This window comes from Cryptomeria japonica, chromosome 10, assembly GCF_030272615.1.
Source record: "Cryptomeria japonica chromosome 10, Sugi_1.0, whole genome shotgun sequence".
Classification (NCBI taxonomy): Eukaryota; Viridiplantae; Streptophyta; class Pinopsida; order Cupressales; family Cupressaceae; genus Cryptomeria; species Cryptomeria japonica.
This window is the reverse complement of record NC_081414.1, coordinates 463,649,625-463,793,803: the sequence shown is the minus strand read 5'-3', so window position 1 is coordinate 463,793,803 and position 144,179 is coordinate 463,649,625. Positions and strand designations below refer to the sequence as shown.

General features: G+C 35.8%; 1 protein-coding gene across 2 annotated transcripts; it reads left to right on the top strand.

Moving 5' to 3' along the window:
- The first annotated feature begins 52,225 nt into the window (after positions 1–52,225).
- Positions 52,226–110,177, top strand: LOC131859414 (serine/threonine-protein phosphatase PP-X isozyme 2). Of its 2 annotated transcripts, XM_059213126.1 has the most exons (8): positions 52,229–52,476; positions 75,162–75,314; positions 84,358–84,420; positions 84,579–84,664; positions 85,008–85,083; positions 85,253–85,521; positions 85,630–85,708; positions 109,601–110,177. In XM_059213126.1, exons 1-8 carry the CDS (start codon positions 52,336–52,338, stop codon positions 109,649–109,651), a joined length of 918 nt encoding a protein of 305 aa, XP_059069109.1. In that variant the 5' UTR covers positions 52,229–52,335; the 3' UTR covers positions 109,652–110,177. The 2 variants fall into 2 exon arrangements, with proteins under 2 accessions (XP_059069110.1, XP_059069109.1); XM_059213127.1 differs by lacking the exon at positions 75,162–75,314 and having other exon boundaries at positions 52,226–52,476.
- Positions 110,178–144,179: the final 34,002 nt, after the last annotated feature.

Below are 144,179 nucleotides of genomic sequence, written 5' to 3'. Positions count from 1 at the left end.
CCATTTTGTGTTGAGCTCTTTGTGCACATACAAAATCTGAGAGAAAACATATCAAACAAGATCAATGGAGATAGGAAACAATGGAGATCAAAACCTACTTGGCATGTGAATAGTATCATTGTTTCATTTATTTATTTCCATGTTCTTAGTTTTCATCATTGGTGTATGGTGAATAATTTGTTATAGAACTAGGGTTTTGTTGTGGTTGGATCTTTTATAGTTTTGTAATAGTTTATCATCATCATTTTTCACCGTATACATTTTGGCATGCCCAGTGGGACTCTTATCCCTTAGTTTATAACATGTTTTTGTTGTTTTAGTCTTTTTTATCAAGTTGCAGGTCGGATCAATGATGATTACAGGCGACACCATGTTTATGAATCATCTTTCCATGTTTGTGTTTTTGTTATATTTTTTGTTTTGTAGGTTTTAGGTCTTTCTGCGCCTACATCAGTTATTTCCACGTCTGTGAATTATGTCATGTCTATACAGCTCTATTTCGCATCTACATTCGCATTCGACATCTGTGTTTTTTGTTTCTAGTTTTGCAGGATCTCTGATATCTTTACATTTGTGACATCTGTTTCAGCGTCTGTGTTCCAGAATTGTTTTATTGTAGGTTTCAGATATCTTCGTGTCTATGTTCAATATTGTCGCATCTGTGTAAGGTATAAGGGCGTTTTTGTTTTTACATTTTCAATTTTGGGTTTTGATCCTTCCTTTTTTAGGGTTTTCAGATTTGGTTTCTTTGTCCTAACCCCTTGCTTGGACTAACAAAGTGGTGCAGTTGTTTAAAGAGCAAAATGTATTGTCGAAGGCTCCCTTTTCATATTTTCATTTGGATTTTCTAAAATTTACCTAACAAGTGTTCTTATAGGTGGGGGTGATTATCAAAACTACTAATCATTTTGTTGCAAGGATAGTTTAGTGTGTGTGCCCTTGCATTCCAATTCCTAGTTTAATTAGGCTCACACATTTTCATTGATCTTTTTCTTTGGTTGTTGCGGGTTAATTAACTTTGTTTGAAGTGTCTCGTGCCTCTTGGCGCACTTGTGTTTATATTAGAACCCTAAAGGTGATAGCAAAAGTATCCTCTCCCCTCACCTTCCATTTGACCTTGGGTGTAAGTGAAATTGTTATTGTCTTTTAGAGGGCTTGCCTCCCATCTTGTGAAAGGGAATGACCCAAGCGGTAATGGGCTAAAACTAAGTCACCTCTCAACCACTATAAAAAATATGTGGGACGAAAGTCTTCACAACTGGTGCTAATTGCCTATCTATGTCAACTTCCCTAGTACCTATGTTCTACAGGAAGGAAGCCTCCCGAGGGAGAGAGCATATATGGACACTTGAAAGAGAGTCCCATACTAAAAATCCTTTTGTTTTAGAGGCCAAAATCCCTACATTTGATGGTTCAGGGTGTGTGGATCATATTTTGTAGATATCCCTCTTGTACCCTTTCATGCTGAGATAGGAATTCCTTGATTATCTTTAGATCTTCAAGGTAAGAGATCTAGTATGCCTAAGAAGTGAGTGTTGTGGTGGGGGAGAAAATGCTACCAAAATCTCTAGTTGTCCGCTTGTTTGAGGTATTTCTATGTCATGAGGGGGCCATTGAATGGTTTCTTTTTCCAACCTAGGTTGTGTATGTTTTCAAGTGTCTTAGCCATAATTCTTATTTCCTAGTTTAACACGACGAGAGCTCAAAGCCCTATTTTTTAATCCAAAATATCAAGGAACCTTTATTTATAGATAATGGTAATGTTGCATCAAAACACAACAAAAACAATCACCATAGATAGCAAATGGAAACTCATGAATCTTTGTATTAGGAACATCAAATCTTAGCTAGCTCTGCAATGCCTCTTCCTGTACTTGCTTTTGGGATTGGGAATCATTCCTAATTACCTCATCCAAATTCTGCTAGATCCAAAGGTCGGAACTTATTATGGTTTCTTCTTTCCGGTAAGCCCCAGAATTAGCCAAAATATCAACCACACAATTAGCCTCTCGATAAATATGAGATATCGTATAATTCCCAAGATAAGGGAGAATATCCACTAGTAATTTTATCCAACTATTTAACTTCCAATTAGGGGCCATACCATTGATAATAGCCTGGACACACACTTGTGAGTCACCTTCAATGTCCACCACTTGAATGTTCTTTTCTTTGCATATTTTGAGCACAAGGACTAGGGCTTCAAACTCAACTCCATTATTACTTGCAGTGCCCAATTGTTTAGATGCAGCCCAAATGCATTCTCCATTCCAATTTCATATATTACACCCTACACCTGCAATGCCTGGATTGCCTTTAGTAGCCCTGTCAAAGTTCAATTTCCATCTTCCATTTTGTGGGTATTTCCATCTAACTTCCTTCATGTCTACTTTTATCTTAACTGAACACATGCGTGGTCGCTGGAGCTCAGTCCATTCCTTTTGCATCCATTTGTCCCATCTTGAAAAGTTCGATATCTTACATTTTGTAGTTGTATTCACAACTTCTATGATCATGTGCTTGATTTTAAACACTAGGGACTCAACCTCCAATGTTGTATCCTTGAATATTCTCCTGTTACGTTCCTTCCAAATGTTCAAGATCACTAGTGAAGGAGCAATTACCCATAAATCTTCCGATAATGATTTACTACCCAGCATTGGCCAACAAGAAATGAACTCTTTTAAATTATTTTGTCTAGGCCATGTCCAAGATAAAGAACAACTTAACCAACCCCAATAGTGAGACACATATTTGCAATTTACGAAGATGCGATCTATTGATTCTTCCATTTTGAACCACAAGACACATCGAAAAGGACCGTGAATGCCAATTTTGTGTACTCTATCAATGGTTAAGTATCATTTATGTAAATCCACCCAAAGTAAGGCCCCAGATGTAGGCAGTACAACCTTGTCCCAACATAATTTTATAGGCCACCCTTGGGAACTTTGTGCACTCTCTTGAATCAATTTGCCAATTCTGACTGAGTATTCCCCTAACTTTGCACCGCACCAGATAATCTCATCATGATCTAAATTATGTATGATTTTCCTTATACCAAGTTCCTTATTAATAGCTTCCTGAAGTGCAATTGGAATCCCAAATTCGGATGTATCAATCCAATTATAGGAATATTCAACTAAACCAGGATGCCAACATATATAATACAAAACCTTTGAACCATATCTTAAAATCAAATCCTCAACATGGTCTCCAATGTCTAGGATGTCTATGAGTCTCTCATATCCATTGCAAGACTCCATCCAAAATTTGACCATCAAACCATTATTAATCTTCCATGCTAAATGGTTTGTAATTAGATTCATGTTGTCCCATAGGAGACGCCAAATGGTAGACCCACCACAAGAATCTTCTATAGTCAGAATCTAATAGGGATCATCATTGTCTAAGTATTTTTTTTGAAAAAGTTTGCACCAAATCTTTTTTGGTGATCATTATATTTTCCATGTGAGTTTTGCACCGAGAGCCATGTTTTGGACCTTCATCTTTTTCAAACCAATACCACCAATCACTTTTGGTTTACACACATCCTCTCATCCAATCAATTGGATTTTATTTTCATCTTTAAATCCCTCCCAAAATATTTTTTTCTAAATTCCTTCCAAATCCAACTCCACCTTATGAGAAATTGGAAAATAAGACATGATGTAGTTGGGCATGGCTGATAGCACAAATTTGATCATAACTAGACGTATAGCCAGGGACAACCATTTGTTCTTCCAAGTCGAAGCCTTTCCCCTACACTTGTTGACTACATCTTCCCAATGTCTTTATCTACAAACTCCACCAAGTATTGGGGCCCCCAAATATTTTGTGGGCAATGAAGAAATAACAAAGCCAAGCTCTCTAGCAAACATCTTCTATGTGATCTTTTTAGTATTAAAGAAGAAAATTGTAGACTTATCCTTATTCATTACCTATCTAGAACAAGAAGCGTACAAATCCAAAGTTTCTTTTATGGCTCTGGCCTCTCTTAAGTTGGCCTCTCCAAACATAACCATATCGTCTGCAAACTGAGTATGTGTAGCCAGAGAAATCCCTTGGACACACTTAATGCCTTTCCAAATGCCACAATCTCGTAGATGCTTAGTCAATCTACCCATCACCTCAACCATGATAACAAAGAGAGAGAAGGAGAAATAGGATCTCCTTGCCTAAGCCCATTTGTTGCTTTAAAGAAACCAAACAGAGAGTTATTTACTAAAATGAAAATCTTACCGAGGATAAGATGAATTTAATCATATCTATCCAGTGACTACAAAAACCAAACTTCTCCAAATCTGCACACAAAACCATTTAACTTTATCATAAGTTTTGGACACGTCAAGTTTGATCATCATGCCTTCTCTTGTTTTCACTCTTCATTGTGTGCATAATTTCGTTAGTGTAGATGATGTTATTTGTAATCTCTCTACCTAGGGTAAAACCATTTTTCTCCTCTAAAATGATTTTATTCAAAAAAATTTGAATCCTATTGGCCAACACCTCCAAAATTATTTTATATATGGTATTATAGAGCGAAATTGGTCTTTAATTATTAAAGGATCTACAAGTCACATTTTTGGGGATGATTAGAATTATTGTGTTGTTGATATCCTTAACAAAAAAATTATTGATTCTAAAGTCTTCCACAACACGCCATATAGCTTTACCCATGAAATGCCAACAATTCTGAAAGAATGTAGCTGTGAACCCATCTAGGCCAGTAGATTTTGTTAGGATGCAACTAGAACAATGCTTTTTTCACTTCCTCTATTGTAATCACTTCACAAAACATTTTGTTGTCATCCTTCCCAATCAAATTTGGAATACAATTTAGTATGGATAAATCATTGTCATAATTATAGTTGTCGCCCAGTATGAATTTGAAGAAGTTAACTGCCTCTTGGCCAACCTCACAGAGCCCATATGCCATACTACCATCAACATTTGATATAGTCTCAATTTTATTAGTCACTCTTCTTGCCTAGATAGAGGAGTGGAAGAAATTTGTATTTGAGTCGCCCTCCTTAAGCCAAATTTTTGGAGTTGTGTCCTTCTAAAATAATTCTTCCCTTGAAAGAACTTCCTTAAGTTCATCCTTGAGGGTCTTTTCTTTTACAAAATCCTCATTAAACATGTCATATTTGATTACTTTGTCATTCAAATGCTCTAGATCCTGCTTGATTCGAGCCTTTTCCTCAAATATATTTTTAATAGATCTTTTGTTCCAATCCTTAAGCATAACCTTAACATGTTGGAGTCTTTTCACAAATTTAAAACTTACAGTGCTAGAGACCACGTAATCCTTCCACCATTCTTCTATAAGGTTTATTAGGTTGCTTACACACCACAACATATTTTTAAGTTTAAATTTTTTTACCTATTCCAGGTTTCCTTTGCAAGATCAATTATACTGGAAAATTATCCGAAGCAAAATTAGGTATGATCCTTGATTCCATGGACATATCATTGCAGAGCGATTCTGGAGAAACAAGGAAGTGATCAAGCCTTTCAGCGATGTTTGTAAAGTCCTTTCTTCTATTATTCCATGTAAAGACTCCATTTGATGCAGGACAATCTATCAATCTTGAGTCATTTACAAAATCTCTAAAGTCCAAAATGCTTTATTGATTATTTTGATGTCACCACTCTTTTCAGACTCCAAAATGGCATTAAAATCCCTACCAATTATGAATTTGAATTCCTTCTTGCCCTCAATGAAATTTTAGATCTCCTTCCATACTGCAGCCTTTTCCTTTGTTTTTATCAATCCATATACACAGATAACTATGAATTGTTCATTTAAAGATAAAGAAAATGCATAGGCAGCCATTCAATGCTAGGAAGATGTAATTATGCTAATTCTTATTTCATTTTCTTTCCACATGATTGCCAAACCACCAGTAGAGCCAACTGCCTCCTAGAATACACCCTTCCAAAGTCTACAGTAGTTAATAAATTTATTCCCCTCATCTATTGAAAATTTGGTTTCTTGAAGTAAAATCATAGAGCCTATGAAAAGTATAATTTGATGCTTGACCAATGCCACTTGTCAAGGGCATTTAGGCCCCTAACATTCCATGTGGCGATCTTTATAATTTCCCAAGGGATGACTCTCCTCCCTAGGTACTTGACAAGAATTTTTAATACAATATTTTTTATCATTGGCTTCTTCTTCTCTTAATTGCTTCAATGACTTCCTTCCCCTTCCTTTGTGATTGCCCTTGTTGGTCCATACCCAATTTGATTGTAGTAGATTGGGATATACATCTTTCCTCTACAATATCTATTTTATTAGTCGTCGATTCCTCTTCTAAATCCTCTAATTCATCACCCGACTCTCGTTCAGAAATAATTGGATTGTGAGCTCTGGGAGCCTAAGGGGACTCTACCTCCACAGGTGAGTTAGGTATTGATCTTGCATTCAATTCGTCTTCATTAAAAGTATGGTTTGATTCTGAATCCACGATGGGAACTTCTATGGCCAAAGTAGTCTTCATAGACTTTGTATTAGATTGATTCAGATTATGCTTCATTTTCCAAACAAGTTTAAATTTCCTTCCTTTATTGTAATCTAGAAAAGAATGAGATCTTGAGCCACACTCCATACAATTTATTTTGTCTTCCTCAACCTCGACAGATTGTTGTCATTTCTTTTCTTTCACCATTAAGGAAATGGAACTTAGAATCTTCTTGATTGTTGTGATCTGTATATGAATATATTTTCAAAGATCTTCATCCAATTGTTCCATATTAATGTCTAGTATTGTACCTAGAGTCCTCCTGATTTCTCCAAGCATTCATTGGCCCAATATTCCAAGGACAAATTGTATAATCGGATCCAAATAGGTGCATCATATGGATCAGTCAAGAGCGGATTAAAATTTTCCTGCCATGGCTGCATATATAGAGGAACACTTCCCATCTGCCATAAACCCCCATACTCAATTTTCTCTTTCTCCTCCGCATTTGCAAAGATCACCAAAAAGAATTTTTTAGGAAGGAATTTTATGATTACTTCAATCATCCATTTTGCTTCAATCCACTTCCTTATTGATGCCCTAGCCATGTTAGGACTAATGAATTTACAAATAATGGCTAACTCAGAGATAATTTCAATATTACTTTCAACTTCTTCAGAGACATAGATTAGAATCTCTTCGCTCTTACTATTTTCTTCTTGGATTTTAGGGGTTTTGTGAAGATTCCTTAAATTCGCATGACTTTGTCTATAATTTGTTGCCTTCTGATTTTTCCTATGATCCACAATGTTTGCATGCAGAGCCATTTTAAAATTAAGTATTAATAATTATTAAATTATATAATGAAAATAATAAAGTAAAAATAGGTATTTTTTAATGACTAAATGAAAAATGTTTGAATTTATGATTAAATGTTATATAATTATATTGTATATATTAAAATAATTAAAAAGAAAATTATGATTTTCAAAATGTATTAATAAAAGTAGAATGATTTCCAAAAAAATTATACAAAACTATAATTATAAAAAATACATACTTGGGTTTTTTTTTTAATAGAAATATTTGTTTTATAATGCTTGTAATGAAATAGTTTAAATATTTATTTAAATTTTTATTTTATTTTATTTAAATGGTGTGAATAAATCCCTATACAATAGGTAGTTAATTTTATTAATTATATTTTTCAAAATTTAAAAAAAATTATGATTTATATATACTTATAAAGAAAAATCACTTTATTTACAAGATTATCAATAATAATAAAAAATAAAAAAAGTTAGTTAAAATAGACATTTATTTTTGAAACATAAAGAAATCTAAAAAAACCTATAAAATCAAACATCCCTATAAATTCTCCTATAACACCATATTTTTTTCATCCAATCATATTGTAGATAAATAATTTCTAGTTTAAAAATATAAATCTCAACTTTATAAAAAATCACGTTTATTTTGAAAACAAAAAATATAATTGATGCTCTGCGAAATGGGGGAAGGTTAGACTAGAACCTGTGGTGGAATAACACACAAAACCAAGAAATTGTTAGTGTTAATCAACCAAAAACTAATCTAAGCAGGCATATCAAAAGAGGCACACAAGTGGAGGTTCAAGATTGAAATGTTTACTCTACAATGCTATGCAAATGTGAATGAAAGCTAATATTAGATGCTATGATGCTAAAATGATTTATTTTAGGCCAAAATAACAAGATATTAGTGATTTATGCTAAAATTCTCTCTAGAATTTACTATAACTTAGATGCACACAAGTTTTTTTTTCAGGATCTAGATTATGAAGAAATGGGCTCTATTTATAGGAAAAATGGAGCAATGGATCATTGAGATTGAGTAATCTCAACAAGGGTCAAGATTGAATGATATTCAATCCATATGAGGCCTTTCAACCCAATCCCAAGATGACAAGTGTCAAGTGAGATAGGTTGAGAGGAGAGGGAATAAACATTAAATGTTTGACATGACCTGAGAGTTAACTTAGGACCTAACGTCAAGGTTAGGTTGAATGAATAAATTTTTTATTCAAAGAATAAAGCTTTTATCCAATGGATAAACTCTTGTGCAAAGGCAAAAGGGATAACCATGGTCAAAGCATTAAATGCTTGAGGAGACACATGAGTGCAAGTTGACTTAACCATAAATGGTTATGTAAGAGCCATTAATGGACATGTAAGAGCCATTAGTGGTTTTGGAAGACTTTAGAGGTTAGATTGTTGAACACACAAAGCATTAAATGTTTTTCAAAGACTTTGAAGTCTTTGAGAAGTGACTCCAAGTTGCTTAGGAATGTGACAATAATTAGGGGATGGATTAGGTTAATTGATTAGGATTAGATAGGTTCTAGAAGAATTTAGATGGGGGTTTAGGAGTGCAAGTGGATTTGGTGGGTGAGGGAAAATAGGATTTTAATTAAAATAAAATTAATTTATTTCAATTAATAGGTGCAAGTTGCATTTGTAGGAAAATGCAAGTGGGGGTATAAATGATTTAAATAAATATTTTATTTAATTTATTTAAAAGAGGAAAATGGGGATTTAATTAAATAAATAGAATTTATTCATTTAATTGATTGTGAATTTGGTATAATGAATTAATTAAAATAAATTGAATAATTTATTTAATTAATAGGAGAATGTTTGAAGATGAATTAATTAAATATTAATTTAATTAACTAATGGCTAGTGGATTTTTAATCAAATAAATAGCAAATATTCATTTAATTAAACTGGACAGATTTATGTGACTACAATAATCACTTTTGATTGGTGCAAAAAATTGATTAATTAGGCTTAAGTGAATGCAATAGTACTTAAGGCAAGTAATAACATATTTAAATATTTATAATATCTATGTATATCTTGTAAAAGATGCTTTTATCTTAAATTTGCTTCATCTTTTATTGTTCATTACTTTTGATAATATTAGTATACAACTAAAAATGGTCTGGAGATAATTGATTAAATACTCATTTATTTAATTAATAACTCTTCCCAATTAATTAAATTCGCAATGATTTAATTAATTCCCCTTAATTCATCTACTTGTAAATAAATCTAAATGATTTATTTATTAAGTTCATTTTGTATCCCTCTTTTGATTAATTAATCAAAATTAATTAATTAATTCCCCCCCATTTAATTCATTCTTCTAATCCCATAATTAAAATTAACAAATTCCAGATTTGTTGAGTTTAATTATCTTTTTCTAATTATTTAAATTTATAAATTAAAATTGGACATATGTGTCCTAACTTTAGCCCCTAGCCTAACCAACCCCTAACCTAGCCCATCTAATCCAACCTATGGTCTAACTAACCCTATCCCTTCTTGCACATCCTAACCTCCTTATCCTAACCTCATGTGGGTTGGATATTCCCTCTTGAGGATACATGGAACTTTGGCCAATTGTCCTCTCCCCTTGGACACTTTCCCTCTCATGCACGAGATTCCTTGACACTTGTCACCATAGGGATAACATGTGTCCCTCCCTCCAACTTCTTCTCCATCTTCTCCAATCTCGATCGTTGATATCTTTAGATCGAATCCTAACCGTCGATTCCTTCCACCTCGGCTTGGGCCTAGGAATTCCTATAAATACCCCTCATTTTGGAGCAATAAGGACCCCTTGCATCCGAGTTTTCACATAGTTATTATAGTTGATTGCATCCTTTTGAGCATTTGAGCATAGTTGAATAATTAGAGTAATTCTAGCATGTTTAGCATAGTTTTTATCATGATAATCTAGTTTCTATTTCAAGCATGTAGCATAAATCATCTTAGTCTTAATCATGCATCCAATCATCTTCTCTTAATCATGCACCAAATCATCCTAGTCTTGTGCATTTGCATAATCATGATCACATAGTTACTCAACTTTTGAGTTGCCACTTTGGAGGTCATTGTTTGCTGAGAGCCACCCACTTACCAACTTCAAGGTCCTCAAAAATAGAGGAGGATGGGATATCTTCAAGGAAGTCATTGGTTTGCTTTTATTTAGTTTTCCATTTGGTTCTTAATTCCATATGTTGTCACATCTATTGTGTTTATTATTACTAATTAACCATATTTTAAACAACACATTTATTGGCACCCATCGTGGGGCCCCTTTGATCTAACAAGTTTGCTTGCAAGAAAATTTTATTGACAGGTTCTCAGATCAACAGAATAGCATTTTAGAGGCATAGATTAGCTCTCTCAAGTTCCAGATTCGCATTTTTGGTCTCCGTATTAGTGTCCCGTCATCTCCAGTGGCGCTCACATGATCTTTGGCAACTAAACAACAAAGGATTTGGCTTTGTTTTTGCCTTTTTCCTTGTTTTAGCATTTTTGGTCTCTATTTTAGCATTTATGGCTTCTATTTTATCTCTTTCAGTATTTTTGTCAACGTTTTTGGTATGTTTGTCAGCATTTTTGGGTTGTTAATCGGCGTTTCTGGTTTGTTAAGCAATGTTTGTCATCTGTAAATTAACATTTCTAGTTTCCATATCAGCGTTTCTAGTTTCTAGATCAATGTTTCTCATACACAAATCAATGTTTTTGGTATAAGTATCAATGATTTAGGTTATTCTTTCAGCATTCTAGGTTTTTCATTCAACAATCTCATGTTCTATTATGTGTTTCTCATATTTGCTTATGGGCTGTCATTTTCCCAATATCTGATTTGCAGTTTGTTGATTTGTAGGTACCTATTTTGTTGTCAAAGACTAGAGTTATAAACCCTTTCACAGTCAAAGAATGCATGATAAACTACTAACTTTGTGTGCAACCGCGGGATTTTGCATTTACTTTTGAAAAATTAGGCACATAGACTCATTACAAAGGAAAGAAAAAACATGTCTTATGTGTATTTGATGATAGGCAAGTATGCTCTCATCTTTCTTAGGTGATCAAAAAGCTAGACTCGTCTGTTATTTTCAATAGTGCATTTCCTTAGAGGGCCTAACTCTTGAGTAGCCTATAAGGTCGAGTGAGAGGGAACGACCCAAGTGGCTAACGGATAACGCCAAGTAATTCGAGTCATTATAATCAAAATCATTTGTGACGAAAGTCATAAACGGCGAGTGTTACATGTTGTCATAACGACGTCATGTTTCCCTTAGTACCTTTATGGTGCGTAAAAACCTGTAGAGTGTAACCTCTATAGGTTGGGAAGCCTTCTTTAATGGAGTGGAAAATATTGTTGATTATGTCCACTCGAACGAATGCCTTGACTACAACCCTTTGTTCTTAGAGACTAAAAACCTTCTATTTGTTGGCGCAGGAGGTCAGATCTCTGAATCCATCCCACACTTTCGTGACTTATTGTAGAGATAGTAGTTCCTTGGGAAGTGATGACCTAAGGAATCCAAAACTTGGTATGCTCGAATAAGTGAGTGTCATGGAGGGGAGCCAGTGCTACCAAGTTCCTAGGCTATCCGCTATGAGTAGGCATGACTGAGAGTAATCTCAAGTGGGAATCTAGCAAATATTGTCCTTGCCAGCCTTAGGATTTTGTCATTGAATGTACATGAGTGTCTTTTGTCAAAGTCAAACACACATTTTGTCTTCCATGCTTGTTAAAAAAAAGTGAATTATAAATAAAAGGACATAATCAACCTTGCAAACATTGGCAGAAATAATTTTTCAAAAGCAATCATAATCAACAAACATTAGAGTTCCTAGTCTAAACATCAAAGTTCTTGGTCTGAACATTAGAGTTCTTGGTCCAAACTTTAGAGTTCTTGGTCCAAACAACATCAACTCTTTCAGTTCAAACATCAACTCTTTTAGTCCAAACATCATCTCTTTCAGTCCAAACATCTGAGTTGTTGGTCCAAACCGTCAGAGTTTCTGGTCCAAACTTTAGAGTTCTTGGTCCAAATAGAAAAGTAGCTCTTTCGATCCTAACATTAGCTCTTTTAGTTCAAACATCGGCTCTTTCGGTCCAAACATTAGCTCTTTCAGTTCAAACATCAGCTCTTTCGGTCCAAACGTCAACTCTTTCGGTTCAAACATCTGCTCCTTTGATTCAAACATCAGCTCTTACAGTCTAAACTTTAGCTCTTTCAATCCAAACATTAGCTCTTTCGGTTCCAATATCAGCTCTTTCAGTTCAAACATCAGCTCTTTCGGTCCAAACATCAGCTCTCTCGGTTCAAACTTTAGCTCTTTCGGTCCAAACATCAGCTCTTTCGGTCCAAACTTCAGCTCTCAGTCCAAACATCAACTCTCTCAATTTCAACATTAACTCTCTAAGTTTTGACTTTCTGAGTCTGAACATCAGTTGTTTGAGTCTGTGCATCAACTCTTTGAGTCAGAACAACAGTTTTATGAGCCCTAACATCAGTGTTTTAAACATTAGCACTCTGGTCTAAACATCAACATTCTCAGCACTAACTTTAGAGTTCTTGGTCTAAACATCAGAGTTCTTAGTCTAAACATAAGAGTTTATGGTCTAAACATCAGCATTTTTAGTTTAAACATTATCATTTCTGGTCAGTTTCACAGTGCTTTTAGTCATTTTGTCAGCATTTTTAGTAAATTTGCACCAAAATCAAAAACCAAAAACAACCCTTTTTCAAACTAAAACATAGTGTTAAGTCATCTTCTCAAAGCACTCAGTCGAGTTATCATTTGTCAAAGAAAATTCAAAACTAGACACACTAAGGTTTTAAAGTATTCATCTCCAACAAGTTTAAGATTCAACATCTCAAGTGCATAATCTCATTTCTTTTGATAAACGGATCTCTCAAACATAATTTATCATCAAGATCTATCATCCTTTATCACGAAACTACAATGCTTGATCAGGCTAACCTTGTTCTCTACATAGGATATATCGTTCTTATTAGACTTGGTCATATCAAAATCATAAAAATTTACACTCCAAACAAGGATCGAAAACTTGCAAACTCTCAAATACTTACATGACCATTTCGTGTCGTCTGAAAAAGAGGAAACTTATTCAGAAAGCGATCTTGAGAAAGAGAATATTTCTCTACATAAATCACAAACTCTGATTGAAACATCGCTTATTCTTACACTGCTATTGTGATTATCTACACGATCATGAAAATGATTTTGACAACGAACCTTTGAGAACACAAGTCTTGCAACAAAGATTGGGATTATCTCAATCTATCAATAGAGGTGGTCGCATCAATTTGTCATAATTACTTCAACAATTGATCACTTATTGAGATGCATTTTCGAAAACCAAAACCTTGCAAAGCATTCTGATCACTTGTTTGCCCGTTTTAACCAGGTCTCAAAGATGAAAAATCAAAGAAAAGGAAATAGAGACATCTGAAATGGCAAAAGATAACGAGAGAATGGTACAAGAAAATGAAATAGAAGAAGAGATAACTGAAGAAAACATTAGAGAAGTCCAAGAACATCCTAAATTTGATAAATATATGGAGAAAATATTGGAGATTGAAAAGGAGAAATACTTCCTAATATTAGCAAAATCTGGTGCTAAACTTCCCCAAGATTTTGACACAAACAACTTAAAACAAAAGGAAGGATCAAATGATACTTGCAATAACAATGATCAAAATTATGAAACTCTCGATCACATGAATGATGACACAAGAAGGAATCATGATAACACAAGAACTCATGATGATACAAGAAGAAATCAAGTTAATGATCCTCTTTTAAATCTCACCCAACAAATACAAACTCTACAACAATAGATTCAGGATATGCAATACGGAACAAGTGCTAAAATATATTCATTAGAAGACATTTGTCCATATCCTTTTGACAGGAGTTTGAACATGGTGTTGTTTCCACAATATTGTGAGATCCCAAAATATGATAAATATGATGGAAAAATTGATCCATGAGATCACACCAAAGAGTTTTGCACAATGAGCATGGAATTTTCTCCTAATGAAATACATCTCATGCGATTATTCCCTAGAAGTTTGAGTGGACAATCAATGGAGTGGCTCTCTAAATTACCACCTGGGATTAGATCATTTGAAGAGCTTGTGAACAAATTCATTTCACAATACTCTTATAACATATACCATGAGATAACTATGTTGGATTTGTGTAACATTAAACAAAAGAATGGGGAGTCTTTCATGATCTTCTTATAGAGATGGAGACGTTTATTCAACATATATCCTAGAGTAGTTCCAAATCATGAAAAGATAGACATATTCATTGATAATCTCACAAGTGAAATGAGTTATAGGCTCAAATTACAATGTCCTCCTAGTTTTGCAAACATAATTGAAAATGGTCCCAAAATAGAGGATGCTATGGTCAAGAAAGGAGAATTGAAACTCTACAAAGAAGGAAATAATTCCTCCAACTTCTCCAACAATAACAACAACAACAATAATGATAAACCAAAATTTTGGACAAGAAATAGAAATGTTGTGAATGATGGAGTAGTTGATACCAACAATGTTAAAACCACAACAACCTATTTTCAATCTATCAAGTAGGGCATCAGTGAGTAATCAAGACAATAATACTAAATCAAAACCATTATTTCCCATTGCTCGTAGAAATTTAACAACATTGGTGAACCATTTCAATCAACTTTAAAAATTCTTCTTGTGATAAATTAATCACACTGCCAAAAACAAGATATTTTGAGCCCAAAGTTAAACCAAGTTGGTGGAATGATAATCATTTCTGTGATTTTCATCAAACATCAGACCAATGATTGTCAAAGACTTAAACATATTATTCAGAATTTAATTGACAATGAGGTCATCACAATGGATGGGCACAAAACAAATAAATCGCATATGGCCTTCAAAACTCCACTGCCCAACTATGAAAAAGGTAAACAATCAAATATTCAAGATGGCAATGGGAAAGCAAAGGTTAACTATGCCCATGCCTACGACAACGTGGTAAATGTCATTATCGTCAAAGAGAAAACACAAGTAGAACCAACACATGCCATTACTCGAAGTATGGCTAAGGTCACATTCCCAGGTGTAACAAATAATGCAATATTTATCTCAAGGCAATATAACATAGTGGATTAGTTATAGAAAGCCCCCACGCAGATATCGATCCTAGAGCTCCTAAAACTCTCACCAACGCATAAGGAAATACTAGAAAAGGCTCTAGTTGAAACCACAGTCTCTAAAGAATTGGATGTTGATCAGTTCCAAACCATGGTGAGACACCTTATAGGTCCTCATTGCCTATCATTCACAGAACATGATGACATGTCATTGCAACATCCCCACAATGCTCCATTGCATATTGAAGTGCTTATTCACAAAACCCACGTCAAACGTGTTCTCATGGATGGAGGAGCGAGCTTAACTATTTGTGCATTGAGTTTAGTGTGTGCCTTAGGTTTTTCAGAAGAAGCAGTGGATCCCAGAAATAAAATAACAATCAAAGCATATGATGAAGAAGAGCAGTCCTCTAAAGGAACAATGGTATTACCACTCAGAATACAACCAGTTCAAATAGATACAGTTTGTCAAGTCCTAAACTTGAATATATCCTATAACATTCATCTAGGCAGGCCATGGATCCATGAAATGTAGGAAGTCCATTCAACATATCACCAATGTGTTAAATTCCCCCGTAATGGACAAGAGGTAACAATTTAAGTAGATTCAACTTAGTATTGCAGCAATTTGAGGTCAGCTCAGGATACCACAGTTCCTCACAACAAATAAGCATTATCTCCTATCACATCATTCTAGGAGAAATTATTGACATCAACCATAGAAAGTTTTGATAAGAAGCTAAAACTGAATGATAAGGGAATGGGAGAGTATTCTTTATAGGCTCTATCACTTTCCCCAAGATCTTATGGAAAGCCAACAAGTTCACAACCGCAACTCCCACAAAAAACTCTTCAAATATATGATGGAGCATTTGTTAGAGCCGAGACATTATTTGAAGAAATTGAGGACCAAGATGTGCTACAATGGCTATATAAGGATGAAGAAGTTCAACAAAAAATCAATAATGTCAGTCTACCCATAAAAAAATATGGAAAAGGATTCAGCATCCTACAGAAAATGAGATACACTGGAACAGATCCTGTGGAAAAAAGAAAAGAAGGTCTTCTAGAACCCATAAAACCTAAATCTCAATTGACTAAAGATGAATCAGGCTTAGTGTATGTACAAGTTACTCCAAAAGAAGAAACACATTCTAGACAACAAAAAGAGGAACATGACAAAAGACAAGAGGAACTTGCAATCCAAAGAGAGGAAGCATCTGCTAGAAAACAAGAAGAGGAGAACAAGAGAAAACATGAAGAGTTGGCAATCCAAAGGGTGAAAGCAACTGCTAATCAACAACAAGAACAAGAAGACATAAGACCAAGGGAAGAGGGAATCTCTAGTCGGAAAGAGGAACAAAATGATAGAAAATCTCAAGAAGAGTCAACTTACAATCAACAAAGGCAAGAAATTGGTGTAAGGCAAGAAGACTTCATCGCAAGACTAGAAGAAGTAACCATCAATCTATAAGAAGCATAATATGAGAGAAGAAAAGCAATTGCAAAGAAAACAAAAGAAGCAACCCACAATTTATATGAACAAATCTATAGATTACAAGCTAGTAGTGAAACTAACTCACATGAGTGGGAATTTGATACATGTTCGAAGACATCTTCTGAAGAATCTTGTGATGTAAAATATATATATGTTGATATAGTCCATTCATATGGGGGCCAAATGTCAGAATATAGGCCACTTGAATGGGAATCCCAGACTATCAATTATAACTTCACTAAGACCAATTGGAGAGCGATCAGGAGAGTCTATCCTAAGGAGAGTGATATCCTTAACTTGACCAAAATAACTAAAAACTTTGACAACTTTGCCATGACTGTTGAATTTTTTGAAACAAATCAATCAAACACGACTGTTGAATTTTTTGAAACAAATCAATCAGACGATCCTTTACCCTTAATGTACCCAAAACTTATTAACTGGGAGAACATTGAAATCATGGAGATAGATACCTTCCCAAATGACCATGCTATAATCGTATATCTTAATGTCATTGAACTTGTAACACCCGAAAGAGCTTCCACCAGTGAATCTAATAATGCGTCTTCTAGTCAGGGGGTGCCAAATCTTCTAGTTGCAAAAGTGAAATTAAAGAATAAAAAAGAAGGTCTAATGTTGAAAACCATTCTATGGAAACATTAGATCAATCAAAAGATAAAATAAATGGTGTATCTGAGGGTGAAAACCTCCTTGAGGCACCCAAATATGGAAGATTTGACACTCTCCTAGAACACTTTCAAGAGACATCGACTATCCTCATTGAACCTACAAAAGCAGTCAACATCGGTACTCCAAAGAATCCTAAGATTCTCCACCGTGCGACATCTTTATCAGAACAAGATAGAAAAGACTACAGTGACTTCTTCAAGAGAAGGCAAATCAACTTTGTCTGGTCATATGCAGATATGCTAGGAATAGATCCAGATCTCATCATGCATCACCTCAATGTCACTCCAAGAGCTAAGCTAGTCAAACAAAAACTCGGGAAGATGCACCCTCACATTTCTCTTCTTGTCAAAGCAAAGTTGAAGAAACTATTGGATGTAGGATTCATATGACTAGTCACATATCCAGACTGGGTGTCAAATATTGTACCTATGTGAATATTGGATAAAAGTATCAGAGTGTGCACAGACTTTAAGGACCTAAACAAGGCATGCCCAAAGGATGATTTTCCACTGCCAAGCATTGATATCATTGTAGATCTCACAACAAGACATGAAATGTTCTCTTTAATGGATGGCTTCTCAAGGTACAACCAAATCAAGATAGCCCCTTAATATCAAGAGAAAAAAACATTCACGTGCCCTTGGGGTACTTTTTGTTAGAAAGTCATGCCTTTTGGGCTCAAGAATGCTGGAGCTACTTATCAAATAGCTATGACCACCATTTTCCATGATATGATGCATACCTACATGGAAGATTATGTGGATGATATAGTAGAAAAATCGCACACCAAAGAAGGACACTTGGAAATTCTAGACAAAATATTTGAGAGGTTAGAGAAATACAAGTTGAGATTGAACCCAAAGAAGTGTGCTTTTGGGGTCACATCAGGCAAACTTTTGGGATATATCATATCTGCTCAGGGAATAGAAGTTGATCCAACAAAGGGAAAATCTATAATGGAAATGAAATCATCAAAGAGCATCAGTCAGTTGCATTCTCTACAAGGGAGATTGCAGTCAATAAGAAGGTTCATAGCACAATTTGTTGATCATTGTCATCCATTCACTCACTTATTGCACAAGAATGTTCCATTCAGATGGGACAACAAAGTGTGAGGAAGCCTTCACTCAAATCAAGGAATATCTGGTAACTCCACCAGTACTAGCATCACTGATTGAAGGAAAATCATTGTTGCTTTACATCTCAGCTACAGAAGTATCACTAGGAGCCCTCCTAGCACAACACGATAATGAAAGAAAATAGCGAGCAATCTACTATATCAATATAACTCTTGTTGGATGTGAGTTGATCTACACAAAAGTGGAGAAAACATGCCTAGCAATAGTGTTCGCAACCCAAAATTTGTGACATTATATGCTCACACACTCAATTAAGTTGATTGCAAAGATTGATCCTTTAAAGTATCTCCTAAGCAAGACAACACTAACAGGCCGACTAGCTAAATGGTTCATGGTGCTGAGTGAATTTGACATTGAGTATGTTGATCGAAAAGCCATAAAAGGATAAGTGTTCGCAAATCAACTAACCGAAGCGCCCCTACACGATGATACTCCATTACACATTGAATCTCCTAATGTAGATGTTCTCACCGTCAGCAAGAAGACTTGGGAGTTGTATTTTGATGGATCTTACACACAACATGGATCAGGTGTAGGAATCCTATTCATAACACCTCGGGGTCACACTATCCCTAAAACATACAAATTGAGCTTCCCATGTATAAACAATACTACAAAGTATGAAGCACTAGTCATCAGCCTCAAGATGGTCATTGAATGAAATTTCACAGAGTTGCATATCTATGGTGATTCCTAGCTAGTTATCAACCAAATAAATGATGAGTACCAAACCAACGATGATAAACTGATGCCATACAAAAACTAGTTGATGATTTTAAGAAGTACTTTGCAAAGATCACTTTTGTTCAGATCCCAAGGAATGAAAATAAAGCAGCAGATGCCATGCCAATGATAGCATCTCTTCTACAAACTCAAGAGAATCAAGAGCGTTATGAATTCCTAGTGGAAGAACTCTTTTATCCAACCCATGATTCCCCTGACACCCAAATCATCTACAATATAGTCAGAACTAATTCCTCACGTTATGGCCCAATGTATCTTTACTTTAAAGATAATATCCTTCCCCCAAACCTCTCAAGAAACCAGAAATGGAACTTTATTCGTCAATCCTCCCGCTATACCATTATCCTCGATACCCTTTATAGACGAGGCCTGGATAGCACTCTCCTTAGGTGCCTCAAATGTGAAGAATCCGAGAAAGCTCTAAACAAAGTTCATGAAGGTATTTGTGGCACGCATTCAAGTGATCTTATGCTATCCTAGAAACTCATACACTTTGATTATTATTGGACCACCATGGAAAGAGATTCCTTCACATATGCCAAGAAATGTAAACAATGTCAAATTCATGGCAATCTAATACATGCACCAACACAAGAGATGCATCCTTTGGCAGGATCATGGTCATTTTCTCAGTGGGGTTTAGACTTGGTAGGAAAGATTCACCCTTCATCTTCAAATGGACACAAGTTCATTTTGACTGCTACAAAGTACTTTACTAAATGGGTTGAGGTAGTGCCTCCAACAATAGTGACAGGAAAGCAAATATCTTCTTTTATCCTCAACTATATCATATGTCGCTACGACATTTCTCGTCTCCATTATCAATGATAATGGAAGACCTTTTAAGAATCAAGATGTGCAAGAACTATGTTAGCAATTCCAAATACAACATAGACTCCCAACACCCTACTTGTTGGCAATTGGACTATGATTATGTGTTGCATTGATGTTTTGTCATTGATGGCAACACCGGTTGTTTTGGTTGTTTACCGGTTTCCAGTAGATTCTGGTAGAGCAGTTGGACTATGATATTAATCCTGTATGCTCCGGTATGCTTCAGTTTGTGGAATTGGTTTGGATCTGTCATTCATGCTATTTAGATGTGTATCACGATCATTTGGTTTGGGATTTGATGACTCAAGAGCTATCATTTGTTATAGTAAGCCTTTTGGTCACTAGTAAATATTTTATCGGCAGAGCTTTGTTGAAGATATATTGATGCACTTGATAAGTGGTGTTGGTACAGCTTCTAGATGGCTTTCGGGATGTTGTTGGTTATCTTGTTTGTGTTCCTGTTGATCGGTGGTGTTGCATTTAGGATCGGACCTAATGCTATCTTATTCTGCTAGGTTATGGACCAGTTTATGTAACGTGTTGGTAAATGTTTTGTGGTTTATTTTTGTGCTTAATTGTTATATCTGATATTTCGGTATTTGGTTTATGTATTTTGGTAATAAGGTTTTAATGCTTAAAGTTCTATAATCTGTTGATAGCTAATTCATCCCCCCCTCTTAGTTGTCCACCGGTTATCTAAGTTGTCTAACAATTGGTATCAAAGCTTAGTCCTCTCTACAGAAGCTTAACCATTTGAGGAAGATCCTATAGCATCTAATAGTTCAAGTTCATCAAGTTCATCTACAATTGTTTTCCGGAGAGAAATTCCTAGGCTTGATGGAACAAATTACAGAGTATGGAAGATTTGGATGGAGACTCATCTGAGATGTCTTGGTAAGGAGATTTGGGAGATCACTGAGAAAGGATATACAACTCATAATCTGACATCTGGCAATCCTCCTCCGATAGGCTTGGATAAAGACATTGAAAATGATTGTAGAGCTAGATAACCCCTTTTGTATGCACTTTCTAATTAGCAAGTTATGGGACTAATCAACAAATCAACTGCAAAGGCTATATGGGATCAATTGGAGACTCTGAATGAAGGTGACCCTACCATTAAAATTGCTAAACTTGATGGTTACCGGGTGAGATATCAAAACCTAAAAAATGGAAGAAGATGAAAGGATTACTGATTTTATGGAGAGAGTTAATGAAATTATTTTGGGAATTCAGTGTTGTGGTGGATCTCTGAGCGAATATGAAATAGTTTCTAAAGTATTGAGAGCTTTGCCACCAGATTATAAGATGAAGGCTACTACAATTAATGAGTTGAGAACAATGGAAAACATCTCTATCAATAGGGATACCTTGGTTGGGAAGTTATCTGCTTTTGAGCCTAAGGAATTTGGTCCTTCTAGAGTTGCAAAATTTGAACCTGCTTTTCATGCATCTACATAATCTACTGAAAAGAGTGATTAGAAAGCCTTATATGCTAAGGAACTAGAGGAAATGAAGAAAGAAGATGAAGAATTTGAGCAACTTGAAGCCTTATTTTCTAGAAGAGTACCTAAAGGTCCGACAGGAAGTAAGTATGAAGGAAAACCACCTTTTAAATGTTTTGCATATAATAAGATAGGTCATTTTGCATCTAGATGTCCTAAAAGGAATTCAAGATTTGAGGAAAGAGCTAGAAGATCTTTTAGGCCTAACCATGATTATTAGAACAAGCATAAGTACAGGAGGAACAAAGACAAATCATGCTACTATGCAGATGAGGAAGGTGTGACTGATTCTGATGATGAACCGGCACAAGACTCAGCTAGTGGATCTAGCAATGGAAAGGAATGGGTATTCTTGGCTATCAAGGAAGATGATCTGGTACCTAAAGAAAATGCCCTTGCTACTAAAGTTGAAGAGAAGGATGAATGGGTGAGAGATAGTGGATGTTCACATCATATGGCTGGAGATAAAAGAAAGTTTCTATCTTTGCAAGAATTTGATGGCGGTCTGGTTAGATTTGGAGATGACAAAGCATGCATGATTGAGGGAAGAGGAACTATATCATTCAATGGTAAGCATGATATTGATAATGTTTATTATGTTGAAGGTTTAAGGAATAATATTTTGAGTGTAGGACAATTGGTGGATAAGGGACTTCAGTTATAGTTCAAGGATGGAAAATGCAAGATTATCAACAGATCTGGATTAGAGATTGCAACCGGTACTCAGACTAAAGGTAACATCTTTCATTTGAATTCCAATGAGAGGACATGTTTGATTGCACAAATTGATGAGAGTTGGCTATGGCATAAGAGGTTGTGTTATGTGAATTTTGATTGCATTGTAAAGATCAGTTCTACTAAGGCATTTAGAGATATACCTAAGATTGTGAAGCCCTATAATTTGGTATGTAAGGAATGTCAAATGGGAAAACAAGTCAGAACTTCTTTAAGAGTATTCAAGACAAATCTAATGATGTTCTTGATCTTATTCATATTGATTTGTGTGGTCCTTCTAGAATCAAAAGTTTTTAGGGTGATAGATATTTTATGCTAATCATTGATGACTATTCTAGAATGATGTGGGTTACTTTTCTAAGGGAGAAATCTGAAGCATTCGAAATGTTTAAAATCTTTAAAGCTAAAGTTGAGACAGAGACATGATTGAAGATTAAATGCTTAAGGTCAGATCAGGGTGGAGAATACACATCTAGTGAATTTAACATTTATTGTGGAAAGAATGGGATAAGAAGACAGTTATCTGCACCCCAGACACCTCGGCAAAATGGAGTTGTGGAAAGGAAGAAAAAAACTATCTTGGATGCGGCTAGATCTACGATGATGAAATCTAATCTGCCTCATATCTATTAGAGAGAAGTTGTGAGTACGATGGTATACACATTCAATAGAGTTCGTATTAAAGGAGACACCAGTAAGACACCTTATGAGTTATGGTTTGGTCATACCCCTATAGTTAACTATTTCAGAATCTTTGGTAGTAAATGCTATATCAAAAGAGATGATTCCATTCAAAATTTTGATCCTAGATGTGGCGAAGGTATATTTATTGGTTATTCTAATGAAATAAAAGCATATAGATGTTATAATAAAATATTGTAGAGAATTGTGGAGAGCACTAATGTCAAGGTGGATGAGCTGAACAAAAGTCAAATCAGAACTTATGAGAGAGAACCGCCAGTGGAAATGATCATAACTGAACCGATAGCACCTACACCAGAACAAAATGTTGAACCAGTTACTCCGGCAATATCAAAAAATTCAACAGTAACTAAAGATCATAGCAGAGGAATAGAAAATCAGAAGACTCCTAAGTATGTTAGGTTAAATCATTAAGAAGATCAAATTATTGGAGACAAGAATAAATGAGTGATGACAAGAAGAAGGTTGGCAGCTGATGAGGTATGTTTAATTTCTCAAATTGTTCAGGCATCAGTAATTGAAGCATGTAAAGATGAATATTGGATGAAAGCTACAGAAGAGGAATTAGATCAGATAGAAAAGAATAATACATGGACTTTAGTTCCCCAGCCTAAAAATAAGAATGTTATTGGGACTAAATGGGTTCTTAGGAATAAATTGAATGAAGATGGACAAGTTGTGAGGAATAAGGCTAGATTGGTTTGTAAATGATATTCTCAGAAGGAAGGAATTGATTATGATGAGACTTTTGCTCCAGTAGCTAGGATTGAAGCTGTGAGATTATTTCCTTCTTATGTTGTCCATAAGAAATACAAGGTTTATCAGATGGATGTTAAGTGTGCATTTCTTAATGGAGATCTTAAAGAGGAAGTTTACATTGAGCAGCCTGATGTATTTTCACTTTCAGATGACAAAAACATGGTTTGTAGGTAAAGGAAAGCTTTATATGGGTTGAAACAAGCCTTTAGAGCTTGGTATGGAAGATTGGATAAATATCTTTTGAAGTTTGGTTTCACTAAAGGTAATGCTGACAATAATTTATATTATAAGATCACTGATGATGACATATTGATTGTTAAAGTCTTTGTTGATGATATCATTTTTGGAGGTGAAGATAAGTTATGTATGGAATTCACTGATAATATGAAGAATGAATTGATATGTCTATGATTAGGGAGATGAATTTTTTCTTAGGTTTGTAGATTACTCGGACTGATAAAGGTATTTTCATCTGTCAAACTAAGTATGCTAGGGAGTTGATGAAGAAATTTGGTATGGAAAATTCTAAACCAGTTGGTACTCCTATGATTACAAGTGAGAAATTGACTAAGATAGATCCATCAACATTGGTAATTCCTACAAGGTACAAGTCTATGATTGGAGGTTTGTTATATCTGACTCAAACTAGACCGGATATAATGAATGCAGTTTGTATTGTATCAAGATATCAGAGTGATCCTAGAGAGAATCATGAGAGTACGGTGAAAAGGATTTTTAGGTATATGCAAGGAACAACTGAATATGGTTTGTGGTATCCTAAAGATGATGGTTTTACACTATGTGCATATACAGATGCAAATTGAGCTGGAGATATTGATGACCGGAAGAGCACATCTGGTGGAGCTTTCTTTCTTGGAAAGAAACTTGTTTCATGGATCAGCAGGATGCAGTCATGTACCTCTTTATCTACTGTTGAAGCTAAGTATGTTGTTGTTGCTACTAATTGTACACAAGTTCTATGGATGAAGCAAATGTTGAAGGATATAACGGTGGATTGTAAGAAACCAATAGTAGTGATAACTCTGCTACTATTGACATATCAAAGAATCTGGTGTTTCATTCTAAGATAAAGCACATATCTATCAAGTACAACTTTTTGAAGGAGAAGGTGGAAGCAAATGAAGTCAGACTAGTTTATGTGAACACTAAAGAGTAGATTGCAGATATATTCACTAAACCTTTGCCTAAGGAATCATTTGAGTACTTTAGAGACATATTGGGGGTTTCTGCCCCTTCGGTAGAGACTTGAGTGATGCTACTTGGTATCAATCCGGTATGCATTTACAAAGCTACTATTCATTCTGGATTGATGTGTTGGTGCTACTACCCAGGGGGAGTAGTCAGTTGTGTGGTTCAGAGGATTTGTGATTTTTCTTTGATGTTTATGTTAGATTTTTGGCATTCATGTCAAAGGGGGAGAGATATATGTGAAAAATAGAGCTTAACAGAATATCAGTCAAGGGGAGAGATCAGAGCTTAATAGGGATATTATTCACAAGGGGAGTTTGTTAACTTCATTATAATATCACTTTATGGGAGATTGTTGGTTGTCTTCCTTTGGGGGAGACTTGTTTGGCATTTCTTGGCACTTGGATGTTTTTCATATCTAGTGTTGCCATCAATTCCAAAGGGGGAGATTATTGGCAATTGGACTATTATTATGTGTTGCATTGATGTTTTGTCACTGATGGCAACACCGGCTATTTTGATTATTTACTGGTTTCCAGTAGAGCGGTTGGACTATGATATTGATCCGGTATGCTCTGGTATGCTTCGGTTTGTGGAATTGGTTTGAATCTGTCATTCATGCTATTCTAATGTGTATCATGATCAGTTGGTTCAGGATTTGATGACTCGGGAGCTATCATTTGTTTTAGTAAGCCTTTTGGTCACTAGTAAGGGTTTTACCGGTAGAGCTTTGTTGAAGATATTTTGATGCACTTGATAAGTGGTGTTGGTGCAGCTTCTAGATGGCTTTTGAGATGTTGTTGGTTATCTTGTTTGTGTTCCTATTGATCGGTGGTGTTGAATTTAGGACCGGACCTAATGCTATCTTATTCTACTAGATTATGGACCGGTTTATGTAACGTGTTGGTGGATGATCCCAATGCATTTCCATTGGATCTATTGATTGGATTATGTTATTTCGTTCTTAGGCTGACTTGGTTGATCATTGGATTGCGGGTTTATGTAATGAATTTATTGTATTATCTTTTAGGTGGCCAACCTAATTGTTTAGGTCCCGGGTTGGTATAAATATGATGTAAGATCTCTTTGTAGATCGTGGGTTTTTGGGATATAGGATTATTTGTGTGCGAATAAGGTTGTAATCATATGCAGAGGTTTTGGTTGATCATAGGTGATCAAATTGGGTTGGTGGAAGAGGTTTAAGACCTATGGTACTGAGCTTAACCGGAATTATATTCAGACATAGGAGATGTTATTCTTGCAGTTCACTCTTCTTTCTGGATTGTAGTCTGTATTTATTTTATAGTCAGTGAGGCTCCTTTTGTGATGACCAGTGCACTCTAGGTTGTTGGCCTTCTTGCATGCGCAGGCCCCTCTTTTGTAATCACATACTTACTGCAGAAGTATTATCTGACTGTGGGTATGCTTCCCATCGTGGTTTTTCCCTTTACCGGGTTTTCCACATACAAATATTGGTGTTATCTTTTGTGGATGGTTGGTAAATGTTCTGTGGTTTATATTTGTGCTTAACTGTTATATCTACTATTCTAGTATTTGGTTTATGTAATCCAGTAATAAGGTTTTAATGCTTAAAGTTCTATAATTTGTTGGCAATTGATTCACCCCCCCTCTGAGTTGTACATCAGTTATCTGAGTTGTCTAACACTACTATCCTCAAGGGAGTGGTCAAGCTAAGACATCCAACAAAATGATCCTAATTTTTTTGAAGAAGATAGTCAATGAAGCTGGTAGGGACTGGCATGTTCAGTAGAATCCCGCTCTATGGGCTTATTGCACTAGCATCCGTACACCCACTGGGGCAACTTCGTATTGCCTTGTGTATGGGTCAGAATCAATCCTGCTAATTGAAGTAAAGATACCTTCTCTACAGATGTCATTAAAGGGAGTCATTCCAGATGAGGAGTAGAGAGTATCCAGGTTACAAGAACTAGAGTTGCTACAAGAGTGTTGCTAAAATGCTTTTGATCACTTAAAAGCATATCAACAAAGAATGGTGAGAAGCTACAATCACCGGGTCAATCTAAGGGTATTTCAGTTAGGAGATTTGGTCTTAAAAGAAAATCCACACAACCAGCAAGATAGAGTAAAAAAGGGGAAGTTTGAACCAAACTAGTTAGGTCCTTTTGTCATGGTTGCTGCATATGGATCTAGAGCCTACAAATTGTCAACGCTAGAAGGTGAGTGGTTAGATGAACCTATCAACACAATGCACCCGAAGAAATTCTATGTCTAAAAAAGGAGAGAAAATCCAAAAAAAAGAGTGAAAAAGCAGAAAATCCAAAAAAGAAGAAGTGAAAAAGCAGAAAATACAAAAACAATGAAAACGGTGAAAAATAAAAAATAAAAATAAAATATGAGGAAAAATGCAATAAAAAATGATGGCGAAAACCTGGCAATAGGCGCTATCTGTCAGCTGGCTCTTCCATCTATGAGTTCATGCTTTCTTTCTACATCCATCCATCACATTTGTCCATCATAAAGCCTTTTTATACCTAATCAGGCACTGTCATCTTACCATGGCTTGGATCATCATATATATCCATAATAACTTTATTTTTGGACTGAGGGGAAAAATCTTGAACCTAACAAGGGGCAAAATGCACATTTTGATCTTAATCAAATAGGTAGAACAACAGTTAGGCAACACTTGTCAAGCAAAAACTGAGACACGTCTAACTTTGAGCACAAGATCGAAACTTTTAAACACATCAACCATTCAACTCTCAAACGTGACATTGCAAAAACATATCAATGGATGATATCTTTTGACTAATGGTTTTAACACTTTGACAATAATGGTTCAACTGTTATATCTTGATTTTCGCTATCATGATTCCTGAGTGACTCAAGGATGTCTTAGACTAGAGGAATGAGGAAGGAACATGATATTTTATTTGTCTACTATATGTAAATTAATCGTTAATATGTGCAAGTTTTTCTTAGGACATGATCATCAAAGTATCATCAAGGACATTTCGGATTTGCACATATGAATGGTTAATACTGCCTGTTTTACGCAAGCAACACTCAGGTCATCTTGGCTCAATTATACCTCGATGCTGGTGCTAACTTGCAATATAAAAATACAAGAAAGTAGTGCTCAGGTCATCATGGTTAAATTATACCATCGATGTTTTCACTCACTTCCCATATTTTAAAGGCTCGATGATGACAAAAAGCAATGACCAAAGTAGTAAGTCCGATTACAGCATTGCATTTCATTAGCATTTGCATGTTTAAAGTAGATTGCATTTCATTTTGCATGGGATCATTAAAGCTCATCTTTTACAAGGCCAAAATCTTCAAACGGGTGTTATCTCTCTTATTAAGTGATTTAGTACATTAGACATTAACAAAAATAATCAATCCATCCATCGTGCATGATAAGTTAGTTTATTTCATGTCATTCAATTTAAGCATTTCACAATAATAAAACATTCATATATTATCAAATCATCTAACATAGTGCATCGACATTGCATTGCATCCATCTCATATCAATATGTATAGATAAAATTATAAAAAAATATCATTAAAATAGAAGGAATTTCATCACACGGTATATAAAACATTTGCATTCATCATAAGCATATATGCATCATCATACATGATCTCATATCCATACATCAAAATCAATAGGCATCGTCATAAATAAACTCATACACTACATCATCATAGAGAAAATAAAGCATACATCATGTAAATAGCTGCATAGCATAATCATATAGCAAGTAAAATGCATCCATGATCTCATAAGTCATATAGAGCAAATAGAATCGACTGCATCTCGTATCATAAAAAAGAATCAAGGTCCAATGTACAATGATATCATAAAAATATCGGAGATACATCGCAAAAATATATCGCAGGAATCATCAATGTCTCATCACAAGTGTATATAAAATCGGGTCAATGATCAATCTCTCATATCAATGTCAACTGGGATGATGAGCAAAACTCTCTCCATATTTTGTCGTCCCAATCAAATCTCATGCTACTCCCCTAAATTCACCAACATCAATACATCTAAATCTTCCTGCAACATGATATCAACAAGATGTCACTTCTTTATCCAATCAATCACTTTGATCAATTGATCTGCTATCCTATCCGCTCACTGGAGATTTCCATCAATCTCTTTGAACACCCATCAGTGACGCCCATTCATCATGAGGTCACGCATATAGTTTATCCAATCTTGAGTTTACATCATTGATGCTCATCAATCATGAAGTCAATCAAACTCATTCTATCAGATCATCAAATCTTCGAGTTTTTATCATTGAACCTCATCAATCATGAGGTCAATCAAACTCTATCCATCATCAAATCAAGCAAAACATCAAAGAAATGATAGAACTGTCACTTTCATCAACCAAAGTTGCATAAATTAAATATCTTTATCGGGAAATCAATTTTGCACCGAATCCAAACAATCAAACAAAATCGTCAATTCTCTCAATTGATCTCCCGAGGGGGCAACCTCGCATCATCATTTATCAAATCAACGTTTGGAGCATCATATCGAAATTGAATCTGCATCATATCAAAATCGTATCCCCATCAAATCAAATTTTCTTTGAACCAATGTGTTGTCACACATCGCTTCAAAGAGGGGCAAAATATATACACCTAAAAATGGTTTGGAGATAATTGATTAAATACTCAATTATTTAATTAATAACCCTTCCCAATTAATTAAATTCACAACGATTTAATTAATTCCCCTTAATTCATCTACTTGTTGATAAATCTAAATGATTTATTTATTAAGTTCATTTCATATCCCCCTTTTGATTAATTAATCCAAATTAATTAATGAATTCCCCCCATTTAATTCATTCTTCTAATCCCATAATTAAAATTAACAAATTCCAAATTTGTTGAGTTTAATTATCATTTTCTAATTATTTGAATTTATAAATTCAAATTGGATACGTGTCCTAACTTTAACCCCTAGCCTAACCAACCCCTGACCTAACCCATCCAATGTGTAACTAACCCTATTCCTTCTTGCACACCCTAAACTCCTTATCCTAACCTCATGTGGGTTGGATATTCCCTCTTGAGGACACGTGACACTTTGGCCACATGTCCTCTCCCCTTGGGCACTTGCCCTCTCATGAGCAGGATTCCTTGACACTTGTCACTGTAGGGATGACATGTGTCCCCCCCTCCAACTTCTTCTCCAACTTCTCCAATCTCAGTCATTGATATCTCCAGATCGAATCCTAACCATCGATTCCTGCCACCTCAACTTGGGCCTAGGAATTCCTATAAATACCACTCATTTTGGAGCAATAAGGACCCCTTGCATCCTAGTTTTTGCATAGTTATTATAGTCAATTGCATCTTTTCAAGCATTTGAGCATAGTTGAATAATTAGAGCAATTCTAGCATGTTTAGCATAGTTTTTATCATGATAATCTAGCTTCTATTTCAAGAATGTAGCATAAATCATCTTAGTCTTAATCATGCATCCAATCATCTTATCTTAATCATGCACCAAATCATCCTAGTCTTGTGCATTTGCATAATCATGATCACATAGCTACTCAACTTTTGAGTTGTCATTTTGGAGGTCATTGCTTGTTGAGAGCCACTCACATACCAGCTCAAGGTCCTAGAAAATAGAGGAGGATGGGACATCTTCAAGGAAGCCATTGGTTTTCTTTTATTTAATTTTTCCATTTGCTTCTTAATTTCATATGTTGTTGCATCTATTGTGTTTGTTATTACTAATTGACCATATTTTTAACAACACAATATTATTTTTTAAATCAAACCAAAGCATAAAACAAGATCTTTAAAGAATATTATTGGACCTCATTTCTCTTCACATTACAATGATTTTCCACTCTTAATAAATATGTTAACATGAAGGAGTGGGATAGGTTTAAGATCTTAGTTTAGATTGGTTAGATTTCGTTCTCTACTATCTATAAATCATTCCGAGGAAAGGAATACCTAAGGATGAGGTATATTTTTATAGGTTGATATGCTATATTTAGGCTTTGCTTTGATCAGTTCGATGAGACTCTAGATCTGTCTAGGCGACATTAGTGATCAATTCAGTATGACTATGAAGCAGTCTGGGAGACATCAGACAAAGAAGGGCTTTCTGTTAAGTCACATTTATTTCTCACCAAACTCACATGTCACAACAATAGAGCTTTTGAATTCACTGAGACATTAATGTGGTCTTGGCAAAAAGACCTTTTCAATGTGACTTTGCAGTTCACCAAGACTCTTCAAGCAGGTAGGTGAAGTCACATTGTCATGACAATGAGGTAGACTTTAGTAGGACGTTGACGTGGTCTTGGTGAAAAAGTTTAGTTTGATGTGTTGATTGGTTGGTCTTGCCGATAGAAGTTGCTTGTCACTATGACATTAGAGTTCGACGAGACAAATTGAGCAGATATCGAAAGCGATGGATCTCTTTGATATCGATAAGATATATGTGAAGTATTGGCAATATGATAGGATTTCAATGAGACAGTTGACGATTCCTAGCAACATGATGGGTTTTTGATGAGACATCATTGTTCGACAAGAATTGCCAAAGAGTTTACCGAAATCATGTTGTTATACCGATAAGCCAATTTCGATGAGACATTTGGTTGGTCTTGGTGATAAGCAAAGTTTTAGTGTGACATCTTAGTTCGGTAAGAAAGATCAAGGGGCTAGCTGAAGTGTTTTCCTTTGCTAATGAAGATCATATTGATGTGAATGCGCGTGTGTCTTGGCGACAAGTGATGGTTTCGACAAGACATCAAAGTTCGATGAGACTTGTCAAGGAGCTAGTCAAACTGATGTTTCCTAGCGACATGATGTGTTTTCAATGAGACATCATTGTTCGACAAGACTTGCCAGGGAGTTTACCGAAATCATGTTGTTATACCGATAAGTCAATTTCGATGAGACATTTGGTTGGTCTTGGTGATAAACAAAGTTTTAGTGTGACATCTTAGTTTAGTAAGAAAGATCAAGGGGCTAGCTGAAGTGTTTTCCTTTGCCGATGAAGATCATATTGATGTGAATGTGCGTGTGTCTTGGCGACAAGCAATGGTTTCGGCAAGACATCAAAGTTCGATGAGACTTGTCAAGGAGCTAGTCGAAGTGATGTTTTACGCCAATGAAGACCATATCGAGAAGACTGTTGTATGGTCTTGGCGAAAAGTTAATTTCGATGAGACTTTGCAATTCGACGAGACATGTTATGAAGATTGCAGAAGTCTCGACTCTTGCCGATAGGCCATGAGATGAAGAGGTGGGGACCATGTTTGACCCAAGCTAACCTTGCTGAGATGTTTGATGATGATTCATCAAACTGTATGATTGGTCTAAGATGGAGCTTTATTGTGAAATTATATCATGTTTTATTTTAGGTGTATACATTATCCACTTGAGTTGTAACTTAATCATCGATATCTGTATGTATTCACTTTAAGTGAGTTGGCATTAGGATGTGCTAAGTAGATTTTTAATCACTCTTATCCACGTCAGCTACAATCTAGTTGGTAGGCGGGCCCTAGAAGAATCAAGCACATTTTAAGTAGTCTTAATACGTGTCGAGATATGTGTAATATCCACTCATGGATTTCCTGCAAAACTAATAATTTCATTCAAGTGGGTATTTTTTAGGTTATATGAGCCATTTTTAGGAAGATTTGAAAGGTTCATAGTAGTTGCAAAATTATGAGAATGGAGTCGAATCTAAGATTGGTGTCTACGGATGATAGTAGACTAATGCCATTTAGGGGAGAAGTAAAATTCAAGAGATGGGGGAGAGTCTTGAGTGAGTTGGATGATTTGGCGAGCCGGGCGGTTAAGGAAATTATGGGTGAGGAACATATAAATAAGGAATATCGTTGACTGAGTTAACTATGATATTCTTGCTACCTTTGTCGCCATTCTGCTAATGGTAGGAATTCAAAAGGGTGAGGCCATTCAATTATGTAGAAGTGACTTTAAGGAGGAATTTATGGGTAACCTAGATATAGTTATGGAGAGTGTTGATGAAAACATGATAATTTAATTCCTAGAAGACTACAACGTTGTAGCAGGTGCAAGGGAGGCTTGTAACCCTTGATAGGCCAACACTGGGGCAAAGAGTAAGAAATATTTAATGCTTTATGGTGAATTTTAGTTTGGTCTATACATGTCAATCTGGAGGTGTAAACTTGCAAAAGATGTCGTGGCTATTTGAACAAGGGTTGTATGCAGTCAAATGAATGGGGATGTAGTGCAACTAGAAAAGAAAACCTATTACAAATTGAAATAAAACTGGCGACAAAAACTGTCACTTCCTAGCGACAGGATTTGTTCTATTCTATTCAAGTGATAGGAACGGTGCATAAATTACAAAAAACTCTGAAACATACATATCACATAATTAAATTTAAAACATGGAAACCAATTGAAATTAAATAACAACTATAAAAATTACTATATCTATTTCTAAGGTTTAACCATTCCAAACAATGTTGAAAAAATAAAAACACACTTGCATAAATAAAATATCTACATTCGTCCAAAAACTGAAGAGTGTGTGCCCTTCCTCCCAATTGTTGGATGAAGAAAATAATGAGAGAACTTTCAAGTTCAACTCAAAACAACAATATTGAATTTCTGAATAATATGATTTCATACATTCTTCTTAGAAATCTATGTACAGTATATTATGCCCTCTGCAATCTTTATTAGAGTTAGTATATATACACTTGCAAGCTATAACAGCTATGTTAAATAATAGACAGTTTGTTTGGGCACGCGGCCAATAAATTGAAGGCTAATGATTTACGTGAAACCATGATTCCTATCCACGTAATAAAAACAAACTTTGTTACACCTATAACTAGAAATGGGAAAGGATACAATTTTGATTGTCTTTACATACTTGGGCACATAAAAACGTGTTTGTTACGATAGAAACTAAAATAGGAATTGATATATTGGTAGGTTTCTCCTCCACACGGGATTTGGCAATGATCTCAACCATGAGTTTCTCTCATTTAGTTCTTTATACCAATCACTTGTGTCGTTCTCATGTATAATTAGCATCAACGAGAAAAACTCTGGTTACCATAGGAATTGGAGTCAACCACGTAGAAGAGCACAAGTTGTATTTTTGTGAAGAAGGTGACAAGAAGGCTCCTGTCAACACGGTGATAGGAAGTTTTATATGTTGCAAACTATGTTTTCCAAGACTAGAAATTACAATGCTTATTAGTAAACACAACCGATAATCAATTTCCATAGGTTTATCCCAAAACTATATTAAAGATCTCTTATATATATGTAATCATATGCAACGTAAATGATAATATGGAAATGCAATGGAAATGATATGCGGAAATTATTATGATGGTGTATGAAATAGGCTTAAATATGGCATAAAATGAGACATAAATATCTCTCATCAACCCTATGGTAGTATTTAAGAAATGTCCCCTGCTGGAATTGAGAGACAAAGATGCCTTTGAGCAAAGGAAACAAGACATATTGAGAAATGTTGATTTCCTCTTTAAATGGCTACATTTGAAGGCAACTATTGAAAACAATTGATGGGTTAAATATCTTAGAGCAAAAGGTTTTAGGCCTCCTGATCATTTGTTGAATGTGGAGGTGGAAAGGATTTAGGTTTTACCATTGGTAGTTCTTACAGCAGCAAGGCTCGGAGGAGATTCAAGGAAGAATAGCAAAGCCACTGAAAGAAAGCAGTTTGCGGCTAAGGACAATGCATGACCTTCCTCTTCCAAGGCAGAACATATGGAATGTGATTATGTTGACCTTAGTATTTTAGAGGATCGAGAGTTTTAGGGCATGTCTGGTTCTTGGTTATTATCTTCTTGCCCTAAATGATAATGGCAGGAATTTTGCTTCTATGAATTTAGGTTACATAATCTATATGCTTTGCTTTAGGGATGGTTAGTTTGTGTTTCAAGTATAGATAGGGTTCAGGTATATTCTGACAATGATTGTTTAACAATGATACTAGGGTGTCTTAAATAACACCAAATATTGATTTTGGGTACCTTTTTGTTTGAACAAAGACCTAAGTATGTTTTGGTATGTTAATATGATGAATATGATAAACATTATATAAAAGTTGTTAAGATCATCAAATTCATTGTGATAATTTATTTCAAGAAGATTTATTATGGTTTGAGTTCACATTTTATAGATATGCTTTGATATGAATTACAGGGGTGGTTTATACGAACACCCAATTTTGATTTTTGACTTCATATATATCTTCACTTATAACACAGCTGGGTTACAGGAATGCATACTATTAAACCTAAATGAAAGTCATTTTCATAAATGTACCTGTGTGTTTATTGCATTATGTTGATGGCATGGTTATTTGACAATAATTCTAAGTGTGTTGATTTACAATAAAAAAAGTTTGGAATATAGGCATGATGGATTGAATTTTGAAGCATTCTGATTTGTGACATGGCGCTAAGAATTGTTGTAAACTATAGTTTTGCTTTCTCGTTTTGAGGTTCCACGTTTGTTTAACATTTTAATTTTCTGATTTTATTCAAGAAAGTTTCAAAACTCTTTTAAAATATATTCGATAGGTCTATTGCTTAAAATAACTTAGCTAGCATCTTTTTCTAGCTTAGTTTGGTTGCACAAAGAGTAGAAAATAGATTAACATAAACGTGGACAAGATTTTTTAAGCTTTTGCAATTATTGTAGGGGTCACCAGGTAAGGTTTGATCTCTATCTTTCTGGATCTACATAGCTACAAGAATATGCATGCATCATGCAAGTTTTAATCTCTTTCATTTCCAGCCTAGGCCTGTTATCAATAAAAAAAAAAAAAAGTTATCATGAAAATTTTACGACACATTGGACATTAATAGTTCTTGAGGAAAAAATAATAAAATAGTTACATGCCTTGAAGGAACATTTCAAACCTTCTATTTTTTCTTTTTTTGAATAAAAGTAATAATAAAAATATATATTTTTTTAAATTATATATAATTAAAAATACTAAACAATATCTTATCTCCTTTCCTTTCTATCATCATTTACAATATAATATTTCAATATTATATCACTTAAAATAATTTAAATTCTAATTAATTAGATTTACTATTCAACTAAAAATATTTACATTGTATGTTTTATTTTCCATAAATACAAAAACATTAACATATTTCAATATTTATAATATCTATGCATATCTTGTAAAAGATGTTTTTATCTTTAAAAAAATTCATCTTTATTCCTCATTACTTCTGATAATATTATTTTTAAAATCAAATTAAAGTATAAAACAACATTTTTAAATAATATTATTGGACCTAAATGATTATGATATTGCTATCAGGATTCAACTGTGTAGTATTCGAGTCAAACTCGTTGACCAATGATTCATGAGTAGTGGTTCACAAGAACCCATCTCTCATGAGAATGATGTTTTTCACTCTTGTTGAGAACCACTTCACGAGTGACATAAGCCTTTTACTAAAAATATTACCTTGTACCTCTATCTACTTCTCTCTATATATCACCTCCTATATCTTTACCTTTCCATCTCTCCATCTCCCTCTCTCATTATCTTCCTCTTTCCATCTCTATTTCTCCATTTCTTTCTCTCTCTCCTCTTCTATCAACATTATTGGTAGGAACTTGATGCATTGCGTCCCTTGTTTTTTTATGGAATAGTAAAAAATATATTTTGTTTCTTTTTCTATTCAATATTAAGTCTATTTTGTTACTTGTATAATGACAATTGATACTCTTATGTAAAATCATATATTTTACCTAGTTCTCTCCACATGCCATTCCATGCTTATTATTTTATCCTAGCCATATGTTCACACATTTTTCATACTTTTAGTGTATTTGCCTTATTTGCCTCGATTATCCATGCACACGTCCTCATAATTTATTATTTGATATAAGTTTCATTAGCTTTCTTGTTCGTTATTAGATTTGTGTGTACAAGGTCTACCTCACAAGCATGAATTTGAACCACTTCAATTCAAAATTCAAAATCTTATATATTAACTCACTTTTACACCCTAGTTCCGAGCTGACTTTATACTTGTTATCATGAATTATTATCATGTGCTTGTATAAATAGACATTTATTTGTATTTACTAAGATAGATCATCAAAGTACATTGGAAATTAATTTTAAAATATCATTAAATTTGCATGATCTTTTACATGAAAGCAATCATTGTTAACATATGGAGAAATGGAATCCAATATCATTGAATATTGTTGGATTTGTACAAATGTAAATCAATACAAACCTTGAACTAAATGAAAAAAGAAAGTTAGAATAAAAATATCTAAGATTATATTGAATGTTTTTTTAATTAAAATAGGCAAGAAATAAGGGTCATGATCCTTATACAAAAGAAGCCCATGTGGAAAAGAAAAACTAGTCCAAGAATGACCAAAAAACACATTAACAACACCTAAAGAGTTTATCAAAAGTATGAGTTCAACCGAAACCTAAAAAAAACCAAGAAAATAGGAAACAAATTAAGAAAAAAGAATTCCTCAATCCTCAATGAGGAATTTATTCATTTCACCATACTTCTTCAAGTTATCAACATCTTTCCCATGCTTCTTCAACTCCAAATCTTGTAGAGTCAAGAGAATGGTGGCATACCTGTGCATGATTTTGGTGTTGAACCTTCCCATAATCTTCATGCTTTTATCCATTTCTTCCATTTTGGTCTGAATATTCTCTACCTCATTCACAATCCAGGAACAAATCTCACATTATTACTGATTTGTGGCATATGCATTAAGGGAATCCTCGGTCACAATATAGTGTAGCTTAGGGGGGGGGGGGGGGGGGGGGTTTAAGGGAATCCTTGGTGTTTGTACAGGGGATTTTGGGGAATGCCCAGTCTTTGAGTTCAAACGAGGCACATTTGTCTCATTAAACAAGTTGTTACCTTTAAACCTTAAAGGACAAAGCTCAAGTGAGCTACCCAAAAAAAATTGCATCTTCAAAAATATCCTCCTCTAAATTAAAAATATATACAATATTAAAATATATTACATTTCTATTGTTAAAAATTTCATTTTCAATTATATTTTACATCTAAACCTTTGCTGGTCGTTTCTTATGATTTGACTTTTTTCATTTTGATTGCAACTTCTTTTAGCTTTTAGTCAATTTTAAAAATATTAAAGTTTGTTTCCGCCTTGTGATGGATAGTACATTGGAGTACTTTTTTTTATCATTTCAAACAAGTCATTTTAGTGAAAGTTTTCACATTTAAAATAAAAGATTTGATTTTTTACTAACATGCTCACACTTTTACACATCGCCACTTTTTGTCATTGTAGAATGCCTCTAGACCTAAAGACACATATTTAGTTTATTTTACTTTAGAACTAATCTAAGCAAATGATAACACCTTTTATGTATTTCTCTACAACCCTCCTACTCTCCCGTTTTGAACATCTTTCCCTCTCTATATATTTATCTCTATCTTAAGCCTCTTCTATCAACACTATTGGCAAGAATTTGACGCATTGTATCCCTTGTTTTAGTAAATATCACAAGTTTTAATGTATTTATTCTATATTAGATTTTTTTTTTTATTGTTACAGAATATTTTTTATTTTTTATTTTTCATGTTGTATATGCATTGATACTAATAGTATAATAAATGTATTTGAAGTCTATGTATAATTAATTTATTATCAAATGTGCAAGTGAACAATGAGTGATGATCAAAATCAAGGATGATCAACATTTCAACTAGGCTTAAATTAACTACACATCAATCAAGTTGGCCTAACAAATATCTTGTGATTTGTTGTTTTTGAACATTATGAAGCTCAACACAATGATACACAACTACAAGCATGTTAGATGAAGAAATATTTTAATGAGAAAGATAAGATTATAAAATAATATTACCACGAGAAAAAGACCAATAAAAAGACACATGCATACTTTTAAAATTTGATTGATTTTTTAACTTTCTATTTCTTGGATCTTGAGCCAAGTTATATATTTCACATCATATACAATTTTTTTTTACTATAGATAACTTGGCTCAAGATCCAAGAACTAGAAAGTTAAAAATCAATCTAAATAAGAACCACAAAATAGGTCTAACAAGTAGTTGCACCAATAATTACTACTTTTTTAAATCATACTATAAATACTATAACTAGAATACCTAACATATTAAAGACCATACTTTTGTTGATAGCCAACAAAAAAGGGTGATGGGGGTTGAGGAAAATGATGTAGACCTCATGGACCCCTAGACATGCATTTAGATTCTTCACAAACACAATGAGTACAAGTCATCACTGCATTTGCACCATCAATTGGACCAAAAACCTTCCTTGCCTCCACCTCAATATCATCATCATAGGCGCAACAATTTGAGACCTCCATGATGGCCTCCATAAGAAGAAAAATCTTCAAACATTTCATAATTTCTTCAATAGTGCATTGAAGATAGATGATATCATTTGGTGGTATGTAAATGCGCCAAGAAATAGTCAAAATGCACATTTGATTAATGTAGAACAATCACAACATCATCAAAGAATAAGCTATGCAATAGCAACATATATTGTTAGAATCTCTGATACCGAAGGAAAACTGAGAGGGGGGGTGAACCAATTTTCCACAAATATAAATAATTAAAGCAATTTATAAACCATTTACCGGAGCACGATATAAACAACACAGTGAAAGATAAAGCATGAAAGCACAAAACACACAACACCAATATTTTGACGTGGAAAACCCGGTAAAGGGAAAAACCACGGTGGGAAACCCTACCCACAATCAGATAATACTTTTGCAATAGTATGTGAAATAATTACAATGGGGATTGCACTTGCAATCAAGCCAACCGCCTAGAGCTCACTGCTCAACACAAAAGGGAAGTCTCACTGACTTACATAAACATCGGACTACAATCCAGAGAAAATGAACTGTGAAAATAACATCTCATAATGCTTGATACAGTTCTGGTTAAGCATAGATGTCTGCCCCGCAATACCAAAACCTTTGCAACCCTTCACTAGATGATATAACCTTGTTCACACAATTACCTCTCTCTAATAATGCAGACATAACCATACCAATATCCAAATTCAATGAATATATCACCTATAAATACAGATCATCAACCTTGACAACAAGGTCGACTAAACCCTAAACCCATAAACCTTAATTACCAAAAAATTAATCACACGATACCACCAGAATAATATTATGATTTACATTACATAGCATGGACCTAATTCAAATTCCCAAACAATTATATCTGCCAGAAATTCCGCTAAGACCTATATCAACATGTTTCACCAACCGGTAGAAACCCTCAGTGCAAATAACACAAAATAACCAACCGGGTCCAAATAGGATCACCAAATCATCACGCCAGCCAATGCGAAGCCACCAAACAATTAGGACACAATCAAGAATGCCTTCAACATGTGAGGAACCATTTCTATAAGCCAGATCAAAATCACTTAACCAAGTCATCGAATATCACCAACCGATAAAGGCCACCGATAATCTAAAACATAAACAATAGCTTTTGAAGCACCAAATCATGAACCAACTGAATGTGACAAGCATATAACCATCCTGAATAACCATCCAAAATGGAAACAACCAATCTGATCATAACATATCAGAATCACTGATAACCAAGTCCAACCGGTATAGGTCCGACCGGGATAGCAGTAAGCAATCGGGACAAAACCATATCCAACCGGAGCACAGTGTTGACATCAATGACAACACATAAACAATTTCAGCATATTGCCACCAATCTCCCCCTTTGGAATTGATGGCAACACTAAATGTGAAAAACATCCAAGTGCCAACAAATGCCAACAATCTCCCCAAACAATCAAGAACCAACAAAATATCTCTCCCCCTAAGATTTTTTGTTTTTCGCATGAACACTATCTCCCCCTTTGACATCAATGACAAAAGGATGATGCCAAACCAAACAACTGACTACTCCCCCTGAGCAACAACATCATCCCATCAACCCAGATCAAAATATATTTCTGATAAGCTTACCGAATTGATGCATCCCTGCATCTCTAAGTCTCTTCTGGGGGGGTGGTGACCCCCAACCGATCTTTGAGATATTCAAAAGTATCTTTAGCCAATGGCTTTGTTAGAATATTTGCAATTTGTTCCTTAGTAAGGTACATATACCAACTTGACTTCCTTAGCTTCAACCTTTTCCTTTCAAAAAATTATACCTTATAGAAATGTGTTTTGATTTGGAATGAAATACCAAATTCTTTGACATATCGATAGTAGCAGTATTATCACAGTGAATAACAATAGGCCCATCATAACTTACCCTTATATCCTTCAACATTTGCTTCATCCATAAGATCTGAGTGTAGTTAGTTGCAACAGCTACATATTCAGCTTCAACAGTAGTCTTGCTAAGCCATGAAACCAATTTCTTCCCAAGAATGAATGCACCACCTGTAGTGCTCTTTCAGTCATCAACATCTCCTGCCAAATCTAAGTCTATATAGGCACATAATCTAAAATCATCATCCTTTGGATACCATAACCCATACTCTATTGTTCCTGCCAAATATCTGAATATTCTTTTAACAGCAATATCATGACTTCCTCTCGGATCTGACTAAAATCTAGAAGCAATGCAGACAACATTCATTATATCCGGTCTAGTTTGAGTTAAGTACAACAAACCACCAATCACTGATTTGTATCTAGATGGGTTCACTCTAGGAGATTCATCTTCCTTAGACAATTTCCAACCAGTTGTCATAGGAGTACCAATAGTTTTTGAATTTTCAAGACCAAATTTCTTAAGCATTTCCTTCACATACTTAGTTTGACAAATGAAAATAACATTATCAATCAGAGTAATCTGCAAACCTAAGAAAAATTTCATCTCTCCAATCATAGACATTTCAAATTCATTCTTCATATCATCAACAAATTTTATGCATAAACTTTCTTCTCCTCCAAAATGATATCATCAACAAAGACTTCAATGATCAGTATGTCATCATGCTCAATCTTATAATATAAGTTACTATCAACATTAGCTTTTCTAAAACCGAGCTTTGAAAGATATTTATCTAATCTAGCATACCATGCTCTAGGGGCTTGTTTCAATCCATATAAAGCTTTCTTCAATCTACAAACTGTGTCCTTGTCCTCTGATAATGAAAATCATCAAGTTTCTCAATGTAGACTTCCTCGTCAAGATCTCCATTTAGAAATGCACATTTAACATCCATCTGATATACCTTGTAGTTCTTGTGTGCAGCATAGGCAAGAAATAGTCTTACCGCTTCAATCCTAGCAACCAGAGCATAAGTTTCATCATAATCAAATCCTCCTTCCTGTGATTATCCTTTACAAACTAATCTAGCCTTGTTTCTTACAACTTGACCTTCCTTATTTAACTTATTCTTGAAAGCCCATTTAGTTCCAATAACATTTTTATCTTTAGGCCTAGGAACCAATTCCCATGTTTTATTCTTTTCTATCTGATTCATTTCTTCTTCCATAGATCTCATCTAATTCTCATATTTTCTTACTTTAATAAAAGACACCAGTTCAATTTGAGAAATTAAACATACCTCTTCAACAACTAACCTTCTTCTTGTCATCACACCTTTCCTCTTATCTCCAATGATTTGATCTTCAAAATGATTCAACTTCACATACCTGGGAGTCTTTGAATTATGTTGACTTTCTGACTCTTTTTGCTCATCAACAGTCACTGTGGAATTTTCTAATGTTACCGGAGCAACTTGATCAATGCTCTGAACTGATTCTTGCACAACCGGTTCGTATCTAATAATCTCATTTATCTTCGCCACTAAAACATCTCATTATCGAGAGAAAGCCTCAAAATTTTAGTTTGCATGATCTTGATAAACTTATGTAAAAATTAATCCCACCAACACATTGAAGCAATACCATTCTTATCATGTAAGTTGACACCATGTTGGCTACCTAATCAACAACTTGATTGCCTTTTCTACTTTAATAAGAGAAAATAATACCTTTAAATTTCTTAACAATCTATTTTGCTTCCTCGAGAATCACATCTAGCCTTAAAATTTTGACTATGCCTCATTTAATAGCCCTTACAACTAGTTTAGAGTCCCCTTCCACCTATAGTTTCCTCCATCCCCTCTCTCAATCAATTATCATTCCCCAATACATAGCTTTGGCTTCAGTGATATTATTTGTATCAACTCCAAAATCATACACAAAATTTCATAGAGGCTAAGAATTGGGATCTCAAAGGATATTACCATCCCCAAACTTATTCAAGTTACCTTTAGCTCCACCATCAAAATTGAACTTGAACCATCTAGGATTTAGGGCAATGCCAAACACAAGCCTTGGGAACAAGAACTAGAATCTAGTTGGCATGACTAAACCAACTAAACCAAGGCCAATCATTCACCCATTTGACCTCCTCAACATATCAAGTCTCCTCTTTATGTGTATCACCAAGATCACAAACAACATTTATTTTGTCACATCAAATATTCTCTCCATTGATCTTTCTTTATCTCAAAAAACTCTACTATTATGTCTACAGTAGATGTTCTAGATGACCAATGCAAGAAAGCAACTCCAAATGAGAATTAAATCAAGGCTCTTAATATTCAAATACCATCTTTCCAAAATATTGGAAATATAATAGGGACTTAGCCCAAATTGAACCCCATGTATCAAGGAAACCTTGCCAAAGCTTTTGATTCATCTCGCAATGAATGGAGAGATGATCATTATCCTCGCACTTCATTCTACCATGACACGCCATAAAGGACCTATCTTTCCTATCTATTATAACCTATTTTGAATCAAGGCTCGACATTTTCAAGTATCCCAAAGGAATGCGTCTTCCTTGAGAAGAACTTTAGAATACAAAATCTTTAGACTAGGGGGTCAAGACGATTGTTAGATATACAAAAACAAAATTATAATTTAGAAATAATATTGATTAGACCACTATCATGAAAACCCTAGAAAGAATAAAATATTCAATATTATCAACAAGATTGGGCCAATTATCAACCTTAGCCTATAGTGCCAATGAAGCATTAGACAAATGATTAAAAGGATGAACTAAAATTTTCCATTTTGTACATGGAGAATCCTTTGTAAAATAATCTTTTACCAAAGTTCCCTCAAGTTCCTCAAAGTGAGAAACAAGAGGATAACAAACCGTGATATCCTTCAAAGCATGGTCTTCAATCCAACAATCATGCCAACATCTTATTGTCTCTCTTTGCCTAACTTCCATCTAACACAAGGCTTAAAATTTTACAACATGATCTTAAAAATTCCAAATGCCAGAGCTCAAAGAAAGAATCAAGGAGTTCTTAAAAAGGGCATCCAATTTTTATAAATATTTTGCTTGATTTACCCTACTCCAGTTATTTTAGCTCCAAAGCTTTATTCATCTTATTGCAATTCATAAAGCCAAGACCTCCTAAGTTTTTAGCTTAAAAAATATCTTCCCATTTAACTAAATTATATTTGAAGGTGCTTCCATTCTCATGCCAAACAAAGATACGCTGCGTCATTCCAGTACCTTAGTCAATTTGCTAGGGAGCTGAAATACCAACACCATATAAATTTGAATTAAAACTACAGACACTTTAATCAAAGTGATCATTCTCACTAAAAAAACCACTTTCCTTTCCAAAGAGGCCAACTTCCCTTACACCCTATTAATAACATTCCTCCATTCAACATCAAATAAAATTAAAAACTTCACCAAAAATATTAATCACATCTCCAATTATCTCATTATTATTAGAATACTCATTTACAATATCAATTAATAAAATTTTAAAGGCAGTCAATTAAAAAATCACTTGCTCATCAATGATAAAAAAAATATAAAAATGCTTGTCACTCCATTCTATAACTATAGATAAATTATTTTTCTTATAATAAAATTATCCTCTATTTTTGAAATTTTATTGTGGTTTTCTAATATCCAAATAAAAGGCTTGCTAAAAAAAATAGCAAGGTATTGCTAATTTGACCACTACGACCTCCATTCTATTATCAATTTATCATAGATAAAATATTCTCTGAAAATAAAATTATCCTCTATTTTTGAAAATTTATTGTGATTTTTTAATATCCAAACAAAAGACTTGTTAATTTTTATTTTATATATATATATATATATATATATATATATATATTAAAGATCATGAAGACAATACAAAAAAGGATTGTGAATAGAGTCATATCAGATCATTAAGATTGTACCCAAAACTAGAACCAACTATATCTCTTCTACTGCTATAGTATCATAGAGTTTTGAGTTTATTATAAAAGGTACATAATCTTGAATATACATATGAGAAACACTAGTAACGGGTTCAAATCAGTCAAGGATCTCATCAAAGATCTTGGTCTAGGCCATCCAGCCCGTATCTCCATCTATCCATACCAATATCTTACCATCCTACACCTACTCCAGGTATGGGTGAGAGAAGATCTTAGCAATAGGGAGAGGAACCACTTGCTGTTGTGCATCACCAGGTTTGGTTCCTTGAAGCTCCCTCATAAAGTTATGTAGGGTCATCTCAAAGGTGGATCTGTCCTCATTCTGTCTAGTCCAAGTGAAGCCATGGGACACTTCCCATTTGAATACTCTGGTGCAACCATCTCACATGAGGTCCTCAAACTTCCTTTTGGCCAATCTCATCACAACTGTAACCTTCAAGCAAACATCATAATAGATGAGTCTCTTATGAGACTCAATAAGCACCTTGCATCTATCCTTAAACACACCATCATTCCTACATTTCCATATAACCCAAATAATTCTAGTTGAAAGAATTAAACCAAAAATAGTTAAAATATTTCTTGAGATGACCAACTGTGTCAATAAGGATATTTGCAACATTAACATTTTTATTAACACAAAGACCAAAAAGGAGCCACACTTATTTTGCAAACAAGCAATCAAAGAAGAGATGAGGGATAGTTTCAGGCAGTCTACAAAAGGAACATAAATTAAAATCTCTATCAGGCTTCTTAACAGATAGTCTATGCAATAGAAGACAACATAAGAAGAAATGATTTTTAGGCTCAATGGGTCCGTGCCACAAACCTTCGCAGGCTCTTATCCAAGCATCAACATACAGGTTAATGGGCCAAACCTTACATAGGTGATTAAGCACATCATTATTATCAGCCAGGATATGATAAATGGTTTTAGCTTTAATAGGAAAGAGGGCCAAACCATTAGACGACTTGAAAGAAGATGAGCTAAGACCATTATCAATTTGTAGGGGGGGCGAAGGGAGCAAAGAGAAAGCATTAACAAGGATGGAATAAGTTCTCAGATGGGAGCCAAGGATTAAGAATTTAGAGTATATGTCCTGCCAAGACATCAACCGTCCTCCTACCATAATATCGTAGAACACTCTAATCCCTCTCCCTGCCTAGACACAAGCAGAGAAACCTTGAGTCAAGGCCAATGACTTACCCTTATAAGTCAATTTCCACCATATAGATCTATGTCCCCAAATCTCATTACCCTCCTTGATGAAATCATTATTAGCAATTAGGTGTTTGATCTCCTCCCATGCCGTGAATTTGAACACCACCGGGGCCAGCTGGAACAACAGAAAATTGGCCAGCCACTAGGTCACAGAAAGGTAGTCCCTTCCATGCAGGACCTCTTTTGGGAGCAATGTTGGTAATATTTTGTCTTACTAGGATCTTTTATGGTTCCTCACCCTACAAGGCCTTGAAGATCCATTTAAATGTGAGTGAGATACCTTGTAACCTTAGGTCCTTCAATCCAACCCCCCTATATTTACTCATTATACACCATCTCCATCTGATAGCTTGTCTTTTCCTACCTCCTACAACATCTGACCACAAGAATTCCCTAATGATCTTATGAATAAAGGCAAATTGATAATTGTTAAACAACCATGCCGAAGTGTAGTATATATTATAAGAAGACAATATCTTATAGAAAACTTGGAATCTTCTAGCCAGAGAGAGATATTGTTTGTTCTAGTTCCTCAATTTCTTATCTATCTTGACTTTTACCCACTCCTACGTCTTCTTCATATTTGGATTAACAATAAAAGGTATGCCTAGATACCTAACTTGATGATTGGGACCTCCCCTCACCAACAAAAAAGTATTGAACCAATCAGGTGGTTGAGGATCCTATCCAAGCAAAATGGATTTTGATAAAGAGATCTTGCTACTAGACGCCTCAGAAAATAAATCAAGCTTGATCATAAGGGTAGATAGGTTGTTTTCTCCAGATTGAGAATAATAGCAGTATCATCTACAAATTGAACATTCAGTAGATCTTCATTGTTAGGTAAGACTATACCCTGCACTTTGGTGGACAAAGAGTCATCTTTCAAAAGAAAAACCAAGGCTACTGCTGCTATAACAAAATGAAGGGCTAGGGGGCACCCCTGCCTAATTGATCTAGAGAGCTGGAAACTTCCTAACATGTTCCCATCTACCTCAACACAGGCCACAACATCAATCATGAGGATTTTAATAATTTGACAAAATTTTTTTGGAAAGCCTAGTGCCTCTAGCATCATCAGAATAAAGCTCCATTCCTGTCGTAGGCTTTTTCAAAGTCAATCAACAACATAGCTCCCTTTTGATTGGATTCATTAGCCCATTTCATAGCCTCCCAACAAGTGATAAAGTTCTCCAAAATATACCTCCCTTTTACAAATCCAGTTTGGGTACTATTAACAATTTTTGGCAAAATCCCCTCAATTCTCCTAGCCTAAATTTTAGCCAAGATTTTATAGGAGATGTTCAACAAGGTAATAGGTCTCCAGTTTTTAAGTATTGATTTATCTCCATCCTTGGGGATGAGGTTAATAACCCCACTATTGATATTCTTTCCCAGAGAACCTACATAAATGACCTCTTTATAAACCTGATGAAGATCTTTACTTATCCACTCTATATTTTTCTTATAGAATTCAGTAAGTAGACTATTAGGGCCTAGAGCCTTGTCATTTTTTAGTGCTTGGATAACCCTTGTCACTTCCTCAACTGATAATTCTTTATCCAAAAGTTGACAGTCTCCTTCATCAACTTTCCTGGGGATAATATTGTCGATCTTCTTCCTAGCCTATTCATGGCAAAGCCCTAAGTTTTCAGAGGTGAAAAGTTTAAGATAGAACTAAGAGAAGGCCTAGAGAATCTCTTCTTGATCAATGGTGTTCACCCCATCCACATATATTTGGTCAATATTCTCCTTGGATTCCTTATTTTTGAGACATTGGAGGAAAAATTTGGAGCCTTTGTCCCCATGTTCAATCTAGTTGATCCTAGTTTTGATTTTTATACTTTGGATCCTTTGATTTTGAATTTTCATCAGACCATCTTTAGCAATTCTAAGTAATTCATTGGCTTCATGTTTTTCAGGCTGATCTTGCAGGGCATTTTAACTTTTACAAGTGTGTTGTGCAATTCGAGTTCTATCTTCCTAGAGTCCTTGGCTTTTTTCTTGCCTACAGTTTGAAATAGGGACTTCTAGCTCTCTGTACATGCATTCCATTTAGAAATAGCACCCTGTTGACTGGGGACCCAAGTTAAACTGTCTAATGATGTATGAGGCATAAACTATATCCTCATCCCCCAATAGATGAGTGTTAAGGGAGAATGAGTCTCTACAAGACAAAAGCTGAGGTATGGGCTGATTGAGGCAGAAGGAGGCAATAATAGGGTGGTGATCTGATAGAGTATAAGGAACCACTCTAACACTGCATCCATTAGCATCCTTAGAAGCAGAGAGTATGTCTTTATTGCAATAAAATCTATCTAACCTGCTGTAGATCCTTTTATTTCCCTACTGAAAAATTACACCAAGTATGCCAAATATGCTTGTGCTCACTCTTCTTACTCACCAATGGGTCATTTAGTCTAAGTTTATGGATCATCCCAGACCAAAAGAACTTCTCATTAGGCTTCCAATCAAATTTATTACCATCACTCTTGTCCTATGCTTGTTCAATCACATTGAAGTCTCCTTCCGAGATCCAAGGGATATCCTCCATCTATGCAATCCATTTCCATAGATCAATCCTGTCCCTATGATCATTAGGTGCATAGATGGAGGCTACCCCAAGTTTTTGGTCGTTATGTTTCAGAATAATCCACACAACTCTATTGCATAGGGAGCATCCCCATCTGACCATATATCTGGCCCATTTCTTGCAGATTAAGATGGATGCCCCGCCTTTCCCTTTCGCATGATTGGTGACAAAATGGTCTGAGTCCTTCCATATGCATTTTAGATTAACATCAAGAGAGAATTTCACCACCTTGATCTCTTGTACAAGAATAATATCCAGATTACCAATCATTTTAAGGAATCTTTTTACAATATATTTCCTATCTGGGGACTCAAGTGGACCTTGACATTCCAAGATCCATATCTCAATTCCATCATTAAAGATGTTATGGGGTAGTGTCCATTGCAACCCTAAATGCATTGTAGCATTTGGGTAGGTCCCCATTTTAAATAGGTTTGTCTTTCTTATTACTTGATCCATTAAGTCTACCCCTTTTGTTTTTAACTTCTTGACCACGCTCTATCCCCAAGGGGAGGAGAATTTGATTATTACCTTTCTTAGACAGTTTCTTCTTTTTGGCCTTGGCTTTTCTAAGGCCTATTTCTTTCATAGCATGTTCCAATCAGTCATCTGAGATAGATTTTGTAAAAGGAACAATGGCCCACTTCTTCCACTCTTCACCTCCATCTATCACAGAGCCATCCAACTTGTCCATATTCTCAACATCACTTACCAAGTTTTTGTTAACGCTATTGTGGGCGAGGTGAGGTTATTGAAGTCAAGGTTCTCAACACAACTAGACCTCAAGGGGTACCTAAAAGGGGGGTATCCGAAGGCTCAATAGATAAAATAGAATCAATAAGAGGAATATGAGGGGTAAAAGCTTTTTTGATAACAAACATATCCTCATTAGAGTCCTTCTTTTCATCAACAGAGTTTTTGCAAGGTGGGCAAACATCCGAACTGCCACCAAACCCCCTATCGAGCATCACCTCATATCTAGAGGTAATGTAGGCCATGGCATCCATGGCACCACCCTCATCAAGATTAGCCTTATGCTCATGAAAAACAGATTTCTTATTCACAACATCATTTGATTAATCATCTCGGTTGAGGCCATCAACAGGAGTAGTATTTTCATCCTCATCCATGTGTAATAATTTTTGAATTCTTCTCTTAACAACTGCAATATTGTTGATTTTTTGTAGAGCCAATTGTTGGGCATTTAGGGTGCGATGGGTGGGGCGAGAAGCAAATGCAGGGTGAAAAGCCAGAGAGGAAGAGGAAGGGGAAAGTGGGGAAGGAGACTTAACGAGAAGGGAAGCCGAAGGGAGAGGGTTGCCCTCAGGCATGGAGGAAGCAACAGGAACACCAAAAGATTCAGACTGAGAGTCAGCGAAAGGGACAAAAGGTTTCTTCTTCTTGAGTAGCGGACAACGTTTCCTCAAGTGCCCCTCCATACGACAAAGAAAGCACACACTAATGCGCCCTAGGTATTTCACTGGGCAAAATGCAGTATCATCTCCAAGGTCAAAAATAAGATCATCTAGCAAATCTTGCCCAGGATTGAAAGAAATCAAAAGTCTAGCATCAAGATGCGGAAGAACAACAAAGGAGTCATCCATTCTCAAAATATTGCCAAGATTTTTCATAGCTTTAGGAATAAAGCTCCATAAATAATGGGGATGTTATGCACTGTAACCCATCTTGGGCATGAAAGAGCCACCACTTCATCTCCATTGGCATCGAGCGACCAACCCAGAGCCCTAAAGCATCCTTTCCCAATTTGCCAAAACTATTTTCTAACAACTTCTTTCTAGTGGTTAGGGTTGTTGAAAAAAATAATGAACAACCCCTTTTGTACCATTCTACAAAATGAGAATGAGAACCCTAGTTTTTTGACCGAGACATTTTGGAGCCAAGCATTCAAATAGTTACGGGAAGGCAAAAACCGAAAATCTAGGGCAATAAGAAAGATTGCCGTATCTTTGAGTCTATTTTTTTCATCAGAATTTGCAATAGCCATATGAGAATTAGGTTTGACAATGAGTTTAGATCAAGCAAGAAGCTTACCTCGCTCTCCTCTATGGCTGCCAATTGAACAGTTCAGTTGCGATATGAACGTAGCGTCATCAGGCGACTTCTTTTTGTTAACCAGAGCATCTTTGAAGGACTTGGGGCTCCGTTCTTCTTCACTGCACGCCGCCTTCGAAGAATGAGAATCACTAGGTGAAGATTGCACCATAAGACAACCCTAAGCTAGCGATAAATGATGGTAGGATGAGAGGAAGGATGAAGCAATGAATGTCTGCACAAGGAAGGACGAAGAGTTCCGTCCTTGCCTAGGGTGAGCACATGCTCACTCGTGCAACCACAACAACTCGACGATAGAGGCTAAGGTTGTAGAGTGAGTCCCTCAATAAGCTTCCCCAAAAAATTAGATTTGATTACTTAGACCTCCATTTTATTATTATAGATAAATTATTTTTTTTCTTCTACTTTTGAAATTTTATTGTAGTTTTCTAATATTCAAATAAAAGACTGTTAAAAAATTAGACCACTGCAATCTCTATTCTATTATTATAGATAAATTATTTTTGTTAAAATTTATTAATTCTCTACTTTTAAAATTTTATTATCTTGTAATATCCAAATAAAAGACTCATTAAAAAAATAAGCGAGGCATTGCTAATTTGACCACTCCGACCAGATAAAATAAAAAAATAATAAGAAGTAAGGATTTATTAATGTTGAACGGTTCCCCATATAGTTATAAAGACTAAAAGAGGGGTAAAAATAGTATAAAGACGTAAGATAATACTACATGAGGTTTTACCGAGCAAAAAAAATACTACATGAGGTTTTCCTAGGGCAGAAAAAGGTTGGTGGGTTTTTGAAGGTAGGAGAGGAAAGGGAAAATGTCGGAGCTGGACAGGCAAATAGAACAGCTGAAGAGATGCGAGCCGTTAGAGGAGTGGGAGGTCAAGGCGCTTTGCCTCAAGGCTATGGAAATTCTTGTCGAGGAGAGCAATGTTCAGCGGGTCGATGCCCCCGTCACTGTATGCAAATACCAACATTTCGCCCATCTTACTTACTGTCTTTTCGGAGCATGCAATGATTTTCAATTAGTTTCTGATGATTTCAAGCTTATTACTCGAGAGGATTTAATAGTTATTAAAGAGAAGGTTGCGTGTTGGGTATAATTTTCAATATTTTTCTGATGGTTTCAAATTTCAGTATATGAAGATTTATTGTTTTGAAAGCCAAAGTTTTGTATTAGGTATAGATAAAAGATTTTTTTTGTTTGAATGTTTACAAGATGCTAGGGATTATGGAATGTGTTGAATGGTGATTGCTTGCTCCTCGGGAAATGCGTACAGATAGCACTACAGTCCTATGTTTAATCGATCCATTCCCACTTTAACATCCACTTTTTTCTTTTTCCCTTCCTGAACATTGGTGCTAGACGATTTCTTACATATTGCACGGTCGCATATTTACTTATTGGAGACTCTTTGCTTTCGCTGTCTGTAAATAGCCGTTGCATTGGTATAAGCTCTTCCGAGTTCGCTACTCTTTGATCAGGTGTTGGCGTCAAGTTATTGTCTGATGACAAATCTAGTAAATCCTTTCGCGACACCTAAAACATTGGATTATAATTTTTTGATGTAGTTTGGTAGTGTGTATAGGCTGTAAGAGTAGATTGCAACCCTTCCAGAGTTGTTTGTGCTTGGGGCATGCTTTTTGACAGTTATATTTATTGAAATTTCATGAAGGCTCGAGCACCTTAAATATCAATATAGGAGGTATTTTGGAGTGTTTATCTTCATTCTTTATTTTGGATTTGCAGTTACATTCCATCTTTTGGTTGTACGGGTGCCCCGTATCAGTTAATCTGATTTAGTTGTGTGTGCCATTGCTGCAGGCATGCTTCATGTAGACTTGTAGTATCTTAGTATAGTTAGTTCACGATATTCACGGGCAAATTAGATTAAGTACTAAATTCAGCTGTGAGTCTCCTTTTTTGTGTATCCTTTCTATCATTTTGTTTTCCATGCATGCTTGTCCCATTGCATGTCAGATTTTCTTTCTTCTCTTATATGCATTCTCTTCCCTTAGAATGCTAGTTTTTCTAGTTTTTTCTTTTGAATTCAAGCCTTTTCCAACATTTCTCTGATATGTAATTGTTTCCAATTTTATAAATAAGCTAATATCAGTTTGTGAGTAATAAGGTAGTTGAAGTCCTTTTAAATCTTAAATTTAGAGAATTTTTTTTAACCTAGAACAAAGCCCCCCCACCCCTCCCCCCCCCCCACTTGAAGATGAAGGACCAACACAGATTGTATAAGATGAAGATGTTTCGTCAAAGTTGGAGAGGCATTGTAGGTTGTATGGTATGAGCTGTAGGAGTAGATAGATGACTCCTATACACCCTCAAGATCCTTACAAGAACAAAATGGCTTCCACAAGAGAGAACGACAATTAACTCGCATAATACTACATAGATTGATAATGATTGAATATGAATACAAATGTACACAGTCCTTGCTTGTATAGGTAAGGTGATGAGGTAGAAGTTCACAAGATGTTGACATGTATCTTAATCCCATGTGATGAGACAACTACCCTTGATACAAACATTAAATGCATGTGCAAATATGAAATATAATATTAAAATAACCAGTGTGTCTATAAATAAATAATGAGACATGGCCTCATTATACTAACTTAGGAATTTGCAACCTAATTTTAGGTGCAAGCTAGAACCTAAGTAAACTTAACATTTGAATAGGTTCCCACTAATAAATAGATAGGAAATGACCCCATTCACACTAACATGAGCTTTTCCATCAATACAAGTGTTATATGTATCCCATCATGATGAAGAACCACCACAAGTAGTATGGGAAGAAAACCTTCGTGAAGAAAATCAAGAAGAAAATAAGATATGAAAATGTTGAAAGAGTCAAAAAAACAAGATGGAAAGGTAGTTGAAGTCCTCTCAAATATTAGAGAAGAAATGTTTGACCTAGAAAAAAGCTCTCCATTTCACTAGTTTGAAGATGAAGAGGCAACATAGATTTTATAGGATGAAGATGATTCCTCTAGTTGGAGAGGCACTATAGGTTGTTTGGTATGAGCTTCTCCATCAAGACAAGATGAGGAACTTTCACCGGTAGAATATGTATCCCATAATGATGAATTACCACCACAAAGAGTATGCAAAGACAACCTTTGTGATGAAGATCAAGAAGAAAATAAGAGATGAAAATGTTGAAAGAGACATAAAACAAGAGGGAAGCAATTGAATCAAGGTATGGATCATTGTGGCCAATCACAAGCAAATAGGTGAGTAGTTATTTTTCACTCCATGCTACCTAGGGACACATTCTCTCAAATGTCATGGTTGTATATGTATATTTATGTAGATTTAAGCTTGTGGCTTTGCACAAATCATTTATACTTTCTTTAGAAGCAACATGAAACTATATTCTAAAATATTGAAGGAAGAAGAAGAAGAACTTTTATCGTCCACGAGGCTAAACATTGAAAGCCTATGGGACAAAACCACTTAGCTTGGTAAGCTCATTCTCCTTCTTCGACCATTGAAACAACTAATCCACACTATGCTGAATACTTGTCATGGTAGTCAACATGAGCTGGTCCATTAGTGTTGGATGTAAATGTTCATGCTCCAACTTTGATGGTGTAAAGAAAACTAAAACTCCCTTAGATGTTTTACATTCTTTTCTATGTGTTTTGCCTACAAAGACTAGCAATATAGAATACTAAGTATTCAAATTTCATATGTTGAATAGAATTAAACACAATGAATTGGGAATGCATATGTAAATGCTACTTGACACCAAATGAAGGGAAATACTAAACAATTTCCACCATTAATCCTACAAGGAAAGATGTCACAAGTTATCTGATCTATAAAAATTCTAGTAGCATTTTGGCATAACAACGCATGACAAGAATGAAAGAAAGAATAGAACAATTGCACAAAAGGGGCACCAATATGCAATGGGAAAGCCTTTTCATGAAAAATCCAACCTCCAAAGCATCAAAACAAATGTATTTTCAGCAATAAAATAGTTACAATATAATATTAGGCTATGAGCCTTCTCTTGGAGATCAACATTCTCAATCAAGGAGGAAACCGTGCAAGTATGGCCTTCGTTAGTTGTAGTAGCAAGCGTTGTTGTATTCCACATGATATGAATTCAAGAACAAATGAGATCTACACACCCCATTCCATACTCTTGAAGATCTCCTTATCAACCAACTCATGCCTTTGGGTATCTATAGCAAGCTTCACTCACAATGAATATATACTAGTGACATTTAACCTCCATTCCAAGCTTTCTATTTGTAGGCACAAGAGCAATATGCGAGGGAGAATTTACTAAGTTTTCTTGCCACCATTATTTAATGCCCCAAGCAACGATAATCAATGTACCTTATGCACCAAAGTGCATTTCTAAGATATGTGCTCAAGTATGCCAGTAGAACCAAGTGAGAACACGTTCTCCAAGACATCTCAATTGCTTTCTCCAAGTTTGGCACCCAATATTGGATTGCTATATGTGACCCAAGCATTAAATTCTTTTTACATTATTGAACGCATTTTACAATGACCTTTGTAGATGAAATGCATTTTACAATGACCTTTGCAAATGAAATGCATTTTACAATGACCATAAATTAAATGCTTTCCTCCAACAAATCCCACTAATCCATGACCTAGCAAGCATCAAATGCATTTCCCATAATGTATCACCAACATAAAATGTATTTGCAATGTTACACAAAACCATCTTTAAGGAAAATATTAAGCTCCCCCAAAGTGTGGTGCCCCATTTTGTGGTGGACCACAACATTATAAAATATCAAATATCCTAAAGCAAGGTTTTGACCACATAATCCCAACTCTTTTGAAAGAGAAAAAGAGTTAAGGTATCCTTGATTCAAAGTTTGGTGAAGACAAATGCCTAGGAGAGGCTGCAAAAGAGTGGAAGAATGATTGGTAGATATTTAGGAACCGTTTTTGGAGTCTCCAAAATACATTAGTAGGTCCAACCTTAAAGTTGGGCATGTGATTGTACAATTGTGCTATTGAACGTCGCCCAAAAAGTGTTCCAACAACTTTTTGTTTGTGCAAGTCATGACTCCAACCACAAAAGTCATGCTTTGACCTTGATATATGCTCCAAACCTCCAATAGCTATTTGTGACCCTATTGAGGTTGTTTACCTAAACTTTATGATTGCCATAGTGCCTACATAGTTTAGAATCAAACACAACTTAGATATTGTTGACAAAAGTTTTGATGAACACAAAAAGCGGTCATCTTTGGAGATTGCACAGGGTACTGTTGTTACCTTTTTCCACACATTGCCCCATTGCAAATGGGGACCCTCTCCTTTCCTGCTTTCTAGGGTTTTTGTTAGTGCCCGTGGCCTTTTGCTTCAGTTTTGCTCGGCCTTGTCAAGTTTTGAATGGTTTGAGTCTAAAAGATTGAAAGTCATTTTTTGCAAGCCAAGTGATAACAGAGTCCGGATATCGTCGAAGTGCCCAGAAAGGCCAAAGGACGAAGAACACAATTGATTTGAACGAATTTGAACAACTTTCTATTTTTAAAAAGTTTGCTTTTTTGCTTTTTCCTATTTTTTGGGAAGTTTTGTTTTTGGCATTTTTAGCCCAATCCCCGTTATGGAAAGTTTTCCCTATTTTTTAGGGATGCTTGCTTTTTGCTTTTTCGAGTGGGGACCTAGGGCTTGCATTGATACCACTGACCTGCTTCGATCGCGATCAAGAATTTCCAAGTTTTGATCTAAAAGGCTAGGCTCCTACATTTTAGGGGTCATGATGTTTCAGATGGTTTGCCTGAGAATGGATTTTAAATTTCAAGTGAATCTGGTTAAAATTGAAGAAATTGTAGAATTTTGAATATTTTATAAGTTTGGCTAATGATTGATGGTGAGTGTTATGGCAGGTGATGAAAAGTCCGCCCAAGGTGCTGACAATGAAGATGTCTAAAAGTCCGCCCTGCGAAGTCATGGTCTTCCAAAACTCCGCCCTGATATAGTTTCAAAAGTCCGCTCTATGGATGAAATGAAAGGTAGTCTAAGGCAAAGAAAGTCCGCCCTATGCAAATAGTCTTCAACCTGCTGTGATACCAAGCCCAAAAGTTCGCCTTGGTGGTCATTCAAAAGTCCGCCTTTATACTTCCAAACTCCGCCCTTGGAGGTAGCCACTCAAAAGTCCGCCCTTGAAGCATGTGTTTAAACTCCGCCCTATGGAGAGAGATCAAAAGTCCGCCCTAGCATTGGTGGTCTTCCAAAAGTCCGTCCAATGGAGAGAGATCAAAAGTCCGCCCTAGCATTGGTGGTCTTCCAAAAGTCCGCCCTAGCCTTGGTGATCTCTCAAAAGTCCGCCCCTTGGAGGTAGTTTTAAAGGCTGCCTTGAAACATACCACTCAAAGTCCGTCTTGGAGGTATCATTCAAAACTCCGCCCAAGCAAGATATTGGAGGTAGTCTTAAACTCCGCCTATGATCATAAACAAGTTAAAGTCCGCCCTCCAAGCAAGTTGCCAAGCCTTCAAAAGTCCGCCCTATGGATGAAGTGAAAGGTGTTTGAGGTAAGAAAGTCCGCCTTAGGGTGGAGAGATGGCAAGCATGATGATGAAGTTCTCAAAGTCCAAGTGGAGATGCTTCAAAAGTCCGCCTCAGAGGTAGAAGAAAAGTCTGCCCTCCTTGGTGAAGTCTCAAAAGTCCGCCTTGGAGGTAGAAGAAAAGTCCGCCCTCCTTGGAGATGCTTCAAAAGTCCGCCTAAGTCAAAGGTGAAGCCAATACTTGCTAAGTATTGAGAATAGGGAATATTCCTTGGTGATGTCATCCAAATCTTCATGGAATTTGAACTGAATCCCAAATTAGAAAGTTTCCAGGAGGATATTTGAAAGATCAAGTTCGGATATATAGACTAAAATCAATTTAGAAACTTGCACAAGAAGAAGATTTTCGAACTTAAAGAGATGACAAGCCAACCGAAGTATAAAATGGAACCTTTCTCTATGGATACAACGGACTGAGGATGAATTAGAAACATGAATTGGAAAAGATCTGCGTGTTTCTAATTGCAGATTCGAACTTCATTACCAATACATTCTTCACTTCTTCATTCTCACACAAAAGTTCAAACTTTCTGAGCAAGTTAAGAGAAATATTAAGAGTTATTTTGCAGATTGAGGGTTACTTAAAAGAAGATTTTGTAGATTGGAGGTGTTGCAAGGTGATCTCTTGCAGGTTGAGCGAACTTTTTAAGGAATTTTTATTTATCAACTTCATTCTTATCAAGTGTCTGCAGATTTTTGGAGTTGAACCAACTGATAGAAGGCAGATTCGTCAAGTTTTCTGAGTTTCTTGAAATTCCTTCTATCTTCTCGCCTTCTCATTCATTCGAAGGTGAAGTTGGTTTTAAATGCAGATTTATTACATTTTCTGAGTTTTCCAGATTCATTGGAGGTGATTTTTGTGAATTTATCCAAATTTTCAGTAAGAAAGATCATTTTTGGACTAAATGGGGTGAGGGTTTTCAAAGTTATAAAACCTGGTTTTTGGATTGCAATCATAAACGTCCCTAGAGTGTGGAGTTTACATGTGAAAATTCCATTTTCATGACTAAGTATGAAAGTGAAGTAAAAGCTCCAAACTCTTAGCCATTTGCAAACCTCAAATTTTTAATCTAAGTTCTGATTTCTAACTTAAGCTTCATGTTTATTTGCAGATTTCAGGCACGATGAAGTTCCAAGTAGACAAGGATGCTCCCCCTGAATCGAGAATGAACTCAAAATGGAAGAATATCAGCGATACCAACCTCAAGCATATCAATCTGAGGGAGTTCAAGAAGCAAATGTTCGGCTTAGATAACCTTGTGCCTACCGTGACCGCGCAAAAGATGATTAAGAGTGGTATTGTGCATGCTGCCGGCTTTCTCCCTACCATGCAGTGTACAGAGTTGGTAGCTTTCAGCGATGAGGCCATAAGGGAAGCTTTCAGAATTCCAGAATATCATAATGTTGTATATGTGACCAAGGATGAAGCTAATCGAATGTATCAAGACCATTTGGAGGAGTACGGTGCCATTGTCAATCATTCCTGGCTGGACAAGCCAAGGAAGGGTGCCTCCAAACTATAGAGGAAGAGCTTGGTAAGGGCGTATTTCAAAGAGGATATTGGAGATATGATTGTCCTGTTGAACAGGATAATGGGTAATCCCCAAGGCGCTCCATTTGAGCCCTGTATGTATTATTTCATAAACGAAATAATGAGTGGAGTCAAGATGATAGATTGGGCTCGGATGATAAGCAATAACTTGGACAGCCAGCTGAGAAATCTGGAGGCGGATAGGACCTTTTACATGAGTTCATACTTGTTCTATTCCTTGGCTAGAACCTACTGATACAAAGGCCTCACTTGTAGAGGGGAAGTGGGAAATAAAGAGAATCAATTTCCTGTCTATGACTGTTATCCCCAGCTTCACATGGAAGAAATGTTTCATTTCAAGAGGGTAAATGATACATTCTTGATACACATCACACGAACACTGCAAGGTGGATTGCATTAGAGACTCTCAAGAGTCTATGGACTTCATAAGCAGATTCGGGTATTGATATATTCAATACTCGAAGTTCACCTATATCAGAATTCAGGGGTTTTCCGGATCTCCCTACAAGCTCCTAGCCTACCCTACCAACCAAGTTGTGCTATTGGAAGTTGTGAGGCAACTAGAGGGCTATATGACAATTCAAAGAGATAAGCAGAAGAAGGCAGGAACCTTTTCTCTCACGATTGGAAATGGATTAGAGACGTGCCCATCATCATAAGCCGCTGCCATTGCAGAGAAAGAGCTGGCTTGGTACCCTTTCTACCAGTACAAAGCAAGAAAGAACTTTGATCCATTCCATAAGATGAAAAGGGTAGAAGGGATGATCTTCGAGCACAAAGCTGATTTGGAAGATTATTGGGCTAACGCAGCCGATAGTTTCGAAATCAGGAGAAGATTTTGGTCAAGGATTCCCTTGAGCATGGTGAGAGAAACGAAAGTATTCAGAGTTGCTGATCAAATAGAAGACAGTCTTGAGCTTCAACAACCAGGCTTTGAGAAGATGAGGAATGAGCCACTAGCCTTGGTTGATTGGTCAGAAGGAGAGAAATCAGATTTGGTAGACCTCATGAGATCAGTGGTCGAATACTCCAAGTGGTGGACATCTGAGAAGACGAAACAATTGAAGTCCAAAGGTGTTGTCTTGACTTATGATTTAATGGGAATAGATGACTCTCTGTCCCCCAACCCTTGTATCTCTGCAGGCAATGCTCGAAATCCAAAGAGTGTTGGGTCCCGGAAAAGGAAGGAATTAGTTGGAAGCTCTGGAAAGGCCAGGGGAAAGAAAGTTGATGGGGAGAGACGTGAGTCCAACTAAGGTCATTCCATTTTTTAGTGCCGCATCTGTTGTGCCTGACCAGAATGCAGTTGAAGAGCAAGAGATGGACAAAAATATGGGGAATAATGAAGTGAGAGTGCCTTCTCCTTCGATCGAAGAAATAATGAGAGAAGCTGTTCAAAGCCCGAACAAGGAACAAGTTTTAAATGCAGCCATAGAAGTTGAAGAGCTTGAGCCCCCAGTAGTTTTCCTTGATGGTATAGTTACTTGACTAGGAGGGACAGATGATGGATTTGATCAAAATACTGTGGAGCAGTCAACCATTCCTGATTGGTTGAGAGAAAGGATAAGGGCTAAGGTTCCTAATGAAACCCATTTTGAAGAGAATACATCAGCATTTCTGGCAAAGGTGAACGAACCAATTGTAGTTAAGCCACCTAAGCCAGCTAGAAAATTCTCTTTGATTCAGAGGGATAGTGCAGGGTTTAGGACAATTCAGATAGCTGTGCCAAAAGAAGGAAAAACTCGGGACAATATTGCCCCGTAGGATTATAAGATTACTACTGTAGAGCTGGGTAAGCCTACTCAGGACCAAGAAGTCCAGTACTTTGACGACTCTTGCAACACCCTCAAGGCAAGGCTAGCCAAGGAGAAGGAGAAAAGAAAGAAGGTTGAGGAAGAGAATCAGCAGTGGAGGAAATATGTTCTCCATCTAACTAGGCCACTCAACCATGAGATACCAGTCACCCCTCTGCAGCCTCTTCAGCAAGAGTCAATGAAAGATTACGAGGACATGAAGGGCACATTCACGCAGGCTAAGGAATGGATCTCGGATGCTTCGGCGCGTGTTGACATACTTGTAGAAAATTTAGTATCAGCACATGAGTCGGCTTCTTCATTGGTCAGCCGAATTCAAGACTTAGCTGCAAATTGGGAAGATGTTGAAGAAATCCAAGATGAAATACTTCCACAATTGAAGGTTATCCGAGGTATGTCAAAACGAAGCTTGGTAGATGCAGGTGTCATACAGGGTGGGGATAGGTATGACTTTAACACTTGGTATTATGCTTTGGTCACCAGGATTGAAGTCCCGAAGAAATCCAAAACTAAGTGTTTTGAGACAGAGGAAAGTGTCAGAGAAATTTTAAGTAAGGTGTTTCGTGTAGCATCAAAGATCTGGAAGAAAGAGGGTATACGAGAAAAACACCTGCATGCAAAGAACCTGAGAGCCAAAATTCAGGCGAGCTTTTTCAAAGACTCGGGGATGATTGATAAGGGCGATCTCTCAAGGATTGCAAGTTTTCTCCTCATTGATGAGAACTTTCTTGTCCAGGTAGTTGAGTGGGAAGGCATCCTCGCTATGTGTACTCATGATGTGGACATCGTCGACTTTCAGATTAGTAACCTGCTAAGTGTCACCATAGAAGAGGTTAGGCTCATTGAGTTCAGATACATTGAATCTGTAAATGGGGAAACTGGACACTCACCTCAGTGACAGTAGTAGCTGTGCCACTTGTCATGTTCTCATTCTTTCAAATTGATAGTGTTAAGGGTGCTTCACGTTGAGGTTCATCTATGGAAAAGAAGGGGCGGTTTTGTACTACAACATTGGGATTAGATGGGGGTTGCATTCCCTTTGTCTTTTTTTGTGTGGTTTGATTCAATCTGCAGGCTTCCCTCTCTTCTGCTGCCTCATGCTCCCTAATATATTTCATCACCATCTCATCTGGTATAGGTTTACCCTCTTTTCCAGGGCATTTTTTGATGCCTCTAACTGGTATTCCATACAAATGGCTTGCCACCCGAAAATATGAACTATTACGTTCTTTACCACATCCTTGGCATCTCCAATGGAAACCCCCACCTCGTGGAAGCGGTCTTATAATGTCAACATACTTCCATAAGGGAGAATTTGGATCATTTCTTTGTTTTGATTGTTCATTTTTGCCAATGGAGGAAGAGGTAGACACCATTCTAGTTCTTATGGAAAGAAATAATATGAACAAATTCAAAACAAAAACAAAATAATGAAAAACAATTAATGTTTCATGTTTGACAATTTATGAAACAAAAATAGTTGAAAAAAATGTTCAAAAACCTACCTCTTTCAGCCAATGGGAGCTTGCAAATGTGTGGAAATGATGCTGCAACACTTGTTGAAGCTTCAAAAATCAGTCTTCAACTCCTATTTGATTTTGAAAGCCAAACTTTGTTCACCCTTTCTTCAACCTGCTAGCAAAAAACTTTTGTTTGCAACACAAATGAGGAGAAATGAGCCAAGTTTATGTTATAAAACTCACTTTTAGGGTTATATTTTCATTTTTTAAGTAGCAGATGTCAAAAGAAAATTAAATTTTGCAAAGAACTTGGCGTTTTTTGGCTGCTGGCTGCCCGGGTTCGACCTGGGTCTGCCTTGGTCCACCCGAGTTTGACCTGGGTCCACTCGGGTTCGTCCTGGCACAAACCACGCCTGTGGAACATGGACCCTGTCCGGACCACAGGTGGACTGGACCAGGACCTTGAACCAAGACCAAGGGGCCAGGAGCGAGAACCTGATAACTTATTTAATAAACTATTAAATTATATTGAAAACAAGATGGCGTTTCCAAGTACCTCTGTACCAGTACTAATCTCCTGTTCCAGTACCAATATTGGTCTCCTCACAACCATGGTTTTAGCATAAAATTACTAGCACAATAAAGATTTAATCCTTGCTTGCAAATTTATAGTTTGCTTGCAATTTTTTGAAAATTTGTTGCATGTAGAGTCTCCAAAAGATATGATTATTTAGCTCCCTTCTTTCTTCAAATATGTAGCTGAACTGTGAATCTTGTGTGAATCTGCTATGACTAGGGAGAATTTCTTGTACAAAATCAATTTTGTCGTAGGGTTCTTGCCCAAGGGATTTAGAAAACTGCTTAGCTTCCCAAATGGTGTTTCAAGAAACTAAGAAAAGCCAACAAAAATATCTAGAATAATAGGAATGTTTTCTCACAACCTCCTTTTTTAAAAGCCCCTTTTAGGTATCTTTCTAGAAGCTATATATCTTAAACATTTAATATCATTCTAGAAAAAATATATATTAGCTTTTTATTTACTTTTGAACCTTAAGAATCACTTTATAATTAAAGTTAATTATATTTCTGCACAACCACAAAGTTGCAGAAACTATTGACGTAAGCCAACTATGAATATTGATCTTGCCAAAACAACCTTAAAATTGCAAGACATCAATTTTAATGAAGATCGGTGCTTTCCAAAAATAGGAGACTTCTCCAAGAAATGTGGAATGCTCCCAAATTGTACTCACTTGATTTTTTGAATTCATTGCAACTATCGAATTCCATTCCGAAAAGGTTGGCACTTTCCAAGAAAGTTAGAGTTCCAAAGATATTGGAAAGGCCACAAAAAATGGGACATTACACTACACTACTATTGGTGTGGATATAATCTTCCAAAAAGTTGGAAATGGGAAGAAAATAACTAGGGGATAAGGGTTTGCCTTGGATCACATCTTGATGGGGGGTTTTATGCTCAAAAACAGCTTACATGGGTTTTAAAACAAGTCTAAGGGAATGGACCCTAAATAAGTGTTCAACATAGAGTGAAAAGTGTGAAGTATGCAATTACAACTATGTAGATATTTGTTGATTGGTTGTTGGCTCTAGCAAAGGTGGAAAATATGGCTTAAATGTTCTACATTGAGTATTTTAAGGAGATGTAAGTAGGATGATGGATTAGGAACAAACGTGTTATCTCCAACTCATGCAATATGTTGTAAGGATCACAGTTCAAGTGTTTGATTTTTGAGTGTGAGATTTTGCTAAGATCTAGAGGGAATGGAAAGCACAAATAAGAGAGAACACAATAGATGATAGGAATAAACTGTATTCTATCAAGATGCAAAATGTGATCAACTAGATCATCAATCATTGTTACATACAATGTAGATGAGCCTGATTATATAGGCAAGGCTATATGGATATGTGAGCACACAAACATGACATGTGGCTCAATAAGAAACAAGGGTAGGTAGGAAATAGGTGTGGTAGGTAGGAGAAACAATAAAATATTCCACATGAGGTGGATCACCCACCGAAGGTGGAATTATCACTCCACAATAAGTGGATATGATAGAGTAGTAACAAGAGCACACCATAAAAGGTGGAAATTCTCCTACACACTATCCCAATGTGACACAAACATCCAAGTGTCTCATACCCAAACTACTATGAAATGCATTTCCGAAGTAAACTTAAGTAAGGTGTAATAATATCCAAGATGATTAATTGTTTACACCAACACCCCCCTTTAAGTGCAACTTAGGGGAATGCACTTAAGTCTACAATGCAACTAAGCAATGCGAGATGGGTCCCGGCTATGAGGCCATGTTAGGTACCCATGTACAAATGCAAATGCATGCAAACCAATGCAATGAAATCTCTCACAAAGCGGGGAAAGAGAGAAAAACTCAATGGGAAAAAACCCTCCCCCAAAAGAGAGATGAAAGCTATACAAGAGAACTCTCATAGAAGTATATGAAGGACAAAACCCCATATGAGAGAACAAGATAAGCTAGAAAGCCCCCCCCCCCCCCCCCCCTCCTCAATGTAGAATCTGCACCAATGATAGAAGCTCGATGATGTATGAAGAGACTGCTCCACGAACATCGAACAACATTCCTCCCCTTAGGAAGAAACAAAACCAAAGGTGGATCCATGAAGTCTCCCCAATCATGAAGGGAAGATGTATGAAAAAAACTCATGATGAATGAAGTCTCTGTAAACTGCTCAAGTGTCCCCATGTCGATGTTAAAAGATACACCAACCAAAGGTGGTGAACTGCTCCACACTGCTGAAAAAGGTACTCCAAGATCTAGTGGAGATGAATATAGAACACGATCCAAAGACTCACATGTCTCCTCTAAGCATAAAGAGACCTCCTCCAACTGTTGTACATAAGTATCCACAATCATGTCAACCTCGAAAGAATGATCATTTAGAGAATGAACAAGAGGGTTAGAGTGTTCCCTCGCAACAATCGAAGAAGGATCATCTTCATTAAAGAGAAGATGAATATCATCAATGATGTCTCCCAAATCTGCAATGTAGGACTCCACAAACAAACCTGCAATGTCTATCAAGTAGTCATCCCATGAACCTGAAGCTGGAAGACAATGATTATCCTGCTACACTGAATCACATGAAGGCAAAATTGTCGCACTATCTGCATCATAAGGTGCAATAGATGATGTGATATCAATAGGAGGAGATGAAATGCAAGGCTCAAGAATGGGGTCACATGTGAGAATCCTCAAGTTCAAGTACCCAAAGCTCTCCTCAAAATCTGAATCATCACAAGAAGTGTGATCATCATGTGTAGAATCATCATATGTGAAATCATCCTCATCAACAAAATCTGAAAAGGAGTATAACCATGATGCATGATCAACCACCCCTGTCGCAATGATAGCTCCAGTCTCCAAGTCTCTAATGAAAAGTGACTCAGGTGTGAACTCCACAATTCTCTTAGTTGCGCCATGTTTGATTTGATAGATGGAAAGGAGATTGTTTGTCAAATGGGGTACACACAACATCATTGAAGGAGTTATCCCCAATGTCAATAGATCCTTTCCCAATCACATCCATGTATGTATGATTGCCCATTGAAATTTGCGGCATGGTGCAAGGCTCAAATGTAGAGAACATAGACTACGAAGATGCCATATGATGAGAAGCTCCTGAATCTAGAAGCCATCTCCCTGAATCATGACTTGTAGTAGCACAAAGAGCTTTTCCTTTTCTTGTCCCAAAAGAGTGAGTCTTCCCACTTGTAGAAGCCATGAATGCTTGCCCTTTTCCTTTTGATTGTGAGGAAGTAGAAGTTGATGAATCATCCTTCTTGTAGACATTAAGCAAATCAATGTTATGCTTTTTGAGGATATGTGTGAGCTCATCAATCTTCTTAGAATGGCAACGACGCTCCTCATGACCAAACTTTTTACAATAGGCACAAGTAGGTCTCTCCCTCTTTGGTGAATTGTCCCTCTTGGAAGAGAATGATTCTCCTTGTTGTGGAGAAGGTGATGCTTTGTCCTTAGGCTTTGATTGCCATTTCTTCTTGTTTGAGTTGTTCTTTCCTTGATTTCCTTTGTTCCCTTGATTTGCCACTAATGCTTGAGACTTAGAAGTCTTAAGAATGCCCATGCTTACCAACTTAGTTTGTTCCATCATCAACATTTCAGCGAAAGCATCAAATGTAGGCATTGTGTAGCTTGAACCCATTGTCATCCTATGGGTTTGGAAACTAGAAACAAATGCTGCATATTCTTGTAGAAGTTTGGCCATCAAGTTGAAGATCAATTGAGTATCTCTTTTGCCTTAGTGACATAATCTTGTATAGTATCAAAGTTCTTGGGATCTAACATGGTGAGATCACTATCAATCTGATATCCCCTAATCTCATCAACTTGACCATACAAGTCTTGAAACTTTTGCCAAGCATCCTTAATTAGAGTACATTTCTCAATATGAAAAATGAGATTCTTTGATACATACTTTCTTAAGGTACCAATTGCCATGATATTTTTAGTGAGCCAATCCAAGTGACCAACAAGATCAATCTTAGGATAAGCAGGAGCAACAATAGTTCCATCAATGTAATGAGTTAGTCCTTTTTCCATAACTTTACTCCATGCATCAATTTTCCAAGTAGCATAATTATGAGGAGTTAAGAGAGGAAACTTAGAAGAACCCATAACAGCAAAAAGGAAAAAACACAAGATAGAGAGAGGCACAATCACACAAGACACCCCCCCCAAATTACTCAATCAAGAAACCCCCCCCAAAATAATGATTTGACACTTTATACTTTGTGCGTGTACAATGGGCCACTTGCAAAACAAGGCAAGGTGGACTTCTGATTTTGTTCTACAACTTCTCAAAATGAGATATAAGAGACTTCAACAAATACTGCTAGTGATCTAAACTGAGATCTAAGCAAAATACAAGTACCAAATAGGCCAAAAAATGACCAAATACTGAAAGTACAATTTCTACTTAAAATCATTGCAAACAAATGGTAGATTATGAAAGTAGACAAAAAATTATGCATTTTAAAAAAAAACGACACCTAAAAAGGAGTCCATATGAGCCCAAACGGAGCCTCCAAAGTTGTAAAAATCGGGATTTTATGATTTCCGAAAAACCTGTATCCGAAAAACCTGTATCCTCCTGCACCAATATACAGATCATGAAATTCTACCCCAAAACAAAAAAAATTGCTTGAAAAAAGGAGTCCGGATGAGTGAGATGTCACTATTTGAAAATTGCTTGCAAAATTATAATTTCTAGAAAATTTTTGTCGCAGCTTCAAACTTCAAATGCCTCTAGATTTGGCCTCCAAAGTCCGATTTAGATGAAACAAAAGGCAAAACTGACTTTCTTGGATCTCCTCATTCCAATGGTGACCTTAGATTTGACCCTTCAAGCTTCAATATTAACCTGCAATAGAAAACTTCAAAATACACAACCTCAAATAGCATCAAATTTCTCTCAATTGACAAACCAATGACACTTTAATGGCTTTGATGCCATGTGAGATTTTGCTAAGATCTAGAGGCAATGGAAAGCACAAATAAGAGAGAACAAAATAGATGATAGGAATAAACTGTATTCTATCAAGATGCAAAATGTGATCAACTGGATCATCAATCGTTGTTACATACAATGCAGATGAGCTTGATTATATAGGCAAGGCTATATGGATATGTGAGCACACAAACATGACATGTGGCCCAATAAGAAACAAGGGTAGGTAGGAAATAGGTGTGGTAGGTAGGAGAAACAATAAAATATTCCACATGAGGTGGATCACCCACCGAAGGTGGAATTATCACTCCACAATAAGTGGATATGATAGAGTAGTAACAAGAGCACATCATAAAAGGTGGAAATTCTCCTACACACACTGTCCCAATGTGACACAAACACACAAGCGTCTCATACCCAAACTACTATGAAATGCATTTCCTAAGTAAACTTAAGTAAAGTGTAATAATATCCAAGATGAATAATTATTTACACCAACACTGAGTTTAGTTGTTTTTATCCACATTGGATAAGTCTATTGTAATTTTATATAAGGATGCTTCTTTCCTTATTTATTTAAGTTGAATGAATATCTTTGTAATCTTTTTGTACTCTATTTTTTGTAGTAGCAAACCCCAATCAACTGACTCAACTTAACACTGACATGACTTCCAAAAGTACATGAATAGGACCTGTACATTTCAAGAACATCAAGTCATGCTCATGTATCAACACATAAGGTGTTAATTCAGAATTAACATACGTTTTGCCAAGTAGGTATTTCATCTTCTAGTAGCCCCCATAAGATCACTGCTACACACCTAAATTATGATTTTTTTACTCTTGCAATATGTTTACAAATATTCTACTCATACAAAAACCAACATGAGACTAATATAAGCTCTGTGCAAGCACTAATGTTAGACCAATATTAGCTTCTTTGGGGTTTCTGGAAAGTCACAGGTCAAACATCTCCCTTCGATGTCACAACCATACTAGAAGCCAATAATAGAAGACAGTGATCCACAAGTTAGAATTCCATATTAGATATCCCTTTAGGAATTTGAACTTGGGTTTTCACAATAAGAACCCAACAATTTAACCAATTGAGCCAACCCCTTGGGCTAGATTGTTATTTTGGATTCAAGTCCCTACACAAACACAAATTTTCTCTTTTTTAGCAGCAACCATCCAATAATGTTTTTACCAGTTACTCAATACTGCTAGATCCATAATATCCCCACCATAAAATGAATATGCAGTAATAGTCATCGACATCCAAAGCCATCAGAATAAAAGAATTCCAAGTTTTTGGGAATATCACATTGAGCTGAGAGAACTGGCTCATCATCTCTGCATGTTGCTTCTCTAGAGCCACCTTTAGCAACATTGTGAAGGGATCTGAGGAGTCAACTTATTCTTTAAGATCCATCAGTCGTCGTTTGGCGAATCTTGAACTCTCTAGGCTCCTTCTCTGCCAGTTTGAGCTGCATTTCTACCTGTAGTCATACAAAAGAAATGATGACTTTGCAAAGACACTAAGCAACCTCTTCCTTTGGAACACTAAGCAACCTCTTCCTTTGGAACAAACCTAGATTTCCTGCTTTCCAAATAAAATACAAAGTTTCAATTGACATGACTAGGCTTATTTTTTTAAAAAGCTTCAAAACGTGTTTATTCAGCTGCAATTATACCTGTAGGCACACAAAAAAAATGATGACTTTATTTGCAAAGACACTAAGCAACCTCCTTTGGAACAAATCTAGATTCCCACTTTCCAGATAAACCACAAAATTTCAATCAACATGACTAGGCATAAGTTTTTAAAAAGCTTCAAAACATGTTTATTACAACTAATCATACTAAACAAAGTATTTAACCAAGAAATATCTTTTGTTTTTTCAATTAAAAGTTTTCCTATGCAATAATTATTTTTTTCCTAGCAGATTTGCAAAAGGACGCATGAACACATAGAAAATAGAATCACAAATGTACAGAAAGAGAAAGGGCCCACATTGTATCCACCACTAGTAGGAGTAAAACCAACAAGCTTGTAGTGCAAAAGAGGCTACCTAAAACAAGAATTTTTAGGTTCTGAAGACCAAATAATATTGATCTCTTTTATCCAATTTCTGAAGGAACAAACAATAATTCAATTATGATTAAGATTCCAAAAAACAGGACAAGAGAAAGATAACTTATCATCATTTACTAGAAATTTAAAGTAAATGGTGGGCCTTAATCCATCTAATATTAACCCATATCTTAGCATCAATATCCAATCTAATGCATGAATGAAAATGCTCACAAACAGTCCTAAGGGATGGAATATTTTCATCTTTGAAAAGTTGATATGTTTTACTTAGATGATCTCAAGTAGTCAAATAGCCAAAATAGAGAATATGAGAGATGGTCTTTATTAATTTAACAAACCAACCCCTTGTTGAGAAACTGCTAATGGCAGCAAAAGATATTCTTGCAGGCAAGATTTGACCAAAGTAATATAAAAGCCCGTTGGTAGGACATCCTATGAAGAGAAAACACCATCATTGACCCATAGTACAACCATTTAACAGATTCCTAGGACCTCTAAATAGAACCAAAGATGCTAGAGACTATTGGCTTAATTGATAATGTGCCAGACAAAACGTCAATCGGATGCACACTTTTCTAATTACTCTTGGATTTAGGAAGACCATTGGTGATATTGTATCTAATAAGCACTTTACAAGGCTCATTACCTTAAAAGGATCTTTGTAGCAATTTTATAGCCAAAGATACCCCATGGTTTTTTAAGTTGCTTAAGATGAAGGCATCTGGTATACTCTGGTTTACAATATATATTCCAAGCAATAACATCTCTTCCTACCACCTTTCTCACTTGATCACATAAATCTATAATTATTTTATGCAACTTCTTCACCCCTAGAGCTTCCGAACAGCTAACATGAAGCATAGTAGTTAGAATGGGAAGAAATGACCTTTTGGCAAACTTGTAAATTTTGACCAATAGAGAGAAAATGCACATGCCACTTACCCACTTTTCTCAAGATCTTAGCAAGTATTTGTGACCATGTCTTTGAAAATGGGAGCTAAAGTAAAGGAAATCTCTAAGGACCTTGTAATCTTATTAGGCTTGGGTGATGACCAACCCAAATCGGGATTCATATCAGGACAAACATAATTCCGTTCAACAAGATAGAACAGTAAACTTGTAAATTTGTAATGTCCCCTAGTTAGTTATACTTTTAAATTAACCTAAATTTACCCAAATCTAAAATAGGTAATTAAGTTTATGGGAATACCTTTGTATACTGTTTTCCTGCAACACAAAATTAGAGAACACATATGAAGTAATACCTATAAATTGAAACATATGCTAATGAAGTAGATTGAATAATATAAATTTTAATGTATTAATTACGATTAGTATTAGTTTATTAGATAAAATCAGATTGTTATATTTGTTAAATAAGATCAGATTTGCTAGACAAAATTAGATTGTAGGTTAGTTACTTTCCTTAATTATTCAATTCATTAGTACACTAGGGTAGGCTAGTTGGATAGGGTGTCCAAGAGATCCTCCATCCTAGGCCCAAGAGCAGATACCACATCCCTCTTGGCTCCATATGGCAGGTGTTAATTATCCATTATGGAGTGGCGTACCCAGTGAGGTATCCTATCACCGTTCCCCCTCATCACAACCACCTTCCCTCTTAAGCCCAAGAGCAGATGCTTCACCCCTCTTGGCTCCATGTGGCAGGTGTTAGGCATCCATCATGGAGTGGCGTACTTAAGAGAGAGTCCCTCATATTCAATGAATCTTTTGTGATATTCCAATGAAGTTATATTTATTCGATTCATCTCATTATGATAATCAACTACATCTGACGTAATTATCATATTACATTATATTACATTAGTGCCTTGTATTGGACTATCATCAATGTTTTCTGTTAGTATTACTTTGTATCAGTATTAATCATTTATTGTCATTTTTCCATTACAATCAGTTTGTTATTCCTTATATTATTAGCATTATAAGAATTTACAGTATTACCATAATTTGTGTAACCTGAATTTGATTGTATTATGTATTCTTGAGTTTATGTGCAGATATATATTTATATGTTATGTTTGACAGTACTGTTATTTTAATGTTGTTTGAAATAAATAGATATAATTTGTCTTTTTATCTTAATATTATATTAACTGTCATTAACTTGATTAAGAACGTCCACTTTAGTTTATATTCATTGGTGCACATAGCTGGATTTAAATATGTATAACATATGGCTGATATATACTTTAATGTTAACTCAGAAAATTCATGCTTATACGTACCTGTCACTGGTTCTGACCGCTCCTTTTATCCTCACTGGCAGACTTAGGCAATCCCTCTCCAAAAATGTTATTCCTTTTTCCCTTATTCCTTTATATCTCTCAATGTAAGGGAGAGGTCACACCTCTTCATCATGTATGCCCTTTGGCAAGAGACACACCCTTTCACCATTAGCACCCCTTGAAAGAGTGCAACTCTTCATCATTTTTGTCCTTTGAAAGGGACACAACCTTTCACAATCAGATCTGCCCTTTCATTTTCAAATTCTCCCTCTCTTTGAATGAGTTCTCTTCTCCCCTTTATACCTCATATTTGGGAGAGTCACAACTTATCATTTCATGCCTTTTGACCATTCATTAATTTAATTAAACTTTAATTATATTTAGGTATATTCTTTTATATTTTAATTTAAATTTTATTTTTATTCTTTTGTATTTTAATTCTATTATTATTATCTATTATTAAATTCTATTATCAGAGTTGGGACATCACAAAACTTGTTAATAGAAAGCAAATCATCAATTTAAGTGCATAAAATTATTCCTCTGCAACCTGAGAAACAAACGATTATTATCAAATATTTGTTGCTCAATCAAAGTATCTTATTAGGCAAACTTATCCCTTATAGAAGAGGCTTAAGAAATTGTATGAAAAGGTAATGATGAAACTTTGCTGCAATTATAAACAAAGAGGGGACTAAAGGGCACACCTTCTTAATAGACCCCTTCCTAGTTTAATGCACTATGGGATTACTATTTTTAATCAATGAATGAATAATGAGTGGTTTACAAGTCACAAAACTTGCTTAAGTTTTTGCAAACAGTGTTGTAAAATAAGCAGAGTTGATTGTTAGGGAATCTCCATGTTAAGCGTGTTTGAGTTGGAGTAGTATTAGGATGGGTGACTATGAAATTCCTGCTTTTCACATCTTTGAGCATTGCCTAGATGCAATGAGTGCCAAGTGGACCATTCATATTCATGATAGATGTGTTCTTGTGAACCACTACTCAGAGTATGAGTTGATGTAGATTGACTTGAGATACACAGCTGTTAAAAAATCATCAGATACTTTGATGCAGTGGAAACACCATTTATACATGAGCTTCTAATCTGTTTAAATTTAATAAACCAGTGCTAGATTCCAACAACTGAGATTGAGGTTCTGTATTTAGTAAAGGGCATCTTTTTGAAATTAATAACAAAAGAACTTTGTTTCATTGACAAGAGTGACCGAGTCTGCAGCTCCATTTACAACCGTAGGTTAGATTATGCTTTCTGATTCATGGTTAGTATAATGTTTATTTATCCCGTTTTTAAGGAAAACAATGATTCACTCAAACTTGTAATATAATGTATCTTTCACTTGGAGACAGACTTGGTGGAAGACTACATTAAAAACACTTGGTGTTGGTTTCATATAAATAAGAAACATATCTAAATACAAATTTCAATTATATATCAATATCAGAAATCCAGTGCTAATAAAAGATACTACTATGGATTATCTCTCTTTCTGATTGAATCAATTGATAAAGCTTCTGTTCACATAATCATCTTAAGCCTTGCTATTGATAGCTCTTCATTTTTACTGCCTGTTTGGGCTCTGATAAGACAATTTACGACACTTAATAACTGGTAAACTATCATGCAAAAATGAGAAATGCATATGTATAATTTTACTATATTAGTTCCATTCACTTCTATTAACCTGTTAGTAGCACTTAAAAAAAACTAAGAAATGTCATCCAGGGACACCTCTAAATGTTCCTATTAGATGGGTTTTTGTTTTGAATATGTGGGATAAGTACCATGTATTACTGGGTAACTCTAGTTTTTTTTCAAGTAACTTACCATTTTTTCAAATTCCAAGCTATAATTTTTTTTACATTTATTTTTCTTGTGCAAAATATTTCTGAGTACCATTCAGCAAACAAGTTATTTGGAGGAACGTTGCAAAAATGAGAAATGCATATGTATAATTGTACTATATTAGTTCCATTCACTTCTATTAACCTGTTAGTAGCACTTTAAAAAAATTAAGAAATGTCATCCAGGGACACCTCTAAATGTTCCTATTAGATGGGTTTTTGTTTTCAATATGTGGGATAAGTACCATGTATTACTGGGTAACTCTAGTTTTTTGTCAAGTAACTTACCGTTTTTTCAAATTCTTAGTTATAATTTTTTTTACATTTATTTTTCTTGTGCAAAATATTTCTGAGTACCATTCAGCAAACAAGTTATTTGGAGGAACGTTATCATTTTTTTTAATGGGTCATACCCAATATATGAAAGCTTAAAAAGTAATATCGTTAGTTATATATTCAATTGTATTTTTTGTGAGAATGATATTATATTTTGCAGATTTGTGGAGATATTCATGGCCAATTTTATGATATGAAAGAGCTATTCAAAGTTGGGGGGGATTGTCCTCAGACCAATTACTTGTTCCTTGGTGATTTTGTTGATAGAGGCTTTTACTCTGTGGAAACTTTTTTGCTTCTGCTTGCATTGAAGGTATTTTAGGATTATGTTTTTTTAATGTAACAGCCTTGGTGCCATGGTGGTTTTCATTTTGTACTGAAATTAGTTATAGAATACACATTTTTATTTGTAAGTGTCAGTATATATTTGTTAAAACTACATTTTATTTTTGATGATATGGGTATGTGTTTAGAGAATGGCTAGAGAAATCAACCAAATTCCACATGAAATGTCAGGAGACGTTTGGCTCAACAATATAAATTATATAAGAATAATATGTTTTCTGTTCATGGCAGAACTTGGGTGTGGTTATCCTTAAGTTGTTCTGGGGTAAGCTTGAACTACATTCTTAAGATTAAAAAAATATCCACACTGTAATGTATCTCATGTCCTTTATACACCAACTTTTCCTTATGTACACCAGAATTCTGAGCCGCCTTATTGTGATAAAGGGAGATTTCAAATATGTACAAAACTAGTATAAATCTACTCTAACATTGATCTAATATGTTATGTGTCAAGAAGTATGTAAAAGGTTAGAGGTTCCAATCCAATTACAACAAATTGTAAGAAACATAAGGATTGGCACCTTGAGTCTTTTGGAAACCTATCTGCATATATCATTCTTTTATTAAAATAGGGTTGGCACCTCAAGTCTGGTAGATACTTCAGTGAAATATTGGGTCTATGCTAAATTGGATCTGTTTCATTTCACCTGCATTGATATTTTGTGGACAATATAGATTTGCTTTTATTTTTGCATTTGTTATAGTTAAAGAAAACAAGTGAAAACTCCATGACAAGGTCTTGTATAAAATACTCATATATTTTGCATTTATTTTGTTTGATGAAATTGACCTTATCTTTGCAGACCATTTGCAGCAAAGCCAATAGACAAAGGATCCATATTCAATTAGAAGCATTATGGTTTCACAACAAGATAATTGCATAATATATGCCAGAAACAGTCACTAGAAGTACTGCATGTTTTATTCACACTCTCAGCTATTAGGTGTCTTTGGACTAGTGTATATTTTAATTGCAGACATTTACTAATGAAATATTTTTAAAAGCTAGCCAGAGATCTTTAATAGTGAAGTTATATATTGAGTCTAGCATATAAAGAAGAGGTCTTGAAGTATTCTAGTCTAATAATAAAAATATTAAAAAATAATTGGCATTTCTTTTGTTTGAATGATGTTTGTTTGATAGAGCATGGATTCATTTAAATAGAAACAAGATGTTTTCTTAAACATATAACCAAATAAGTGTATGATCCAAACATACACAATAGACAACTTCAGAGTACTAGATGTTTTTGTTTCTCACGTTTAGATATCAAATATTTTTTAAGGGTTGCATGTTCTAGTTTAGAAATTTATGCAATTTTAAAAAAAAATGGTAATATCTTGAGCCATCACCTTTGTTTTGCCTTGACATTTGCTTCTTGCTTTGTGTCGTGCCTCATGATTTGCTGACAACTTGTTTTGCTCATGGAAAAACATTAGATTGTGGTATCTACATCTTTAGATTGGTGCCCTGCATCTATGTGTTCAGTCTTTGCACCTGGAACCAGTTTTGGCATGTTTTGGATTCTGTGTAGGCTTTGTGTGCTACAAATTATAATGCCTTTTATTGACTGTGAGTGATAGAGGCTATCAAAAGGCTTGGGAAGAAGCCTTTACCAAATCTTGTATGGCTTTATGCTGCACCTTGTTTTGGGTCATAGGTGCTTCCTCATCTGCTTTCTTTATTGCCTCTTCTTCAACTTTCTTCTCTGGTTTTTTTGAGACTTTCTTGTCTTCAGCCATTTGAAGGAGAGTTCATTCACCGATTGCACTGGCTTTAAGAGTTGGTTAGTCATATCCTAGATGCCATGCAAGTGATAATCATTTGGGTTGATGATATGTCCAACTCTAGTACAGGTGTTAGATCAGGTTTGACATCCACAATTTGCTTGTACAGTTTCTTAAACACTTAATACAAATAATACTTGCTCTTCAACTGATTCTTTTCTCAAGCAGTATAATGTTTGGCTTTCAAACTTATTTTATGCTTTGCATTGTGCCTCAGATCTTCCACCAACTTGTCTTGCTCATGGACAAGCATACGATTTTGACATCTATATTGGTTAGGGTGTCAGGTCTGAGTCTTTGTCCTTTCGAAGGTGGAGTCCAAGATGGGTCTGATATCCAACTTTAAATTTATTCTCACATTCATTTTGAATCACAATTCATTATATGCAGGTGGTCTCAATACTTCTTATATCACATGTTAAGTGGATACTCAATCTCTGTTGTTCTGCTTTTAATTAATTTAATTATGGTTATTTGTTTTCAGTTTGACTCAAGCCCTATCCCAATTTAGGACGCAGAAGGCGAAGGGGTTAATAGGAAACGATTCCATTAGACTGCAATCTAATGGTGGCCTGTATATTGTTATCAAAGAATCAAGTTCACGTTCTTAACTTATTTTAATTATGTCTACACACTTGTCAATTAGGTTCATTTGTATCTCACTGATAGTTTGTCATTAACACAATTGGACATTGTTTGGCAAGTCATGAAATCGTTCCTGGGGAGTCCTAATTCAGAAAATCACAAAATCTAGTACGAGTCATGGTTTTTTTTGGGAAAATCTGCATTCCCATTGACTGCGTTACAACGAGTTTCAGTTCTCTGTACAGTGAGGTTTTTGAAAGATGCAGTTAGACTACTGTTTGTTGGAAAATCCAGTCAGACTCTGGTTTTTGGAAAAAGCTGCGGTCTCAGATATTGTGGGGCCACAGATATTTAGGTAAATGTGCATTGTGCTCTAAAATATGATAGTTTTTCCATTTTCTTAAAAACATCTCTGAAAATGATATAGGCTTTGCAAGTAGTGAAATACGCTTAGTGAAAAACAAATGACCCCACATACAGACAAGTTTCAGGTTGTACTATTGATGAGTTGCTCATCAAGAAAATATTTCAAACTTCCATTAAGGTTTTACACAACTCTAGGATAAAACTCACTGACCTATCAAAATGGAAGACATGGATACATATAGCAACTGGACTGCCTAGGATGAGGGCCCCTTTTTTGAAGACAATATTTCTGATTTTGAGAGGCAACCAAAGGGTTTTTATTTGCAGACAAGGACTGAGCATTAACAATATATACAGTACAGGGGTTTTGGCTGGGCTGATGGGAACCAGCTGTGTGCAGGAAAACTGAGCAATGACCTTCCAGATCTAGTAGGAGAACTCCATTGGCATCCATCACTAGGATGTATATGCAGAAGAGAGAATTACAAAATTATAAATCATTGTAACTTCAATTAATTGTAATATTTGATGATGATTTTCAACCATTGTGAGATTCATATTATTGGCTGTCGTATTCTCATGCTGATGCTAAATTGTATTTTGATTATATTCAAATATAAGAGAAAATACTTCCCGAACATTCTACAGACTCAATTTTTATGTTTTATAACTTTATTATGCATTAAATATATGTTTTTTTTGATTTACCAAGTTTTTGCTGCGTCATTGAGTCTGAGTCAAAATTGGATTTGTTGATTTTGTCTAGTTTTGAGTATTTAATTTTGGATCCAACGTCTCCTCTAAAAGGCTGGCCTTATCTGAAGTTGAAAAGACAGGTTTAGGAGGGTAGAGGAATAGCAAGTGTCTGGCTGCCTTCCACCTCCCCAGGATCCTCTGGATCACTCTCTTCTTCTTCAGTAGCTGCACTTGTCTCTTTTGAGGTTGTGTCCTCTACTACCACCTATTTGTTTTACTTGTTAGTATTTGACATTTTTCTCTAGCTTCCCCCTAACCCTTGGCATTTGTGAATTTTATTTTCAATGATTTCCATTTCAAGATAGATGACATATAATAGGTTATAGGTAATATCTGCATAGAGATAGCCATTGAGTGCAGACTATGTCCAAGTATAGCTCAATGGTGTATTGAGTCATGTAAAATCCCATTTGCTTTAGGAAAGTAACTCATGAATGTATTTGATTTACTGTGGTTCTCCCCAGCCGTATGCTTCACCCCCGTTGAGCCCAATCTTGTAGTCTCTTGGCTTTGTCCCTGGCCTCATGGTTACCCCATGTTTTTATTTCCATCCACCAACCATAGAACTCTTAACAGATATTTACGACACCTAAAGCAAAAGAGAGTATCAAGGTAAAATAAAAAAACAAAACTAAATCAGAATTTTAAAGACAAATTAAAATCAATAAATTTTATAAAATTACCAAATTGCAATAATATAAAATAAAATAAAAATAGCATTATTTGATTGAACCTTGAGAGTCTCCACCATGCTCTCGGTAAATGTACTTTAAAAATTGTCTTTATAACCCTCTCTGTTTTGGCCTTATTGCGATGAGAACTCTGCATTCACCTTTTGCTTGCAAACATGTGCTTAATGTTGGGCAATGCGGATGTGATACCTTGCAAGGTGATGACATTTGTTGCAATTGTGTGACTTGAATGTATAAGCTCCTCGCCATCAAATTAATTTGTCATGAGATTTAGAATCCATTTGTGGTTGTATATGTGTTTGTGACATTCTTGTGCAACTTCAACCATGTTTCTCATTGTCCTCAGGCTCAAAGAGAAGGTCAATGCAACGTGCATCGCAAAGGCTCTAAACCAGAGTAGGGCGACTCGCCTTTAATAGTTTAGCAACTGACATATACATAGATGCTTTGTTCATGACTGTTTGGACAATGTTGCCTACCCCTACGTCAATCATCACCTTATCCAATTAATTGCACAAGGTCTCAACATTTTTTAGTTCATTGACAACATCAATTGACATTACGGATGCTAGTTGTCTTATTGAGAACATAAGGAAGTTGATAAGGCGTGGTTCCTGCCATTCATCAACATGTTGGATAAAATATTGCATCCCTTCTTTTTTTAAATTACTTTTTTGTTATCTACTAGCAAATTTGTGTTATTGGTCATATCTTGAAATATTAGCCTATTCAACTTATAATTGGTTGGAGCCTTGAATCCTTTACTTGACACAGTCAGTATAGTGACCAACTACCCCACAACTTTAAATGGAATATTGTTGTAGTAAAAAATTTGGCACATGCCAACTTGAATTGATGCTACACTTCTCTATTCCACGCAATATCTCTCTTGTAGGCTTTAGCAAGTTGATTAAGGTGTGGTTCTTACCATCTATCCATCGGTAAGATAAAACGTTGTAACCTTTCTTTTTCCAATTTTTTTTTGTTCATCTACCAGAAAGTTTGCGTTTCTGACTGTATCCTACAATAATGGCCTACTCAACTCATAATGGGTGGGTGTAATCCTTTTCATTTTATGGTCAATGCAGTGACCAATAGCTCTTAATAAGGAACCATTGCAACATTAAATGGAATGTTTGTTGCAGTACCTTCTAATGAAAGTTGCACACGATGAGTGTTTTGCATAAGAAAAAAAAATGAACTATGGCTGCCCATGCTGCGTAAGCTTCCTGTTTGTGGCCCCATGGAAGAAGCAAAGGCTCCTATACCTTCCTCTGACCTTGTAGAACTAATACTTGTCAATTCCACAATTCTCCTTTTTTCTTTGCTCTCTTGGTTTGAGCCACTTGTGTACATGGTTCTATATCTCCACCATTGTCTGCGATCGACAATATTTGAGGTGATTTATGCCAACTTTCATATCCATACCACAATGGTTGTCAATTAGCAGTCCATACATGTACCTACGGTCGCATTTTTCCAAGTAGGCTCCCTAGGCTTGCTGCCACCTCTCCTACTTGTGGATGCCATTTTCTTTTTAAAAAAATTAGAAATTAACCCTAACAAAAGAACAATAAAAAATTCAAACAAAATGGAATGTCCCCTTTTGTTAATTATCCTAGTTGTTAGAGAGACGGTACCTTTATCTTTTAAAAGGGAAAACCTGCAAACAAGTTAGAAAACAACCTACAATCATAATACATAAAGTAAATAACATTTACAAATTAAACTATAAATGTAGAGATTATGAACACAAATCACAACTTGCTATTTGATTATAAGATCACCTAAGCTAATTAGAGCAACCCCTAATCATAGTAAGCTAGGATGGGTAATTTGATAGGGTGTCCTTGCGACCCTCTATCCTAGGCCCAAAGGCAGTGCATCTTCGCCCCCCTTTGGCCTCATGTGGCCCATGCCATACATATGAGGTGGCATACCTAGTGAGGCATCCTTATAACTGTTACCCCTCAATCATGTCACCTCTCCTACTCACATGATTAGATATACATAGTTCAATCCTTCACCATGGTCCAGAGGATAAGGACTTATCTGAATAGGGTGCCCAGAAAGTCTAACCCTCCTAAGCCCAAAGGCAGAACACCTTTGACCTCCTTTGGCCTCATGGGGGACTCCAGGGTCACATACCATGTGGTGACATGCTTAGAGGTGACCCCAACACCGTTCCCCCTATTTAGGATCCCTTCGTTCTCTTACCGTGATTGGGTATATATATATATATATTATAGAGAGCTTATTAACTTATATTCATTACAATTATTGGCAGCCATGTTCTTAATTCAATAATAATTACAGAAATGTAATATTGATCTTTAATATCAATGTAATGCTTATTATTCAGTAATTAAATTATCAAACAATGGTTGATTACTCTATAAATCAGATGCTCTGTATTATACGTATAACAAGGAAATATGCCAGATTGGCCTATGTCTATTGATGCAGATAATGGAAAGTTCTTACAGTTTTGCCGGTCCCTTTATTGTTTTCCGTTCTGCTAAAGTATTCTCCCTTTTGATTCTTTCAGATCAGAGTGTAGATCAAACTTCTGTATAAGAACATTATCAGGTGTCATATATTAAGCACATCCCCATGCATACCACCAAGAACAAGGATGTTACTGCCTGTAACTTAATAACAGTTCTGATCTGATCTGATTGATGGTGATGTCACTGGAGGCTTTTGATTCCTTTCTTTATATCTCTCAATGTGAGGGAGAGGTCACACCTCTTCATCATTTATGCTCTTTGGCAAGAGACACACCTTTTCACCATTAGCACCCTTTGAAAGAGTGCAACTCTTCATTATTTCTGCCCTTTGAAAGGGACACAACCTTTCACAATCAGATCTGCACTTCTTATTTAAATCTGATCCGCACTTCTGATTCCCAAATTATCCCCCCCCTCAAATGAGGTTCTCTTCTCCCTTTTATATCTCATGTTTGAGGGAGTCACAACTTTTAAATTTTAATTATATTTAGTTATATTCTTTCATATTTTAGTTTTAATTTAATTTTTATTCTTTTGCATTATATTATTATTGTTATTATTATTATTATTTACTATTAAGTTCTATTTCAAAGTGGGGACATTACCCAAAACCCTACCAGCCGAATTCTAAGTAAAAATTAAAACTAGTTACTAAATTATAACAGTAAATAAAAAATAAAACAAAAGCAAAACAAAAAAAATTGAACAACCCTGCAAAAAACATTTAGAATGAGGGTAGAAAAATAGAAAAAGCTAGAATTGTGTCACAGTTACATGCTTTTGAAATGTTGCCATTCAATAAGAGCTGAAATGAGAACTCTTATGCATTCAAACTTTTCTACCACCATTGCTTAATGAAAATTAAAAATAATGAACACTTTTTTTATCTGAACAATCTTCTCCATTTTTGACAGAATTCCGAATTGTTAAGTGCAAGTTTGTGCTGATTTTTTATTCAGTTGCTGGTGATTTATTTAGAGAAGCTTGGGTCTCGAGTTAAGTATGAGTAACTCCTGAGTCTTGGGAGTTTACCATGAGTTTTGCATCTATGGTTCTATCTGTTGTTCCTTTCGAAATTGTGACTTTTGCTACTTGTATCATTTCATGAAATTTATCTAGCTCTTAATCCATTGGTGATAAAATCAAAACCTAAAGGAATGACCAAACAATTTTGTACATCTAAACCTAAGAACTAAATACTATGAATAGAGAACCAAAATCACATTAAAGATTCCATCAAATGATAGAATCTTCATAAATAATCGAGCAATTTTAGTTTATGCAATTCCTAGAGTCATGAAACTTCAAATGATAGAATCTTCTTAAATAATCCATAAATGATCAAAAAATCCCATATTCTATTAATAAAAAGCATTTACATTTGTTGTGTTACAAAACAAATTGAAATAACAACAAACTGTCAAATGTGGCCCCCCAGAGATGAATACATCATCCCCTGAATTTCCCTGCCAAATATGGTGACAATCACACCATGGAGAGGATAACAACTTGCAATCACCTTCTCAACATAAATTACACAACACTTCATACTTGAACTACAAAACGTTTGACATCAGACACTATTCTACACGGAGGATAAAATATACAAGTTTGATCAAGAGATGCTTTCTCCATAGAGAACTTACATTTATATCAAATATAATTCCGTTGCAGATCTTCTACACAAGTGACCCCTGTTGCAATCTGCACTGTTACACATGCTCCATGACAAGAAAAGGGAACTACGTCTGTTCAATTCATGATGACAGGAAGAAAATCTGTTAGCAATTTGCAATCACCTTCTCTTGACTTAAAATTTTAAAAATATAAATTACACAAGACTTCCTACTTGAATTACAACGTTTGACATCAGAGAGTATTCTACATGGAGTATACAATATTCAAGTTTGACCAAGAGATGCTTTCTCCATAGAGAAAACTTACATTTTTATTAAATATAATTCATGTGCAGATCTTCCACACAATATCTCTGATTCTGAAGTACACCTAATTTTAGGTTGATGTGATTCTTATTGTTATTTTGATTTTTGTTATAGAATCATAGATAGATGGGAGTGGACCCCATGTCCACAATTTGCCTAAAAAATAAAATAAAATAACTCATTCCAAGCTTTATAATGAATGATCTCTATGCTCAAACATCACAGCTTCAGATTAATGGGTGATCACTTCTTTCATGTTTGCAATCTGTTCTGAATTCTTACTTGTGTTATCTGTAAGTGTCACATCAATGCTTCGCAAAGCTTTCTATCTTAATATCAATAATCAGAGAAATAAATCCATGGAACAGGTTCGATATCCTGACCGAATCACACTGATCCGGGGGAATCATGAGAGCCGGCAAATCACACAGGTAATTAATAAGGAACTGCTAATGGAGCTGCAGCTCAGTAGTAGGCCTTTATACAAGCACATTGTTACATTTGAATGTTAGATGTATTATGTATTATAAAAATGCTGTTAATTCTCGTTCCTGATATTCTGATTTTCAATTGGAGAATTATTTTACAGGTATATGGATTTTATGACGAATGCCTTCGGAAATATGGTTCGGTAAATGTGTGGCGTTACTGCACAGATATATTTGACTATTTGAGGTTTATGACCTGCAATAAAATTTCTTGAGACTTATATTTTGTATATGAAACTTTCAAACACTCATCCATTATCAGTGACTAGAAATACCGGGCAGTCTTCTGTTGCACCTTATTATGCTGTTTGGCCTTAAGCGTTGTTTATAAAGTATAATAATGTTCTTTGTGATGGAACATTGTGACTGTTGAATTGGGTTGGTTATCTTTATTTCTGACAAATCTTGGTTTTAGATTTACTGTTAAGCTTTTCTCATGAAGTTACGTAATGAGTTTCTATGGTCAGAGCCTTGTTTCCTAGTTTTCTGTTGTCCTATTTATTTAACTAGTTGCTGCCTTCACTTTGCAGCCTATCAGCACTCATTGAGAATCGAATCTTTAGTGTACATGGAGGTCTTTCTCCTGCAATATCAACTCTAGATCAGGTATGTCATTTCTGATGTTTTTTTTTTGGTCCGTTTACTAGGTGCATTAATTTGATATTTGCTTTTTCATAAATGCAAGTTTTGATCAGCATTTGTATGTCACAGATCAGCTTTTAAACTGACGAGCTTGTGTTTTGTTTGATACCAACTAATATATTGACATGAGCAGATTAGAACAATTGATAGGAAGCAGGAAGTGCCTCATGATGGTGCCATGTGTGACCTTCTTTGGTCAGATCCAGAAGATGTTGTTGATGGTTGGGGTCTGAGCCCAAGAGGTGCTGGATTTCTTTTTGGTGGAAATGTTGTCACAACATTCAATCATACAAATAAAATTGATTTTATCTGCCGTGCTCATCAGTTGGTAATGGAAGGATATAAATGGATGTTCAATAATCAGATAGTGACAGTATGGTCTGCTCCAAATTATTGTTACAGGTGCTTCATGTTAAATTGAAAATTGCTAACAAATCTCTTTGCATATTTTTTAGCCATATAGTCTGTAAGAACACTGCTAAATGATGAAGTTTTGTAAACTTTATTCAGATGTGGCAATGTTGCTGCAATATTGGAGTTGGATGAGAATCTGAATAAGAAGTTTACTGTCTTTGAAGCAGCTCCTCAGGTAATGTGTTAAGTGGAATTTCATTTGGAAATGTGATGCCTTATGTTTTGTGCATGTATTACACCTAGTTGTTTGTCAAATATATATTATTGTTGTGCAACAAATATACTAGCATATTCTGTGCTACTGTAAATTTGGAAGTCCAAAATGTGATTCTTCAGCGTGGAAAAAAATATTGAAAGTTAATTATTTTTGACCTTGGTGAAGGTTGCATATTATATCAAGAATATAAAACATGGTATATGTGAGGGAACAATCTGGTTAGTTTGTGCTATTATTGGGGCTAGGAAGTTGACCTTCCCAGATTTCTAAAACAATATGGGAAGTTAGCAAAGTTTATCAGGACATTTTTGCAGTTAAAACTTGAAGTGCTTTGATTGGCCGGGAAAGGGTAGGATCCTGCAGACTTTTAGTTTCTAAGAGGATTAGTTTTTGGATATTTTGTTAGACAGGATTTAGCATTATGAAGAATGCTATCACCTTTTTCAGAATAATGTCAGAAGACAATCATCGACGTAGATGTCAGTATACTATATTATATTTTAGGGGATTTATTACATGAGGATTGTTACAAGTGTTCTTTCCCATTTCTCAGCACACGTGCATATTTTCTAGATAAAATTTTCAGTCTGTTATGCAACTCATTATATTTCTGGGTTTGTGCTCATTGGATCCCAGATAACATAATGAACATCAATCTTGTACTGACTTCCTTGTAATTTTATTTCTCAATGTATCCCACATATATACTCCTATTCCAATTCATTGGAGTCTCCCTAACTGCATAAAAGTATAACTAGCATTTGCACCGAAAAGAGGTGCAAGGGTTACGCCGATAGAAAAATATATGTAACTTAACATGTTAGAGAGTACAATTCAATTTGTGTATAGAAGATACAATAGTTTTATTTACCAAATTTTGTAAGGTAATATTTAAAATACAGTGTATAATTATATTCTATGTAAGCATTAGATTGAAGGTCATGTATGCCAAAAGTTTTAGATGCCACGATAATAACAAGTGCCAAGTACCACATAGTGGCTAGTACTTGTCGTTTAATATTGCAATAGATATAATAAATCTAATAAAATTAAATAACAATTATATTTAAATATATGATTTTATTATTTATATTAAAAATATATCTAATATTTACATTATATAAAAAAATAAAATAAAAATATGTAACAGTAAATATAATTATAATATATATTTTATGTAAAATGTAAAAAATTTAAATTGTACCAACATTTGCAACTACAATTTCTAACATGTTATTTGCTTTGATGAACACTTCCACCGATTCTAGATGTAAAATATGATCCACATATATTAGAAATATCAAATTAAAAAATTGTATATTATATTATATTTAATATTTATAATTGTTTACTATGTAATTATGTATCTATTTTATATATTAAATTCGTACTATATTAACTATTATATGACTAATACCTCTCTAATTAATTCAATATTTTAAAATATAACATATAAATTAAACATAATTATTAGATTATTTCAAAATTATTTTGCATTACTATTACAAATATAACATGGACATATTAAATGAATGATACATATATTATATTTTATATCTGGCAATATTTATTATTTAACTATGTATCTAATTTATATATTAAATATTAAATATAAATATATTAAATATATATATATTTTTTTCAATAAAAGGCCGAAGCCAAGAAATTTTATTAATCAATTTGAAATTTTACAATTCTCCACTCGTGCGGGCGCCGGTAGGAAAGAATGGAGGCGAAAAAACCTCCGGCCTTACCCGGGACCATAGTCCAGCAAATAACAATTTCAGATTTAATACTTCATCACCCCGGGCCAGGGTGGTCAGATGGGAGGGTGTTTTTATTTCCCCTACCCTTACAAGCCCAAAAAGTACAGATTTTAATAATCAGATAGTTACTTTCCACAACTTCCAGCGGTTTGGTATTGAAGATGATCTTTGGTTGTCAATAGTGTCCCCTAAATTGCCCGAGATGTGCCTATTTGGCCTGCATTGTTAATTTCTCAAACACTTGGCAGATTTGTTAGTATCATCCAATCTATTATAGCAAGTAAAAATTCATCTATAATGCTAGGCAATTATCACAATACCATTTCCTGTGAAACTTATCCTCTTAGATCATGAAGTAAAGAGATTTAAGAAACAGAATTGAGTATCTAATGTCCAATTATGTTTAGGCCCGAGCATGATTGTCTAATGACCAAAGCATTTCCAGTTTACCAACTCTTGTTTATGCTTCTGGATGTTGTCCTTAATAACGGATAAGATCCAAGCTACAATAACAAGAGTGAGTAGATGAGATCCAGTCATACCGGCCTCCCCATTTCCTATAAATTTATAGCAGAGAGGATGGCTGAATGAATGGTTATTCGAATTTGCATGTTAGCCACATAAAGTCCTCTGTCTCAAGACATGACAGGGGGATGTCCCAATATAGAAAAATTTCAACAAATGGCACAAGAGTGCTACAACCATTATCTATTATTCTTAATAAATCAAAATTACCCATTCCGAAATGATCACCACCAATATGAATGAATACCAATAAATGCATGCATCCAGATGTCTACAAATATCTAGAGTATCTATTCAGATTGCTAGGTATTCAAACCAAAATGCTAGTATATTTCTATATAAATAGATATTCCTTCATACTCATTACGTCGCAATGCTTTTTATGATTAATATCCAACTAATTTAGTGTCCTGTATGTCTTTTAAGATTCATGGTACTTGGCTGTCTATACTCTGGTTTCTGTAAACTAAAGATTTAATCCAGTTCTACTTAGAGATAGTTATCTACTATGTCCCAAGTTTTACCAAGTTTTTAGTTACAACATTATCACATGCAAAAATTCTTTCTAATTTACTTTTCAAAACAGCTCACAAGCACTCCCAGAAAACCGAGCCAAATCATTCCGACCCAGAGGACGAGGAAGAAGCATTCTCATCTTCCAGAACCAGCCCCTCTGCTTTGAGGAAGTTCTCAAACCAAGTGGGTTTTGGAGGGTGTCGCACATGAAATAAGTAGAGCAGAAAGTTGACATTTCTGTTTATTACCTCAAGCCTATCATTGGAGAAAGGCACACCATCTGTGGATATGATAGGGAAAAGAGGAACCGGTCTGTTATTTCGAATGAGAATATCATAATTCCGCGGCCGAGGAATAGTCCATTCATTGTCAATATTGATTAAGACCCGCTCCAGATCACCCAAGATAGAGGCCATGAAGACCTCTCTACACAGAGCACTTGTATCTTCATGATTTTTGGTAGAGCTAACAGCCACAACGAGAAACATGGCGGCCACATCCGTGTTAGCCTTGGTTCTATCTGAGTTTGAGAGAAAATCCGGACCGAGGATATTCTCAACCGCATCAATCACTAAGGTGTGGGGAAGTCGCATGATGCGCTTGAGGCGTTCTCTAGTAATGGTCCCTTCAAAGGCCATTTGCCTTTTAGTGCTGCAAAGTTTAATTGGGGTATCCATCCTCTGTTTATCCTCAATTCCAGAGCGATGAATTATTACAGAACTTCTTCTATTAATTCTGGAGTTTAATTAATATCCCAGTGAGTTAATGATGTGAAAGAGCTAAATTTGTTTATTCTTTCTAAAAAACATGCCTGCCTTAACCCACTTTGGATGGGTCTTATTGGATACGAAATGGCGCATGTCCTTGAATGATGCGCCATCGGTGTTAAAATCGTGTTGAGGAGCCGTAATTGATTTTGGCGGATGATCAAGGGAGTACCACTCACACCAAAGCCCTGACATATCATAATTATCAGGATTTCATGGGGATCATGCCAGCTATGATGAAGTGCTTCTATCTGTAGGTTTATTAATCTATAATTGCTTTGTTTTAGATATGAGCACCACCGCCCGCTAAGTTAGTGACCGGCCACTGTTTTAAGCTTTAAGGACATATAAGCCTCTGGACATTTATTTCCAATCTGTGTTTTAATATAAATGCGAGATAGGCTAAATCTCCGGTCACAATCATTATTCAAAATGACAACATGTATTTCGTGTTTCATTTTAATTATTGATAATCCAAGTTAACTTTTTTGTTAATTATTAAGATCTAATTTGTATCTTAAAAGGTCACTTGATGTCGTTTTCTCCTTTAATGGAAATTGTAAATAACAAGATCAATGCTTCAGAATTAATAAATTCTACAAGAGAGTGAGCTAGGTTATAAGGGTATAAGACTGTCTATATATAAATGCATCTATATGGATATGCAAGTATATATCAATATATGTATTCCATATGTATATAAATATATATATCTCTCTATATATATATTTGTATGTATATATAGGTATATACGAATATATATATATATATATATATATATATATAATATATATATATATATATATAAGAAGACAAAGATATATATATATATATATGTATATATATAAATATATATACGTATACGTATATATATATATATATATATCACATATGTGTATCTATGAATATATATATATATATATATATAGACAGGATATATATGTATATATATAAATTTGTCTATATATATATATTAGAGATCTGCCAAATATATATATATATCTATTTGGATATATATAAGTACATATGTATATATCTATAAATATATAAATATATGTATAAATATTTATACATTTGTATATATATATATGTGTATTTGTAACTATATATCAATATCTGTCCAATTTATATAAAAAATATATTCATATATATATGCATTTATATATATATCCATGGGTATCTCTGTATATCTATAGATTGAATAAGTCTGAGTAAATATGGAAGCATATCTACATTCATATATGTCTATGCCTTATCCATAAGCTTATAGATATATTTTCAAATATTTGCTTATCCAACTTGCTCCTTTTCAGTAGAGTCTGAAATATTAACCGTTGTCTTAGTTATCCCATTTGCCCCTAAATTGGCTAGAGCATCAGCTGCCGAGTTTGCCTCTCTGTATATGTGGTTGATGGTGAAATCTGTGAAATTATTGAGTAATTCCAATGCTTTATCAAGAATACCTCTAAGTTTCCAATTAGGCATTCCTTTGGTCCTAATTGCATTGATTATTATTGCTGAGTCACCTTCAATTTCTAATTTATGTATCCTTAGTTCTCTGCACATATTTAGTCCTTTTATGAGGCTTAGTAGTTCAGTGGTATTGTTGGTGGTCTGTCCTAAATGAATGGATTTAGATCCAATACACTTTCCCTTATCTGAATGGATAATGCATCCTGCCCCTGCAATTCTAGGGTTTCATTTGGATGCTCCATCAAAATTTAATTTAAACCATCTAGGCTTTGGAGGTTGCCATTTGCATGTTCTTCTTATCTCTTCTTTGTCTGTTCCCGTTTTTCCAGTAAAAGGAGGGATTTTTATTCCACGCCATTGCTTTCTAATAAAGTTGTCCCATTCTGTGAATGACTTTCCGTATAATGGAATGTTCATATTCCTATTATTGGAGGTTTCAGTTATAGCCACTTCTATCTTTATTATGAGTTTTTCTATTTGCATTTCCTTTTCTTGAAATATTCTCCTATTTCTTTCTTTCCAGATCTCCCATATTACTATGGATGGGCTGCAGATCCATAAATTATGAAATAGACTGTTTTTCATGATAATTGGCCAGTATGAACACCATTCTATCAAGGAAGAGCTAATAGCTCCCGACCATCCTAGCTGTGCCATTAACCAATACCAGCATTTCTGGGTATATTTGCATGTCATGAAAATATGGTCACTTGTTTCCTCATCTTCCCTACATAATAGACAGATTGATGGCCCTTCATATCCCCTACGTCTGAAGTGATCGGCTGTAAGTACTTTCCTTTGAATTGCCGCCCAAGCAAAGAAGCCTGCCTTTGGAAGACACAATTTATTCCAGCAGAGTTTGACAGGAATGTGATCTTTGCTGACTTTTGCCTTATTATATATGCTCCTGAAGCCATCTCTGCAGTTATATTGCCTGTCCTTGGATTTTGACCACACTAAATTATCATCCCCTTCTCTAAAGGAAATCAGTCTGTGATTTAGTATCTTTTGCAATTCTTGGAATTTGATTTCAGGCATAAATGGATGCATGTTTTTCCATTTCCATCCAAATACCGATTTTGGTTCAGGAATTATATTATCCTTTACATAATTCCCCCAAAGGTTCTTTATTTGATGGTTGATGTTGGATGTATCCATCAATACATCTATTGGAGGTTGGTCCCCCCAGGAATCTTCCCAAAACAATGCCGATTTGCCATTGTGGATGTCCCAAGTCAGATGGTTTATTATGATGGGGCGACAATCTTTTATAAAATTCCAGATTCTGGAACACTTCTGCAGGTGTTTTTCCCTGAATATTGCCTCCTTATGGTTGTTTGCCAGATACTTATTTCTTAGGATTCTAGCCCATTTGGCATCGGATGAGACATATGTCCTCCAGATTAATTTTGCCCCTAAGGCCTTGTTCTGCCATATTAGGTTCCTTATACTCGTGCCCCCATCACTTTTGTCTCTGCAAATTTTATCCCAGGATATCAATTTTATTTTGTTTTTGTCTTCTGTGCCCTGCTAATAAATTTTTTTGATAATTTGGGATATGTTCTTATGTACTCCTATTGATATAGGAATGCAAGATAGAAGGTAAATGGGTATTGCCGATAAGACTGATTTAATCAATGTTAATCGGCTTGCCCCTGTTAGCCAAAGGCCTTTCCAAGACGAGAGTCTTTTCTTGATACATTCAATGAGATGGTCCCAAAGCTTGCTGGATCTTGTTCCCTTGTCTATTGGTATTCCTAAATATGTGCATGGTAATTGTCCAATTCTATACCCGAGCCAACTAGCTATTTTATTTTCCTCTTGTATAGACATATTAAAGCAAAAAATTTCTGATTTTTGGTTATTTACTAATTCTCCCGACGCTTTTCCATATGCGAGTAGGATTCTCTTGATTTCCTTGGCCTCTTTGAGTTTGCCTTTCCCTAATATCATTGTATCATTTGCAAATTGCTGATGTGTACAGGGTTCTACCCCTGTGGTTGTCTGTATACCTTGCAGCCTACCTCCTAATCTTGAGGCATTAAAAGCTCTTCCTAAGGCTTCAGACATTATAATAAATAAGAAGGGGGAGAGCGGATTCCCCTGTCTCAGACCCCTTGTATCTTCGAAATATCCTTCCGGTTTTCCGTTTATCAATACTGAGTAACTGGGACTTGAGATACATCTATATACCCAATTAATCCATTGACTATTAAAGCCGAAGGCTTTCATGCAGCTACATAGGAAGTACCAATCTACTTTATCATATGCTTTCTTGATATCAAGTTTTATTAGCATATTTGGTTGTCTTTGATTTTGTATGGAATGAATAGCCTCTTGGACAATAATTATCCCATCCAAGATTGATCTGTTAGGAACAAATCCTGTTTGTTCTTCAGAAATGATAACTGGTAGGAGCTTTTTTAATTTATTGGCCATGACTTTAGTTAATAATTTATATGTCATGTTGCATAAAGATATGGGTCTGAATTCTTCCCATTTTGAAGGGTTTTCTTTTTTAGGTAGAAGTGCTAAAAATGTGCTGTTTATCTCCTTCGGAAAATTGCCTGCATTTCTAGCGGCTTCTAAGGCATCTGACACTTCATCACCTATAATATGCCAACATTTCTGGTAGAAGCCAGCAGGGTATCCATCTGGTCCAGGGGCCTTGTCCCCTGAAAATTGTGACAGAGCCTGTTTTACTTCTTCCTTAGTGATTTTGGCATTTAGCATCTTATTGTCCTCTTTTGATAGTAGTTTAGGAATGTTTTTAATCAAATCCCGATTGTGTGAGAGGTCCGAGTATTCCCAATTATTCAACATGTTTCTAAAGTATTGGATTGCATCCTCCGCAATCATCTTTTGATCTATGATAATCTGGTTTTCCTCATTAGTAATCTGCGAGATTCTATTCTTAGCTCTCCTCAACTTGACACTATTATGAAAAAATTTAGTATTTTTATCTCCATCACTCAACCATACTTCTCTGGATTTTTGTTTCCAGAAAATTTCTTACTTGGCTAAAATGTCTTCATATTCACCCAGGAGTCTTTTCTCTGTTTCGTATAAGACTTGATCCATTCCATATCGAATTACTTCTGTATTTACGCTCTCTAGTTCTTTTTCAATTCTTAATTTTTCCTCGAAGATGTTCTTAAATCTTCCTTTGTTCCAATCTAGTAATTTATGTTTAATATCTTTTAATTTCAAATTTAACGAAACATTTTGGAACCTTGAAAATTACTTTTTGTCCACCATTTTTGTATGTTAGGAAAAAAATCCTCATGCTTAAACCACATGAATTTGAACTTAAATGATCTCCCAAAGGTTCTCAGTTCTCCCATTAGTGCTAGCATCACTGGAAAGTGATCGGATCCTGACCATGGCAGCACAGAGGCTTTCATCTCGGTTTGGAAGGAAGTTAGATCCCCTTTAAAGAAGAACCTGTCTAGTATTTCGGAGATGTTGGAGAAACCAGATCTCCTGTTATTCCATGTGTGTGATCCCCTGTTAGTTTTTATTTCTAAAAGATAGTTATTATTTATCCATTCCAAAAAATCTTTTTGAGGTTGCCTCATGATTTTTGATCCTCCACGTTTCTCAAATTGGTGGAGAATGGTGTTGAAGTCTCCACCTATAATGTAGTGTGGTGCCTTCTGATTTGTTAAATTTTTTTCAATTTCTAGCCATATTGACTTTTTCTTCTCCGTAGTTATCGGGCCATAGACATTTATGATGATAAATTCTGTATCTCTATCAAGTGCTTTTATTTTGCCCACCATCGAGTGTTGCATCTTGACATATCCTGTAAATGTTATTGTGTTTTTCTTCCACAATAATGCCAGTCCTCCTGATGCCCAAATGGATTCTGTTGCCTCCATCTGCCATTGGTAGAGGTTCCTACAAAATTTGGACATATCTTCCTTGTTTAATTTAGTTTCTTGTAACATGACTATATCCATATCAGATCTTTTTAAGCTACGCTTAATCAAGCGCTGCTTACTAGGGGCGCCTAGTCCCCTTACATTCCATGTCAATATTTTTAATCCAGCCTGGGGGCTGGCGGGCTCTTTCCTGGACCAAATAGGGTTGTTATTTTGGTCTGCCCCTCTGCCTGCCCATCCAATTTCATTTTGTCTAAAAAGACTTTCGACCTCTCTTATTGTTACTAGGTTTGCCACAGTCTAGGTTCTCTTTGTTTCCCATGTTGGGTGAGTCCTTGAGATTAACATTTGATTCCCAGTTCCTTTCCTCTTCCTACATGTTAATTAATTCTTTGATTATGAAGTTTCTTTCTTCTTCTTCATTCATCCCATTGACCACAGGAGAAGGGTTATCCATATTCTGAGTTTCAGGAACCACTTCTTCTTGTTCATTCATATTATTTATTTCCTAAGGAATGTCTGGGATGTGATCATAATCTTCCGAGGGGATATTATTTTCTGCTATCAAGGCTTCGTCAACTATTTCTTCTGCAAATTTTCCCATTAGGTTGTCAATGACATCTCTCAATTCTTTTTGAATTTTGTCCTCATCAGGCGTTGCAGGCGCCTCGTTGTTGTTGGCAGGTTTGATTGGATTATTTCTAAACTGGGTATTAGATGGTGTCCCCTGTTTATCCCCAATCTGTGATTCCGTAATGATAAAACCGCCAATGTCATTGTTGAATTGGATGTTAACCCAGGTTTCCTCAGTTTCCTTGTTTTTTTATCCTGTGTTTTTCTAACATTAGGGTTTAGACCGTATATTTCCTCCGAAATCTCACCATTAAACCATTCGGGAATTAAATTATAATTCCCATCCATCGTGATGATGGATATATTTCTTAAATTTTTAGTGCTTCTTTCTACATCTATTAGTATTTTAATGTCAGATTTGTCCAACCAGTTTTTTTCTAGGGCGACAAATTTACCTAAACTGTTGCCAATGTCAATAAGAATCTTGACATGCATTAGCTCTACAGGGAGGCTATGAATGATTATCCATCTAGATTCTGTGTTAAATTTGTGTCTATTCGAGTCAAATTTAGGTTTCCAATCTAGAAATTTAAAATTCATTCCTTTGTAAAATACCTGTTCTCCCTCTAGCAATCTAGATTTTAACGATTCCTTAAAACATTCAACAAAGATGAATTTATTGGTTAAGGATATTATACTTACCTGGCCGCGGAACGTTTCTCTCCACCAGTTGGCTATTTCGGAAGAGGATTGCCCACTGCCTTCCCATTTTGCAAATAGTCTGTGCTTAGTGTAATAATTTCTTAACTCCGTAGCGGCATCTGGAGCCGAGATTTTGATGGGCTCTGGCCTAGGGTTTTTGGGTTTTGTGGATATCTGTTTTTTAACAGGGTTTTTCGGCCCCTTCCATGCTTTTTGCATTGCATGAGTGTTGATATTGCTATGAGGTGTGGGTTCTCCGATTCTGGACGGTTTTATTGAACCCTCTGCCTGACATCTTCGAGGTCCGAGTTGGGACCAATCATATTTTGCCTTTGAACCTAATGGAACCCTGTTTGCTTTGGTAGCGAAGGAGGGGATTTGTGTGGTAATGGGGACTGCCCAAATATGGGCTATGTCCAGTGTGGCCCTAGCCATTCTCCTTTCCGCATTAATGGTTCTCCTGCTTCGAACCTCTTGCCATGGTTGATCCTGCAGAGGGGGAGCCCTTCCAGAAGTCGATGGAACCCCACTATCGCATGCTTTGCTGTCTCTATTTCGGACATTCGCTCTATCGAGAATTCGCAGAGCCATTTTTTATTTTGGAATGCAAGTGGATATAAATATATTAAATATTATATAACATTCTAATTAATTTATTAAGAATAAATAATATTATTTTTAAAATAATTAAAATATTATTACAAATCAAAAAATAAATTAAAATTTGGTATTTGTTTGTAGTATATTAATTAAATATAAATTATATTTATGTAAAACAACACAATATTTTTTTCAATAATAAATAATAATTAGTAATGTAATTTGTAACTAACAATTTGTCTTTGGAAACATGGTTTTCAATGGAAAAGAAGAGAACATAAATTAATTGAAACCTATATTACAATAATTTATTTTTGCATTGTTTCTTCACTTTATGGCAAATGTGTACAGAAATTTAGGAGAGAATCGTGCAAGACAACCTTGGCCATACAAACGTGTCCAAAATAATGCCTAAATATTTTAATGATCTTAAAATTATAACATACTAAATATTATTTTAATGACCTAAAAATTTGCCTTAAGAACTCATGTAGAAAGTGCATCTGGAAATCCGGTAATAAGATGCAAATTATTTGAGCCAATTAGATTGAAGAAAAACATTTTTTGTAAATTGAAAACTTAAAAATCATGCATCTAAACTATTGAAAAATTTAAAAAAACATTGAAACCAAAAATTCATAGATATGATTGGTGGAAAAGCAATTGAATAATAACGAGTTAATGAAAATTGGGTGCAACCGATTGCAATAGTACTAGCCTAACAGAAAGTACTAATAAAGGAGAGAAAGATTTATGTTGTATACTCTTTTTGCTGTCAGATGATTTAAGATTTGTCTATAACTTAACCTAGTTGAGAGGCCACATCATAACTATATTTCTAAGTTGAAAATTCTCCCAAAAGCTAGTTTCAAAGCAAAAAGACCCTAAAATCAAGTTAAAATCTAATAACATTAGTAATATGAAAAAAAATGTGAGTATAATATTAATTGTGAATATATTTTAGATTTATAATGAATATTATAAAATTCAATTTAATTTATCATGACATAAACTTTCCTTGTTTACTTGAATACGATTCTTAAATTGTCTTCATGCAAGAGATCTTTCTCACCAACATTTTGTAAATGATGCAAGACAACTCTCTTGCTACTAAATCACACATTCACAGTAACAATCACTGCTTAGAGAATCAAAACTCGAATACACAAAAATTGCAACTAACTACCAATTTATTCATTCACACTTTAAAATCAACTTTACATTTGCAACAATTAATTTCAAGCTTTGTCCGATCTTGCCCAATGCCAATCAATTATTTGTTGGCCACTCCCACATTCTCACTACATAGCCTGCTCTACCTTGACCGCACACTAGCTCCTCTCGAGGGCCTGTTTCCTGCGTCCCTCTCTCCTCATTATATCGCAGTCTGTATCTATAGCAATTTATCGATTCATTTCTATATCCCAAAATTTTGGACTTTAGCCCCTGGTTCTTTCCAACCCTTGGGGGCTTAATATGCTCATATCTTTTTGGTAAATTTTCTCACATTGAAAATATTTTTTGAAGGTGGATTAATTTTGTAATTAGGCTAAAATTGTTTTGCTCATAACTTTTGCTAGACAACTCGAAATTAGTGCTATTTTTTGCAAAAGTGCATGATTTTTTGCCACGAATCCAACAAACACACTCATGCATTCTCATTATAAAGTGTCAATTTTGTGGGGTTTGGTTACAAAGCACTCCTATAAAGTGCCAAAAACAAGGGGGGTCATCAAATATTAAATCAAATAGGGATGTACAATGTAGTCATATGACAAGCATTGTGATCTTATTACTTGTTGCTACTTATGAATCTAGAAATGCTTCATAGAAAGCATGCACGATTCCTTGCAACAAAATTTCCATACCAGTTTTCAGCATTGCAAGTTTGGAATCTAGTATGACGAGGTTCAGTCTCTGGATCATGTGCAAACCTAAGAGATAGCCACATCACTTCCTGCACATTCAAAATGGGAAGTCATCTTGCACACATTATGGGGGGTTGCATAGTCTCTCATTTCTCTCATATAGAGGGATATTCATTGTACTTGTGCATAGAAGTAGCTCTTGAGGGGTCTTGATTAGTCCTTTCTTCTATGACATATCTTCTTCACTCGTACATTCATTGTTTAATCATCTCTTTTTGAAGGAAAGTTATTTCCCATTGGGTTTTCTTTCTTTCTCCACTTATGAGAGATTTCATTGTACATTGGTATCTCGCTTGGTTAGTACTTGGGACCCATTTTTCTTATTGTCCTCCTAAGTTATGCTTAAAGGGGGGTGTTAGTGTATTTATTTCATTTATTTACACTTAGGCTACTTAAGCCTACTTAGTCATCCATTTCTACTTGACACTTGTTCATGCAAGTTGTCAAGATCATTTAGGAGTCGACTAGAGAGTTGTCAACTTAGTTTCGACACCTCATGCTAGTTTAGTGGGAGGCAACTCGCCACCACTCATTGAGTGTTGGGTTCGACTTCTGATTCGACCGAGTCACTTTTGTTATATGTACTCTTCATTTGATCTTATTTACTTGGTCGATTTTGTGCAATATTGTGCTTAATTTAATCTCTGTAAATCCTGGATTATTTCATATGCTAACGGTTTCTTTTGCTTCGTTGTCCTTACTAAGCCTTGATAGATATTCACTTGCTAACAAACGTGGTGGAATTTGGTTGTATGCCTGCCAAATGAATTTTTTGGATGATTTACAAATTCAATTCGTGCATATTTCACAATCTTTACAATATGTGAGACAACGTTGAGGCATTCTGTGAGTCAATTAAGGTGTGTTTTATATAATTCCACACTCTGCATACATGTCTTTCAGAGCATTTGCACCTACAACATCTGAGAAAAATTCCTCTCCCATTTTGGCATGGGCTAGGAGAATGTTAACGGAGTTATGGAATTTAGTTTTACAGCTGCCAATTGTATTGGTTGAAAGCTTCTACAGCTTTATCAACAAATCTAATTTGTGCAAAGCTTGCAAGCATTACATTCCACAGTATGACATCTTATTGAGGCATTCTATCATGAATTCAGGTACCTTGACTGTGCTTCCACATATTGATTAAATTTCAACCAGGACAAAAAAAAAATCCCTTTCCGTTATGCTTGATGGGTATTTATTCTATGTTAAAAACTTATACAGACCACGGGTATTGCTAGAGATTGAGTTCTGATTTACACCATGGTATTTATGTGATGCTCAACAGAGAAGCCAACCATAAACCGAAATAACTAAAATTATGAAAACAAACTAACAAATAATCAGTGGGCTTCTTAAAATATCAAAATTCCACTCCCAAATACGAACCAAAGGTGCACAATGCATTTGGATCCATGTCGTGAAGCTACTTCAAGTCTCTAATGGCTTCTGTTATTCTCAACAGAGGGATTGCAATGGAAGTTTCGTGTCCCAATTGCAAATAGTATCATGGAAGTTTCATGTCCACAGAGATAGATTGTTCTCCTTATTGGGGGCATCGGTCTGGCAACCCGAAGAATTCTGCAAAAGGTGATTATAACCCACCACAGGAAAGCCTCTGAAAGTTTGCCTGTCGTACAGACATCGATACCCTGTCTTAATGCTTTGCTCGCGTCCTTACTAACTTGCAGAGATTACTCATTTTCTCCAATGCTCTTCAATACACGTACAATTCTCTGTATTCGGCTGCCCTTTCTTAAACTGATCAAATAGAATTTATATAATCTCAAACCAATATGACTTGACAGAAATACGATTTGATTTAACATTCAATTTGATCACAAATTAACTGAAATCTTATTTGATCTCAAATTAAATGAAGCTGATTTGATTTGATTTGAGGCAATTTCTGGAGGCAATTTCTGGTGATTGGGAAATTTGGCAGGCAAATAGAAAACCAGTAAACAACTCCAGTTTAACAGCAACATAAAAATGGTTTCTGGCGTGGGACAGGTTTCAATTGAAACCTCACAATATATAGCCTATCGGCTAATTAATGAGATGTATTTGTATCCCCATTTCTTGGGCGATCCCCATGTACTTGGCCTTATGGCCAACACATTCTCATCATTTTTAGTCTATTTAGCATCCTATCCTGTTTCAGCAGTTATTTTCCCTTGTTTGCTTAATTTTGCACTTCAATTTTCTGTGCCGATTCTCTGTTGTGTACTTCTTAAGGAAATTTGTGTACAAGGTGTCAAATATAACTGAGTTTCAAAACTAAATGCTTGTTTTTCTGTCTTTTTTTGTTTTGTTGGTATTTTGGCTTTCTTGTATTTTATTTATAAAATATAATAATAGAAAATATTGTTCTCTGTGAGCCCCAATATTTAATGAGATTCATGTACAAGATCATTCAGATATGGGTAGAAACATAATGAAGAGTTGTTCTCTGTGAGCCCCAATATTTAATGAGATTCATGTACAAGATCATTCAGATATGGGTAGAAACATAATGAAGAGTCGAAATCAATTCTTCCATGGAAGCTACCTTGAAATGTCCACCTCAACATGCTCCATTATTTGGCTAAATTGAATGCGTTCATCTTGTCATCTACAAGGAGATGACCAAAAGGCTTCAATTTGGGACCAGAATTGTTTTTGAAAATGAGGCAAACACTTCCACATAGGGATGTTACTGAAGCAAATTCTGGATTGGTGGATTCACACCAAAGCCTATTCCCTTGTCTACAGACAAACATAAATTTAGGCTTTGCCAAGTCCTCATAAGGATTTCTCTCAGCATTGAGTCTTTCAACTATCAGCAAACACTTATAAGTGTCTTTAATTCGAATGCTCTTTAAAAATTGACTAGAATAGCCCCTTTTTAAAGTCGCTCCGGTGGTTCTAATCTGTTATAATCTGAAATAGCTATGCCAGACTCCAACAACTGGGATTGAGCTTTTGAATAAAAAAGAGTTTATATCCTTGAAATCAATAATAAATGCAACTCTATGACAGTTTCATTGACATGCAGTTACATATATCCTTTTGTTAGGTTATGCTTTCTGGTTCATGGATGAATGTCATGGATGTACCATTGTATTTTCTTTTGTTATCCTTACATTGGAATGTATCATAGTTAACTGTAGACAGGAGATGGGGAAATAATGGGAGAAACCATTGAAAAATCCTTGGTATTAGAACGACAAAATGTAAAAATGAAATATATTAAATACAATAAATTTAAATATATGTAAACTTAATTTCAGTGTAATTTCTAAAACATAGTTTAGAATTAGCACAAGCTACTGCCAATTTACCCTTTTTTTATTTCAGTCAATTGACAAAGCTTCTTTGCGCATGGACACCTTAAGCTTACTTATGTTTCCTCTTCATATGAGTATCACTTTGGGCTTTGACTATATTTTTTTTTTCCTTCCAAATACTTGTAGAATTCTTTCAAAAATGGAAAAATACATTCATATTGTCATGCCTCAATCATGTCATAATAAATAATATTCACTATCATATCAGAAATAACAAGATAAATAGATTAATTCAGAAAATTGTCTTAATTAATAAGACTTCACAATTTTCTAAATACCTAAACCCACAGCCCATAAGACATTCATTCCCTTGATTAGCAATCTGAAGCATTAACAAATAATTAAACAGAATATCTCAAAAAGGGTGCAATGGCTGAGAGTTCACAAAGGATATGATGCCTGAAAAGGCATGAGTTTAATTTAAATATTAACAGCAGTTTAGTAAGCCAAGAGGCAACGTATATATTTAAGGACACATCACTATTTAGAAGGACATGGCTATTAGGAAGGACATGACTCCTCACCCACGATGGAGAGATATTTATACAACAAATTGACCATTCCAAGAGGGCATGAAAGGAGGGAAATAAGGAATCGATCAAGGAAGAGACTTTCAGTTTCATAATTAATAAAACTAGTCAGCAGACTTATATACTGTTCAAGTATTTGGTATGATGCATGATGCATAGAAATCTGATCTTGCTGACTTGTTATCTGGTCTTCCACTTGATAGTATGTAGGAATGATAAGCAGTTAACATATTGTTGCTAATATATATTTATATGTTGCTATTATCGCCATTATGATATTTATTCATAATAGATTATATACATATTATAGACTTCAATTATATAACCAACGAACTGTCTCATTATGGAGAGTAGAATGGAATACATAAAAGGGATGCAAGTAGCACATAAGTTCCATTCAAGTACGCCAACCCTGGGTGGGGCCAGGAGGCAGGAGGCCGAATGGCTGGTGTCATACTGTGCTCTTGGGCTTGATGGAAAGGAATAAGCTCAAGGTGCCTTACATGATTTCCCAAAGAACTCCATAATGGGGATAGGTTGTTAGGGAAGTAGTATTGAATCCCACATACACATTATAATGGTGGTTAGGAATCCCTTTAACAAATTTCTGATTATACGTTTTCCAATCTTTCAAGGATATTATAATGATAACCAACTTGGTTGCAGGCCTTAAATCAAGACAGCTAAGTGGGAAAGTTACATTTCTTTAAATATATGTCATATCACATTTGGTGACTCTAGGGCAAATTAAAGGAATTTGCCAATAGGGGACATTACACATATCAGGCCTTTTGTTCATTTTGTTCTATTAATTCTTGTTACGGTTTTAAGAACACAAAAGAATCATGTGACCCATATGTTAGGAAATGTCATCTGAAGAATGTGTCCATGAGATGGGAAAATATTTTCCAATGTAAGAGACAAGTGGAACTGGTTTCTAGGGGGTTGAGGGGACAATCCTATCTTAGTAAAATATAAGATTATATAATATGAAAAGGAAAACACAAGACGCTTACTCTGGATATAAGACTTTTAGCAATAATCTGCTACTTTTCAGCATAGATTAGAATAGAATACAATGGATGTTATAGATAGCAAGGTTAAGAATGAGAATCCTCATTATTAGAAATGGGCAAACACAACAGACTTGATTTCTTGGAGTATTCTTTGTAATTCATTCCTCTACTAGAAGATTTGAATGACTATATGTACAATATGGTTATAAGATGTTACAAGGAGGTTATGAAATGGTATGTATCACATAATTAGTCTCACTTGTCAATGATTGTGTTGTTGACGATTGACAATTTGATTCCATCATATGTAGATGAAATGTTATGGAAGTGCCATGTGTGAGGGTTGTTGACTTTGCGGATGATGACCAAGTGGTATGCAAAAGTTTGTTGGTGCATGTGTGGTGGCATGTGATGTGGTAGTACATGATGACATAGAGGCTTGTGTGCTAATGCAAAGAGGTATGGCCACTTGCACAAAGTTTCTCAAGCTTTGTACAATTGTGCTCAAAACATTTGCCCTTTCTTAACGAGTGACGACCTCCATCTCATCTTTGATGAGCCATTGAAATGAAATATAGAATTGGTGAAGATTATACCATTTTGCTTGGTCTACATATTGCGTTGCCTTGACCACTTTGAACAAGTGATGAATGACTTGGCATGTGTATGTGGTGGTCATTTGAATGATTTCATCTCAAATAGTTGGGTACATGTGGTGGGGGTTTAATCTCGATGAATGTTGGGCCAACATTGGTTCAAGAAGTGGAGGGAAATATGGCTTGAGGAGTTCCATGTTAAATAGTGGATAGAAACCTTGATATAAAGGGAGATAAAAAATGAAAGCAATCTCACTAATTGCATGCAAGACAGGTTAGGGACTATACCACAAATGCGTTATCTTCTTGTGTGGACCCTTGAAGCGTTCCTTCTAAATATGCAACTAAACTTTATCATTGACCATGGAGTGATGGTTGTGGTGCACAGAATGGCAATTTGTACTTCTATTGCTTGCGCATGAGAATATGTTGTGCTTGTTAGTAAACACTTTGAATGGGCAGCATAATGTTTTGTGCTTTGTGCTATTCTATAGTGGATAGCACATGGAAGAAAGAAAGAAAGAAGTTATATTAATGTCCATGGATAACCAAAAGTAGGTTAATGGAACTCAAGAGTAAAGAACTAGGTTGCCGTTTCGGGTTCGGGCACCAGTTCGTGTTCGAAGAACTGGTACGCCAGTACGTTAAAATTTTGAAAAGGGGTTTGGGTTCGTTAGTACAAAAACATGTAAATTATATATATATATATATATATATATATATATATATATATATATATATATATATATATATATATATATATATATATATATATATATATATATATATATATATATATATATATATATGCAGCCTATAAGTATGAATTAAGATTAGCATGTCGCATAGCATCATATAAACTGTTGATTTTAACACTTTCAGATTAATGTAAACTCAGAAAATCAGAATTTAATTACTAACTAAATTGATTAAATGAAGGGTTTCTAGATTTCCAGATTTAAGCATAACAAAGAAAGGAACAAAATAAGAACAAGACACGGTTACCCTGGGAAAACCTCCTAGGAGGAAAAACCCAGCCTGAAAAGATCCTCAGATCTGATTATGGATTATATTCATATGAAGGTTACAACACTTATCTCAAGTACTTGAAGGTGATTGCACTTAGGACTGATAATGTCTTCCACAAGACTGCACTTTCACAAGCATCAAGTTGTCACATCTGCCACCTTTAACACTTCCAACAACAATCAGGTCCAAACCCTAGGTCTGCAATATTTGCATATGAAGTCTGCACTTTGATGGACTGCAACCTCAGTTCGCTCTCCTCATGGATGAATTTCACACTTTTACTAGCAGATGTAGTTCGCTGATATAGCAGAGGTAATTCGTTGTAATAGCAGATGTAATATTGCTCCTTTAACTCGCACTGGCAGATACATGTATTGCGCATGGAATAATGAAAGATGATTGTGTTTGATTGAGGTGAAAAGTATCTTTATTTATATGATGCAATATCCATTTATGTCGGCTTATACTAAGATCCATTTATGTCGGCTTGACCTTTAATTTATTGTTTTCCCTTTCCCTTTAATCTGAAATACATTAGATAGGGTTGGACCTTTTCATGTGGCGTGGAGTAGCGTGGGGTTCTTTAAGAGGTGCCGTGAGGTATAGGGCCCAACCCTATATGTTGGAGAAGGGGGCTGGCCCCCTTGGGCGGATTCCAATGTTGCCCAAGGCAATTGGAATCTGCCATTTCCCTAATTACAATCAACATAAACAACAAAACCGACATAAACTTGTAATCATAGCATCATGATCATGCCATAACAACATCATATACATCAAGTTTAATATCAAAATGATAAAATATTCAAGTATCATTGTTTCAACTTTCAACAATTTAAAGTTTGATCATCAAATGGATTCTCTAATTCGTCATCCTCATTCTCCTCCTCATCATTGGCATTGACATTAGATGAATCAATGCCATGCCAATGACACTTGCACTTGCACTTTAAGTTTGCTTGCTATCTGAGTCATCAAATGCAACAAGCTGAGAAGTGAAATCATCCAAATCGGTATGTTTTGGCTCCATATCCCACATCTTCGTTTCCCCTTGCTTGTAGTCATGTTGCTTGTGTGAAATGAGCCAAGTTAATGTTTTAAAACTCACTTTTAGGGTCATATTTTAATTTTTTATGTGGTGGAATTATAAAAAAATTAAATTTTGCAAAAAAAAAATCCAGTTTTGGGCTGTCAGACCCTTGGGTTTGCCTTGGTTTGAACCAGGCCTGTGAATCAGGAACCCTGTTCGAACCACAGGCGAACCGGACCCGAACTAGGACCGGACCGGACCAATACCAGGGGTCTAGGGGGCCGAACCTGGTAACTCAGGTAAAGAAGTATATAATAGAAAGTTCTATGAAGAGAAACCTAGAAAGGTCCCACCATGGGGAAGAACAAAAGCAAAGAAATACAAAACAAGGAACCGCGTGCAAAAGTGGTCAAGAAACTAGTACATATAGCCAAGAAGGGAGAACAATAGCCCCAAAGAGTAAATGCAAAGGTAAAATGGAGATTTTCAAGTATCATCATCCAGATTGGAAATGGTGTAATCATTGGTGACACATCGATCACTATGAAGGGATCAATACAAGATTTGATAATCTCATTGGGAGTGTTGAGTACTAGGAGGGTTGTGGGACTGCCGCTAGGATCATATCTAACATCCAAGGTTGAAGTAACCCTTGTACTAATGAAAAATATCATAATGTGCATTTGCCCCTATGGTTGTGGTGGGGGGGAGGGTGTTGGAATGGAGTAGATCTATGCAGATGAAAATAAGTTAAACAATGTTGTTGGAAGAAACAAGGCCACAATGTCAAGGAACATGTTGAGGCAAAAGTTTTGGTAGATGCCATCTCATAGTTCTATCTATGTCTATAAAAGAAACAGTAGTATCAAAAGGCCATTTAGAGCTCCTAGTCTCATTGTATGTTGGGAGGATGTGATCAACCTTGGGGTTCAAGAATCCCAAGGGACCTCATGTAAGGATTTCCACTGAAGGGTGGTGGAATCTTGTAGAGAAAGGACCAAACATTGTTGGTTTGGATATCTTAAGAAAGTAGAGAGATGGTTGCGTGAGTCCCTATAGAGATAGTATTATCTTCCTTGAATCTCATTGTAAACGAGGCATTTAAAGATGGAAAGCTCCTTTGTCTTTACCTCTTGGAGGGGCAAAGACGATAGATCTAGTGTGGATTGTTTGGACATGTATCTGGTGGGAACACAACCTCGTTTGGCCAAGGGAAAACCTTAAGCCATGTGAGTGATAACATTGGAGACGGTGAGGATGACATAAAGAACCATCCTCCACTTGTAAGAAATGCTTAGCATAAAGTAAGCTTTGGGGTGACTAGCATAGGACGAGAGGTCTAGGTGATTTGGATGTACTACTTTCAGAAGTCCCTTCTAGCAACTTTGGAGATGGTCTCTGTAAAAGGAAGGAATCCAAAATCATCCAAGGAATATATGTGAGGAGGTAGTTTATTAATAGAGATGGCAATGAAAAGTATTATGGAGAAGCATCCATCCCTTACACAAGTTTGTCTTATATCTTACATCAGCACACACACCTTGGAATATTCTCTATCAAGAAAGGTGGTGCGTAGCTTATGTTCTTCACGTGGAACAAATGAGGGACCAGACGCTATCATATCTTTGAACATTGGTTTAAAATATTGTGAACGTGCCACATGAAATGGTATGGCATGAGCATAAAAGAACTGAGGAATCAGCTACATCTTGTGATTGCATGTTTAACATATTTGCAACAGTAGTAATTCTTTTCTTTCCCCTAGTAGAATTAGAACCCTCTCCCCCATGAAATCCAACATCCATGGATCCTATAGGTAATGACACAGTAGGCTGTGAACTCTCCAATGGAATCCATTTATTTCTTGCCTCTCCCTCCATATGCAATCTAGTCGCCTCAATCTTCGCAGTCGGAGTTATTTCGACCACCTATCCACAAAAGATGGCAATAAACTCTTGTGTAGCTGCCCCTATATCATTTTTTGCACAAGTGGAAATGCCATAATCTTCTCCCCCCTGAATTTTTTTTCTTATCAACCCTAGATGCAAATTGTAATTTAGGTTTCTTGGGGTTAAATGGGTCTTTTGCATAGGTTTTGAGTTTGGAAGGACATTCAAATGGGTTTGAACTTGCTGGCTCTGCTACACTCCCATTACCTGAAGAACTCCCAGTGGCTGTCCTACTTCTATGAGTTCTAGGTCTACTTTTCTGTTGCATTTGAACTTCAACCTCCTCACTATCACTACTCTCATTGCTGCTCATGAATTTTTTGGTTAAGAATTAAAGAAAGAGCTGCAAGATGAAGTAAAAGAAAAAATAAACTCACAATGAAAACTTCGAAAAAACTTGAAAAAATGCAATTTGAAAAAACTAATGTAAGAGAAGAACTTACCTCTAATGTAGCAGATTTGATGCCTTAATCTCCTCTTTCAAGTGTTGTTTTTCTCTTGCTGCTCTTCGACACGGAAGTTTGCCAATGTTAAAATGAGAGTTTTTTTTGTTTGATAGGTAAATTAGGTTTTAGTTTTGTTTAAAGGGGTGGGGGGTCCTTGTGGGCCTGCCCACCCCTTTTATTAAATTTAAAAATGTGTTTTTGTTTTTTCAAAATGCAACTCAAACAGCTGCTACAGCTAGCAGTCCCTTGGTGTACCCTGTCAATTTTGGGACGTTTCTGAAACATACCCAGTTTTGGGCAATGAAAGGGTTCAGTGGGACATTTCCTAGGCATCCCCGAAATGTCATCATTGCAGGAAATGGGGGTACCAGGGCAGGAGATGCTTCCCCGGGGAGTACTGGTTTCAAGGGAAGCAAATCTTGGGCACTCTTTTTGAACATGAGTGGAATTGAATATTTTCCTAGTTATTCCTGATTTGTTTTTTTTGGCCTTGTGCCAAGTCTAATGTTACTTATCAGCTTGTCAAGCTGTAACGTGATTTCCATGTCAACGGTTTAAATTTATTATCTGCTAACTTTTTCTTGAGTATTTTGGAAGTATTTTCTGAGGAGTCATATACCTTTTGTCTTTGACAAGTTGTTGATTAGTTGGGGTCTTCCCAATTTGCTTCAATGCACTTAAAAGTGATGGTCACATACAAGGCATCTTCAGAGAAACAGGGATTAGTGACCATGTAGCACTGACCGTGGGGAAATTCAATTTGGTGGAAATTAATGTGGCATGCAAAATTTTTACAGATGTGGTGCTCGCTACTGTGTAGATGGATTTAATCTTTGCACTGTAATTGTAGTGTTTGGGTAGGCCTTTTTAAGAGCCTTCTTTTTTATGTGTTTCAGGTCTGTAAAAATGAGGCTTAAGTGCACTTCTTTCATTTTTTTTGTTTTACCTTTCCATGATTTTGTCTAGTATGATATTTGGAAAATGTTTCTGAGGAAGGAAAATGAAATTTTGTTGTATTAGGAGTACTTTTCAGCTGTGTTGTCGTTTCAAATATTGCTAGCAAGTTTGGATTGGCAATTTTGAATAGAAATGGCAAGGAGGAAAATAACAACTGTTTATGATATAATATTATGTTAGTGATTCGTTGCAGTCTCAAATTTTCATGAATGGCCTGTTTATATGGTGCAGGAAGCCAGAGGTGTCCCTTCAAAAAAGCCAGCACCAGATTATTTTCTTTAGATTCAAAGTTGCCATATCTTGGCAACTGGTCTACCGATATATTGAAATGTAACATATTTTGTACGCGGAAGTGAAAGCGACCATATCATGCATGCCAGCACTTCTCTCAATTCTTGACAGGTGAATTCCGGGTGAATTTCTTGGGTTGATATTGCTATCTACAAAAGTGAATTATTGAAATATGTGCTCTTGAGGATCAGCATCTCCATAACTTTTGGGTACATTATGAGTGTGATATTATGAACAGTTCATTGAGAAGGGTCTGGTTTGTAATGCGTGTACAAGCACAAAGGCTTTCCATTCTCAAGCCTTTGGTTTTGATGGATTTTATAGCCGTCCTCCTGGACTGTCTGTGCATTGGAGAGAAGCATTGAATACACATTTCTTTCATATTATAAAGAATAATGTATAATTCAATTTGTTACTGTTCTTATTTGTTTGTTTTTATCGAATGAAATTTATGTTGTTGAATCTCAATAATCATTATGAATATTCGATGCTTTATCATGTGGTAAATTGCATTGCAGTTTGTTTATTCAAGTGGGTATGCAATTTATATACTTTTATTTGAAATTGCTAAATTTTGGTAGTATAAAAATCTCAACTTTATGTAACTTTCCTAGTGCTTGGTTGATCAACTTGTTAATTATTAATGTGAAGCCTTGACTTATTCTCTCTATTTACATGTGTACAAAAACAATGAATTACTATGAAATATGGGTTATTATTTGTAGTATAAAAATATGCACCAATTACACTTTGTCAAAGCAAGAAAATTGTTTGTTGATTTTCCCCAATGGCCAGCTGCCATGTTAGTGGGGGTATTTTCTTGAATGCCAAGAAGCAACAATTTAAAGAGAGCTGTTTCGTGGAATTAGAGGCCACAAAGTTACTGTTACATGAATTGGCAATGAGAGGCTATTTTTAAGTAGGTGATGGTTCCTCTCATTGCTAAAGCATACATGATTGTATCCTCATTGTAGCATTTTTGAAGGGTTTATTTGGCACGCATCGCTGCTGCCCATGGAAGAGGCTTACTCTTCTGACAAGACAACCGCCTTGGCAACTCCATTAGGCCTTATCACATTTTCATTGACCAATTATTCCACTTGTTTCCTCAATGGCAAAATGTTTGAATGTGTTTTTTGATAAAATTGAGGCTATTTAGTATTGAATTGTTTGGGTACTTGGAAGATCTGCATCTACTGCTTGGAATTTGTTGCATCAATTATTCTCGCTTTTCATCACGTTGGCCTTGGAGAACTTCAATGGTAGAAAAGTTGTAAGAAAATCTACACAACTGCAATGAGGGGGTTAGAAATTAAATGAGAGTAAACATTTTGCAACGTAGAGAAGTTCTCCAACAAGCATGCAATGTTATAGGGTGAAGTCCCTTTTTTCCTAGCTGAGTGATATTTTCATCGCTCAATTTTGGACAACTTAGTGTTAAGAATTATAGGTTATGGGAGAGTGAGCGGGCTATCTTGAAACAATGTTTTGCAAATAACATTGTGCTTGGTCTTAAGACATGTCGTGGTTATGGTATGTACCATGGTGTGAATCTTTAGCTTCTTGATACAAAAATGCATCGCTATCCCTTTGTGAAATTATGGGCATCCTTTGAAACATCTTTATTGCACTTTTTTTTCTTATTTGTTTTAAATTTAACAAGTCATTATTTTCTTGGAAGATTATGTGTTCATGCATATGCAATTATGTTGTAATTGGACGTGTATTGCAAATTGGAGGGCCTTTCATTCATGTGGAAATAGAGTCAAGGGATAACAAAGACTCGACAAAATTGCATTTACTAACATTGGATGAAATGTTAACGATATTTGTCAAGAGCTCTAATCCAAGATGGCAGCCAATGCTAACGAATTAGGGTTGTGTGCATATAATTTTGAGCCTAACTAGAGTAAATCAAAGCAATATCAAACTACTCTACTCAAAACACAAACAATACTTCGATTTACCTAAGGGTTAGGAAAATACGATGATAGCATGAACATATATCATCAAACTTTCCCTAGTTCCACCAAAAAATGGTGGTTGTGCTTATGGATGGTTGGATGTAAGTGTTTTTGCAAGTAGTTTAATGTTGCATTCAAGATCATGTATGAAAATGGCTTGGGTTTTAGATCAATTTATAAATTTTTGGCTCAAGGAATGGACGACTAGGATCAAAAGATAAGATCGATGGAACATATTGGTTGGCCAAGATGGAGGGAGAGGGATAAAAGAGAGAAACAAGGGTGGAGGTTCTCCTTGGGAAGATTGGAGGGATGAGATGGAAAGAGTAATGTGTAGTATTCAAAAGAGATAAACATGTACTTCGACCCATGCAATATGGTACCAAGGTCATGTCACATGTACAATCCATGCCTTTGTTCACATTGGAGGATGTGGAAGATTTGGTGGGGGTGATTAGAGGATTGAGGTGGACTATAGGAGGAATATGATTTAATGATTTAGGCTAGGAAATAGGTGCAAGTGAATAGTGAACTTATTAATTAAATAATAAAATATTAGTTAATTAATAAGAAGATAAAAATGAGATAATTAATTGAATAATTATGATTTTATCCAATCAAATAGAAAATAAATAGTCGAGTAATAATGATGTGTCAATTTTAGGTGTTTACATTTTACCCCTCTTTGAAGTGATGTTTCAAAAAATATTATAGAGTTTGGAAGAAAATGATTAGACTAGGGAATATGCCTCTTTCATTCAAAGAAGTAATTAGGAGGAAAAATGATGAGGATGAGGATGCCCCTTTGAGAGGACAAGTGGGTTTAAGTGAATTAGTGTTTTTCAATTTTTAACATTCTTAATTTGTCCTTTAAACCACTTGATGCAAATGAATAAAAGTAAAGTGCAAAAACTCAAAGCAAACAACATTAACACCATAACATCGAGATTTTTACGTGGAAACCCGGTTAAGGGAAAAACCACGGTGGGATTCAAACCCACAATATTAATATACCCCGTTAGAAGTATACAAATATTACATAAGGGGAATGCACATGCATTCAAGCACATTGCCTATAGCTCACTGCTCAATTACAATAAGGGTTACAACTCAGAAGACTCATTGCCTTACAAAAGGATTACAAGAGGTACAAGAAGGTTTGAACTATTGAATAAAATCAACAAATGCTTGAGTATAGTTCCGATTAAGCATAAAACACATAATCTTGCTCTGCTTTGCTATGTTTTGATATTTTGCATTACACTGAAGCACCACCATCGATCACTAAAATGATCAAATCAATCGGTCTAATATATCCGCAACATCAAATTAGATCAATTCCATGTTGGCCCAAAAACCACATAATACAACTGAAACGTGTTAACCAAAGTCGGCTCAATCCAATCCAAAAAACAACCAAGCGGACTAAAATAAATTGTCCACATGCTTCCCACATGTCGGCACTAACCTCCAACACATAAACAACTGCCAAAATCGATCCACAAGATCCGCACAACGAATCTCCACACGCTAATGTTGATAAACACTCTTCTACCAGAAAACTGTCTACCAGATCTTCTAACTTACCCAAAACTTATTACCGAAGGCCACAAACCTGGAATAAGGTAATTTACATATCCACATTGCATCTTCGAGATCCACGACACCAAATACTCAACACAATTGATCTGCCAATCAAAACATTGTACACTCTGTTGGATGCTTTGTTCTTCTCACCAGACCTCAATCAATCTTCCAGTATGAGTGAATCATGAGCCGCGGATTGAATATCTGGCTCTAGTTGCCATCAATGACAACATCTGATCATCAATGTAGTGTCTCTTGCTAACAATCTCCCCCTTTGGCATTGATGGCAACACTTAGTGAAAAATGACTAAGTGTTGAACCAAAACCAAAATATGTACACTGTAACAAGAATCTAATCTCCAGATTCCAAAGATTCAAAGAATCAAAGATCATCCAAGAATCAAAGATCTCCCCCTAAGATCAATATTTTTCACTTCTCTATACTCCCCCTTTGACATCAATGACAAAGGTAGGGTTCCAGAAACCAGAATGCTATATACATATGTACATATAGACTTAACTCACAAAAGCTTAAAGATATCTGCATAGGAATTCTTTAATGTGACCAAGTGACTGTCCCAACCCTTCTGCAAATTTTCCAACACTGTTATGAATCCACTGAACAAGTAAGATTGTGCCTCTGTAGTCTTGAGATCTTCTGGTTCATTAACAACCAGAGCATGATGTGCATCCTACAAGGCACTAAGCATTATATCCAACCTAGGAACAATGTGGCTCTTAAGTTCTCCGACTCTCCCAATTATCCTTTCTCAGTCATAGCTCAGACTCCGGATCTTCTCAAGCAATGAGATTACTCGATCTTCGTGATTATTCAAAGAATTTGTCAAAGGATCAACTGACTTAGATATGCTTTCTAACTGATTCTTATGCTCCTGAGACTTCTTCTCAATATCCATAGTGAACTTGTTCAAGGATAGACATGATTTATACAAGTTTCCACCTTCGGACAATGCATCCTGCATGCTCTTCATACATTCTCTTAATGTGGCTCTATCTTTTGTAATCATTTTCCTCAAAGTTCAGAGCCTTTTAGTATCAAACACATTTTGAGCCTTCTCCTTAGCAGATTTTTCAAAAGATTCAAAATGTGTATTTATATAATTGATCCAACTCTTTAATTGCCCGGATGGAGTCTGATGTAATCTTTTGAAACGAGGGCATCAACTTCTCAAAAACGACGGTTGCTAGGGTTAGCAACATACTATCCTCAGTATGGGACTTCAAAAGATCCTCGCTGGCTTTGGCTTGGGCAAATGATGCAAGTTGAATTTTTTGAATTGGAGACAGAGAAGCGAGGTTAATTAGACCTTGAATGAACTCTGGATCATCAATGACTTGCTTTCCTTTCACTATCTCAATGGTGTCTTTTGCCTCAGTCTTAACCTCAACCTTAGGTTCCATCTTCTCCTTTTCTGTATTCTCAGGAACTGAAGGATTAACTACTACAACCGGAAGATTTATAACCTTGTCCTTTTCTTCCTCTGCTTTCCCTACATCCTCTTCTCTAACTTCTTCTTGCACAATAACCTCTACCTGTTCATCAGTCTGGACTTCCGGAACAAAAGTGTCATCCATTGTCTGTTCAGCTTCTGGATTGACCTGTGATGTCATGTTCTTGTTTTTCCGGATGAGGTTCTTCTTGCCCTTTAGACTCATTTACCTCATATTGATTATCTAACAAAACTTTTGTCAAAATATTTTTCAGTTTCCTTTGCTACCTCATCAATCTTCCTTAACATGGTTTTATTTACTCAGTGCTTACTCCTGAATTTGTTCTTTGCTAGTTTAAGCAATCTATCTATCTCCTCTGTAGAAATAACTGAATAGGATCTGACTAATACATACTCCTTCAATCTCTCATCTTCTTTATTTGTTGTCTGCCTTCTAGCATCCAAAATGTCATACAAGCTCTTGGGTATGATTGTCATTAATTCAATTAGAGCTTTACTATATACATTTAGGTATTCTATAGTAGCCTCTTCTAGTGTTCTCTTGCTAGATTCGTCAAAATTGTCATACCATTCTGCTAATGGCTTCAGATTACCATTCTTAACAACTTCATTCACAATATGTTCTAATGTTACTGGAGGTACAATAGTGACTTTACCTTGTTTTAGTGCCTCATCAAACTCAGATGTCTTAGATTTCTTACCAGATTCACTCTCACTAGATGATTTTTCTTTTGCAACTTTGGTGGCTTTAGGAGTTTTGGCCTTCACCTCCTTCACTGCCTCATCAGATTCAGTCTCTTCATCATCCACACTCACAAATCTGATTGTCTTCCTCTTCTTCTCACTACCAGATGACTTGATTGAATATTTTAGCTTGCTGGCTTGCTTTGCCAGACCAGAGGAGGGATCTATGCTTCTGACTTGCTTTGGCTTAGGCTTAGGCACTTCCGGTTTTGATTTCTTCTTCATAGTTTTCTCCTAAGAGAATATTTTCCTCTCTAGATTTCCAGACTGCTTCCTTAGATATCCCCATGCTTTCTGCAAGAGCCTCAACCTCTTTCTGGACCTTCTTCTGGATCACCGATTTCTTGAACTATTGATGAAGTTTTAGACTCTTCTCCTTGTATGTTCTGAACCTCTCCTCATTAGGGTCCACCGGTTGACTCAACAAATGTTGTGCATATAATTCCAAAAAAAATTCATCTACCTCATAGCCCATTGGCATGATCCATATCGTCCAGGGCTCTACGACTTCTATCAAACATTGGCCTGTATCTACCATGAAGCAGATGGTGTCTTGGTATGTCTCTACAATAGTTTTAGGGATTCTTTCCCTTTCATGCGATTCCTTTTGGAAGTTCTTGAAATAACCCCATAGATTCTTGTTTTGGACCTTGGAGTCATCGGAATTGTATAGGTGTTCTCGGATTTGAACACCTACAAGTCTATCAAATGCCCACTGTACCAGACCAACACCTGAAATCTCATTCATAAAGTAGAAAAATATGCAAAGAAGCAATGTGTCGAACTTGAAAGGAATGTTTCTTATTTTTGTTGATCATCTTAATATTCTTGATACGCTCACTCTAGGGCAACTCACAAAGATCATACTTCTTATTCTCTCTCATCATCTCATATGTAGCATATATGGCAGTGCCAGAGACAAAGTTTTCTCTACTAGAATAATAGATTTTATACCCAATGACCATTGATGCGAACTTGATATCGTGCTCCAGGATGTCATTAATTGTCATTGTTCATTTGTGAAATTTTTACCCTATCACATTGGTCATAATGTCATTCTTCACTGCCTTCAAGGATGACAGTTCTCCGGATGCACATAATCCCGTTATGAATTGAATGTCTGTGTTGGTGATTTTCTGGGGCTTATCCAACCATATAAATTCATCATGTACTCAGCTCAAGATGAACCAGATCCATTCTTGTTCATAGAACATTGGAAACTTGATGAGCTGTGCAAAACCCTTGTCTTCCTGTCCTTGGAATTCCGGTTTCAACACCAAACTCTTATTTGCTAGCTGATTGTTATACAAATTCAACATTTGAGAGCTTCCCAATTCCTCAATGGGATAGTGTGTGTATACCCTAACGTCTTCAATATGCAGTACTCCATAGGGCACTGATGAAAACACACTTTTAGGGTCATCCTTCATGGAAATGAAGGGATGATTCTTGAATCTTGGAGGGGCATGCTTAGTGATGTTCACAACAAGAGGGGTAGCAGTACCAGATACAACCATTCTTGCAAATTCACAAATTTCAAACTAAGAAAGTTCTACTAATAAATACCTCGCACCGGATTAGGGTTTCTTGCCAAATCATTTCGGAAATATGTAGTTCTTGATCTCACTTGATTTCCTTCTTCGTGGAGATCTTCAAGCTTCTTCTTTTCAATCGCAAAGTATGAAATGAAGATGTAAAATCACTTTTCATCCTTCATGAACCTAACTTTTCACTACAATAAATGCACTTAACCCTAATACTTCTGGATACTCTACATCTTTAAGAACTCTTTTCGGATCTTCAAATGTGCTCGAATTCTGCCGAATATCCATCAAAAGAATCTACAATCATCATATACACCTCTGCAACCTCCCGAAATCAAGCATAGATCTCAAACAAGGGGGTTGGAAAGAGTTTTATGATAGCTTCCCCCAAGGCCGGATGCCTTAGCTTAGTTATCAGATGAGGTTCTAGCACCGAAATCAGGTGCGGACCCACTTCCTACCTTAGAATCACTCTTCTTCACCCAAGTCTTCTTCATCTAATCTCTGATCTCTTCAACTTTTGATTTTCCCTTATCATTTGGCTTCACATTCTTGCTCTTGTCTTTCATACCTCTCCTATTCACATTTTTGCTTCTGCAATAATTAGCAATGTGACCAGATTTGTTGCAAGCATAGCAAACAACATTTCCTTGTCAAGGCCTCAAGTTCATCTGATTTCCTCTTGATCTACACTGATTAGCAACATGTCCAAACATACCACATGCATAACATCTGACATTTCTCCTATTCTGAAAGTTATTCATCACACTTAGGCATACATTTGCCTTATGACCATACTTATTGCATTTGAAACATTGATCGGTAAAAGATGGACCATTTTTATTCATCCTATTTCTACATTGACTAGCCATATGACTAAATTTATTGCAACCAAAACAATTACCATCGAATTTATGAGCATTAGGTTGTCTTGCCAGAGGCCTTCTTGAGTTTGTTCTTCTACTGTGCTGATTTGGAGCTTTCACTTTTATCAAATCCAAGACCTTGAGTAGCATTAGGGTTCTTTTGACTTGCAAGCATTTCATCAAGTTTTCCCGAGCTGACCCGAAACTTGCCCTTGTACTCATTTGCAACATCAAGATAATATCTAAGAAGAATAATATGTCTTTAAAGATCTTCCTCATGTTGTCTGGAGTCTTGCAGGTCAATCTTCAGTTGTCCATTCTCATTCTCAAGTCTACAACATTCTTCAAATTTTTCTTTCAGGGACAGAGCAAGCTTCTCCTCATTCTTCTTCCTTTCTTCAATCTCTTTTGTCAATCTTATCACAATGACTTCCATCTCATTCTTCTGGACTGTATTAGCTCTAGCAAGTCTGTCACATTCTTTTGTCTTTCCCCTCAAGGCTTCCTCATCAATGCTTTGACTTTCTTTTTGCTTAAACTGATCAACAAGCTCCTTTCTCTTCTCTCTTGACTTGTTCAACTGATCCTTCAATGTTTCAATGACGTTCTCAATATCCTTAAGGTTTACTTTCACTTGCTGGACCTCAGTTTGTGCTTGATCAAGATCCTCAAGTGCTACAACAAGCTACTACTTCAGACTACAGGAATCCATTTATTCACTTTCCTGAGTTCTCCTCAAGCTGTTAGGCTTCTTCCGAGGAACTAGGCTCTAATATCAATTGTTGGAATCAAGGAACACTGAGAGGGGGGGTGAATCAATGTTCTGCAATTTTTAACATTCTTAATTTGTCCTTTAATCCACTTGATGCAAATGAATAAATGTAAAGTGTAGAAACTCAAAGCAAACAACAATAACACCATAACACCAAGATTTTTACGTGGAAACCCGATTAAGGGAAAAACCACAGTGGGGTTCAAAACCACAATATTAATATACTCTGTTAGAAGTATAAAAATATTACATAAGGGGAATACACATGCATTCAGATACACTGCCTAGAGCTCACTGCTCAATTACAATAAGGGCTACAACCCAGAAGGCTCATTGCCTTACAAAAGGATTACAAGAGGTATAAAAAGGTTTGAACTATTGAATAGCATCAACAAATGCCCGAGTATAGTTCTGATTAAGCACGAAACACATAATCTTGCTCTGCTTTTCTATTCTACTCTAATCTGATATTCAACATTGTACCAGAGCACAAATATTTCAACCTCGCACAATCGCTCATACACACTTTCCACACCACCATCGATCACTAAATTAATCAAATCAATCAGTCTAATATACCTGAAACATCAAATTAGATCAATTCCTTGTTGGCCCAAAAATCACATAACACGCAACTGAAACGTGTTACCCAAAGTCGGGCTCAATCCGATCCAAAAAAAACCAAGCAGACTAAAATAAATTGTCCACACTCTTCCCACATGTTGACTCACTAACCTCAAACACATAAACAACCGCCAAAATCGATCCACAAGATCCGCACAATGAATCTCCACATGCTACTGCTGATAAACACTGTTCTACTAGAAAATTGTCTACCGGATCTTCCAACTTACCCAAAACTTATCACCAGAGGCCACAAACCTGGAAAAACAAATCTTTCAACCGCACACGTGAAAATACACACAATTGCTCATACACACTTTCCACACCACCATCGATCACTAAATTGACCAAATCAATCGGTCTAATATATATGCAACATCAAATTAGATCAATTCTTTGTCGGCCCAAAAACCACACAACACGCAACTGAAACGTGTAACCCAAAGTCGGCTCAATCCGATTCAAAAACAACCAAGCGGACTAAAATAAACTGTCCACACACTTCCCACATGTCGGCTCACTAACCTCGAACACATAAACAACCACCAAAATTGATCCACAAGATCTGCACAATGAATCTCCACACACTACTGTTGATAAACTCCATTCTACTAGAAAACTGTCTACCGGATATTCCAACTTACCCAAAACTTATCACCATAGGCCACAAACCTGGAATAAGGTAATTTGCATATCCACAATGCCTCTCCAAGATCTGCGACACCAAACACTCAACACAACTGATCTGCCAACCAAAACACTATACACTTTGTCGGATGCTCTGTTCTTCTCACCAGACCTCATTCGATCTTCCAGTATGAGTGAATCGTGAGCTGCAGATTGAATATTTGACTCTAGTTGCCATCAATGACAACGTCTTGTCATCAATGCAGTGTCTCTTGCCAACAAACTTATGAATCAAATTTCACGATTCTAACTTCATATGTGGCAACGATGAAGAGTTATCAACCTTTGCCTTTGATTTACATGAGAAATCAATAGAATGAGATTCATGATGTGTTAACGTCTTGATAGATTTTGAGATTCAAACAAAATTTCCTATGCAGTTTGCCTTCGATGCATGTCCTAGTGACCAAACACGCTTGTAACAACTACTTTATCCCATTCCAAGCAACAAAACTCATTATTCTTCATTTGTACAATCTTGAAACATATTTCTCAGTTTGTCTTCATCTCCTACTCTATTATAGGCTCCACTAAAATACTCTCAGCTCTTGGACTCTCACAATAGCCTAGACTCCTCTAGTATTGCATCTATTGTCTCACGAGGGGAGCCACAACTACTAGTAACACTCTCTTGCTTGTCTTTGTGATCTTGTCTATTTAATTATCTCATATATTGTCTTTATATTGTGATGGGGGTTCTCCTCCATAGCAGGGTTTGTTTTTATCATGCATTTATTTTATTTTATGTCTTCTAATCTTGTCTAGCTGCCCATGGAGGTAGAAACACCAAAATGAGGGTTTGACTAAGGCAAAACCGTATACAACCCCAACATTTTTCTTGTCTCTATGTGTGCAGATAAGTAGGTTCGATGGACTAAGGTCTTCTTTCTAGTAGCTTTCTAGCTATTTCTGTGCAAATCACAATGTGATTGCATATGTCCTAGTGACAGACTAGCATTCGAGGTCAAGAGCTTACTTGCTATTTCTATGCAAACCACAATGTGATTGCATATGTCCTAGTGACAGGCTAGCATTCAAGGTCAAGAGCTAGCCCATTGGGTATTAGATTCTATACTTCTTGTATTATCCTTTTCTTTTGTTTATAGAGTTTATCATATTGTATATCTGTGTTATTTAGTTTTTTTAGTTTTATACTCTTTACCAAGCTCAACATAAATTCTAGCTTTTGATGTTATTTCATAAGTTCACTTGTGCATTAGACATTGAGGTAGTTGAAGGATATTTACTCCTTGAGACCCTATTGTCTTTGAGAGTGGTGAATCCCCTCTACATTTTGGTGAACTTGACATGAATCTCATGTCAGATATCTTTAAATAGACTTTAGTGCATTTGACAATTCCTTCTCAAAATAAGATTTTGATATGTTAGAAGATGCAATGGAGGACTTCCTAGAGGCATATCCTCTTAAAAATTTGTTACACAAACTCCACACTTAGAATATCCTTCCTTATAGGACAAGAAGTCCATAAACATGATTGTAGTCTGTGTTGCCCCTAGTTAGCCCAAGAGATCAATCATTAATGTGAGTCCTACTAGTCCTTCTCTAAAGATAGTTCTTTCTATTTGAGCTATTCATTTGAAAGTGATTCATAAAATATTTTTAGAAAGTATCCACAATTTAAAGGTCCTTTCATTTTTACAATACTTGAAGGAATAAACAAAATATTGATCAACTTGCTTCTTTACCACCTTTGCAACCCAATCTTCCTCTAGCACCTAAACCTTTAACCAAGAAACAAAGTGAGTATGATCTTATCAAGAAAATTTGTCTTACTCCTGTTAGATCTTAGTTTGGGATTTTCTTTAGCCAACTTTGATTTATCAAGGAATGCTTCAAAAATCTCTTCAAAAGATTCTCTTAGCTTCTACTAGGCCGATGAATGTGATAGTGTTGATAGATCATATTCATGCCTAGCTTATCAAGAGACTAGAAAGTGTACTCAAAGCAGAAGAAGAATCCCGAACCGGATCAAGGCACCTTGTCTTTTATTACCCATGTGTGTGCAAGTGTATTCATTCTTCAACTATTACGTTTTATCCACATGAACTCCTCCCTCTAGAAGTACAAACTCAAGTAGATCCATTAATGGTATTTGTTTACATGAATAACATTGACATTAGATGAACTCTCATTGATATCAGTTTAGAACTCAATGTTTGTAGTCTCAATCTATTACCTACAATCAAAGTTGATTCAAGTTCTTTTGCAAAATATTCTTTATTCATTCGTGGATTCAATAACATTGTTGACAAGATTTGGGCATTGTTATTTTTCCTTTAAGGTTGGGACCCGATACCATGCCTACCCCGATGAATGTTATGATAGGACATTTACCATATAATCTTCTCTTTGGTAGACCTTGTATTCATGCTTTAGGAGTTGTTACTTCTACTCATCATTGCTATATAAAGATATAAAGTTTGTTGCTAATAATTAGGTAGTTACGATCAAGTATGACTCTAGTGGTATACATTTATGTCAAATGGTTGCAGTTGCTTAGACTTTGGTTACACCTACCTTCCAAAATTTCATTCCATCATTATTTTCTAATGTATCATCATCTACTCCAGTAGTATCACTTCAAAATAACACTTTTGAGAATGATGTCCCTTAAGAATATTCTCCTAAAAAGCAATAACCTATTAAAGATGAGAATCCAAACTCTTCTACTTCTACTTCTCGTAAAGAGGATGCATGTTTAGGTGATGATTGGGGGTCTTTGAAATTTATTAAATATTTCATCAGGGAATACAATGTCAATCTAATTCATCTAGATATTCCTAAGATCTCATTCACTTCTATTAAGAAGGATGATTTTGCTTTTGTAAAGCAGGGCGATACATATAATATTGACTAGCCCTTTATAGTAATCCTCCTTCTCAGGAATTGCAATTACGTTATGGGCTAAGATTTGATATTATTTCTAAATTAGGTTATGGAGGTAAAATTTGAGGACTTGATGAATGTTGGGATAAGGTGTTGTACACCTCGTATAATGTTTATAATGTATTTACTTTTTTTTTGGTACCCACAAGAGCTATCCTCACGACCCAACCCAACACCCAACTTGCCTTGCTCTGGTCTTATATATTGCCAAGTTGGGGTCAAGTTGGGGTGAGCTAAGGCGAGACTAATCCTCCGGGGCCACACGGAGACCCGTAGGGGACCCACCCTGGGCATGGTTGGTTTAATCGGGTTGGATATTGGACGAGGTTTGAACCTACGTTGATTGTGTTGCACTTAGGGAAACCTAGATGGGTGTGCATCACTAGGAGTTAACATTTTTTAGGCCACTTTATGTGTTTTATTGTAACATTGGAAACTATATTTAATGTGGGTGTCACATTGATATATTATATTGTATTTATTTAATATTGAGGAAGGATATTAATAAAGTGAAAACTTAGTTCTCAATATTAAATGAAAGGTCAATGGTATCGTGTTCAAACAATTTTGTTGTACATGGTTTTACCATACCGCTAGTTGTATTTTGCGTGAGCTTTCTTCTATAAAATAAAATGCATGTTAGTGGTTAAGGATGTATGGTTGAGTGAGTTGTCATTGTGAGTCTTTATGAGGAGTGCATATGTGAAGCATGACATGGGCTGTGCGGATTCATGCTTAGACACATGCAAAATGCATTAGATGGCTTTATGTTTTAGGAGTATTCATTATAACTCTGTAAGTGTTATGCATTGCTTTATAAATGACTAATACATAGATTATGGATGCTTTTGGCACTAGGTTTTTCTATAGACACCAATAGTACCTTGCAAATGCATGGGCTATCAACCTTTCTGCAGTTGGACCTGTGGGTCTAGCATTGCGACCCTCAGCTCAACGAGATCTTTTTGGTCCCCACCCATATAAATCTACTGGTAAATTCATTAAATGCCTTTTCAAAAAAAAATTGAATGTAGTTTGGCAATTATTAATGCTGTTTTTAAATTTTTTTTAAAAAAACTACCAAAGTTTTCAATAAACGTCCATGTTATTTGGTTTTTTAAAAATAATTGAAAATTATTAAACTAAATTTATTTGGGGGGCAGGTCCAAAGCCGACTCTTCCCTTTCCATCCCCACTGTCCTTCCCCTCCCTTTTTTTTTAAAACTTTGGAAGATTAAAATTTAAGAAGATTAGAGCTTGTTTTCAAATCCACAAATTGTGTCTTCCAAGTAGCGTAACTTTCGCTCAGGGTATTTGATTTTCAAATTCTTATACTTGTTGGAAAGCTCCTTCTAAGAACTACATAGGTGTATAGGTTTGGTTCCTCATTTTTACTTTTTTGACATATTTTGGGGGCTTGAAAGTTAGATGTTCTCCTTTTTCATGATTTTAGTTATAAATTTTGCATACAAAATCAAATTTTCAATTTTGAGTAGGCATTAAAGAGCATGTTTATTTGTGTTGTTATTTTATCAGATTGATGAGAGTGGAGAGTTGTGTACTTGTTTGATTACTTGTAAGTGCCTACCATTTGGGGTGTGATTGTGTGAGCCTCGAGACTAGTCAAAAGCTAAAACCTTAAGGGAGTGCATGTTTTTTTGAGAAGGTTATGGATCCTATTTGTTTGCAGTAGGATGACTTAGGTGTGGACTATCTATATTCACTAGGTTTGATTCAATGGTTATGCAAACTTTTTTAGTTGGCCTTGTTTGCGGTCATTAGTGCATTGGTATGTTTGCTTTAGGATGAGAGGATGAATGATTAGAGTAATTGGACAATAGTTTATTGGGATTTGTAGCATGTGGTTTTATCATGACATCATGATATCTTGGTTGCATTTAATTGGATACACATTTCAGTGGGAGCTTTTGACAATGATGTATTAGTAGTGTAGTATTGATTCTTGATTGGTGGTTTGTTGGTGGTTTCATGCTCTTGGCTTGGAGATCATAGTTACAGTTGATGCTATTGACATTTCAATTGTATTTTTGTAGAATGGTTGATCTTCATTTAGGAGATGGTTATCATGATGACATGTATGACTTTGTATCATGGTCTAGTGGGAGTTGGTGGTACCGATGTGGATTCACCATTAGATGGTGGATGATTTTCCTATATCTTGTAGATGTTTGTAGGAGTCTTTATATCTTGTTGTTGCAGAAGGGTCTTTCACATTTGCAGGTTCACTCGTATGAGATGGTTATCTTCATGTTGATTAGAGATATTGATATCTTGGAGCCATAGAGGACTTATGTAGTCTTTGGTTGAGGTGTGTTTTATTCTTTCATTTGACATGTTATTCTTGTTTGTTAGGATGGTTGTTATTATATCATGGTGCAATCTTGATTCTAGATTAGAGCTTTGACACGATACATTATTCTTTAGACTATGTTATGTTCACTTGGAGCATGCAATCTCCTAGAAGGAGATGGTTAGATCATGTTGTCGATTCTTGAAGTTGGAGCTTTGACATTGATCTCAGGTAGTTCTCTTTGTATTGAGTACATGATCATTTTCTTGGTTACTTGATAACGGTGCTATGTTTCATTTGGATTTTTGCATGGATTGATTGGTTACAAGTGGTCATCAATACATGGAGAATTAGATGATGGTGGTATTCTCTTGTGATTAGAGACATGTGTTAAGATAGTTGGTTGTTCCAGCATGAAGATTAAGGAGTTTTCACTTGTTATGGACTTAGAGTGAGTCATGATAACTTGGATATCTTGATGAGAATTATTATTCCCTGCTCTTGGTCTACTCAATAGTTTACAACTTGAGAGGTATTTGTTGGTGTAAATAATTATTCATCATGGATATTATTACACTTTACTTAAGTTTACTTAGGAAATGCATTTCATAGTAGTTTGGGTATGAGACACTTGGGTGTTTGTGCCACATTGGGATAGTGTGTGTAGGAGAATTTCCACCTTTTATGGTGTTGATCTTTTTGTTACACTCCACATTCAGTGGGTGATCCACCTCATGTGGAATATTATATTGTTTCTCCTATCTACCCACACCTATTTCCTACCTACCCTTGTTTCTTATTGAGCCACATGTCATGTTTGTGTGCTCACATATCCATATAGACTTGCCTATATAAGCAGGCTCATCTACATTGTATGTAATTGAATGCTTAATGATCTAGTTGATCATATTTTTCATCTTGATAGAATACAGTTTATTTCTATCATCTATTTTGTTCTCTTTTATTTGTGCTTTCCATTGCCTCTTGATCTTGGAAAAATCTCACATGGTATCAGAGCTGGTCCACATCTTATAGTATTGCCCATTGTTCCTTTCTAGTGCATTCTATTTATGCTTATCTTTCATATATATGGATCTTGAGATATTCATAGATGGTTAATTTTGGAGGATTTAGTTTGATAGATGTTTGGCATTGGTTTTCTCCTTGTGTATTTGAGTTGACATTGATTATGACAATATTAGGAGATGGTTTATTGAGCTTATTTCCTTCATTGGGAATGGTTATTATGACTTTTATATTCTGGTTATGAGAGGCTTACATCCCTATTGTCATTACATGATATATATGTTCATTTGGTCGAAGAGATTGAACAGGTTTAGGTGTTGTTGTGGCTTTTCATTTATTGTGTTTTGGAGGAGATCATAATCGACACAATGTTGCTTCTTTGAGGTGTTGGTCAACAAGTTATAGTTTACAAGTTTTCTCTCTTCATTCTATGGTTTCTTCAATGAGATTCATGATTATATGATTTGGGAGTACAGTGACATATTGTGAGAGAGTACACAACTATTTGGGTTGTATGTGTGGATCATTGTGATTGTTCTTCATACTTCATTTTTTTTTTTAACTTATCATAGCTTGATATGGGGCATTGATTGGTAGACTTGATATGCTTTGAGCTACATTTTAGATTTAGTATTACCTATGCAATGGGAGTTATTGGATATGTTTTGACATGTTTTGATACAAGGATCTTGATTGTGTTTTATTGGTTAATATGAGGTTGGAACAAGTTTGCTGATGTTGGTTATAGCTAAGAGGTATGTATGGTTGGATGTATTGACAGATGTTGTGGATATAATTTCGGATCATGTGGGTGTTTACTTTATGACAACAACTTGGAGCCTTCGTTCTCACATTGGATTTGATGCTTGTGTTCTTGGACTGGTGCATCCTCATCTTGTCTTGTTCCTTTTCTTCCATAGGTGGCATGCTAGAAGATGAGAGGAGTTATTGCTTCAGATGGTGGTCACTTTGATTTTATTGCAGGTACCTTGATGGAGCACGAGAGCATTGCGAAGATGCATGTGATTACATGTATGGATATGATGATGTATTTCATTGATTGAACCTTATGCAATGTATAGAAGTGGGATAATGTTGGGATAAGGTATTTTACACCTTGCATGATGTTTATAATGCATTAATTTATTATTATGTGTCTTGCACTTAGGGGCCAAGATGGGCATGCATCACTAGGAGTTAACATTCTTGGGGCCACTTTATACGTTGAATTGTAACATTGGGACTTAGATTAATGTGAGTTTTGCATTGAGATATTATATTGTATTTATTTAATTTTGGGAAAAGATATTAATAAAGTAAAAACTTAGAACCCAATATTAAATGAGGGGTCAATGGTATTGTATTCACATGATTTTGTGGTACATGGTTTTACCATAATATTAATTGTATTTTGTGTGAGCTTATTGTTGATATATTTTAATGCGCCTTAGTTAAATTGCCATGCCGTCTTGTAAGGAATTTTGAAAATTTCACTATTTCATAAATGTTTAAATTAAATGGATATTTATAAGTCAAGCCAAGCCATGCTTTGAGTCAATTTTTTTTTTCCAAATGTTTTAGGCCCAAAAAAATGAGATGGCAAAAGGGTTTTTATTTTGTTATCTTTCCAAAATTTATGTTGAAAACTTCTTTCCAAGTGTTTAGGGCATGTATTGGTTAAACATTTTAGGCTTTTGTTGTTTGGCATTGAAGAAACCATTAATTACATGAAAAACAAAACATTACAACTGCCTTGTCTATACTTGCTGTACAAAATTTTAAGGGAGATTGCAACACATTGCAAAGAAGATAGAGCACACTATGGAAATAGAATATGCCCATGTTGCAAAACTTGCACATATATTTGCATATCGTGCCAAGTATGCCCTATGATGTTGGGGTTTTATGTATTTGCCGAATTTGTAAAGAGGGTTTCATGAAGCTTTAGTGATGGTCTATGATGGTGTCAAAATTTATTCTGCCTATGAATGTTTTTGTGTCCTTTTCACTAAAGAAGAGAATTCTTAAGAGCTCAAGGATAGTTAACAAATGTACAAAAAAATTCTCATATTGCTCATGCTTGCTTTCATACTAGATAGTGTGAAAAGCCTTAATGATAGAAGCTCTTGCATATGTGTGAGAAGGTGTGGAATTTGGGAAGTACATGAAAAAATTTGCCGATACTTGGAGATGGGTATTCAAAACTTTGAATAGTATCAATTTTGTGTTATCATTGTGGGCATGGTAGGTTATTTATGCAGGTCACATTTTATAGCTTCTTGAGAGTATTTATCAAGAAAAGGACATGGATATAAAAGTGACAAAGGTTGTAGTTGGCTAAAGTTGGAATTCTTGGTGACTTGGTGGACACATTGGGACCAAATGAAACACCTTTGCTAAGGATTACATACTTTGATGACTATGCACGAAGGGTTAAAAAGAACATGAAAAATGAATAAGATTCATATGCATGGATCACAATCTTGAAAAGAAAAGAAACACTCATATCAATGAGCAACATATTGAGATGAAGTTTTAAGAGTTTTGACAAAGAAAAAGTGGTAGGCCTCTTGGCATAATGAAAGACAATGACCAATCATGAAAAGATCATCATTGATTTGCACAATCATAAAGGGTGTTTGACTCTTTAGAGGATACACAGTAGTAATAAGGAGTAAAAAACACTGTGTGACAGGGCAACAATGTGGAAGGGGATACTAAAGTGGCAAGCTTGAGATAATTGTGAGGCAGTGATAGAAATGTGTGACAACCATCAAGGCACATAATGACCAACATACAGTGACAAGCAAGGAATTCCATCTTTTGCACAATCAGTTGATGGCTCAGTAAACAAATGTTTGAAGAAGCCATTATGTCAAGAATTATAGTAATGTAAAGTGTGACCATGATCAATTTCTTCCATGGGCCTGTAAAAAGCCTAAAAAATAACTACCACCCAAGAACAACCACTAAAACAGATGCACAGTACAATATGGCAATGTTGAGGGAAAACATTAAATGATGCTTAAAAGGAAGAGTTTCATGACAATCAAATGAAATGGATAGTCCCATGTGAAGAGGAAATAAATAAAATGGAGGGCACATAAAAATGATAGATTAAGGTATGTTCTACAACAAAACAGTCATAAAGAACAATGATTGTAGAATGATAGTCTTGAAGAAACATTAGTTGTAGGACAATGTTTGGATAGTATTTTTTCATGAAGATACTATTATAGACATTCAAGGGGTAGATCATAGAGTGAGAAAGAGTAAGGAGGATAGAGATCATGAATGTCGTAGTATGCTAACCCTAAGAGATTTCTAGGGAGCCTACAGCCTAAACACATGAAGGATAGTCATGCTTCATACAAAGATTATGAAAAATGAGTAAAAGCTACAAGTCTGTCATAATGGAAAAGGGTGTTGTGAAAGACAAAGGGTCAAAGGACAAAGAATACATAGTTCACATACACAAATGACAAGCTTAAGTTATGGTTTGAATAACATTGCCATGAACATGTGATAGTCAAAGTAAAAGGCCTTAAATATAGAAAACAATGATAGTGAATAGAGAATGGATTGTCAAGAATCCAAAAATGAAAAGCCAAAATAAATTTAACAAAAGCACGTTTGAACAACATTTAGTCATATGTGACTTTCTTTATTAGATGATAGGCAAGATCTGTTAGCATATGATGAAGCGATGACAAAGTATGTTGTCATTGATGTCAATATGTGCTCAAGCAAGTACACCGGTATGAAGATTGGAAGCGGTTTTGGTCAACTGGGATGGAGTGGACCGGTGTCGGGGTTCACTAAGTGTAACTACCGGTTGGTAGTCTTTGTTCAGTTTTAAGGGTTTCTGGTATGATTTGTGTGGTGCAACCGATGGTGTTTTGTGAATGTTAAGAATAAGGATCAGGATGCCACGTCAGCTGTGTGCACGTGAAGGATTTCCTTGAGGATTTTGCGTGTGGAGATCAAATGAATTGAATGCCTACCTTGGGAATGTGCGATTTTATGAGCGGTGTATGAAGAGCACGTGATGGGTTACCGTTTTCTAGATGCAGTGAAGATCGAACGATGCAGAGTGACTTGTGATCTGTTTAAGATTGTTTTATTCTATGCAAAGTGTTTGGATGATCATGATTGGACCACTTGTAATTGTAAACCTAAAATGCTTAGGGTTTAGGGTTTATGTTACCGACCTAATTCTTGTCTATAAGGTCGATGAGTTTTGATATTGTTGTTGTTGGCAAATGTTGTTTTTGTGTCTGCATGTTGAGATTCTTGCCAGACCAGAGTGTGAAACCTGCTGAGTGTGATTGCAAAGGAGAGGAGCTGAAAAGGATATGCCTTAGCAAGTAGTGCTATTATCAGATCAAAGCTTTACTTGTTGACTTCTAATCATTTCAACAAAAGGAAAATCCCTTGACCGGGTAGCTTTAATAGGCTTGTTGTAAATCCTCTAACTAGGTGACTCAAGTTCATTGAGTTCTTTAAATCCTCTAACAAGGTAACCTTTAACAGGGTTTCAACCTTTAATAGGGTATATAGCCATCCGTTACCCGGGTGATCTTTAACAGGATCAATTCCTAGCAGAACCTTATTGTAAAGTATTTAACCGGACTAGGCTCCTAACAGAGCGGACTTCAAAAAAGTTCAAAAAAATCTTGTGAGTATTCATCCCCACCGTGGTTTTGCCCATTTGGGTTTCCACGTGAAAAATCTGTGTGTTATGAGTTGTGCATTTTTCATGTGATGATTCAATATTCTTGTTTAAGTGATTATGCATGCAAAGCTAATGGTTATGGTATTACTGATACAACACATGCATATGTATATGGGTGAAGTAGTTATCAAGTGTTGAATGATATTTGAAGTATTTAGTTTTATCGGTTTAAGCTGTCTGAAGTCTTACTATGTTTAACCGGTATTGCCATGGTTAAGTTCAGTGATGAAGACAACCGGTTAGCATTGTTTTAACTTGATAATTTGTGGAGAAGTTTTTGCATGTACTGATTCACCCCCTCCTCTCAGTACCAGTTAGGGTATTTGTTGTTCATCATTATTCATCAAGATCTTCATCTAGAATTGTTACACCAATTTCACATGCAATGGACATAATAGTACACCATGATGCATCTACTACAATTAAGAAAACAAATTTATGAGGTTGGCAAGAAGAATTAGCTATATATGTGTCTCATTCTCTAGTCAAAGGACATTCACAACTCAAAAGACGGTGCTAGTGACTATCTTAACTTGGTCATGGTGATATTATAGAACAAATACAATGATAATAGCCACAAGATATAAAAATAAGGTATTGATTGATAAGGATAGTGAGTTGTTAGCGGCCATGATATTCTATGAGACATAAGAAGAATAAGAGTGAAAATGGTGCATGTTAAAGGAACAACCATCATGTAAGATGTTAGTCCTTGATCAAAGGAATGATAGTTAGCCCTAGTGATGTATTCATAGGGAATTAAGGGCATATTAAGGAATCTAACAAATGGATAATTATAATAGGAAGATTACAATGGCATGCGATAGAAGTCATTATTTGCAAATTAATGTTCATCTTTGTCGAGCAACAAATTAGTGAAATATGATTGAAAATTCATTGACATTGCAATGTATATTTCATGAGAATAAATTTATTAGATCACCAACAAGAAAGAAATATTCATTGATAGTAACATTTGTTGTAAATCAAGGGGAGAACTAGTTACATATGACCAAGGAAGAAGCAGGGAAAAACATATTGAGAAATATTGATAGTGATAGCTTGCATTTGAACTATAACTAGGAGAATTTCCAAAAGATACTAAGGAGTCAAAGATAGTTTGTAAAGTGTAGAGGACTCCATGAAAACCATAGCCAAGGATAAAATAACAATATACCCATGACATCAATATGCAGTGATGATCAATGATAGTGGGATCAAAGAGTTACAACAAAGGTGTTTCTCAAAAGTATATAAAGGCCAGTTGGTGTTTAACATAGAAAAGGATCACTCAGAAGTATGAAGGCAAATATGAAGAAGAACTTTGGAAGTCCTTTTTGAAGGGAAAAATCAAATGTTATCCTACGCATCATAGAAACCTTTTCTAGTTCAATACTATTAAATTTACAAGTTTTATTATTGTGATGATGATAGTTGAGGCAAGTTAGTAGTCAAAGATAGTTTTAGCAACAATAAAGACACTTTTAAAAGATCTAGGGGAGTGGAGGTAATATCCTAGAGTCTTTTTAGAAGTATCCAAAGGTGAGTAAGTTGAAAAAGTAAAGCAATGATTTCATCAATGCCTAACTAGAGAAATTTTAGTAGTCAAAAAATGGATAAAGACCTTTTCTAGCGCCAAAAGAGAAGTTTGGACTTAGCCAACCAGGAAACTCTTTTAATTCCTATTTGAACATATGGCTAAATGATAGGAAGTTGTTGATCAGCATAAGAGTACACCTAGAGAAGCTTTTCTCTCAAGTTTGGCTTTCTTTCTGCAATGTATTGCAACTTCTATGGTTCTTTCTAGAAGATATTGGTTTTGTAACTCAAAAATCACTCTTTTTTGTGACTGGAAGAGCAATGTATTTACAAATTTTAAAAGATTTCAAATTTATATTTGCTGCTAAAACAGCTTAGCTTTTTAAAATTGAGTAATTTTTCCTTCTCATCTCTTTGTCTCTTTGTGTCTATCTTGATGATAGATGAATATTCTTGTGATTTTAATAAATCCATGAGGTTTTGTCTAATCTCAACACCTTATAATAGAAAAACATATACATTTTCCAAGTCGTAGGTTGTCCAATGAATATAAATAGTTAAGTGTTGTGAAAAGTTGTATTTTTCTTCTCAAAACAATGAAAATTCTAGCCTTCTTATAAAGCATTGATGCAAAAAATATGCAAGTTGATTCAATTATGTAGGAAAATAGTTGAGTATTTGATTATTTTGTGTGTTAGAAGCAATAGTACAAGTTTAAACATTTCATTATATTCCCATCATAGATATAGGTTTCATTTTCAAGAATTTCTTCCTCTTTTCTCAATAAGTCTATAATGTCCCTTCCTTAGACCTCTTAGACTTTAGTGGAGGTTGACCGACTATTAGGGGTCCTTTAGGTCAGCAAGGTGGTTTGGGGATCCAACCAAGGTTGTGGGTCTTAGTTGGGAGTTTCATAGGCCTTTCTGATTGGAGTTTTGGGAGTTGTATCTATAATTAAAATTAAAATTCCAATGTTGATCTTATGCGAATAGTGAAAAGTGAATAGTAACTGAAAAACATAAGATGAATAGTAAAAAACTGCCCCCCATCCTAGTAACTTAAGTTGTTTTTAAAATGGGGCCAAGTTCTCAATGAGGAATTAGATCCTCAAGGTTATTTTATGTTTTTTAAGGCGAAATAGAAACTCCCAAATAGCTCAAATTTCTTGGGAAGGTTATAAAAGCAACTTTCCTATCATTTGCTCTCAATCTTATGCTTCTGAATTTCAGATCAGCGACAAGCTTGATGGTTTCAACAACTTGGAGCTTCCAGGAATGCAAACTTTTGGAAGAATTTGGAGATTTGGACAAAAACCCAACTCTCCCGGTGATAGGTTACATCAGTATTTAGCTTCACTGTGCATTTGGTAGCCTTCATTAGGGATTGCAGTACAAATTTATTAGTTTGAGGGAAGGTTTCCATAAATGAATTGCAGGGAAGACCTTCCAGAGGTCATCACCACTAATTTCCAGCTTATTTCCAACTAGCCGCTCCATTTTGGAAATAAGGGTATCAAACCCTAGGGTGTATTTGGAGTTGTAGCTAATATTAGAGCCAATTTCTTACATTCTACTTGCTGGAAATTTGTATTAGACCTTTATGCTCATTTAAATGTATGTATATCAATCTTTTCAAGTGAAAGAAATTTATCTTAATTGCCTTCTTAATGTGTTATGCATTATTCTATATTGTATCAACTATTTCTTTCACTTATTGTTCAAAACATTATTTAAAAAATCTCAAAAATCCAAACAAAACAAAGAAATCAGTCAAACCCCCACTAAACATACGCTGGCCAAAGAATTTATCAGCAAAACAAACAGTTGGTTTGGATCATATTTGGTTAGAATTGGGTTGGGGATCTTTCAGTGGTATCAGAGCCATGAACCTGCCAGCCTGAGGGTTTTGTGGCTTATAACATGTATCACAGACAATTTGGATCTTACAGATACTACATCCGCAAGAGAGGACCCCATCATTTGGCCATTAATATCGATGTCTAGGAAGGTGTAGACATTGGTGATCATCATGAGGGTAGTAAGAGTCCTAATCACAAACAAAATTGACCAGATCTTGATGAGCTACTTAGAACTCTTGTAGAGTCTTAGCCTAGGATTGTGTAGGCACTTGAAAGGTTACATGATACATTGGATAGATTGGATTTGGGATGACATAGGGATAGGAGTGGTAGTCATGACATATTGATATATGCAGCTGGCAGCCATGTCAGTAGTAGAGCCCCACCATCATTTGATATTGCTCGTGGTTTCCATAGACACGAGAGGGCTCACACTCGGATAGTAGACAGATCCCTGGAACCTCATTTCCCTCCTAGAGATGAGCCATTTCCAGATGACCCATAGGAAGGCGTTGCATTTCAGGATGTGGTGATGGTGGCTAGTGATGAGTGGACTTGCCTACTTACTCATGTGAGAAAGGCATTCCCCCTTCCCCAGTATTGTTAATAGTGCAGAGAAAACATGAGGTGGGATGATAGATGCCCCCATCAGTAAGGGAATGGTGACCTACAAAGGGCTACCAACAAGCTCACTTTGTCTACTTTTGATGGTAGTGGGACAATGGGTTCATGTTTTTGGGTGGACAAGTTGGACATATACTTGTTGCTTAAGCCTATGCCCGAGGACGAGGCCATATAGTTCGTAGTGTTGCATCTAGAGGGTGTGGCTTATGATTGGTGGCACCATGGTTTGGTCACCCAAAAAAATGGAATTATACACTCCTATACTGAGTTTACCAAGCAGTTGATTTCTAGATTTGACTGGAAGGACGTGGAGTTGTATTACAAGGATCTAACATTATTGAGATATACATGCCACATTGAAACTTACATAAATTAATTTCAGCACATTGCAGTGTTGGTTCCTGAGATGCCAATCAGACGTGTGGTGATTTTATTTGTGAAGGGATTACATGACAGACTGCGGGGACTGGTCAAGGCTCTTAAGCCTAGTATCCTACAAGAGGCTATACAAATTACCTTGGACCTAGACACCACACCACCACCCACTTCTTACCACTCAGATAGGAAGTTTTCTAGAGGATCTAAGCCTAATCAGAGGTCTTCTACTTAGCAAAAGGGTACACCACCTCCTCCTAGGATGGATCAAGAGACACATAATGAGTTGAGAAGGAAGAAGATTTTCTTCTCCTGTAAGGAACCTTGGGAGCCCAAACAAAGATGCCTTGGGAAAGGCAAAGCACATCGCATAGAGGTTTTATTCAGATGTAGATGATGAGCACACACAAGATACACCATTTGAGGGCAGCCATAGTGATGATGAGTAGGAGGTTCCACAGATAGAGCTTGGAGAGGATGAGACTTTGGATACATCCAAGGTCACTATTGCCACCCTTTCGGGAGTCCCTAGGATCCATCCATTTCGGTTAAAGGAAGCGATTAAGGGGTAGCATGTAATTTTCCTTGTGGATAGTGGTGCCATACATAATTTTGTTGATGAGGGATAGGTTGTTAAGTGTGGGCTACAGGTAGAGGATTTCCCGGGTTTTAGTGTGATAGTAGAAAAAGGATTTTCCATGCGTTGCACTAGGAGGGTTCCATATCTTTGTATTCAGATGGGTGATTACACTTTGACTAACGATTTCTATGTTGTGGGTCTTGGTGAGATTGACACAGTGCTTGGTATCCAATGGCTTCAGTCACTTGGAAGACATGTTTAGGGTTTTAGGCTAATGGAGTTGGAGTTCGTAGCGGATGGCAATAACATTGTGTTGAAGGCTCTCTAATGGTGGAGCTATAGTAGTTTCAACACACAAGATGGAGTCTATTTTTAGGCATGGGGATGTTGCTTGGGTGACATAGTGTTTCATCTTGTCAAAGTCACCTTCTTCAGATGATAGACCAACATTGCATGTAGATATCCAGATGTTGTTTGACAGACACAACATAGTGTCTAGAGATCTTCCTTTTGGTAGACCTCCTTACTGTGGGTTTGAGCATGTGATAGTGCTAAAGGAGGTTGCCAAACTCGTGATTAATTTCCCTTATCATCATCCTAAGGAATTTAAGGATGAGATAGAGAAGACCATTTGGGAGTTATTGGACATGGGATTCATTAGGCCTAGTTCTAGCCCCTTCACTTCTTCTATGGTGTTGGTGAAGAAGAAGGATGGCACTATGCACATGTGCATTGACTACCGTGCACTCAACAAGAAAACAATTAAGAATAAGCATCTGATCCCACACATAGATGAGTTACTAGATGAGCTTCATGGGGCAGTGCACTTTTCAAAGATTGATATTCGATCGGGATACCATCAGATCCATATTCGTGAGGAGGACATCCATAAGACCACATTTAGATGCCACTACAGACATTATGAGTTTTTAGTGATGTCATTCAGTCTCACTAACACACTTGCTATGTTTCATTAATACATGAATCATGTGTTCAATAAGAAGCTACGTAAGTATGTGCTTGTAATCTTTGATGACATCCTGATATATAGTAGAACTTGGGAGGAGCACATGACGCATTTGGACGAGGTTCTTGCTTTTATGGAGGCTCAATCTTTGTTTTCCAAGATGTCCAAATGTGAATTTGGACTTATAGAGATATTATACTTGGGTCACGTGATTTGTGCAGATGGAGTGAAGGTTCACCAAGAAAAGATACATGCATTGCTAGATTGTCCGCCACCCAGGAATGTTTCAGAGTTGTAGGGTTTCATAAGATTATGTGCATATTATAGGAGGTTTATAAAGTCATATTCATAGCTAGTAGCTCCTCTGGCAGATCTTACACGGAAGGGTGGTTTTTGCTAGATAGATGAGGCTCATAGTGTATTTGATAGGATTAAGAAGGTTATGAGCACATGTCATGTCCTAGCTCTTCTAGATTTCTCTCAACCCTTTGTTCTAGAGTGTGATTCTTCAGGAGGTGGTATAGGGGTGGTACTTATGCAGAACTACCATCCCATTGCATATGAGAGTAGGAAATTGGGGGATAATGAGAGATTGTATTCCACCTACAGTATGGAGATGCTCGCCATTATGTATGCATTGGCAAAGTTTTGATAGTACTTAGTGGGTGGGAAGTTTGTGGTGAGAATTGACTACAACAGTTTGAAATACTTCCTAGAACAGAAAGAACTTAATGAGCACCAATAGAAATGGGTCAGCAAGATCCAGGCATATGATTTTGACACTAGGTTTGTCAAGGGGAAGAAAATTTTTGTTGTTGATGCACTTTCCAGGAGGCCCTCAGTTTGCTTCCCTTTGTTCGATGAGTGAGATTTTAGTTGATTGGAGGTCTCAACTTTTAGTTGAGTATTCCAAAAATCAGTTTGCATGTGAGGTTATAGATGGATAGGTCCAGGATGACAGGTACACGGTAATTGATGATGTGATATTCTATAAGGATATAATCTACTTAGTTCCTCGATTGAAGCTAAAGGAAAAGATTCTATGTGTCATTCATGATACACCACTAGCAGGACATCCTGGGTACTTCAAGACATATAAGCAAGTTCACAAGATATTCTCATGGAAGGGTCTCAAGAATGATGTACTACGCTATGTTCACGACTATGCGACTGCTTCAAGTGGTATAAGAGAAAAGTTCATTCCAAAGTTTGCGTGTCCTAAATCTTGTTGTAGGGTGGTGGATTGCAGATCTGACCTACAATTGCAGAGGATTAGCGTGGATCAATGGCACAAAGAGGAACTAGGAATGGTGGAGCACGTGGGAATGCAGACCCTGTTGTAATGGAGATGTTGCGAGGAATAGCAACCTGGTTAGAAGCCGTGGAGACAACTCAAAGAAGAGGTCGACATATTGAGGATGTGAGTGAAGATGAAGGAGAAGAAGTCCCGATAGAACAAGTGAACCTACCGGCAGTTGATCCGGAGGAGGAAAGATTTTTAAGGGTTTTGAGTATGGCGAACACTAAATGTCATTTTACCCCACCACAATATGATAGGAAGTTAGATTTAGATGAATTGATGGATTGGATCTCAGAGATGGAGAAGTATTTTGATTTTGAAAACATGGCCGAAGAAAGGAAGGTGAAGTATGCTTGTACCTGGTTGAAGGGTCATGCATCTCTTTGGTGGGAGCACTTGCAAGTTGACAGGCAAAGAAGAGGTAAATAAAAGATTAAGACGTGGGATAGGATGATTGCTAAGTTAAAATCAAAGTTTGTCTTGGCAAATTATCAAGTAGATTTGCTCTGAAAGTTGCAGAATCTGAGACATAAGGAATCTAGTGTGAAGGAGTACACCGAAGCATTTTACAAGTTGAAAATTAGATCTAGACATGTGGATGATGAAATTGAACAAATTGCAAGATATTTGAATGAATTGTGGATGTTTATACAAGATGAACTCAATATGATCAAATTAGAGAGTGTTGAAGAGGCTTACCAGTATGCAATAAAGGTTGAAGAGAAATTGAATAAGAGGCATGAGCAGAGACAAAGAGGTAGAGGTGGAAGGTTTACCGGAGGAAGATTTCAAGGAGGAAGAAGATACGCCAAAGGAAGAGTAACCAATATAGATCAGAACAAGGAAAAGGGAGTGAGCAAGGAAGGTAATTCATATCGGAAGGATGATAGAAATTTCTACAGGAGGAGAGAACCAAATGGTTATCGGAATGAGAACTTTGGAAGACAAGAAAAAAGGACATTCAAAGGAACCTGTTTTAAATGTGGAGGAGAAGGACACCGTGCATTTGAATGTAAGAAGTCAGAGGCTACCAGAAGAGAAACAGTGGTGGAGAAGAATCCCACAGGATCAGACAATAAAACAAAAAGATGGAGAATTGTTGATGATGAGGAGAGATTTGTGTCATAGCGGAGGAGATAAAGAACCCTTGCAGAGGAAGAACCTGTTCAAGACCAGAAGTAAGGTATCCGATAAGTGTTGTAAATTTTTTATTGATAGTGGTAGTTCATATAATCTTGTTTCAGAAGAGATGGTGAATAAGTTGAAATTAGAGAGATTGAAAGACGCCAAGCCTTACCAGATAGCAGGGATTCAGGATGAACATAAGTTGTTAGTAAGTGAACAGTGTTTAGTAAAATTAAAAATTGGGAATTATCATGATGAAAATTTGTGTGATATTATGTCTATGGATATTTGTCATCTTTTGTTGGGAAGACCTTGGCAGTTTGATAGACATGCAATACATGATGGGAGGAAGAATACATACACTATTATGGCCAATGGGATGAAGCAAAACTTGTTGCCTTTGGAGGAGCCTTTGAAAAATGAAATCTGTACAAATACCAAAATCTGTCTAGTAGATGGAAGGAAGTTCATGGATGGATTGAGACATGAGAATGTGTGTTTTTCCTTAACTCCTAAGAAGACCGAGAGACCGGAACCGGAAGGAGAATACTCAACAGAAATAAGAGATTTGCTGACAGAGTATGGGGACATTATTTCAGGTAATGTACTTGATGGATTGCCACCTGTTAGAAGTATTAGTCATTGCATGGACTTAGTTCTTGGAGCTAGCTTGCCTAACAAAGCTACACACTAGTTAACACTGACAAAGAATGAAGAACTAAATAGACAATTGCAGGAGCTATTGAAGAAAGGAAAGTCTGAGCCCTTGAAATGATAAACTTCCAGTAAAAACTAGACAAGGGAAAGTCTGAGCCCTTGTACAATACCAACAATATTAGCACCTAATAAGAATGGAGAATGAAGGATATGTACCGATTCAAGAGCAATAAACAAGATCACAGTGAAATACCGGTTTCCCTTGCTTAGGATGGATGACATAATGGACTGTTTGAGTGGAGCAAAGTACTTTACAAAGATATATTTAAAGAGTGGATAGCATCAGATCAAGATCAGAGAAGGTGATTAATGGAAGACAACATTTAAGACAAATGAAGGATTATATGAATGATTGGTGATGCCTTTTGGATTGACTAATGCACCAAGTACTTTCATGAGGTTGATGAATGAGGTTTTGAAGAAATTATTGGGTAAATTTGTTATTGTGTATTTGGATGATATTCTGATTTTCAGTAACACAAAAGAGGAGAATTTGTTGCAGTTAAGACAAGTTTTGTAGAGGTTGAGAGAAGAAAAGTTACTGATCAATATCAAGAAGTGCACTTTCATGAAGGATGAGTTAGTCTATTTGGGCTTTGTGATATCTGAGGATGGTTTGAAGATGGACCCTGAGAAAGTGAAAGCCATTGTTGAGTGGCCTACTCCAGAAAGCATTGGAGAGGTAAGATCATTTCATGGATTGGCTAGTTTTTACTGGAAGTTTATCAAAAATTTCAGTTCAGTTTGTATTCCTATGACTGAAACCATGAGGGGAGATCGAAAGGAATTTGAGTAGACCACTGAAGCAAACAAAAGTTTTGAGTTATTGAAATAGAAAGTGATTGAGCAGCTTGTGTTGACTTTACCGGATTTCAATAAGGTATTTCAAGTGGATTGTGATGCAAGTAGAACAACAATAGGAGCAGTTTTGATTCAAGAAGGGAGAGCAATAACATATTTCAGTGAGAAATTGAATGATGCCCAAAAGAGATATTCAGTATATGATCAGGAATTTTATGCCATAATTCAAGTCTTGAAGAAATGGAGACATTACTTGTTGCCTAAGGAGTTTGTGTTGTATACAGATCATCAAGCTTTGCAATATCTGAATAGTGAGAGTAAGTTGAATCAGAGACATATGAGATGGGTAGAGTTATTGCATAGTTAAACCTTTGTGTTGAAACATAAAAGTGGGAAATATAACAAAGTTACTGATGCATTGAGTAGGAGAAGGAATTTACTGACATAAATGAGAGTGACAGTATTAGGTTTTGAAAATTTGAAGACCTTGTATGATAAAGACCCGGATTTCGCAGAACCTTGGAAAGCATGTAGAGAACCGGTTATGGTTGATAGTAGAAAATGGTTGGATTACTTCATTCAGGATGGGATGTTATTTAAGGGAGTTCAGTTATGCATACCTAAAAGTTCCATGAGAGAGAACCCGATAAAAGAGAAGCATAGTGGAGGTTTACCTGGACATTTTGGCATTGATAAAACAATTGCATTGGTGAGTGAGCAGTACTTTTGGCCCTAGATTCATAAGGATGTTAAGAGATATGTCTAGAGTTGTAGAGTTTGTCAAGTTGCAAAAGGTAGTATTCAGAATGTAGGATTGTATAAACCTTTGATAGTACCAGTAAGACCTTGGGAGGATATAAGTATGGATTTTGTACTTGGCTTACCTAAGACATCGAGAGGGAATGATTCTATATTTGTGATAGTGGATAGATTTTCAAAGATGACTCATTTCATACCTTGTAAGAAGACATCAGATGCATTGTATGTAGCAGACCTATTTTTCAAGGAAGTGGTAAGATTGCATGGATTACCTAAGAGCATAGTTTCAGACAGAGACACTAAGTTTGTTGGCTATTTTTGGAGAACACTTTGGAAGAAGATGAAAATAGATTTGAAGTTCAATTCTACTTTTCATCCACATACTGATGGACAGATAGAAGTAGTTAACTGGAGTTTGGGAAACTTATTGAGATGTTTAGTAGGAGATAAAACCAGAAGTTGGGATTTGGTCCTTGCACAAGCAGAGTTTGCCTATAACAATTCAGTGAATAGAAGTACCAGAAAAACACCTTTTGAGATTGTTACCGGAGTGCATCCTAAAGGAATAATAGAATTGAGAGACATTAGCAGTGAAGACTAAAAGAGTTGAGAAGCAGAAGAATTTGTAGATCACATGGAACATTGCACATTCAGTTTAAACAACACTTAGAAGACATGAATAGAAAATACAAGGAGAAGGCAGATGAGAAGAGGAGACATAAGGAATTTGAAGTTGGCAATGAAGTGATGGTCTATTTGAGAAAAGAGAGATTCCCAGTTGGAACTTATAATAAGTTGCAGATGAAGAAGTTTGGACCCTGTAAGATCTTGAGAAGGTTCAGTTCTGGAAATGCATATGAGGTGGAGCTACCAGATAGTCTAAGTATTTTACCTATATTAAACATTACAGATCTTCATGAGTACCATGAACCAAAATTGAGTGAGGAGAGTATTGCAGACTTGGAGAAACAATTGCCCCGGAAGGGACCAGATCAGATTTTAGAGATTTTGGACAGTAGGATTGGGCATAGTACCCGAAGCAGTCAGTACAAAGAATATCTTGTGAAGTGGAAGAACATACCAGTGGAAGATTCATCTTGGATTTCTCAGGCAGAGGTAGACCGCCTTGGTTTCCCTCTAAACCCAACAAAGTGAGAGGCTCACTTTTTATTAACCCCAGATGTCTGATGTAGGAGCATGCCCGGTTCACAACAATCTTGCATCAACCAAAAACATTTTCTTTTATGTTTGCATTTTCAGTTTTCCTTTCTGCATGTCCTAGTTTTGGCTCACCGATTCTTGTGGAGTTGGATTCTACTTGAAGACTTGATCATCTTTCTTTCTTTCTAACCGCATCTCATTTGGATCACTTTTCGACAACATATCACTATTGGTTTCCTTGATAGCTTCTTGTTACCGGTTGTTCCTTTGTTACCGGTTGCCTGAGACCTATTCTAGTGATCTATCATAACCCATTTCGAAGCTTGCAGAGCCTTGGACATTGATCTCGATGTTGCTTGGTGTGTGGCCGACCTTCTACATTTCATCCTTTGGATTTTCTGAAGGAATCTCTTGGCGGAGGCTGATGTCATTCATTTTTGCACGTTAGGGTTTTGATCCTTTTTGGGCCGACTAGATCCTTTTGGATCGATATATATATTTGTAATCATGCCTTAGAATGGAATCAATCAAAGAATCAAGGAGTATCAAATAGATAGACTATGCCTAGAAGATAGATCTTTTGATTCAAGGTCCCAATTTGACCTATTCTACCAGGCCTGTGTGCCGGTATGTTGTAACCCGGTCGTTACCGGTTGGATGTAATTAACTTTCATACAATAAAAATACATGTTATGCATTGCCTCCATCATATCTGTGTGTTTTCATTGTGTTAACTTGCTAATGAGTTTGGACTGATCTCCTCGAGGTGCCTCCTCACAGGCGACTGCTTCAGTTGGTGATATGGTTTTCCCACGTTTATAGCCCCATAGGTAGAGTACACTCAAGAGGAGTGGGGCTGAAAAGATCAGGCGTAGATTTTATGGACCATGCAAAGTTCTCTGAAGGGTTGGAGAGGTTTCTTATGAGCTTGATCTACCTTCAGAGAGAAAGATACATTATGTTTTCCATGTGTCTTTTTTGAAGAAGTCTTTCGGGCAGCATGTTACTACATGACCAGATTTGCCTCTCTTGGATGAAGAAGGTTGGTTGATGCTAATTCTTGTAGAGATTATTTATATGAGGGAGATTCGATTGAGGAGAAGAGTTATCAGGGAGTATTTGGTATGATGTAAGGACTTCTTGTTGGAGGATGCCACATGGGAAGGTGAGAGGATACTTCATCATCCAACTTTGCAATTGCTAGGGGCAAGCAATTCTGGGAAGGGAAGATTGTAATGTCCCTTCCTTAGACCTCTCAAAATTTAGTGGAGGTTGACCTACTATTAGGGGTCCCGTAGGGCAACAAGATGGTTTGGGGACCCAACCGGGGATGTGGGGCTCAATTGGGAGCTTCACAAGCATTTCTGATTGCAGTTTTGGGAGTTATATCTATGATTAAAATTGAAATTCTAATGCTGGCCTTATGTGAATAGTAACTAAAAAACATAAGATGAATAGTTAAAAAGTACCCCC

What these genes read in the sequence shown, in the direction of transcription:
- LOC131859414 (XM_059213126.1), top strand. Translation starts at nt 52,336, where the DNA reads ATGTCGGAGCTGGACAGGCAAATAGAACAGCTGAAGAGATGCGAGCCG. An exon ending in AGAGCCGGCAAATCACACAG is followed by an intron (nt 84,421 to 84,578) that starts GTAATTAATAAG and finishes ATTATTTTACAG; the next exon opens with GTATATGGATTTTATGACGA. An exon ending in GATATATTTGACTATTTGAG is followed by an intron (nt 84,665 to 85,007) that starts GTTTATGACCTG and finishes TTCACTTTGCAG; the next exon opens with CCTATCAGCACTCATTGAGA.